The sequence below is a fragment of the Thermobia domestica genome, chromosome 15 (genome assembly GCF_964235325.1).
Source record: "Thermobia domestica chromosome 15, izTheDome1.hap1.1, whole genome shotgun sequence".
Lineage (NCBI taxonomy): Eukaryota > Metazoa > Arthropoda > Insecta > Zygentoma > Lepismatidae > Thermobia > Thermobia domestica.
The window spans coordinates 188392493-188506287 of record NC_137468.1 but is presented as its reverse complement, the minus strand read 5'-3'; the positions used below and the strand labels follow the sequence as shown (position 1 = coordinate 188506287).

Sequence of the window (113795 nt, the reverse complement as noted above, 5' to 3'; positions counted from 1 at the left end):
AGGGGTCATTGGATATACATCTGAAATATTTTATTTCATTTTTTAAATCATTAAGAGCCAATTGAGGAAGTAGATAAATTAAGAAGTAGCGAACTTAGGCCCAGAAAGTCACAAATAATAACACCTGAGAACTGGTGAGCTGACCACACATCGCTCAGTTGAACGTGCTACATCTGGCTTGTCACAGCCCTTTAAGGATTGTAGCGGGAGGGAGTTTAGTATTGCTTTCTATGTACGTATTAACTAATTTCATTAGTATTTCAAAACCGTATTATTATAAAAAAAAAAACTAATGGAATGGAATGTCTGTCGCTCCTGCAATTTGACTCACCCTTGTGTACTGAAATAAAATACTTATCGTGATGTCACAAGAACACATGAAATTCTTTCGAGTCATGCGACAAACATTTCAGATGGTAACATGGTCAGTGCATTAGCTTATACATACGTACATCTACGCTTAACTGTGCGTTTCTTCGGCATGACAACTTATTAACCCCATGATGATTTTCTGGCACTGCCACTGCTGTAGAAATACTAAATGAATGTGTTTTTAAATACTTTTTAATATTCTTTATAATAATATTCTTTAAGTCCTATTCTGATATAGAATAACTGAGCTCTCTCGTTGCTAATTGGTTAGCGTACGTGCCTTTGGCATGGGAGACCCGGATTCGATTCCTGACGGGAGATCGTGTGGCTCGGATTCCACGTTAAACTGTAGGTCCACGCCCAATGTAGTATCGCTGCTGAAAGAGGCGATAAACTGAAAATCCAATAAAGTATAGAATAATTAAGTTTGCAGCTAAGTTTGGCCACCGTCATGGTATATGTGAATTAGTTTTGGACGGACTGAGCATTGCACACTATGTGTGAATTAACCTATCAGTATAATGTGCCAGAAAAAAAAAAAAACATACCGGACAACAAAAATAAGGCACATAGTTCGGAGTGCTGTTTCCGTTTGGGCTTAAAAGAAAGAGGAGTTATGTGAAAGCAGTACCTAGGCAGTTTAAGTCGATTTTCTGAAGTTGAAAAAAAAGGATTCACCAGGCAAAGCAATATAACATTTGTCAACGTAGGGAAGAAAACAGAAGCCAGTAAGAGAAAAGAACAAATTTTCCCTCATATCACTTGCAACCCATTTTAAAATACTCCCTCCCCCTAGCGTTCTATATATCAACGTTCGAACGTTGTGAGGTATAAAGAATATTGTCACGTCACTTTGAAGAGTTTCAATGAGACTTGTTACCTTGGTATTTATGATGCACTCCCTCAGAAAATTCTGGTTCCGACCCTATATATATATGAGCCTTCAAACAAAAAATTACATTACCAAATCGTATGTGTAGAGAGTAATAAAAATAGTAGCGAGACCAGTGGCGACTCATGAATATCTCCAATAGGGAGCAACTTCAAAATTTGAAATGGAAAGTGGTATAACTGTTGGAATCGTTCGAAAGGACATTAAATGTCATGTAACTTTTAGAGGACAAACTTTGTAATATCCTTTTCCATTTAGCCGCTAGAGGCGTTGTTGCAGACTTGTATCTGACTATCCGTAGCAGGCCATTATCTCAGCTGATAATGCACATAGAGCCGTCAAACAAACAATTGAACTACCAAACTGTATGTGTAGACGTCAATAAAAATAGTAGCGACATTAGTGGCGTATCATGAATATCTCCAACGGGGGTCATCTGCAAAATTTGACATAAAACAGGGGTTGGTTGTACCTCCATTGAAACAAGCGCACAATGAGAGAAACGTCGAGAGGAAACACGTTGGCATATATCTTCCTCGTTGGCAGCAACACGGTCGCATTACTAGGTGAAAGTCAGATGGTGCAAGGGTGTCCCCGGTCACACCAGGCGAATGCCGGGAGGGTACTGCAATCCATGCCCTGACAAATAACCGCCGACGCCTTTTGCAGGATTAACTCGGGGCCTAAGCCAAGGGTAGCCCAGACCCACAATGACGTGGACGCGCGATGTATCTTGTGTGCGTACGTACAATATGAAATATCTCCCAAAACCAGGAACAATGTGTTGTGGGCTTGTTTGCCGTTGTTTCGAACAGCACACTCATTTATCGTTGCCAGTGATTGTGTGGTGGTATTCTTGTAGATCCAGTAGCTAACACGTACATGACCTTGCTCAAAACAGTCTATGCGGCCTCGAACAGGCGATTGCTGCTATGTCAGACAGAGGGCAGAAAGAAGCGATGCTGTAACCAAAACAGGTAACACAAGCGTGTAGAGTCCGGGAGTGATTAACCTCTGCAGTGAATTAAAGTTGTCCGTATACTGGACAAGGTGTCGTGCATTGAGTTCTATTACCCCTGTGCATTACAAGCTCGTGACGGGACGGATACGAAACTTCCACAAGCAGTGAAACCTCTTGATGTTTGGAGTGATTGTAGTAGGAAGTGTCGGTAGTAAATAACATTCATGCGATATGCGAATTTGGAGGCATTCCAAATGCTCATGATTTTAGGGGAATGCCGAGAAAATTATAGGGCTGCAGCTCGATTATACGCTGAACGCTATCCACAGCGACAAGCTATTTTCCACAATTTGCTGCGGAGATTAGCAGCACGATTGAGGCAGACAGGCAACATGCGTGGACGCTATGGTGTCCGGGGAAGAGTCGTACAAAATGAAGGCGTTGCCATTGATGTACTTGCCGCTATTGCAGTAAATCTTCATGTATCTTCACGGCAGATCGCACGAGATCGTGGTATCAGTCAAGGTAGTGTCCTGCGTATTCTATGGAAATCACATTTTCACCCATACCACCTCTCTATGCATCAAGAACTAGTAATGCGGACTGTAATTTACGGCTTCTGTTCTGCAACTGGGTGGTCAATCGTGTGAGAGAACATCCGAATTTCATTCAATTCATTGTATGGATTGATGAAGCGACATTCTGCAGTGACGGCAACGTGAATCTCCACAATGCACATTACTGGGCAGCGGAGAACCCTCACTGGATGAGAGAAGTCAATCGGCAACACCGATGGTGCATTAATGTGCGATGTGGCATTGTAGGGACTCAGGTCATTGGGCCATGGTTTTTTGCTGGTTATTTAACAGGTGCAATGTTTCGTGATTTCTTGCGACACCATCTACAGCCGCTATTGGAAAAAGTACCGCTCCATATACGTCAGACGTTGTGGTTTCAATTAGATGGCTGTCCAGCCCATAATGCTGCCATGTATAGGGAAGAGCTAAATGTTCTATTTCCGCAACGCTGAGTCGGAAGAGGTTCCAATTCACAGTTTCCTCCACGGTCGCCCGATCTTACTTGTATGGTCTATTTTTTCTGGGATCGAATTAAGGATCTTGTGTATGTCAACCGACCAACTATAATTCGCAACATGCAAGACCGCATTACAACCGCATTCCGGACCATCAACGTTTCCGAGTTGGAAGCTGTTGCTCACAATTACGTACAGCGAATAAATCGCTGTATTGCTGTTAGGAGACATCACTTTGAACATTTGTGAAAGCCAGCGGTCGTCGACTACACTCCGCAGAAGGTAAGCTGATTCTTTAGCTCTTTACTCATCTTTCTCCAATGGCTTCATTGCAACGCCTCAGCTTTCTGTCCCCAAGTTTTGTTCCATGCTTTGGCAACAGCACATTCGGTTCGTCTTTCTTCGTTGCAACCAATAGGTTCTTCTTTCGTTTTCTTATAGAATCGTGCATTGTCCCTCATCATAATTAGTACTCCACATCCACTGCGCTTCTGTCGCAGCCATACGGAAACCACTCTATTCAAATATTGCGTATTTCATAGGTTCCCTATTTAGAGCTTCATTCAACAGCATCAAATGTACAGCGGGGGACACTTCTAAATGGTACACCTTAGCCGTAAATCTCCATATGGCTGTACCATTTAGAAGTGTCTCCCGCTGTACCTCTGCTTACTGTTACAGTATGTACCCTCCCCCCGTCGTGGTCTCTTGCTGTCGCCATTGTTGTCGCTACTTACACGGTGTGATTCCACGTATGTACAATTGTACGTCACATTCGTTTCAGACCAGTATTTACTCTTCCCTTTGGTTCCGCATGCAGAAACCCTCGCATCATCTGACTTTGACCTCGTAATGCGATCGTGTTGCTGCCACAGAGGAAGAAACAGGCCAGTAGCCAGCCCAAAAATGCAGGGGGAGGCCGATCCAACCATATTATAGTTCATCATCATATTGTAGTTCATTTGCAAGCCTACCGTGAAAATTTTAGGGGGGCGGCCCCCTACAACCCCCTGGATACGGGACTGGGAAGAAATATGCAACGTGTTTCCTCTCGACGTTTCTCCCATTGTGCGCTTGTTTCAATGGAGGCACAACCAACCCCTGTTTCCATGTCAAATTTTGCAGATAATCCCCGTTGGAGATATTCACGATATGCCACTGGTGTCGCTACTATTTTTATTGACGCCTACACATACGATTTGGTAGTTCAATTGTTTGTTTGACGGCTCTATGTGCATTATTAGCTGAGACAAAGGCCTGCTACGGATAGTCAGATTCAAGTCTGCAACAACGCCTCTAGCGGCTAAATGGGAAAGGATATGACAAAGTTTGTCCTCTAAAAGTTGCATGACATTTAATGTCCTTCCGAACGATTCCAACAGTTATACCACTTTCCATTTCAAATTTTGAAGTTGCTCCCTATTGGAGGTATTCACGAGACGCCACTGGTCTCGCTACTATCTTTATTACACTCTACACATACGATTTGTAATGCAATTTTTTGTTTGAAGGCTCTACGCGCAGTATTAGCTGCGATATAGGCTTAGTACGCTCTTACTGAATCACCCTATATATATATATATATATATATATATATATATATATATATATATGAGGGTGTCCTTTAAATAAGATAATTCCGTGTTCCAATACGCACACCCGCTAAATGTTTTCTATGTGACATAAACACGCATTAGTGAAATAACAGCTCCCCACGAGAACGTTAACCCGTGCCGACTTGACGCCAAAGTCATGAAATGACGTTTCGACATTATAATATAATTTAGAATGTCCAACGGTGAGAAACCAAAAAAGACAGAGAAACGAAACTTTGCATGAAGCAACTAGAGAAAGGAAGAGGTATTGACGAACATCACCTGGTGAACAGTGTTGTCTACCCAAGAGAAAGTTATGATTTTGTAAATCGATTGCCTTAAATTGGATATCATCGTTGGAAGCAATAATGAAAATAAAGACAAAATAGATGGTAAACGCAGATCAGTGTTGCAAACTTTTCCAGAAATAACGTGAAACGTGTGCTAAGTGCAAACGCCGTTGGCGCAAGTAGCGTTGCCGTTTTTTACTAACCATACTTCTCAGCTTTTACAAGATACCGATTATCTCAGCCAGTACGTGACTTATCGATCTCACATAACCACAGTATACTATAGGTTTTAAAATATACTGCACTAGTGACATTTTCCGAGTTATTGTACCTTTTCCAAATTCAATTTTTCTCTTCTATTGATGGCAACACTGTTGAACAAACCCTTCTAAACTTGAAGTCAGCGTAAACAGTTCTTGTCAGTATTTATTATGTAAGATGCGCAAAGCGTTAGTACCTCACTTCTGTGTGCGCCAACGGCCTTTGAATTTAAGACATGTTTCACGTTATTTCTCGAAAAGTTTGCAACACTGATCTGCGTTTACCATCTCTTCTGTCTTTATTTTCATTGTTGCTTCCAATGATGATATCCAATTTAGATTCATTCGATTTACAAAAACATAACTTTCTCTTAGGTTGGGAACAATGTTCACCCGATGATATTTGTCAATACACGGGCAGGTGTTTTCCTTTCTCTAGTTACTTCGAGCAAAGTTTCGTTTCTCTGCCTTTTTTGGTTTCTCCGTTATCATGGTTGGAAATTCTAAGTTATATTATAATGTGAAAACGTCATTTCATGGCTTTGTCAAATCGGCACGGGTTAACGTTCTCGTGGGGAGCTGTTATTGCACTAATGAATGTTTACGGTCACATAGAATACATTTAGCGGGTGTGCGTATTGGAACATGGAATTAACTTATTTGAGGGGCGCATAACGCTTTTCGATATCTTTTACAGTTTTCGTCATGTAAATAAGTATTGAAACAGGAAGAACTGATAAATTCGAACACTTTCAGTTTTGATAGAATATTCCGGGTTAAAAATGGAAATAGTTGTTTCGTAGCATTTTCAGTTTTGAATGAAGAGTTCACGGAGGACGGAGCACTGAGTCAATTAAAGGGGGCCGCTGTGGCTCAGTGGTAGAGCGTTCACCTCTGGTGCTTGGGGTCTCGGGTTCGATCCCAGCCCCCACCAAGTGAACTTTGTGGTGGACAAACACCGTGTGCGTGGGTTTTCTCGGGGTTCTCCCGTTTCCTCCCACTTTCTTCATTCCACCATTTCATACATTTCTCATAATCACCGTCTCCTTTAGCCTAACCGGCATAACCGTGGGACGTAAAACTCAAAGATTTCAAAGATTTTTTGAATCGATTAAAAGACTTTTCGATATCTCTTTCAATTTCCGCCCGATGAAAATCAATATTGAAACCGTAGGTACTAGTAAATTTCAGCCACTTCCGGTTTCTGTAGATTGTTGCCGGCAATGATATTATGCTCACTAGAGACGTTGACTTGATTGCAAAAAGAAAAAAAGAGCTTGCCGCTATCTATTAACGTTTCTGTTCTATGGAAATCAACGTGTCACCGAAAGGTGTTAATTTCTAGGCAGTTCCAATTTTAGAAAAGGGTTAACGCAGGAGACAGAACTTATTCTTGGGATACTAAATCAACTGCAAAAGTCCGTTTCTCGATAGCTCTTTCCGTTTTTGTACTGACTCCTGTCAACAGACAGAAGTCGGTCGGACGGACGGACATAGCCGTTTTATAAAGCTTCGGACAGTTATACGTAGCATAGCATACGAAGAGGCTGGAAAGTTCATGAAATCACCAAGAAGAAATTTACCTGGAAGAACCATTTTAATACATTATTCAACGTATTTCCCCCGAAGCTCAATACACTTTTCAGAACGATGTTGCAGCATTTCTAACCCTTGCAAATAGAAGGTCTTATCCTCTTGTATAAACCAGCCCTCCACCTCCGCAATGAGTGCCTCATAGGATGGAAGATCTTTGTTTTTGAGATGTTTTTTTCTGAGATGTAAGAAAAGGTGATAGTCGGAGGAGGCCATATCAGGTGAGTAGGGTGGGTGAAGTACACAGGTAAAGCCCAGATCCACCAGCAATTGCATGGTTTGATGAGACTTGTCGGAGGGTGCATTGTCCTGGAGAAACTGAACACCACTGTTCACTTTTCCCCGACGTTTTTTCTTCAGAGCCTCTTCAGCTCAATCAAATAGTTGAAATAAACCCTAGCATTGATGGTTTCACCCTTTTTAAGATATTTGATAAGGATGACACCGTCCTTATCTCAAAACACTGACGCAAGCACCTTCCCAGCTGATCTTTGGCTTCGGAACTTCTTCGGTCGAGGAGATCCACTGTGGCGCCACTCCATGGATTGCTGTGTAGTCTCTGGATCATAGTAGTGCAGCCATGTTTCATCTCTCTCACCAGACTGCGAAAGAGCTCACCAGGGTTTTGAAACTTTTGCAAAATTTCCTGTGACATCTGCACCCGTGTTCTCTTCTGCTCAGCATTCAAACATTTTGGGGTCCATTTAGCACTGACCTTCCGCATGTCCAAATATTCTGCTATTATGACACCCACACGCTCACGCGATATCCCCACACACGCAGCAATGTTTTTCTTCGATATGCGCCTATCCTCCATGATCATGTCATGCACTTTGTCGATGTTTTCCGTGGTCACTGCACTTGAAGGCCTGCCTGAGCGAGATTCAACTTCAGTCTCACGATAACCAGTCTTAAAACGCCTCACCCACTTCGCTACTGTTGTATATCCAGGAACATGTTCCCCCAAAGTATCCTGCAAAGTTTTACGAATTTCTATAGAGGATTTGTCTTGCAGCACAAAAAACTTGATAACACTGCGAAGCTCGAATTTCCTTAGATTCTCTGCCATATCTTCTTACAGAACGTATAACAAAGGAAATAACAATGATAAAATGATCATATACGGAATGAGGGGTTCAAAATAGTCATTACAATGACATGTTTCAATTTTTATTTTTTCTTGGTGATTTCATGAATTTACCAGCCCCCTCGTAACTTGGGATAATAATAATAATAATAATAATAATAATAATAATAATAATAATAATAATAATAATAATAATAATAATAATAATAATAATAATAATAATAATAGAAATACATCCTGCTTACAAAGCCACGAATGACGGAAATGTAATTGGGATAATGCCCAATATAATAAACCACCAATAGGGGAGGCCGGGGCTGGTTAGCGAACTTTTTATCCTTTATTTGTTTATAAGCAGATAATGCACTGTATTGTAATGTAATGGATGTGTACGGACAGACCAATGTTTCCTCTAATAAATTCCATTTTTGTTTTTGTTTTGTTGCTTACAGTTTTCGAGAAATGATTTTTTTTTCTTTCTTTTAAAATGGAGTATGCCAACCGACCCCTAGTAAGGGGCTGGTTGGCTGATATGGTGGGGCTAGTTGGCATACTTTTTAAATATAGCAAAAAAAAAAAAAAAAAAAATTAGATTTATTAGAGATAAACGTTATTTTTCTAAACTCTATTATATATATTGCAATGAAGTAGGCTATTGAATTTTGAAATGACTTTTATTCACAACATTTAGAATTAGCATTATGAAATATGATAACTTCTTTCTTTCATTCTAGCTTGGTTTTCATGGCATTGAAAGCTAAAAGATTATCAAACCAGATCAGTTTTAATAGGATTTGGTGTGGGTTAATTCTTCATATTATTTCAAAATGTAATTAAAATAACTGAACTATCAAGAAACGCAGTTTATTTCCTGCTATTCACAAAGTAAGCTGAATTATCGAGAAACGCAGTTCATTTCCTACCTTTCACAAAGAAAAAACCCAACTAGGTCTATATTTTTATAACAGAAGAGCACATACAAAGTATTCTTAATCCTGAGAATTAGGTCTATTCAGAAAATTCAGAGTCCGACATCCAGTCTTATCTCGATTTCTAAATTTTGACAGTAATCCAATACGTGCATGTTATTATATAACATTAAAGTAAAAGATTAATAGAACTGTAAACAATATAACAATAAAACAAACAATGTAACAATAAAAGTAAAATAAAATTCCACACGGTGACACGGGGTTGGTTGGCAAACCCCACCAACCCCAAGCCCATGTTGTGCAACAAAGTCGTAACTACTCAGCAATTGTTTGGCATTTACGTTTTATTGTTTGAATATCCATAAAAACAAAGTTCAGATCTAACTAATGCTATATTACTTACCTCTGTACTGCAAGTTGTGACGATTTTGTGATGTTGTAACGGAGAACGAAAAAAAAAATCAGACTGGCAAAAACACTCTTTATCTAATAGACGCCGTTACCCGCAAGTTACAAATTCCATATGAAGTTGGCAGCTGCATCCATAGGTCGCTCTTTTATAAGAGCAGCAACAGCTCATTATGTTAATTAATAAAGGAGTTATATGCAGTTCGTCAACCAGCCTCTGCTGCCAACCAGCCACTGTGTCCTATACTTTAGGAAGCACCTTGCATTCTCTGATGAAAGTCAATTTGCCAATTTTCGAAGAGTGGTTGACAGCGAATTTGGAAGTACTGCTATACTAAAACTCACTACAATTCTATCATTCATGGTAAAATACGGCGACTTAAGTGTCATGGTGTGGGGGTACAATTTAGACAAGTAATCATAATAAGCTTGTTTCATCCATAAGCACACCATTTCTGGGAAATAACATCGAGGTACTGAAAAATAGATCGATACCGTTCTTTGAAGCTGACTCTGAAGACACACCATACAATTTATAAGCTAACCACCCGCGAGAAGAAACGAAATGGAGTTCAGACTCCATCATGGCCTGCAAATTCCCAGATCTGAATTCTATAGAAAATGATTATCATCTCCTACAACTAAAAATTTCACAAACAAAAATGAAACAAACGTGATCACTTGAGGCATTATGTTGTGAGTGAGAATCTGTTACAGAATAGTATAGTAGAATTTGGGTCACTTGGGCTCACTTAGCTCTGATTGGCTGAAGGACGTTACGTGACGTGGCCTGATCACGTGATATTTTCGGAGGGGTACGTAAGACGACTACTTAAATTTTGAAAATTAACAAATTTAAAAAGTTGATATGGTAGTATAGAATGTAATTCTAAAGATATTGAATTGCCAGCACACCCGCATACAATACTGACTTAGCAGCTTCAGGTCAGCAAAATTTTGAATTTGAAATATTTCTTCCATGTTTCTCGATCTTCAGCTTCCTCTTTTAGCTCCTAATATTTTCTTCTACTTTTCAAATCATTGATCAGTTGTGTTCTTTTCCTACCTCTCGCCCTCCTTCCATCCTTCCTCTATGGCGCTATGAAGAAGGATTTTTTTCCCTCAAGATATGTCCAATCTAATTCGCCTCCTTACGAAGGAAGGTGGCTAAAAACGTCATCTTTTCTTCTACCTATTTTAAAACATCGTTTGTTACTTTCTCTCTATTTTATCTTCTTCATTTTCATCCAAGACCAAATTTTGAAACTCTCTAAATATTTCTTCTCTAACTTCGTAGCGTCCAAGTCTCCAAGGGATACAGTGCAATATTCAATATATACCATCTGACTAGCTTCTTTCTAGTCCAATATTAAGCCCGCTACTGAGGAGTGATCTTTTTCTGATGAATGCCTCTTTGGCTGGACCTGATCTGTTTGGTGCAGTAAGCACCTCTCGTCAAAATATTTCGCAGATATTAGAAATGATCAATCTCATAAAGTTCTCTTTGTTCTACTGTGATTCGTAACGGCGTGTTTCCACGGGATATTCTCATGACTTTTGTCTTTTCGCTGCTGATTTCCATTTCATATATTTTTTTTATCAATCATCATCTATTGTTTTTCTTTGGTTCTATTAATTATATAATAACTGTGCTATCCTCATATCTGAAATTGATTACTAATGAACAGGAGACGTGGGTTCTTGGCGCTTCTTTTTTGAGATTTATAAGTGCCTGCATAAATCACTTTCAGGCACTTTCCAACAACAAAATTTTGACAATTAGCACCGACTTCACGTTTATTTAAGTGCCATTAGCCTACTTCCTGCTGATAGAGATTTTTTTGGAGTCACCAAATAAATATATGAAAAATCCCATGTATGCTGCCAATTTTCCCGAAAATTCCCGTTATCCCTTATTGGAAAATTTAAGTAAAAAATTCCACAGAATGGTATTTTTCCCATGAGTTGGCATCACTGAGTTCAAGTAGTAAGCTTCGAGGTGAACTGATCAACAGATCGCAGCATATATATTTCCTGTCTTTCCCATTTTTTTTTGCTAGCCGAGGCTAGCGCCCGCCCAAAGGGTTACGCCCTTTATTCGGGATGAGGGAGTGAAGGAAGCTGGGGATGTTACAGTACATGTAGTTGGTTAATGGAGGGTCTTATTCATTTATTTTTCATTTGTTTTATTCCAATAAATCCAAAGCAATAATGGTCATTATGGCCTTGTGGCCATAATCATTAGGAGCGGAAAGTGAGTCAGGATTTGAGGACAACTATGACAATACAAAGTAACATATACAATACAAATTAATATATACAAAACAAATACATATATAGAATACAAATTAATATATATAATAAAAATTAATATATGTATAAGCGATACTGTAGAAAATGATGGTAATGTGATGAGATGAGAGTGAGGTGCGATTGACGATACAATACTAGGGAAATGTTAGTCGGACGAATGCAGGTTATCTTCTTATCCAGGGGCTGCTCTGGATATAATGGAGACATGGGGGGCCCTGTTAGTACGGAAGGATTACTGTGTGACATCTGATGGAAGTATGTAAGATGAGTTCATTCTGTGATGTAATCTTCGATGATTGGTAGGAATGGACTGTTGGGCGGGAGAGTATAATGATAGATTGTGAATAATAGAGATAATGGTGTATGGCGTAAGGGTGCAGAGGACTTGCGAAATGTAGCATCATGGTGCATGGTGTCGAATAGCATAGGATGATGATTCTGGAATCGCTTCGTTATATAGCGAAGTCGCAAATCTTCTAGGTGGTACAGAAGGTTGGCGAAGGGGGTCCGAGCATACAGATCTCTGGTAGGACTAGGAAGCCTAATACGGCAAGCAAGACGTAGGGCATGGCGTTCTGAAATGAGCAAGCGTTTGTAAAAGGAAATCGGGGCATCGACCCAAGCTGTATACCCATACCTCAAGACAGGCCGCATGGATACTTTATAGGTGTTTAAGACCGTATTTGCTTGGAGACCCCAAGTGGTACCTATAAGGCGACGGAGGAGGTTGAGGCGGTTTGTGGCTTTGGCTGTGATGCGTTTAAGATGAGCATTCCATTTCAGCTGAGAATCGAAAGTTATGCCGAGATAGGTGACTGTTTTGCTTGCGGAGATAGGTGAATTATCGACCTGTAGACGGAGTCTTGTGGGATTACGATGGATGCGGCTGCGTGAACCAGGAGGAAGAAACACAATTGCCTGAGTCTTATCCGCATTGATTTTGAGACGCCAATGTTGACACCAGGTGAAGAAAGAATTTATGGCTTCTTGGAGAATATGATTAATCTGATGAATAGTGTTGCCAGAGGCTAGGAAGGCCGTGTCATCAGCGTATTGGAATAGACTGATATTGAGAGGAAGGCGAGGGAAGTCCGCCACGTACAGTAAATACAGTAAAGGGGAAAGGGCGGAACCTTGTGGAACACCTGAACGAATGAAGACAGGATGTGAGAGATTGTTGTTAATGGAGATATATGTCAGGCGGCAGGAAAGGAAGTGAAAGATGAAGCGAATATAACAATATGGAAGATGGAATGAGTACAGTTTATACAAGAGTCCGCTGTGCCAAACTTTGTCGAATGCTTTTTCTAAATCAAAGAGCACAAGACAAGAAGGTTTCATGAGGTTGTATTGATTGGTGATATGTGTTGTGAGGCGAAGAAGTTGATCGTTAATACTGAAAGATGGTCTAAAGCCTGCTTGATGAATAGGGATGGAGTCGTGAGTAGTGAGATGAATATGAAGACGGGAGACTAAGATTCGTTCAAGGATTTTACTGAAGACTAAAGTAAGTTATATAGGGCGGTATGATGAGACAGAAGTTGCTGGCTTACCGGGTTTCAGAAACATTAAGGTTTTAGAAGTTTTCCAGTCGGCGGGAATAAATCCTGTACGGAGAACAAAGGTGAAAATCAGGGAGAGTAAGTAAAGCAGAACATAAGGACCCTCTTTGATATGGTGATAGGTGATAGTATCAAGACCAGGAGCGGTATTGCGTTTACGAGCAATGACATTATGAATTTCAGCGACTGTGATGGGTACCGTGAGCGGTGAATTGGGTGGAAGAGCGTGATTGGGATTTGGTTGTAAGGCAGATGCATGGAGATTAAGGTGGTCGGCAGGATGGTTACGATTCGGGGTGGTGGGTGAGAGTGGAGTGAAGATATCCTGAAGGTAATAAGCAAAAGCATTTGCTTTCTTAGTATCAGTATGGAGAGGAGTGTCATTCACAATTAACGGATATGGAGTGCTAGACGATTTACCAGTGAGTTGATTAAATCGCTTCCAGAATTTTGTGGGATGCGTAGTTTCTGATAAGGTATTACATGTTTTGATCCAGGTTCGTTTCTTGTATGCTACAATGTAATTATGCACAGTTCGTTGGTATTGTCGAGATAAGCGAAGCGATTCCAGATTGCCGGTACGTTTGTAGTCCCTATACAATTGTAGCGAGCAACGAATCAAAGGCAAGTATTGAGGCGGTAAGGTAGGTTTGTACGGATGAAGAGGGGTGTGCGGTATATATTTAGATGATGCTTGTTGGATGCTGTGGGTGATCGTATTAAGAGTGTTGTATAAATCTTGTTCGGTGGTGGGAATGGTAATGTTTTCTAAGTGGGTGGTGAGATAATTACGATAGTTCGGCCAATCTGCTCTATCATAACGAGGAATGAGCCTGGGAGATATGGCAGGAGGAACTGGAAGGTGCTGGCCGTGGGGAGTGATGATAAGCATTATAGGCACGTGGTCGCTGCCCATGGGATCCAGCACATCCACTTGTATCTGAGAAAGTAAGTTAGATGATGTAATGACGACGTCAGGTGTAGTGTTACTGCTGGGTCTGGTAGGTTTTGGGAGGTTATGGATAAAACCAGTGGTATGAGTTTGGATGTATGTGCGAAAGACCGATTTTTGTCTATCGGAGCGACTGTGGAGGTTAATGGCTGCCATGATAATATAACTGCGAAATGAGTTTGAAATAAACTGAAAGAACTGTAAAGGTATGGGATGTCCAGGTCGGATGTATATGGTGGATACTGTTACATAACATTGTTGGAAATATAAGGTACTGATTATGTGTTCGGGCAAGGATTGTATCCCTGAGCTATGGAGTCGATGAGGAATTGTAGGAGGGAATCCGATAGCTACGCCACCGTTGGCGCGACGTGAGGGCGTAAGGCAGTCGTGACGGAGTAGATGGTATGATGGTATTTTGCAAAGCGAGGCAGAAGTAAGATAGGTTTCATTTAGTAAGAAGCAATTAATATGTTCTTCCAAAAGTAGTTGTTCAAACAAAGGTTTATGTTTAGCTAAAGAGCGAATATTTATAAACAAAAAATTAATGGCCATAATCAGCGTGAGGATCAGTATGTGAAGTAAGGCGTTAAACGGCAGTTTCATAAGGAATTGAGTGAAAATGAACATAGTTGCCAGAGTAGTACCAGTGAAATTAATGTGGAAGATGCTGTTGGCAGCGAGATGAATTTGCTGAAGGATATGTTGTCTGAGGAACGGATGGATGTTTTGTAGAGAGACTGTAAGAAATGTAAGGAATTGATTGATCGTGACAGGATCGGAAGCTGAAGCTGGAGCAGGGGTAATGTCTGGCGATTCATGTGTACGAATGGGTACAGTGAGTTCAGGTTTGAGAGGTTCTGCTCCCGGCTTCGCCTTACATTTATAGCTATAGGTAGGATGTTGAGCGTTACTAGTCGAGCATTTAGGAGGGTTGTTGAGATTCGTGCATTCCTTCGTTGCATGAGGTCCTGTACAGAAGCCGCACTTTAGTTGATTTTTACACTCAGTTGTAGAATGGGAATTATACGACTGACAGTGCTCGCATCGAACAGGCAGAGGTGGCGAGGAGCGAGAGGGTTCAACTCGATGACGTTTTAAATAAATATAAGCACCGTCACTGAGAAGATTGTCTATGGTGTCTTGGGAATTCGTAAGAACCCGCACCATATAAGTAGAACCATTAGCGTTCTTAATACGGATACATTTTAGTACTGAATGTCCCTCAAGCTGTAATTCTTTGGTGATTTCCTCATCGCTGAATTGAGGGTCCACACCTCGTATGACAACAGAAAGTGCCGGTGGTTTACGAGGAGGCGGAGGCTGCTTTATTTGTTTAGGATTTAGCTTCTTAAGATCTGCTGATGGTCCGAAAATTTCATAAGAATAAGTGTTGCGTATGGTAGAGGCTAGATTTGGATCTGGCGAGCGGATAATGATACCATTCTTGGTATGGATGAGTTGTTTGATGTTAGTTCTAGGAACGTATTTCAAAATTCGTAAATATAGCTGACGAAGATCCTGGTATGGAGCAGCATAGTTCGTTAGAAGGAAGTCATAAATTGGTGGTTTAGATGACTTGAGCGGCGGGAAGTCTGCGTCCATGAGTTCATTAGAAGAAGAGGATGATTCACTCAATGTGTGAGGACGTTTGGAAGCTTGCTTGATTTGGTCAGTATTATTAGGAGCGGATGCATTGGATGGCAAATTTGAAGTTCCTGTAGTATTTGAATTGACTTCATGCCGATCCTTCCGCTTATCCCCTTTTGCTGATGGGATAGAGGGGCCCTGAACAACTTGGTGTGGTAATCCGGGATGCCCTGGACCTGGTCCAGGATCCATTACGCAAGCTTAAAAAGCCGCCAGATGTAGTAGGTAAAGTAAGGTTATATGAAGACCACCCGTTCGGATAGTGGTCTAGGTGGGCCTGAAGACGCTTGGCAACTGCGTAGGTATCAGCTGAGGTGGGCTTGATGAATCTCTCAGCGGTTACACACAGTATGAAGCTTCTTCGACCAGGAATCTGGAAAGGATTCTCAAAAGACAACTGTTCTGACGTTTGGTACGTCACAGTTGATACGGTCGATATTGCTATCGACCCAGAAGATCTTTCCCATGTATTTTGTAAGGATTAACAATATTGAAAATAATTCAATCAGTTTTAAGAGTTAAATATTCAGGTTTTGACCAAAGACAAATTGAATTAAATCAAAGAATAGTCCGTGCTCTTTAGTAATATTTAGTTTATTTAATTGTTGAGAGAGTTTTAATGTCAGAAGCAGATAGAGATTACTGAGTTCAAATTAAGCAGGTAAAAGACAAAAGATAGGTGCTGCCATCTGCCGCCGATATTCAATACTAACACCTACCTTTCAACAGTTTTGCAGATTTGGTGAGGAAGAGAGTTATTTACTCGTTTATACATATGGAGAGGTCGGCCCTAGGCAATTTGCCGCCACCTTTCTCCAGGAAGAACAAATCTTAAAAACCTCGATTTTAAGCATGCTACCCTATCATGAACAACAAAGGGGAGGGAAAGTGCACTCACACTACACTAAATACTACAAGTGCAATCTCGTTGTGTCTGTTCTTTTTCTTGCATAATAATCTATTATATTAGTAAAAAAGATAAAGCAAATACACCTGCAGAGAGCAGAGGAAAGATGGTAATCCTTTTTAAAGAATTCAATATCGAGCTTCAATCTCAATATATCAGTTTGTAATTCCAGTGCTACTAGCTCTTTCATCTTTATTTCTTGATTTTCCTTCTACGTCTGTTAAAAATTAAAAGAAAAAAATGTTTCGACCTTAAACGATAAAGATCTTGTTTGTGACAACGACATGACTAGTTTTCATATCAAAACTATGATAACTAATTGAATGGAATAAGTGTTGACTACTGTTCGAGAATTGAGTTCTTGTATTTGACAACAATCAAGCAGTTCACACTGGGGTTTGTTTGACTATTTGCTTTAGCAATGTCCGTGTGACCTTAAACTAACGTGACCTAACCATGATTTATGAATATAGTATTCAAATTGAAAGTCAGCTTACTAAATTTACCTACCATCATCATGAAGTATGTTTCCAACAAGAAATATTTATTTTAAATAATAGAATATAATTATGACAGATTTGGCCGCCCCGTGCAAATGCACTTGTTGCACATATGGTAGAGCCAGCCCTGCATATGGATTAGTACCTTCATTCAACGTCTATGATCAAAGTTTCTTATTATTAGAGTCTGGATTTTTATGTAATATCAACCCCCTAAATATGTACGTAAGTATGTAACAAAAATCGCTTAAAATGTAAGAAGTATGTAATGTTATATAAGAATATGTAATATTACATATGTTATATATTTATGAGAACGTAATATTAGCACGCGTATAAGTATGCAATATTTAAACGAATTAGAAAATAAAAAGAAAAATCTACTACACTTTATCCTCCTTAATGCAAGTCCCCCAATGAAGTGAAATGCTTGAACAGCTGAGATATCACTGACGTGACTGATTGCAGGATAATAAAAATCAGACGCAAAGAAGGAAGATGTGAATCGGCTAGAGAGAAACAGGAAAGCCCCGAGAAAAGCAATGCATACGGCATTTGTACGTCAGAAATCTCATGTGGTGTGGTGTGGTCCCGTTTCAAATCTAGAACCTTTTACACTAAATGCGCATCCATCACGGCCAAATCTTGAAATGAATTATACGCAATACTAAAAGCAACTTAAGACGAAATGTATTGTTTTATATATATTTATTTCATGCAGGGGAAAGCAGTCCTATATCTTTTAAACAATACCAACTGAACTAAGATTGAAGAATATTTCCACTAATGAACACTTTTAATTTGAAATAAAGTACTTACAAAAGATGTGCTTGCAGTTCAACTGTGTGTTGTTGCACAATGGGTTACAAGGTACATTTCCAAATGATCAGAAGTAAAATTTTGTCGGCGATCGGATAAAATATTCTTGTATGCAGAGAATGATCTCTCCACATCACATGAGGTAACAGGGGCGTTTTTCAACAGGGGGCTGTAATTGGGGGAAATATCTTCAGGGCGGGTTCTTGTTTCTCCACTGAGAATCTCACACACTGATAATAGGTTCCGGGTTACTACTATTAGGTTGTAGTAACCCGGGTTTGTTTCCAGCACTGCATTTAGTTTCTTTCGAACTTTTTCTCCTACATCTCCGCACACACCTTGCAGCAGTCTCTTTGCATCCTCTATGATTTCCATGGATTCCGGAAAAGGCCACCCAACAGTCTCTAGCTCTTTAATGCTTGTAGGTAGCCAACCAAAATCGCTGTCTATGTATGCGATATCACACGCTACTTTTGAGTCATTAAACAGTTTCTGAGCAATGCCAATTGACACAGCAGACTCCGATGGAAATGAATGAACAACAGGCTTAATTTTTTGAAAATGTTCATTGTAGAAATGTAATGCCTGTATCCAAGTGCCCCATCGCGTTAGCAAGGCTCCGGAGGAAGTGGCACGTCTGGCAGTTGATCTTTGTAAACTTAAACACGTGGCGCCTTAACAAACATTTTTTTTTTCGTAGAAGAAACTAGTTGATTTACTTCGCAAAAGTTGTCTCTCATCTCTTCAGCAACACGTTGAAGAGCATGGGCCATAGGTGGGGTGCTGACTGCCACAGCCAATTATTGGTGCTGATTGCCACGACTGGCGCTGATTGCCAATATCAAGGTGCTGACTGCCACCATGGCGTGCTGACTGCCACGAGCCTAAGAGAAAGTTGCTAGACGTAACATTATCGGATGCCAAGAAGCATGAAAGAAACTAGATGATCCTTAGGATCGTGTTGTTCAGACAAACACCTAACAAAGGTAAACAGGTCTCTGTATGTACACTCATGTCCAAAATTATTGTCACATGATTATAAATATGTTGTTCTAGTAATATAATTTGATAACGAATTCGCCCGGTATTTCTTATAATGTTAGTATGTGTATAATCGGCAAAGACAAGCATGTGGTAAATTTCATGTCAAAAGAGCAGTAAATAATAACAATAAAACGAAAATAAAATTTTCTTGTCCATTTAGTTACATTTTATTTTACTCATTATGATTTTCGTATTTACAATTCTTTTCCTATGAAATTTATCACAAATATAAATATCCTGATTATACACATAATATAAGTATTAAAAGTACTCTGCAAAATTATCAAATTATATTCTTACAAGAAGACAGTTATAGATATGTGACAATAATTTTGGACATGAGTGTTCTTTCAGTTTTGTCAGGGAGCGGTGCGTACAACATTGGTACGATTTATGTATTCTCACTTGAACTCCCTATGTCAGCATGAACCAGGGGCGGATCCAGGACCGACTTCTGGGGGGGGGGGCGGTGGTTTACCATACTGCTACTTTTAAGGACTCCAAACCTTGGGATGGGTTTTATTTATATATATAAAATAAGAAAGTTTTCTCTTCTGGGGGGGGGGGGGCGATCGCATGAACTGTGTACAGTTGTGCAAATTGTTTCGAGCAGCTCTTGAAAGTTCCATCAAAAAAGCACTGCTGGCTGTACCTCACAAGGGAAGTTCTGAAGAAAGCACTCGCCTGCAGAGAAACTAAGAATGCCATTTGAAGTCCCAATTCATGCTGATTATAACAAGCTAATAAAATTCCTGTACGGTTAAGAACGGTTCGAGATATTCAACTTGGAAGTTTACATGAGAAAATGAGGATATACGCATTTATACGCGTTAAGTACAACATAATTAGTAACGAATATTGACATACGAATTGAAAGCTATCGAAAGTAACAGAAAAAAGTGTTTCGCAATAACTAACGGATTTGTTAGATACAATTAGTCATTACATTGTTCACACCCAGATAGCACAGAAAAATTTTTAAAAATGTTTAAAAATTTGCAAAGGCAAACTAAAAAGTTTGCAAAAAACTTGCCTTTTCAAATGAGAAAATTTTCCGAAAGTTCAATGCAAATAACGAAGTTGCCGCTGGCTGAGTTTGCAGCAAAGTTGCCTCAGAAAATGAAAATATATGCCAATACAAACGAAATGTTTGCGACTGCACAGCAAGAAAGTTTGCCAGGACTTTGCTGCAAATATTTTGTGCAAATTTTCTTTGACAAAATTTCCGCAAATGAGCTGATAAATTTGGTGAAAATATTAAAAGGTTTGCAGCAACATTGTAGAAAGTGTTTTCACGATCGCAAGAGCATGTTTGCTGCAAATGTATCAGGTAATGTTTGCTACAAATTTATAAAGTGAAACCTAACTTTATGAAACATCAAAATTTTTATAATGTGGATCCGTCTTTTCTTAGTGGCAAGCATTAAACATCTTTAGCTACTTGCCAAAGATAAGAAACTTACGAACGATAAACGCACAGACAAAGGATATCGCAATTTATCTACTTACTCAACGATCATATCCCTGTACTTACATTCACACACATTCACAAAATAACGTCAGGCTGCCTGGGTCAATAAAAACATCTGATAAGAGACCAGTGAATTTATTCTGGAGTCCTCTGATGTATTGGTTTTTCTCGATTCTCACTTCCCGCTTGTTTTGTCACAGTTGATGAAGCACAGTGAATTCTGGGTACGATGCGCGCGCACTCGGCAATATCATCACATATTTGCTTTCAGCAAGTTTTTCGAAACAAGTTTTTTACAGAGTTGCAAACTGTTTGGGACGGCAAACTTTCAACGCTATATTTTCAAAAAAGATGCAAGTTAATTGCAGTGGTGAATTTATTTTTACAAATCAGCGAAAATTCGCAGATCATATTGAAAGCTTTTAATAAATATTAAGAAAGTTTGCCTTCGCAAACTTTCATATTGTTTGCTCCACTAAACGAAGCAAAAATTTGCCGCAAGTATTCGTGCTATCTGGGCAATAATCATAGGTTAGAGATGAAAATTGATCACTGTTGTTCTTCTGTTTTATGAAGAAGTGACGCAGGCAAAAGACTCCCTTGCACCATGAACATTTTATATGTTAATTGTGTTGCACCCGTCAAGAGAACAGTTCGCAGAACCAAAGCAAAACGCAAATTCGACAAGTGATTCAAAAGTTATAGGCCTATAATTTGTTCGTAACCTGCCTTGTAGAACGCAAACTGGAACAATTCAATGTATCGCGGTGATCGGAAGTGATTCGTATGGACACGAACTTTATTTGATTGTTTCGTTGGTATATTATAACGTCCAGATGAAGAAAATTCATACTATGTACAAATGTCCTGCCATAATCTTTGATTGATCGGAATCAAAATACATCAAATGGTTGCACAAATCGTGTGCAATTCTTTGGTATCTTCTCAACTATTAGGTCTTTGCCATCCGTCATGCAACTTGTAATGGACAATTTGTCTGTGAATGGACCCCAGTGATCAAGCAATAGCTTCGCCATGGGTGAGAATACTTAACGCATTGAAACGTGCATCCACTCATTTTCTCATATAAATTTCCAAGCTGAATATCTCGAACAGTTCTCAACGTACAGGAGTTTTATTACCTGTTGTAATCAGCATGAATTGGTCCTTCAAATGACATGCTTATTTCTCTGCAGGCGAGTCCTTCTCCCAAACTTCCCTTGTCAGCTGGCTTCAGACCATCATATATTAAATAATACAATAAAACAATGACATGTGCAAATTGTACATATAACAGAAAAGACAATCCCTTTATAAACATCCAAGTGTATGTCGTTCCACCTAGTGAGCAACTTTGTAACTTATAGGATACCACATAGATTTGCTGTGATGATTACTAAATTAATCCCTACTAAATTAATTAATAATCATAAATTTAGTATGAGGGATTAATTCCTCTCTTTCCAAATACAGTTTCTCCCAGGCTCGTGGCAGTCAGCACCTTCATATTTGCAATCAGCGACAGTCGTGGCAGTCAGCACCAATAATTGGCTGTGGCAGTCAGCACCCGTGGCAATCAGCACCTATCCGGGCCATACAGGTGGAATGAATTAAGTGAGGTTAAATAACTGTAAGTGTTCTAGCCGCTTTTAATATGTACGCTGCACTGTCTGTATAGAGAACAAGGACTTTTTCTTCCTGAACTCCTTTCGGCCACAACACTTTAAGACCATCGTTTTCAAAGCGAGCAATCGTGGAATGATTCGTGCGTTCCAGCAATTTACTTGCAATAAGATGATTTAGATGGAGCATCTTCACTTAACTTTCCAATCACTAAATTTGCTACATAACGTCCCAAAACGCCTGTTGTTTCGTCCACAGAAATCCAAATATATGAACTACCTATTTCTGCTACATAACGTCCCAAAACGCCTGTTGTTTCGTCCACAGAAATCCAAATATATGAACTACCTATTTCTGCCCTAATGGTATCTATAGCTTCCCTATAACAAACTTCGAGATAACACTTTCGAAGAGTGGATTCGTCAGGAATTCGACGCCCGCAGTACTTCTCCAGAAAAGCACGGTATTTTGGCACTTGAACTTTGTTCCAAGGAATGTTTGCTGCTATCATTGCTTGGCACAAGTCTTTGAAAAACTCACTCACTGAAGTATCTTGATGCCTTTGTGTCAAGAGTACTTGTTTTTTGCAGTTCGCAAATTTTTATTTCTTGCATGGAGTGCACTTCGTACATGTTATTCTAACTGAGATTTCATTGAACATCCAATTTTTTTTTATCATACACTTGGCACAACACCACTTTTCCGTCCGTAGTAAACAGAGTTTTTCACTTCTAATTTTACTAGCTCAACTATTACTCCCACAATTGATTTTATGAACTTCATGTTTAAGATAGATCTTCCCTTAGTTCACTGTTTTCTTTCATAATATCAAGGTACAGTCAACACGAAGTATTGTCTATCAAACTTTTCAAATTGGGTTGTACTGATTTCATTTACATGCAATTATGATCCCTAAAGATCTCTTCTACTTCCTAGTTTTCGGCTTTCCCATAGACCTTTGTTCACGGAGGGTAAAAACACGTTGTAAAAATAAAAGCACCAGAAAAACAAAAGGAATGGACTTACTGGCGTAGAGAAGTGCGAGGAATACCTTGTCTTACCCACCAGTCGAGCATCGAATGTTGAAGCAGCACTATGAAGTGGTGGGCTCAATTTGAACAAAAGAACACATGATGTTGCTCTACTCCGGTGAGTCCATTCCTTTTATTTTTCTAATACTTTTTATCATTCTCCCCCTTGTTCTTATCTTCCGTGAACAAGGCTCTAGGGAAGTACAAGAGATGTTTAGAGATTACAATTGCATGTTAGCAAAATGATTGTTAAAACTCTTCAGTGTGTAAGTATATTGTTTGTGTGGTACTCACTTGCTCTCCATGCTACACATTAAGGAACGTGCTTCTTCTTTGTCACCTGAATCACTTCAGTCACTTGAAGATACTTTTGAATTGAATCTTATCTCACCGATACTATCCTGCTATATTTGGAAACATGCTTCAATCATTTGTCTTTTTAAGCCAGAAGCAAAGAACTACCGTAATTGCGGGCTACTTGGACCCATACCAAAAACTCGTTTAAAGTCCCATATGCAATGCAATAATGAGTGAGTTCAGAGTTAGATCCGTTAGATGGGATCATAATGCAGACGTACACACATTGAAACTAGTTCTGTGGTAGGCTACGATTGAGCAGCATTGGTGAGAAAGGTCGTTGACGAAAAGAGTGTATTTATTGACCGCCAAACTTTTATGTGTGGACACTATTTGCAAGGAAGTGGAACCAATGCTAAGTAAACACATAAGTAGTTACATATAGGCTAATGTGTTGGGAAACAGATTTAAAGAAAAAAAAAACAAGTGTTGGGAAACAGATTTAAAGAAAAAAAAAAAAACAAATGGATAAGATAATCTGTGGTTAAATGAATTTTAAAAAGATGAACTATTAAAATGTTTTGTTCAAATAACTTGGCCTAAGGGACAAGATAAACAAAAGAACAAGGCCTCTTAATTGTGAAAACCATGATAAAGTGGGGGATATAAGGAGAATCCAGGCTGGCTAAAGGGACGGAAGCAGCCAAAGACGAAGGAAAAGTTATTCAGCCATGTGGGTGAGAGGATTCCACCTAACATTCATGTAAGACCTTTTCTCTCTTTGTAAAATCTAAGTTAGAGAAGAATCTGAGCCAAGTAAGGTCTCTCGTGTATAATATTTTGTAATTACGAAATTTACTTTATTTTAATGTAATTTTATTGTGTTTTTGCATCTTCATATAATCTCTCTCAGTGTTAATAAAGTTTGCTTACTCAAGTATTCCTCCCGGTTCTTTTACTGACTTCCACAGAGAAGAGATAAGAACCATTATTTTAAATTGACTTTAGTAGAATACTGACTTACAATGGTAGTATCGTGGAAATTTTTGTAACAATATAAATTATTTAACAGTGAACATCCAAGAGTACTGAATACAGATTATCAGATTAGTATGCCAGATTAATTGTATAACAGATCATTATAATTCTACTCAATGCTTAACCAAACGGAAATAAGCTAAATATTTAAACATCCAAATCTGCCTGTCACTTTCAGAGACCTCCTAATATCATGTCACATGCAAAATAGACAGTTAAAGTTCTCTGTAGTCATACTTTACCTCATTGCATATTTCGCTTGGTCTTGACCGGATAATGGTCTTTCTTGCGGCATTTGTAATGTCGTATAGACCATTCCATTGCGATTCTGGATACAGGACCCAGAATGCAGAATGCAGAATGATTTTTTACTTGCAAACTTGGTCATTTTATATGGACTATTGTAATGAAACCATGAACTGAGAATTTAAAAAATCATTTTTTCATAAAAATTATAATGGCAATTTGGTAGGTGAAGATGGAACTAAGTTTTCTAACTTTTGGATACATGCATCACATTATTTTTTAAAAAAAATCACAAGGACAGGACTTGTAATCAAGAAATCGTTGGAAGCAGAAGCAAAATAGTCAAGAATCACCTGTAGTCAAATAACATTGCTTGTCAGTAGTAATTAACAATTCGGATAAAATCACGAAAAAGATGAAAGTAAACCTCAGGGTAAATTAAAGTTCAAAAATACTTATTTGTACATCATTAGATAACAATAATATTTTTCAGAAATTGTAATTAGGACTTTCCTAAGATTTTGTAAATTTTTTATGGTGGCTTTTGGCAAAGTTAAAAGGAAAAATAATTAAAGTAAACAAGGACAATAGTCCATATAAAATGACCAAGTTTGCAAGTAAAAAATCATTCTGCATTCTGCATTCTGGGTCCTGTATCCAGAATCGCAATGGAATGGTCTATACGAAATTACAAATGCCGCAAGAAAGACCATTATCCGGTCAAGACCAAGCGAAATATGCAATGAGGTAAAGTATGACTACAGAGAACTTTAACTGTCTATTTTGCATGTGACATGATATTAGGAGGTCTCTGAAAGTGACAGGCAGATTTGGATGTTTAAATATTTAGCTTATTTCCGTTTGGTTAAGCATTGAGTAGAATTATAATGATCTGTTATACAATTAATCTGACAATCTGTATTCAATACTCTTGGATGTTCACTGTTAAATAATTTATATTGTTACAAAAATTTCCACTATACTACCATTGTAAGTCAGTTGTTTCATCAATAAAATATTGTCTTTTTATGACAATAAGAGATTGCAACCATTTGTTTAATTGCACTGTTTATTTGATTTAAGAATTTACTATTTCTTTAATATTTTGATTTCTTTAATATTTTAATTTTTTTTACTTATGGCACACTATTGTCCTTGTTTACTTTAATTATTTTTCCTTTTAACTTTGCCAAAAGCCACCATAAAAAATTTACAAAATCTTAGGAAAGTCCTAATTACAATTTCTGAAAAATATTATTGTTATCTAATGATGTACAAATAAGTATTTTTGAACTTTAATTTACCCTGATGTTTACTTTCATCTTTTTCGTGATTTTATCCGAATTGTTAATTACTACTGACAAGCAATGTTATTTGACTACAGGTGATTCTTGACTATTTTGCTTCTGCTTCCAACGATTTCTTGATTACAAGTCCTGTCCTTGTGATTTTTTTTAAAAAATAATGTGATGCATGTATGCAAAAGTTAGAAAACTTAGTTCCATCTTCACCTACCAAATTGCCATTATAATTTTTATGAAAAAATGATTTTTTAAATTCTCAGTTCATGGTTTCATTACATTACCCCACCAATAGAAGAAAAATTCCTGAGCAGTACCTTTAGCGTATGTCATTAGTTTTTAAATTCTCAGTTCATGGTTTCATTACACTAATGAGACTGACATGGTAAACTTTGTCATATACAATAAGATATGTGCGTAATTGCATTATTTATGAAGTGTTTACATATGACCTGGAAAACATGGATATTTTGTCCTGCCACATCTTTTGTTATCTTTATCCCACCCCATCCTTTGTTATCTTTATCAATGAAAAATAAAGGTCTGTTGTCACGTGTCACACAAGTAAGGACTTTTCATTGTTTCCTTAAGGATACCGGTACAAAATGGTACATCAATATAAAAGATTGCCTGCAGGTCGAAAATATGCTGATTTTTCATAACAGCTTGAAGAATGTTTACCAGCAATTCAGTCGGGGAAAATGTCGCAAAAAGAAACAGAAGCTCACTTCAAGATAAGTCGTTCCACCATAGAAAGAAGATTAAAGAACAGTTCAAGGCAGAAACCGGGCCATCTGAAAGTGTTCACTGAAGAAGAAGAATTAGCCTCCGCTAGTCATCTTGATAAAGTTTGTGATTTCGGATTCCTCGTTAATTAACTTGATTTCAGATTTATTGTGAAGTCCTATTTAGCCATGCATGGACGAACTGTCATTGTTTTCTAAGACAATCTTCCCAGAAAAGATTTGGTTAAATTATTTTAGAAACTGCACCTCCAGTCAACTACTAGATTCGCTGCTAATATAGATAGGGCTCGTGCAGCTGTAGAAGAAAACGTAATCAGCTATTACAGTCATTATATTTGATAGTACCTCTTAACATGTTCTCTTTGTGGTTTGCGGTAAATAAAAAGTGTTGTTCTTGGAACACCTACGTCCTACTTAGTCTCAGAGCAGATTTCAATGGTTTTCTGTAGGAGAATATGGGGGTGGTTCAAGTAGCCCGAACGCGAGTATTACTTGGACCCATTTTTTACAATAATCGCCTGTGCTTTGTTTTCAATGTATGTAACTAAAACTGTACTCGATATGTACAATAAAGCCTGTAGTTCAACTTAATATGGGTTATGACAATAACTTTCGAGTTTTCGTGGATGAAAACAGGCCGAAAGAACGAATTTATTGCAAAATTGAGTCCAAGTAGCCCGCATCTACGGTACTATTTTAAACTACGAACCCATCTCGATTCTTTGTTTTCTCCAAGGCTTTCGTATCCACTTCTTTGGATCATATTTTCTCTTACGTGCAGCCTTACGGGCATCTCCTTATCAACATGGCTTTTTAAAAGAAGATCAACACTAACGAACATTATATGCTTTTTCTACAGCCTATAATCTTAATAAAATATCATCTACATTCTCTTTAGCAAAGCTTCCAACGAAATTAACACGTTGGATTCTAAGTCCGAACAGGATTCGGAGTAACTTATTAATGCAAACGGACATAGCCAGAGCAGGACTTGGGGTAACTTATTAATGCAAACGAACGAAGCACGAGCAGGACTCCGATAACTTATTAATGCAAAAGAACGATGCCCGAGCAGGATTCGATGCAAATGGACGAAGCCGGAGCAGAACTTGGAGTAACTTATTAACGTGAACGGACGTAGCCAAAGCAGGACTCGGGGTAAATTATTAATGCAAACAGACGAAGCCCAAGCAGGACTCAGGCAACTTATTAATGCAAACGGACGAAACCCGAGTCTAGCTTGGTAATACTGTAGCGATTTCACCGAACAATATCAATATATTAGTGATTCGTGCTAACATAATGCTATCTCACATTTTCTAACTTTTGAGTAAACTGGAAAAGAAGGTTGACCATTCCCATGCAATTCAATGCAGTGACACATACGAAACTAGCTTCTCCTGCCATCTGCAGGCACACTTCCGAAATTAAACTACTTACATACTCTTCTGTGGTACGATTGCAACCCATTCCACTAAATAAATCAATTTAATTGGAAGTGGCGCTTACCGTTATGTTCACACGAGCCACTCAAATGTTGTATTCATCTTAAAATAGAATGTTTGAAGATACACTTGCCATGTATTTCACATATTTAACTTTTTTCACTACCTAATACACATCTTTTAAAAAGCATACTGAATAGGAAACTGGAATTCACTATGTAAACTAAGAGGCGTGAATTTTAATCACTGTCTCCTTAAGCGTCAACTTTCCCTTTAGGGGTTTTCCAATGCAATATTAAATGTTACATAATTACCTCCAAGCATGTCAGTTATCTTACATTGATTTCGTTTTACACCTCCACTGGTTACCTCAGAAGTAACACAGAGCTCTCTGCTTGACCCTATTCTTTTTTTTTTTTTTTTGGATATACATTAATGATCATGGTAATCAGATGTACGCAGAAATTGTCAAAATCTACGAAGTTATCTGTTCTCCCGAAGACGATCTCCAACAAAACACAGAGAACTTAGCTAGATGGTGTTCTTGTGTAGAAATGACCCTCAATGTCGGAAAATGCATCTGAATAACCTTACGAAGACTATTACTGCTTGTATCTCTTAATCCTACTCTATCAACGGAGTTAAACAGAACATATCATATCCATAGTCTAATATAGGCCCTATTTCTCATCAGACTTTTGCCTCGATGGGCATATCGATCGTATTAGCAGGGACAAATTATTAGCTTTCATTCGTTGAAACTTTATTTTCAAATTTTCGTCATTCACCGCTACTCATTTGTTTCTGTTGTTGTTAAGACTCATTCTTGAGTATTGCAGTACTATGTGGTCCCTCGTTCATTCCACTAAAATACAATTCGAACGACACTCAAACTTTTCAGAACATATCTTTAGCTATTTTTTTTTTTTTTGCCCAAAAATAGTAATGAGTATTATAGATCAAGTCTACGTAATAGACTCAACTTAACTACACTGAGCAAGAGAAGAACGAAACCTATTTGACTTCTCTCAGCACAAGTACTTAAATTCAATTAACCCTCCTTTCTTTTTGGAGAATATTTGCCCTCATGCATTAACTCGGAACGGAAATCCAGGCACGCAAATATTTTCTACAACTTGAAGAATTAACATCCACAAATATTCATGCCAGTAAAAACAGTGTAACAATTGCATAATTCTGTTGTTCGTGTTAGGAATGTAGATCTGCTCTCTGGTTCAGAATAGGGACTGAAAAAAAGTTAAATTGTCGAATAAATATTTGTTTTTCTTCGTAAAATTATAGTAGTAATGTCTTTCCGTTATATATACCTGGATGAAGATCATAATGGTATAAGAGCATAAATTTTGTTTCCTAGAAACACGAGTTTAAACTACTTTAAAAATGATTATAATTACATGGGCGGATGGGAGGATATTCAAAATTAACAAAAAATTGGCTACTTAACAATGAATCCTCCCTTGAAAAAGTTTTAAAAAGATTTTGACGTTTCGGAACCCTCAGCTGGTTCCTTCCTCAGTGGCAAGGTAAAAATGATTAAAACAGAAAGGAGATAAAAGGAGTAAAACCAGGAATACATACCACTATATAAAAGTATCGTACAAAAAAAAAAAAAAAAAAAAAAAAAAAAAAAAAAAAATCCTGAGATGAAAAGAGCAGAGTGAAAAAAGAATGAACTGAATAAAAAAGAACGTGGTGTCTATGTTAGGCTACTATTGCCAGATCCAAAGTATGCATCAAAGATAGGTACCCAAGTTCGATCAATGTTACCAGTATCAAGGTTCAATGCAGGTTTGTATTTATGAATAAAGAACGACTCTTAAATTTCCCGTTGTTTTTTTGATTTTCCTGGACCTATTACCCTAACCTGTTCTATATTATGTGAATGTTGTTTTAGATGAAGCGCCAAACCCGACATGCCTTCTTCTTGTGACTTTTTTGATTGTCTAACATGTTCCTTTACACGCGTGCCATTAAATAAGGCAGGTATTTACCGCGTCCATTGCGAATGTGATTCCTCATACATTGGCCAAACTAAATGTAATATTAACACGCATGTGAAGGAACATGTTAGACAATCAAAAAAGTTACAAGAAGAAGGCATGTCGGGTTTGGCGCTTCATCTAAAAAAAAAAAAAAAAAAAAAAAAAAAAAAAAAAAAAAAACCCCGAGACATTAAAGAATCGTTCTTTATTCATAAATACAAACCTGCATTGAACCTTGATACTGGTAACATTGATCGAACTTGGGCAACATCTTTTATCTCCTTTCTGTTTTAATACTTTTTACCTTGCCACTGAGGAAGGAACCACCTGAGAGTTCCGAAACGTCAAAATCTTTAAAAAAATTTTTCAAGGGAGGATTCATTGGTAAGTAGCCAATTTTTTGTTAATTTACTTTAAAAATGCTTCAATAGGCAGCCATCCCACACTGACTGGTCATATAATACTTAAAAGTGGACTACATAAGCAAATCGTGGATTCCCGTAAACGAATCGTAACAAAAATCTGAAACTGTGTTATTGTAGCCAGCCTCAAACAAGGAACAAAGAAGACAAAAGGAAGATTAATACATACGAAAAATATCGAGAAATAAGTATAAATATTGAACAGAATAGAATAACAACCACGTAAATTCATCGTTGTTCGATATTTCGAGAACGACCACATTGATCTCATCTTCAGAGTATATTGTGAGAGAACCAAACAGAAGCACTCCTTTATATACAAGATACGTGCTGGCAAAGGAAAATGCGGAATCTGATTGGTCGATATAGGCGCCCTATCAGCGTTAATCTATGGTCTCATTCTGATTAGTTAATTGTCTGAGTTTGTACGCATGTCCTCATTGATTGTTTTCGTTGCTGTACCAATGAACGAAACCTGTTTGGTTAAGCGGGTCCCGTTACTGTTAAGATTGTTGCCTTTCTCCAGCATTGCTATGGCTTCCTTGACTTTCCTGTCCTAGTAGGCTGAACACTTTGCAAGCAAAGTGGTTTATGAAAAAGAGATGTCACGTTCCTCAATTACAATATGTTCTACCAATCCCGATTTTTCTACTTGACACCATTTAATATAACCAGAGCATTCTTTGCAGCGAATTTCAACAGTTTGAAGTTTTAAGACCTTTTGGTGCTCTTCGAGCTTGTTTATTTCTAAAGTAAAAAAAAAAAAAAAAAAAAAAAAAAAGTCTTTCTATCTTCTATTGGAATATGCATTGATTCTCTGAGGTGTCCTTCATATTTTCAGTTTGTTAACATTGCTTGAGCAATAGGAACTCTGAACTGACTATATATATTTTGAAGCATTTCTCTGACTTTCAAGATCAACGTGAATCCTGGTTGTCAGAAGCCTTGATGCTATGTCCGAAGACGAAAGAGTACACAAATCTCGAGCAAGACGAGTCAGCATTGTTCCTACTTGCTTTAAGTAAGACAGAAAGCTCTTGCGTTCGGCAGAGGATGTTATTGTGAAACTGTCACGACATCTTCCAAGCAGATACAATCTACATTTGTAAACAGAGGATATCGGGATTCCTAAGGTTATGCCACTGGTTATAATTACTTATTTCAGAATGAACTAATAATGCAACAAATTTTTATTGCGTATGTTTGTAAAGGATTATTCAAAAAGCGCGCCCGTTTTGGATCGTCTGGCAAATTTTTGTTTCTCGGTTGCCGACATTGTTTTGTATTGTTGCTCTGCCCACAATCATTCCAATTGTCGCCTTTCTCTGAATTTCTCACATTTCTTCAGTCTGTGTCTAGCCATGGAGCAGTTCACTATAGCGCATCGTGTGCTAATTGTGAAAACTTTCTATCAGACAGGAGAAAGTTATGCAGCACCTGCCAGGCGACTTCGCGTAGTTCTAGGGCGAAAAGAGGCACCGAATGAATCAACAGCTCGCTGACTTATGAAAAAGTTCATTGAAACACGTTCAACAGTGAACATTAAAAGTCCTGGGCGTCGCACAGTGGGGGGAAAACGCAAAAAGCTGGTCAAAAGTAAAAAAAAACGAAAGTTAGTAATATAGGAATTTTTTATGTAGTTGGCTAGAGTGATGTTAGAAGGGCCCAAATCCATAAATAGAATAGGGTTTTTACTTTATTCTGACTACCTGAGCCAGTCTTAAGTAGACCCTTCAGCAGATCAAATGCGTAGAGAACTAGAATTGTGACGCGTCCGTTGAAACGGTTGTAACGCGTTCATAGTTTTTAAATCTGTCAAGTTTTCCTATATCGTACTGGTAAGTAGAATAAGTGCATGAAGTGAAAAATTAATAATAATGATGTAATAATTTATAATTTGAATCGCAAGACAGGCAAAATTTTCATTGTTTATATATTTTCTTAACTTGAAGCGTTGAAAACATTATGTGCACCCTCGTGCACCACGTTCATATTTTGTAGAATGGTAGTCGGAATATTAATTAATGCTGACGACAAAAACGTAGCTGCCAAAACGTGCCAATTACGAAGCGTGTTGATGTTAATTATTGTTCATTTAATGTTACAGTGACAAGCCGTTCCAGTTATCATAACCGAATCAAATACCAATAATTTGTGTCATTTAAGTAATAATACATTTCTAATAAATAAGAACGTAAGTAAGAAGTAATTGTTCATTAAAATATGTGAAAAAAGTGATACGAAGTATGTTGACATTCTTTTTATTCCACCATTATGGATCCGCCATTTTGTTTTCTTCAACTTTAGTTGCAGAATCGTAATCAGCAACCTCAATAACCCCTTTATCGCCACTTTTGAGAACATTTCTACGACTTTTTCGACTTTTGCAAATTTTATTCCGCCATGTTGGATCCGCCATTTTTTTTTCAACTTTAGTTGCAGAATCTTAATCAGCAGCCTCAATAACCCCTTAATACTAAATTTCATTCAATTTGAATATAGTTATCATATTTTGGCCAGCTTTTTGCGTTTTCGCCCCACTGTGCGTCATCATAGTGGTCGTTCGGTGCAAAACATTGCTTGCGGTGACTGGCAATCATAGGGAATTTCACGAACACAGTTATTGCATACCAGCGCAGTAGATGAGGTCACATGCGTGACGTCATTCACCATACCTGAAATCGGAATATGTAATGAACATGTTCATGAATTTTGTTAGTGTGTTTTGAAAAAGTAAAGTTCATAATTTGATGTAACAAAACCGGTGCGCTTTTCAAATAACCCTATAATCACGAAGCACGAGCGAGGTTCATAAAGTGACTACTCTGTTGGCGTTATTGATTTCTAGGCGATAACGAAAATGAAATAACTTTAACACTGATCATACATGACAGGAATATGCAATAAAAAATATAATGTAACCAGTCTAACAGAAACATTTATTTTATTTCAGCATTTAAATCAGAAACTCGCAAGAAGACATTTTAAACAATATAAAATTATAAACATCTAATATAGTATGTTAACAAAATAAAATTTTTATTCTTATTAAATAAAAATAAATTACGATTGAATTAAACTTCTGAATACATAAAATTACAGCTTAAACATACACAACCGACACAAATTTATTTGGAATAATTTCATAATAAAGACGACAAAACAAGACAAAAATTGCTAATAAACATTGTTCAAAATTAGTGTTTCACCGGAGATACAGGTTGGTGAAAATATGCAAAACGATTTTTAAATTAAAACAAACAGGATAAAATAAAGAAAAAATGGTGGAATTTCAAAAAGCAACTAAGAAAAATTACAACAGACATCGAAAAGATTTCCATTCCTGACTCACATTACCTTTTACAGTTTGTTTTGCGGGTATCGTAACAATTATCAATCAGGGATATTTCGACTTTATTACACTGACGAGTGAGTATATTACCTGTTTATTTGCTACTTACATAGCTCAAGAACCGAAAAACTCATTAACGTCCAACTTTTGTACAACGATTGTTGGCACTGGTACTTGTTTAAATGAAATGATTTTTTTTAGCTGTAAGCCTCATGATTATGCATTGTAGGCTAAAGTAACGGTTGAGTACGGAAATAATTGGTGGAATGAGAATGAGGGAGAAAACACGAGAACTCTTGAGACGGCGTGTTGTTTATCACGAACTCTCATGGTCTGGGATAAAATCAGGGACCTCTATCAGAAATTAACACTCTACCACTGCGTCTACCACTCTGCCTGCCCCCTAATAGATACGACGTCAAGTTTCTTTATCACGGACCGACTAATGATATCCTTTTGGGATAGTGGTTCAAAAACTCCCTTGATTAAAATAAAATTTCCATTGCAGTTAACGTAATACTTGGTATATACTCGTGGGATCTACAGCAGCAGAAAATTTACAAGTTAAATATTATCAATGAACTCCTCATTTTCTTATTCAACAACTACAAACATCTGAAAGTAATGAAAACACAACTTTTCTTTAAGATAATCATCCCTATAACACAAAAACATGTGATTCCTTATAGTACACTATCAAGTCAGTACACACTGCTTAAATCATATAACTGCGAGGACTTGTTGCAAATGCAGCTACTAAATGCTATAAAAGTGAAGGAAAACAATCCATTTATATATTTTCCACAATACGCCATTTTCAACAGTGCAGCGAACTTTATCAATAACTATATCTCCGGAACGGTTTGAAATATCGAAGTTCTATAAACGGCAAAATGATTTGTTTGCCAATTGCAAACCATATAAGTAACTAGATATTATACTTATCTAAGCATTTTTTCGAAATAAACCATTTAAAAAAATTCAAATTTCTAACCTGGGGGCGAGATGGCTCAGTGGTAGAGCGTTCACCTCCGGTGCTTTGGAAAAAATGAAATGAAATCTTTGAGTTTTACGTCCCACGGTTATGCCGGTTAGGCTAAAGGAGACGGTGATTATGAGATATGAGTGAAATGGTGGAATGAAGAAAGTGGGAGGAAACGGGAGAACCCCGAGAAAACCCACGAGCACGGTGTTTGTCCACCACAAAGTTCACTTGGCGGAGGCTGGGATCGAACCCGGGACCTCAAGCACCAGAGGCCGGTGCTTTGGGTCCCTGGTTCGATCCCAGCTCGCGTTGTAGACAAACACCGTGTTCGTGAATTTTCTCGGGGTTCTCCCGTTCCTCCCACTTTCTTCATTCCACCATTTCATTCATTTCTCATCATCACCGTCTCCTTTAGCTTAACCGGCATAAACGTGGAACGTAAAACTCAAAGATTTCATTTCATTTCAAATTTCTAACCTCTTGTAACTTCGTTCCTATACACTCGAAACACGTCACACTATGATCATAGTATCCAACGCTAAGGTAGTTTCGATATACATTATCCTGTCCATCTCCGTTGTGCTGTATGTGTGATAGAGGTTTCCAAACTTTGGATGTTTATGATACTGTAACATCCTTAGGTTGCAACACTGAATAATACATGTGGTATTTTAAGTTTTCGTTTGACATGTTGATTTGAAATATGTAATAATCTGACGTAGTGCCAGATGAAAAAAACTTTATATTGGGTTGGCAACACTGTTAATGTTTCTGTTTAATGTGTGCAAAACTGTCCCTCCTCCTTATAGTTGTTTCGTGCGAAGTTTCGCTTTTCTCCCTTTTCTGGTTTCTCCGTTTTCCTGGTTGGACATTATAAACGATGTATATATATAGGGTGTTTCAGATAAAACGTCCAGTGCTTATAAATCCGAAACGGCTGAGAATAAAAAGATGAAACAAAAACTGAGATAGGAAAATGTCATAGGGTGCATTACATGGTGTTGTTGTGGTGACTCCCAGGGCCCTCCTTCAAGGGGGCCCAGGGGCCAACTTCAAATTTTTAAATAACAGCATGTATTGAATCATACCTCATTCAATAGTACTTGAAAAACGAAACAACTTTTGTAGGAAACAATTTTCGATTTGGGCCACCGTTTTTAAATGGCCGCAAAAAATGGGTCCTATATCAGATGAAACGTCCAGTGCTTATAAATCCGAAATTGCTGAGAATAAAAAGATGAAACAAAAACTGATATAGGAAAATGTCATAGAGCACATCACATGGTGTTGTCGTGGTGACCCACGGGGCCCTCCTTCAAGGGGGCCCAGGGGCCAACTTCAAATTTTCAAATGGGAACATGTATTGAATCATACCTCATTCAATAGTCCTTGAAATACGAAACAACTTTTGTAGGAAACAATTTTCGATTTGGGGCACCGTTTTCAAAATGGCCGCAAAAAGTCCGGCGCATTTAGCTCTTACCTTCACCTCAATGCTGAGCGGTCACGCTTAAAAAGCTGGCGTCAATTTAAAATCCCACCAAATGTGAAGTACGAAGTTCATGCCAAGAGGAGCAACAATGAACTTAGAAGCCTATTGTGAAACTCTACAATGACTTCGACGCGCCATTCAAAGCAAGAAACGTGAAATGCTGTCGACAAAAGTGTTGTTCATCCATGACACTGCCCGACCTCATGCATCAGTACAAACATTGCAGAAACTTCAATGTCTAAAGTGGGAAATCTTTGGCCTCCTGCTTACAGCCCTGACTTGGCACCAAGTGATTTTCACTTATTCCCGAAATTTAAGAAATTTTTGGGTGGAAACAGTTCGCAAACGATGAGGAACTCAAGTAAACAATGACAACCTGACTCAAATCTTTGTCGGCAGATGAGTATAACATCGGCATTGAAAAACTGGTCCCACGTTACAAGTGTCTTGACAATTATGGCGATTACATAGAAAAGCAGATTAAGGTCCTGCGGCTTTGTAAATAAAGTTTTGTGCTGATATCGTTTTTTCTTTTTATTTATCCATGCCAAATGAAAATGTGGGAGGAGACGGGTCTACCCCGAAAAAACCCACGGACTGTAATGGTTTAAGTAACAATATCGTCATTAGGAAGGAGACAACTTCTTGCATGTTATTTTAATAAATACGAGGTGAATTAGATAAGTTTTCGGCATAACGCAGTAAATAACAGTGTTTCAAAATCCTTTTAAGTACGTTATCTAGCCATGCTTTAAACGTTGTTTTGAAGAAGAAGAAAAAAACGAATACTTTTCTTTTATTGTAAGTTTGAAGTGTGACTTGTGACTTTTACCAAATGTGAGAAGAGAGCAGTCATCAAGTACATCTTCGCAAAGAATATGGAAGCGAATAAAATGCTTGATGAATGAACACACAGTATTGGCTAACGACTGGCCTTCACATAGTACAGTGAAATCGTGGCTAGCAGTGTTCAGGAAACGGGGGCAGTCTATGCAGTGGTACTACAGTGGGTTACCAAGGTCGAAGAAATATCGCAGAGAAAATCCGCAGGAAAATTATGTGTGTTATCTTTTTTGGAATTGTGAGCGAGTAATACTAAGGGAAAGGCACTAACATCGAATAACAAACAATATATGAGCCTGATGGACAAATTACGTATCGCATAGAAGGAAAAGGGGAGAGGAATATTGTCCAAATGCATTAACTTCTTGCCACAAAGCAGCCATTACAATGCATAAACTATGTGAAATAAAGTTCTTCATCATTTACTATCCCCACCATTCTCCTTTTGGCCCCGTCAGACTATTATTTTTCCTCAAAATTTAAGATCCATCTGAAGATTACTAAATTTAGGGACGCAAATGATGTCATTGCAACTGTAAAGGCATGGTTTGCAGCACAAGACATAAAGGAAGGAGGGGGGGGGGACGACAACATTTTATTTAATTGAATGGGATAGAACTGCTGTATTCAACGTAGTACTTGACAGGAAACTACGTTGAATAAAATGCTATCACTGTGTACTTAGCATCATGTTTTCATTCTACGGCCGGAAATTTATCTAAGCTCCCCTTGTATATATACCTTCAGAAAAAGTACCCTATGCTTTGCTGTTGACATATAAATGATAGCGGAGAACGAAAAGGATTTGGACAGATGGAGAGAAAATCGAAGAGGTTAGGACGTTCCCCTATTTAGGAAGTCTAATATCCTCGGACGGAAGAAGTGAAAAAGACGTAAGGTCCAGAATAGCGCAGGCTAAACAAGCATTCAATAGGAAAAGAGGACTACTAACATCAAGAAATGTATCGTTGGACGTTCGTAAACGATTTATTAAGACACTGGTATGGAGTGTGGCGCTTTACGGATCAGAGACGTGGACACTGAGAAAAGCTTAAATATTCAAGCTGGAAGCATTTGAAATATGGTGTTGGCGCAGAATGCCGCGCATATCATGGACCGAAAGGAAAAAGAATGAAGACGTACTAAAGGAAGCTAATGAAGAACGACAGATCATGAAGATAATAGGAAAAAGAAGAAACAGCATGCTTGGCCATTTTATTCGGCACTTCGATTGGATCACCGTGTTCATAGAGGGAAAGGCAGAAGGAAAACCAGGAAGAGGAAGACCAAGGATAGAATATCTAGATGCAGTTACGAAGAAGAGGCCTTATCAAAGTATAAAACAGTTCTCCCAAGGGAGATAAAAAATTAAAATTTCCATGTTGTCCACCAACCTATGGTTAAGGAGAGAAAGACGAAGACTTTAGTTAAGATAGTATGGTGCAACTTTTAACAATAATTACTACTCTCCATATAATGCGATAGTCATACAATAATTTAACTGTCTCTAAAAATAAATAAAATATATTAAATAAAAATACATAAAATGAAGTATCTCCTTGAATTATAGTTTATGACCAGGTACTAACAAAATGCGAGTTACTCGATGCAGTTATTACAGAATAAATAAGATCAATCTTTGAGAGAAGTCAAAAGAGTTCTTCTTGTCAAAACTAGTTATCTAATTCATAGAAATTGCTATTTTACGTGTATACTATTTGAAAATTTGTAATACAAAATACCCAACCCATCACTGGATTTAAACTTATACAAGTAATGAAACTAAAATATATACAAATCAATCTACACACAATATAACAACAAGTATTGTACAAAATGTGCCAACAAAACGTTCACTGTTTGTTTGTTTCTTTATTTCAATAAAGTACGCTATTTACGGCAGACACTACGTCAAAACCAGGCGCAAACACTAACCCTGTCGTCGCCTGCACAGTTTGGTTTGTGACTGACTGCAATTCAAACCCTTGTGAAACAGGGACAGCAGAAACCGGTACCTGCACCGACATCTGCGGCACTTGAATATGCACCGGTAAAGTAGTTGAAGTTCCAGGCGCTAACTGAATGTATTGGGTGGTCATTCCAGCAACGCCAACTGACGTCACCGTAGCGTCACCTTCGTCCAGCGTAGCAGGAGCCAAATGAATAGCATCTGTCACGGTGACAATTGCTGAAGATTCTAACGGGACGGGCAGCTTCTCTTCTGGTTCGTCAGGGTTCTCATCTGGTTCCAGAGACTCAGTTAAGTTTGCAACAGGTTCCAAGTTATCAGTGGTATTTAAACACACGGAGTTCTCGCTTCCATCCGAGTGGTGTTTCCTGTACAAAAAGGAAACATGTATAATAATAAAAGCGTAACATATTTTACTCCTTAATTTATGCAAGAAAATCTTTCGAGGCCTATGAAGAGAGTTCAACTAATTTTTTTACATAAAACAATTTTATGAAAAATTGAACAAAATAAAAAATATCAGATATATTAGATTTATTTTAAAGATAAAGAAAAATATCAACAACACCCAGTGGCGTATTTAGAAGACTATCGGGCGTAAGTAGCCCCTCTCTCCGCAATAAACTTGTTAGTTTTTCGTATTCCACGCACAACAATAATTTTTCTGACCATTTCTAAGAATTTTATTGACTTTTTCATTTTCTTATGCTCTTTATTCAGAAATAATACTATATTTGTCAAATTTCATTCCATATAAGAACTGCGTTTTTTCTTTCTTTCATCCGTTCTACTTTTCTGTTTCTTTTTCTTAGTTGTTACTTTATTTCGTTTTTCCTATCATACTTTCAACCGTTGTTAGTTGTGATTCAAGTCGGCCATCCTCAGTAACACCAAAACTAAGAGGAGCTGATGAGTGAAACTGATGTTCGACACCAACTTGCATGGATATCAACACAATGGGACTTTAGTTATTATAGCAAAGAGATATTTATATAGTTTAGTAATAAAGAAAGGTAAATGTTTGAATTAAAGAAAATCAAGAGGAGGGAATAAGTAGCCTGGGGAATTAGGTAGACCAAGAGGATGCTTCCTTTTTCTTCTATGAATAGAATTAAAGGTTAGATTCACTGCTAAATTTTGTGTGTATCATAGCACAGAAGAATCACCAGTTTGCAATTCTTCCATTAAAATTGCAATCAGTATATTTCAGCTTCAACTTGTCTCAACATTTTCTTTCAGGTAAAAACGTACACAGATAAAAATTAATATTTCCAATTTTTTCTAAAATGAAATCAGTTAAATTGAAATGAGATTACAAATATTCAACGTGTGTTTGCAGGATTGCCACTTCAGATTTGCCTCGGAAACGGAGGTAAATCCTCCACCGACATACGAGTTTCACGTTTTTTCATAGTATATTAGTAGATAATCTATTAAAATATATTTAATTCTCAAACTTAAGTGGGCAATTACTCCCCGTCCCTCCTGCTTCCCCGTGTTGTGCATAGCCCCCCGAAACAAAATCCTAAATATGCCACTGGTAACACCTAACATATAAGATCGTTTAAAAATGCATATTCTATAGTGATTGTAAGAAATGTGAGCGGATTTCTATAAGATACATACACAAACAACTAAACATAAAATAAACATAGCAAACAGAATATTAGTAAGTTTAGTACAATCTAGTACCATTTGATTCAATCTTTATTTTAAAAAGTGTGTAATCTTCACGATTTCTCTAGCAAATATTTATACCATTTTCTATCTTCTTTTTCGAAGATTTGTTTCGCTTGCGGCGTTAGTTAATAACACTTCGGGTGTTATCACAATAACAGAATTCCCATAAAATCTTACATAATTTTCTCCACTTTTCACAATCTTTGATTTTTCCAACAAATTTACTAAGTTACGAGTATATATATATATTTCGGTTGTAGAAGGTGATAACTCCTCTTCTGAGAACATGTAAAAAGGTTGTAATATCCAATAATTTTAGCTGACAAGCAAATGGTTCCTCCTCTTACTTCCAGCAGAGACTAATAAGGAAGGAAGTTCAAATGCAATTTTCTCACAATCTACATTCTATAAGTTATCACTTTTAGAAACTGATATGTTCATGTAAAAAAAAAAATAATATATATATATATATATATATATATATATATATCAAGGACAATATACATATTTATTTCGTGATTACATCTGTAAGGATTTTCTTGTACAATTTCAACTTTGTTCACCAGGTTAAATAATTTAATGAAGACGGAATCACCTCATAAACATATTTTGCACTTTTGTGCAAAGGTTCTAAACTTGAGAAAACCAGTTCTCAAACTGGTTGTTTGTGGGATATTTTCTGCCGGAGATTTCTTTATAAAAAGAACTGAAGCTTTTACCGATATAATTTATGAATTTAATTTTGAACATCTGTGCATTAGTACGTAACCACTAGAATGCATTGAAACGCATACGTTGACATTTGGTATTAACCGATTCGTCTGGCCTCTGAACTATTTAAAAATTCTTACTTTTTTTTTTTTTTTTTTTTTTGCCAAGTCAAGTTGTAGACTGAAGACATTTAGGAACAAATCAACAAACCTTAACCAAACACTTAAATCTTGCATTTCTAGTCCTGGAATGTATATGGAGATACAAAATAGTTGTGGAAATAATAATAATAAAGTAAAATTATTCTCTGTAGCATGATTTTAAAAAAGAAATGCCAATTACAATTTCATTGGAATTTACAGACAGTCCCTCGTTTTTGCCGACAATATGGTCTTGATAGCTGAATCTCGTAGAAAAGTAATAGAAGGAATAAATATATGGAGCAAAGAATTGCACACATGGAATGAAGATAAATCATAAGAAAAGTAAACTGATAAGGACAAAAAAGAGAGAAGAAGAAGGTACGATCACATGTGAGGGTAAAGAACTGGAATGGGTGGAAAGCTACGAATACTTGGGCACAACCATACACAAAGAAGGGAAGGCAGATCAAGAGATATTGAACAGAATAAATAAAGCAACAAATACATTTTACCAGTTAAACCCGCCTATCACCAATAAAAGTGAAATGGGAAGAAAAACAAAACTGCAGATTTATAAGACAATATACAGGGTGGCTTAAAAGTAGTATACACCCCTGCATTGATCAAACATAACATTCTAATTGATGGGTTTATTTGCTTCGGCTCTTCCGAGCTTGAGATGTAAGTAGAAACATATTAAGAACAAATAATAAAGAAACTAAGTCTACCTGATGGATAACAATAAGAAATGTTATAAAATGCAATGAGCTGATTAGTATGGTACTGTATACCTACTTTTGGGCCACCCTGTATAAATCAATTACAGAATATGGAGCAGAAAGCTGGACACTGACAGACAGACACAAATCAAAAATACAGGAAGCAAAAATGAAATACTTAAGACGGGTTATGGGAAAGACAAAGAGGGATAAAACAAGAAATACAAAAATTAGAGAAGAGTTGGAACAAACACCCATGAATAGCGAGATCGAAAAGAAACAATTAAAGTGGTTAGGACACGTAATTAGAATGGAAGAAAGCAGAATACCCAAAAGAATCTTACAAGCTAGAAAAGAAGGCCGAAGAATGAGGAAACCACCAAGAAAAATGTGGATAAACAATATCGAGCAGATAGCAAACAAGAAGGAGAAGACAACAAAAGAAATGGAGATATTAGCTGCGGACAGAGTAAAATACAGACCATGAACCGAGGACCCTAACGGCTACAAAAGAAAGAAGAAAAAGGAAGTGATTTTGTTCCATGACGTTCCATTATTTGTCTACGCAACCTTTATCTAAGTTTGAAGTTGGATTCTTTGACCTGAAATGAAACAATTCGAAGATATTTCTTCCAATAAAGGATAAAAATCTAACCAAAACATGTATTCTTTTGATCTTGGAGTTAATTGAGTTGATAAGACCTGAAAGTGCTATTCTTTATTTTTGTCGTCTGCAATGTGCTTAACTACGTGTTTGTAATTACGACAGTCTGTTTACGAAGTAATAATAGACTTTTGGTATGAAAGGTAATGAACAACATATTCTAAATTACAGCTAGAGAAACAATGACGACAGACTCTTGAATAAACACAGTTCCTTACAACCAAATACCTTTCCCGTTTAGTAATCAGTGTCTTTACTGATCTTTATTCCAGTGATAGTTAAACGCTTCGCTACTTTTGCAGTTGTAAGAAGTTGTTTCAATTTTATTATTATTATTATTATTATTATTATTATTAAAAAAAAAAAAAACTTGGATGTAGGTAGGCAACATCATCTACTATTTCTAGGCTATGTAGGTGGGCTTTGGAAAAAGGCATCAGAACTTTCCTTATAAAAATATAAATACCAAAGGTACGCAAGGCACATTGTCTTCATTTCACTTTCATTATATATACGTGGATACAAATAAATAAATAAATAAATAAATAAATAAATAAATAAAAGTTTACCGGCAGATCGATTATTAAATGTCTCAAGAAACAAATCTATTGGTATTAAGAAATAAACTGTAATCTGCATGGCAAAATACCTCATAAAAATAATCACTATTTGTTCGTAAACATATTTTTAAAGTAAGCGAATAAGGTACATTGTAAAGATGCTACTAAATAGAACAGGATTTTGTATTATCCAATTTTAGATAACACTAAATAACCTAGGATCTCTTTGTGACAAGCATTTCGGTTCTGTTGATAATAATAATAAGTTCTGTTTGTAAATGATGAAATTATGGTTCACAACGAATATTAATAATACTTTTTGTTTCACTATTATAGTTGCAACTCATTTATTATTATTATTATTATTATTATTATTATTATTATTATTATTATTAAGCAGTCTGCCTTTTGGCAGGTCCCGGAATTAATGAGTTTTTAAATATTTTATTATTATTATTAATATTTAACTTTAGGTTTTGACCTGGGAATGTTTCTTACACGTTTCTCGACCTTTATCTTCCTCTTTTAACTCCCAATATTTTCTCCTATTTTTCAAATCATCGATCAGCTGTGTTCCTATTCTTCTTATTCCTTGGTTTTCTTCTATCTTTCCCTCTATGGGTACGAACAAGACAATTTCTTCGCAAGATGTGTCCAATCCAATTGGCCTTTCTACGAAGAATGGTGGCTAAAAGTGTTCTCTTCTCTCCTTCCGTTTAAAAACATCTTCCTTTGTTACTCTCTATGTTCATTTTATCTTTTCTATTTTTCTCCAACATCGTATTTTGAAACTCTCTAAATACTTCTTCTCTAACTTCCTAATGTCCAAGTTTCTGAGAACCACACAGTCCAATATTCCATACATAGCATTATTCCTTAGCCCAATATCGGGCCTGCTAGTCAGAGTTGGCAAAAAACATGGTTTTTGTTGAAAAAAACAACAAAAAAAAGTTTTTTTGGGTTTAAACTACGTTTTTTTTGTTTAAATAATTTGCTCTATGTATTCATATCATTTATGGACAGAAATAAGTTCGTTTCGCCTTGATGTTATTAAGCAACAACCGGGTTATGCTGGAATGGGTCACATAAGCTTAAAGCGGAATCCAAACCGCTTCTCGACTTACATCCGAGAGAAATTGTCCTCATTTGAACTCGGAACCAGGACTAATTGGCCACAAATGTGGTACGTCTGCCGATTCACTCATGAAGGACTGATCTTTACGTACTTTTAATATAATTGTCTAATTGTCAAGAGTCATTTGAGAAGGACAAATAGATAAACAGTTGCACAAGTGAAACCATTATATATAATTACTGATGGACAATTTCAAAATAGTTCTCAGAGTACAGAAGAACTAATTAAGTCCAAGTTAGTTCACTACGAGTTTTGTTAATCCAAGTTAAAGAAATACGATGACTTAATTTACATATCAGTAAGAAAAGTGAATAAAGATACGAATTATTTGAGTCCACTTCGGCTCACTCATTTATACATAAGTAGATACCAAAGATACTTCTCATTTCACTAAATGCCTCTCGTGGGGTTTGTATGACCCCCCCCCACACAAAAAGTACATTTCGATGTATTTTATCAATAGTAAACATTATTGAAATGAAACAATATTTAGAATTTTTCTTTGATTGTAATTACATAACAATAATAATAAACTATAAAAAAAAACACACACACAAAACAAACATTCATAAACTTATTAAAAGAAAACAAAAGTTGCTTTTGTAGAATAATCTTTTTGAGTAATGAATGGGGAATTTGGGTCTGAATATAATACGAATAATATACGGGAGTGAAACGTGATAACCCACAAATGTGTGTTTATCAAGATTTTACAAACACTTGCACTTTTAAGAACATTTTTCGTTTTTTGGTTTAAACCAGTTGATTAAAAAAAAAAAAAAAAAAAAAAAAAAAAAAAAAAAAAAAAAAAAGCTGGTTTAAACCACCTTGGTTTAAAGCAGCCAACCCTGCTGCTAGTTAAGAGTGATCTTTTCTTTTTGAATGCTTCTTTAGTTGTGGCAATTCTTGACCTGATCTCTTTGTTGCAGTAAGCTTCTTTCGTCAAAATATTCTGAGATTTTGAAACTATCGATTTCCTCAAGTTCTCTTTGTTCTACTCGGACCCGTCAGGGCAACTTATTTATGTTTTTTTTTTTATTATCATGTATACACATGGCATACAATGATGACTTCTGGATTTTAAGTATTCTTGAAAATCATTTTTAATCGACATACTATCATGGTGTCTGTATTCTGATTTTTCCCCCTTACCTACACTCGAAGACAAACCAGGACCGCGGTGGCTCAGTGGTAGAGCGTTCACCTCTGGTGAATAGGGTCCTTGGTTCGACCCTAGCTCGCGCCAAGTGAACTTTGTGATGGACAAACACCGTGTATGTGGGTTTCCTCGCGGTTCTTCCGTTTCCTCACACTTTCTTTATTCCATCATTTCATTAATTTCTCATCACACCGTCTCCTTTAGACTAGGCGGCATAACCGTGGGACGTAAAACTCGAAGATTTCATTTCATTTCGAAGGCAAACCACAGTAGTAGACAGTTTATTTAAATCATATTCAGTATTTTGTGTCGAAGCTTGATGAACTGTGCGAGCCAGTGGTGAAATTACTTTCCAATTTTGATCTAAATAAACATATTTAGAAACTACATTTCTTGGCGTTAGAGGGCATGGAAAAATAGGGCCGTTTAGAAAGTTTTATGTAAGATACTTTAAGTTTGATCAGAATACCAGTTTTCATCACTGTTATTTCTCTCTTTCTAGGCCGGAGTTCGCAACCTTTTAATGCATATTTCTCCGGAATTGTTTCATGATGCTGGGCCAATACCGGAAATTCTGGGGCGTCGAATATCCAACTCCAGACCATGTAGACACACCGAAAATACTTCTCATGTCCCAAAATTATTGTCGTTAAATATGTTGTTGTAGGAATATAATTTGATAACAAATTCACCCGGTATTTCTTATAATGTTAGTATGTGTATGATCGGGAAAGATGAATGTGCCAAATTTCATGTCAAAAGAGCACCAAATAAGAACAATAAAACGAAAATAAAGTTTTATTGTCCATTTAGCAACATTTTGTTTTACTCATTCTAATTTTCGTATTTGTAATTCTTTTCCTAAGAAGGGGGCCGCGGTGGCTCAGTGGTAGAGAGTTCACCTCTGGTGCTTGGGGTCCCGGGTTCGATCCCAGCTCCCGCCAAGTGAACCTTGTGGTGGACAAACACCGTGTGCGTGGGTTTTCTCGGGGTTCTCCCGTTTCCTCCCACTTTCTTCATTCCACCATTTCATTCATTACTCATCATCACCGTCTCCTTTAGCCTAACCGGCATAACCGTGGGACGTAAAACTCAAAGATTTCATTTTATTTTATTTTCCTATGAAATTTAACACAAATATACATTTTCCGATTATACACACTAGTGTCAGTATTAAAAGTACCCTGCAAAATCATTATCAAATTATATTCTTACAAGAAGACAGTTATAGATATGCGACAATCATTTTGGACATGAGTGTACTTATGCAGGACATACTTTTTTTATCATTTGGAAGTCAACGTCTTTTCACCATACGAGACATGGCCCCACAGCTTAACAAGGAATCCGAAACGTAAGTCGAACTTACGATTCATTCCAGATAAGCTCATAGGAGAGCAAAACAAGTTTTCTCTCCACCACGCTCACGCATGCGAATTTTGGTGTTCCTCTTTCTCTCATGAACCTCCGCATGCAGAGGTATAGCATGTATATAAATACAGGGTGTTACAAAAATATGTCAAAATATTTTGAGAACAGATTCCTTACAATCAAAATAAGAACAAAAGTCCATATGGACGTGTGCTCAAAAGTAGATACCGTAAATACGCGCGTAATTTTCGCATCCCAATTTTTGAAGGGCATTTTCTGCATATTTTATTTTCCTCGCGTATTTTATTTTGCGCACGCGGACACTTTTTGTGAAACAGCATTTTTCCAGGAATCAATTACGGTAGCTAATGAACAACTGGCAACGCAGCAAAGCCATTGTTGTAAGGTAAGAAACCACACGACTTCTTAATCAATTTTTCTACAAATTTAGAATTACTTGTTTGTTGTCAATTCTTGCTATAAAGAAAATGTGTACCGGTATTTTCGTGTTATTTTGACTGGGGAAAAAAATTAGATGATGTTCGCTAATTTGGCTAATTTTTTTCCCCCGCATAATTTACGCACCCTTGTTTCAAAACAACTTTTTTCGTCTAAAAAAGTGCGAAAATTACGCGAGTAAATAAGGTAGTTTCGGAGTTATAAGGTGCCGAAAATGTGAAACAAGTGAACTTTAAAAGTTCATAGCTCCACTACTATGGGAGCTATCGTAGTCGGGTCAAGACATCACTGAGGAACTGGTATGTCCATGTTTAAGAATGCTCCAGTACTTGTGCACACCAATTTTTGCAGAGAGGTAGGTGGAGAGTTAACAGTACTCGCAAACAGCTCTCTAAAAATAATTGTGCAAGTACCGGAGGTTCTGAAAGATGGATATTTGGATAGTTCACATACTAATTCCCCAGTGATGTCTTGACCCGACTACAATCGGTCCTATAGTAGTGGAACTATGGACCTTTAAAGTTCCTTTTTTCACGTTTTTGGCACCCTATAACTAGGAAACTATGCATTTTAGACCAGAGGTTCATATGAACTTTTTTTCTTATTTTGATGTGAGAAATCTATTCCCATGATATTGCGACAAATATTTGTAACACCCTGTATATCTACAGAATTAATATAACTTTCATAATAGTTCTGCACGTTTTAAAACAGTTTCACATCAAATGGTGAGCTAATAGTCATGCCTCTCCCTACCACCCCCAAAGCTGTCCCCAATGGAATAATTAATACGTTACGAGTATTTAGTAAATTTGAAAGAAGAGTTGTTATTTTTCTTGTTAGTCAGGAATGTGAAATGATGGAATTATTAACGATGACAGGCTTGGAAATTGTATGGATACCTAATTTATTCTGAATACCACTCATTCTAGCTTTGGAACTTCTTGTATAAATTAACAAACAAATTCTGACCAAAGCATATATTAACTAATAAACAATAGCATTACAGTTTCGGCAAATTAACTTTGCCTTCATCAGACACATTATCAGTGATGAAGGCAAAGTTAATTTGCCGAAACTGCAACGCTATTGTTCATTAGTTAATATATGCTTTGGTCAGAATTTGTCTGTTAATCTAATTTATTCATACAATAATTTCACATTAATATACAATCCAAGAACAAACACAATTTGTATGAAAAGAGTATCCAAGTGATAACATGGCAAAAGGCGGAACTTGAGATAATAAGAAAAACAACACATGTCTTGTCCAGTGCTAGTCCTCTTATAAACAGATGTTCTTATATTAAAAAGAAAATACAAGAAGGTACAATTTCAATGGGATTGCTTTAATTCACAACCGACACGAATACGGAAGGACAATGGAAATTAACTTTGCAACAAATGAGTTCTTATTTCTAGAAATTCGATTTACAAAATCTGACTAAGGTCAAACTTTTAGTACATAAATAATGATCAATACTCCTTTTAAAATGTTAGAAAACTTGAGGAAGGGCTGTAAATAATACAGGATTAAAATAAATGTCGGTGTCAAACACAGAAGTGGGAGGGGAGAAAATACAACAAGTGTCTAGTTAACGATACCTGGGTAGTATTATTAATGATGATATGAAATGCGAAAGTGAAATAAAATCAAGGATAGGAATGGCGAAAGAAGACTTTAGAAGGAAAATATTATTTTGTGGGACCTTGAATAATCAGTTGAGAAAAAGACTTTACAATGTTTCGTCTGTTCTTCGTTACGTGGAGGTGTATGGGTCAGAAACGTGGACATTACGCATAAAAGATGAAAAACGAGTGGAAACTTTTGAAATGTGCGTATGGAGAAGAATAGAGAATTAGCTGGGTCGAACGCAAAACGAATTAGAGGGTGTTAGAAATAGTGGGGGAGAAAATAACAATTTTAGATATTATTAAGAAGAGGAAAAGAAACTAGTTAGAACATTGGCTAAGAAGGAATTATATCACGAGGGACGTGCTAGATGGTATGGTGGCAGAAAAAAGGGGGAGAGGGCGAAGGAGACTACAATTAATGGACGATATCAAAACAGAAGAATCGTACTTGAAAACTAAGAGGTTAGCGGAAGACCTTGAAGCATGGAAGCCTCTCAGTTGCAGCAACTGGCCTGCCAATAATGGCAGAATATCTATGATGACAATAATATTTTAAAGAAAAAAATTAAAAATGTTTTATTTATAGCGGGGTTTGACAGTGGCTAAAAAGAACAGGAATGTGTTCTCAACATCAGGTGTAAGCAAATTGGGGTAAAAATTTTGATTTTACACGATACTGTGTAAGTGGACATTTTTATGCCACTTACTTGATTTATATTAATAATGAAAACTTTTATTAGAATGTGTAATTTTGTATGCTATATTTACTTATTTCATATATATATATATATATATATATATATATATATATATATATATTATGCATAATCTATATTCATTTTTTTAAGGATTACTTCTCATATATAGATAAAACGAATCTTTTAGTTCTAAAGATAAACAGAAACCCTGGTCCATTAGAAGATATAGTTTTATTCCACATGTGTTGCAGAGAAAAGGAAAAATATAAGAGGGGTGGGGGTTAGCGTCTTTCTTTCTTTTTTTCAAACTTAATGATCTTTTCTTTCTTTTTAACTAGGGAACTTTTCGTATTCACATTCTGCAACGTGTCTTCCGATTCATATATAAGCGATCTCTGTTCTCTTGGTCAGGGCTGTTCTTTCTGAAACCATTAGATCACATGGCTTCATAACGACTTCCGTCCTGGGTTAGCGTGGACCAACCACTTTTGTTTTACGTCCGCTGCGGGGACTTTCTTTTTTAATTTCTAGTCAGGGCTATGCAGTGAAGACTTGCTGGCTAGGGAGTCTTGCGGAAGACCAGACAGGGAGTTAGGACACATAGTTACATAATTTAAAATTTTACCTTTTGTTTAAGTTGTAGGATTTTATGATTTCCAGAAGTTTCTCTCCCTGTTAGGAATTATGCGTAAACAGTTAAGTGAGACTCTGTTTAAGGTTATGGTTTGTTAAACCTTTGGTTAGGATTTATGAAGAATATTCTCGAATTCAAATGGTTTTGGGTTCGATCCGTTTGAGGGCTGAGAATTTCTTTCTCAGACCTCGATTAGATTTTATATGTCGTGCATTTTTGTTTTCCTGACTTAATCTGTGATAGGGATTGCCCTTTGAAAAAGAGTCAAGTTTTCGGGTTTCATTAGTCAGAGACCGATGGGTAGGGCACGGCCTACTATAAGGGCCTTTTTTTCTTGTCTCATAATGAGAGACTGTTTCTTACCTTTTCCTCACTTATATCCTCATAAAAACTTTTAGCTAAGCATTCCGAGCACAGTTTTCTTGTATACGAGGATCCTGTCTAGTTAGGCCAAGCATTTCTTTAAATGAGAGAATTGCTTTTAAATTTAAGGCTAAGATGAGCTGTTAAAATAGTAAGGACAGCAATAAGCTTATGCCACAGGATCCATAAAATTTTAAGGAATTTTAGTCAATTAGAGAATTTAAGTTACGTACGTACTGACTAAAAATGACGGCCTATACTCTTAGAGGTGCCTCAGAGTTTGTAGTGAAGACTCGGGGAGGGGGGGGGGGCTAAATCTGCGTGTGTTAATACGAAACTTCTAATCAGTTTATCTATCTTTGAAATTAAAGAATAATTAACTTAATGATTGTATTTTGTTCTTTAAAATAAAAAAGTCCCTGAATTCGGGAACAAGGAACTTTAGACTCTGAATTATATATAGAGTTAAAAGAATAATATTACATACGTATTATTCTAAATATTTATATAATCTTTTCATATACTACAACTGTATCTTAAAAAAGTTTCCCTCCCTGTCAAATCAGCGACTTGTTTTTCCCATCTGCAATGGCAAAGAAGCGAGCAGAAGGGATGTTTGTTTTATTCACTATCAGCTTATCTGGAATGAACAGTAGGTCTTTCGTGTTCAAAACAGCACTGTTGCCCAATTATCTATAAAATCAAGTATTTGACATAAACTCTCTTATATAATGCGAAAGTAATTCAACATTCTGAGTTGGAAGAAGGGTCGTACTTACTTCATATGCAACTTAAGATCCCAACTTCCTGCGTATGCTTTCAGGCATTTACTACAACGATAGCGCTTCTCCCCTCTGTGGCGTCGCATGTGATCATCCAGTTTTGATTTGCGAATGAATCCTTTACCACAAGTCTGACACAAATGGGGACGTTCACCTGAAAAAGTACACGATTATTTTCTCTTTGTATGTTAATGGGTATAACTACGTTCGAATATCCGTAAACAATTTTAACTCTATCCGTTAAATAATGCAACATTCTTTTAGGAAAAAGCAGAAGAAATTACAAATTTTTATCCCGTAAACAGTAGCAATTATTACCTATATTGCATGATAGAGCGAATGGAATACAAATTACAAGATAAAAAACGAACTCAATTTATTGTATTCTTAGATGCTGAAAAACTTTTCGGATATGCAAGCGAGTGTCCGTTCTCGAGGATTATAGAGGCTTAATACACGTTACGTAAAGAGATTCTTCACATGCTATTCACTTCACTATTAGTGGGCATTTTAAATTTCTATATGAAACACCGCATTTTTATAAAGTGGCGTCTCTTTAAAGAATTAACATTTATGTAGGAGCTTAATACAACTACTCCTACCCCCTTAAAATATGTTATTGTGAAGTGCACTTACACAATTATTAGCTATTCCATTTTTTTTTTTTTTTTCACGTGTTGATACACCAGCATGTGAAAAACTTTTTGGATAACATTATATAAGCCTCGAAAGAGAACACTCACTTACGTAACTGAAATATCGGAAAGTCTTTCCGATTCTAGGAATACAAGTCGGTGAGTACTGTTATTATTGTTTACTTAAGGTATTGCTAATATTATTACTCTTCTATTTTAAATTAACAATCTTCAGATACGCACATATATATATCTAAAACACTACATTACACTTACACTCTTATTTTGACACAATGAAATTTTCGTAAGTGTCAATTAAACTGACATTACAAAATACAGAAGGTTGCTCGCTGTATATCCAACCATTTTCGATTCGGTGCTGCTACTTGGCGCATCATGCTGAAACTTTAGGCTCGCTGCCGGGAGCAGTGTTGTGTCTGACTTTGTAAATCGTAAGTGTTATCAAATAGTGGCGAAAATCAACCGGTAATGGGAGGGTTACGTAATGGCCTTCTTCCATGCAAGGTTTTCGTACGCACGCATTGTGAAACAGTGTCGTGAGAATGGGTTAATACTCGGGGTGACTACTGCGAAAGCTATTGTGGCACGTTACACACAACAGGCTCCCATTGCGAAACATTCACCCACGAAAACCACCAGAAGAAGAGCTAAAAGCAAAATGACACCCGTAGAACTAAGGGGATCCGTCGATTGGCGTGCTAAGAAAATCCCCCAACGCAACGTGACATGGGATACAGATTCCACCTTGCACCGTCAACTGTGAACAAAACAATTCGCAAGCGCCTCATATTGAAGTGTGTGCGGAATTCCGTGTACACCATCTGCTACCGCGTCACATTGACGAACTGCAAGCAACTGTATGAAAAATACCAGGCGAGTTCCAACTGGAAGAAAGTTGTCACAATGGATATGTTCCTCTCACTGCTGGCGGTCACGTTCGCAAGGTGTTCAAAAAAATGAAGGTGAATGTAAGATACTTCCAAGAATCCACTCTGACACCTAACTATCGGAGAGACATCCCACAATTGTATGGAATCGACGCGAACCAGGTGATGATCGATATGGGCAAAGCTTCGAGTATAACCGCCAGAACATCACTACATTTTCATCAGAGTTGGGCAGAGGAAATAGGAATTCGTATCATTCCGTTTGACGACATTCCTGTAAGTCCAGATGGCAGTCCAATGGATTTTTGCGCATTTGGACTGTTGAAACGATGTCACCGACACTGCGCCCGCACACTCTGGATGGTTCAAGGAAAGCGTGGAGGAAGGAGTAGAACAGAATGACCATGCCTGTCCTGTGCCGGAGCTTGCTGCAATAGAAACTGCGATAGCGTGTGATAGTCCATAATGCCGAGGGTCCAACAGAACATGATCGGTCGTGGCGGCGCGTTCTCTCTTGAAGTGAGTACCCGTCAAAAATGGTCGGATATAAAGCGAACAACCTTCTACATCGTGATTTTCCTTGATTTTTCGTTCTCAAAAGCTATTAACATGCAACGAAAAAAAGGAAAAAAAAAAAAAAAAACTGTAGAACTACTTTAGACAGAAATCCAACTTTATTTCGTAGCCAAAACTCCAAGTGATGATTACAGTACAATAACGATCGAAATACTCAGAAACTTTACTGGGAACATCGAATTTCAAAGTTCCTTTACGTTTAATACTGTGTACTGCATCACAAAACAACAATTTCTTTGGTTATTAACATTTCCAAACTTAATGAAGAGGGGAAGATGATATTAAATATTACGAATGAATCGCGAAAGCAATCCGTATTAGCGTATGCGTAAATTAGAAAATAAATGGAAAGACTACTAACTTTCTACTAATATTCTTTCATACATGATTGCTGGTGTTGTTAATCTATCTATATAAATAAAAATGAAAGTGACTATATTTGTTACTTAATAGCTCTTAAACCGCCTGACCGATCTCGATCAAATTTTCAACATAGATGAGCTTCGGGCTTGGGATGGTTTTTATCATTTCACTTTGACGGTGAAACTTAGAAGGGGGGGGGGTGGGGGGAAGAAGGGGGATATTAAAAATGATCGAAAATGACCGATATTATTGTCAAATCCATAATTTTCGGGGTCACTGAGATGAACAGTGACATTTTCGATGCCTTTTAAATCCAAATTCAGCCCCGCAACTTGTGGAAGTAGGCGTAGGGGGAAGACGTATTAAAAAAATAATCGAAAATGGCAGATATGACAGAGCGCTTGAGTAATAGTAAAAAGTGACTGACTAACGGAACACATTACTATTTTTTTTTATTTTAACCCAGTGACGCGGGTAATTGAGACTAGTGTTGTATATTTTTGAGTTCAAAGATTCCCTTTACATCTGAATGCGGCTTCTACAACAGTGATTACGCCCAGTGATACAGACAGGAACACGCACATCCGAAGTACTTTCTTGTCGAACATTACGACCATATCACTTTGAATATATAGGAATGAACTTACAAGGAATTGAATATTTAACATTTTTAAAGGATTATTTCGTAAAAGAGCTTAGATAGGGTCACATCTAATCATTTGAATGATTTTCATAGACATGAAGATCACAATGCCATTTACATTAATTTTGAATCTCAAACCTTTGATTAATAAAGACTGTCGAACTGTTTGAAACAATTGGTGCTTTCTTTTGCTTCAACAACATTACAACAATAGTTTTTGTTAGATGTAATATAACAAATTATCGGAATAACATAATTTTGTCGAACACAGCACAATAACACACTGAGCAAGGCTATGTGATAATATATATATAAAACACACAATCACGTAACAGTTTTAACACAATAACTGTGTCTTCATCAGATTTCTACTTCTTCTGGCTACTTGTGAGTTTGCCACCTCTTACATACTTCCCGGACATCAACTTTTAATTAGGCTCCGCCCCTTCGTTAGAAAGTAACATTTTTCCAGGACATTTGTGAGAAAATGGAAAGAAGCCAGGGAAATTATGAAGGCAGGAGACAAGGTGATGAACTGGAATGCAGGATTCTCGATAAATAAAGAATGAGAGAAGATTTTACTTGAAGAAGAAGAAAGGAAAAGGAAGAAACAAAGAGAACAAATTAATAAGGGAATATAATGAGAATAATTAGAGTACAAGAATGTATCCAGCAAAAAGGATAAGTGCGCAGCTGTACAAGTGAAAGTGAATAACCAAGTGTTACCGAAGGCTCTTGCACTATTTGGATACATGCGTATACCCTGCATGGCCCTGTGCCTTGATAAGTAGATAGCACAGTGGCGTATTGAGGGGTTGTAACTTCTCCCGTTGTGTAATGTTTCCTTCATATACTATTAAAATGGAAAGAATTTCGTTTTCTTAAATCCTGGAACTCAGCAATCCTTGTGTGTGTAGGAGCATTAATTTATACATGTGGCGGTACAACAGTTCCAAATGTTTAGGAGATGCGAATGAGTAGAATATATACTTATCTCAAAGAGACGAAGAGAGCAAAGAGACACGAAAATATTTTCTTTGAAATTCAAGTTAGTGGAATATAATTTCTAGTGATCTGAGTGTTCATCTAATAGTGCAAAGCTAACCGGAGCTGGAAGAAAATATATACATGACTGCTTAAAGTATCGAACCACAACTGATTTCACATGAAACTCACCTGACATTCCCGATTGTAATACATTTTCAGGGCTTCCCAAAGAAAGGTATTGTTGCATACTGCGCCAAAAGATCTTTTAAGTATGTGTGTCTGTGTTGGAAGGGGAGGAGGAGGATGAAGTCCAAATACAAATAGTTCATTATTTCTATGTAAAGAAGAAAAACTACTTCAAACTGATTCATTCCAGTGAATAGGGAGACGGAATACCGGGTCCTTATATTTGGAATGTCAAATGAAGGAGATGTTTTATTGGAGAAGGCCAGTATTAGAGAAGAAACGTAAACATGTCTTCTACGAAACATTTATTATTATTATTATTATTATTATTATTATTATTATTATTATTATTGTGATCATTCCTTTTATTGGATATTTCTGGGTACGCCTACGAAATAACGTAATATAAGAATAGACTTACCTGTATGAATGCGAAGATGATATTTCAGCTTGTCTTTCCTTCTAAACTGCTTACGACAAATAGTACAAATAAATCTTCTGAGGTCGGTGTGCGTTTCTAAATGCGACTTAAGGCTGCTGTGTGTACAAAATTTGTTCCCACATACCTACAAATAAATAATTAATTATATTATCAGTTACTACAAGAGTTCCATCCTCCTCTTCCTTTTCCTTTACTGTTTCCTGTTTTAATTGGCCTCAACACTTTCACATGATGAAAACTTCTTTAACTTTGTTTTCTCACGAAGGACCATTACCTTCTTGTATGTTGTTAATAATATAACTATGTAATTAACAACCACTAACTTTTCTTTATGTACTCGGGGAATTATTATCGGATGGTTACTTTCTCGGAATGATTTCAGCAATCAATCTGTTGCCATCCACCGACAAACACTAGTTGAAAAACGTAGGATTCACAAAGACTACACTGTGTTACAAAGACTTTATTTATGGGATGGTTATAATCCAATCCAAGACTAAAGGATTTCAAACCGGTAAATTCAAATCTGAAACCAGAATTTCGCTGTCAGGGATAATTCTCTATCAATTCCAGTACTTATACCGAAATTTGAACATATGGATAATAAGAATTTACAGCTGTAAATTCAAATCTGAAATCAGAATTTCGGTGATAGATATAGTTTTCCAGATATTTCTAGTAACTCTAGCAATTATAATTTAAACATACGCATCATATGAATAAATAAGGAATTTAGTGCGGTAAATTCAATTTTGAAATCAAAATTTCACTGTCAAAGATAATACTGCAATAATTCTAATTAACACTAGTAATTCATAATTTGAACATATGGATTTGAGTCATCAGTGCCGGGGAGGGGAGGACGGGGGACGAGTGGGGCAACGGTACCGGTGGTGATGGTACTACAACAACAAAATCAATTCTTTTGCTGCTCGGTAAGCACGTACTTTGTGTTGGAAGTAGCTCTTTTCCATTTTTATTTTTAGTATTTTTATAGACCTTATTTTCTTTGTAAGATAGAAGAATTTTTCAATATTAATGTTTACATATTCCAGGTTTATAACTACATGAGTCTTGGAAACGCAATTTCACTTCCGTATTGAATTGGAAATAACATGTTAACTTCGGAAAAGCATTACTTATGCTCTTTTACGTAGCATGTATCACCCATATCTAGCTTGGAATTTCAATTAACAGAGAAGTGAAGGTGGATCCCTTTTCATAAAATTTTACTCCTATTCCTAATTTTATTGCTCTTGACAAAGATCCCCACGAAGGAGCTGGAAGCTTATCATACCAGGACTCGTCGAAGTCTCAAATGAAATTACTCGTATAATACAAGTGTGTGAGTATTAGACGATAACCAACTTTAGGTAAAAAAAAAAAAAAAGTTGGTTATCGTCTAATACTCACACACTTGTATTATACGAGTAATTTCATTTGAGACTTCGACGAGTCCTGGTATGATAAGCTTCCAGCTCCTTCGTGGGGATCTTTGTCAAGAGCAATAAAATTAGGAATAGGAGTAAAATTTTATGAAAAGGGATCCACCTTCACTTCATTTCATTTTTTTTTTTAACCTACCTGACAGAGATATTTCTTTTCCAGTTTGTGCATCCGTATTTTGTGGTTTGTGAGATATATCTTTTTGGAAAATTTCTTGTTACATTCTTCGCACTTGAAAGGCCCTTGCTGCGTTTCATGCCTGTTAACCTTATGCTTTTGCAGTGAAGTTCTAAATTTAAACGTCAGGCCACATTCATCACAGAAAAAGCTTTTGTCATCCCTGCAAAGAAAGAAAAAAGTGAAAACTAATCTTGATTAAAAAATAATCACTTTACATGAAATATTAATATACTCACAACTGAACAATACTGAACAGTCACAGGAAAATAGTAGACCTCGCTTAGGTAGGTCTATGATCGGGAATATTACCAATATAGGACATGTCTCCAGGAAATCAACTACGTATTATTACGGGAAAGAACACGTCCTTTTACGATCACACTCTCATACGAATATGGGCAACCTCCACCCTTCCCGAGTGTTTCAGTAACTTCTTCATAACGGACTTGTATGTATATTATTATATGAACTTAGCACAGAAAATACTTTCTACAATTTGAAATTAATAACTCTGCGATACTATACAGTGAACAGAAAGTCACTACCTCACAAAATGTTTCTGTCGTAAGTCAATAACTTGGCGAACTACCACAGAGTTGAACTGAAATCATTCTTTTCACATGAGGTGCATTAACACCACCTATTTATTTTCTAACTAATCACACAAAATATACGAAACTTGTATCACTTCTCGACGTAACCTCCCCGCAGCAATACACATTATTTACAACGTTGCGTCGACGCCATGATTCCATGGCCGCAGCGAACGCTTCTTTAGGAACCTGTTTTGAGCACTGGAAAATCGCTGATGCAATACCGGCACGGCTAGTGAATGTGCGACCACGGAATGTCTTTCATAGTTGAAAACAGCCATAAGTCGCGTTACAATTGCCTAACAACACGCGACATGCACAGCCCTGTGGTCGTCCATCAGCATTCGTGGCACCCACCTGCGGGACGTTTCTCGTATTTTCAGGTCTTTATGCATGATTATGTGCACAGATCCCATGGAAATGCCACCTTTAAGGCAATGTGTTCCGCATTCATTCGGCGATCGTCCAAAACAACTTTCTCCACTCGTTCGATCATGTCAGATCGCCTTGTGCGAGGCTGAGAGTCCTTTAGTTTGATGTCACAGAACGTTCTGCCTTCTTCGAACTATCACACCCACGAACGTAAATTAGATACATCCATGACACTACCATCACATGTCTCACTCAATTGGCTATGAATTTCAAGCGATGTCACACCACGCAAATAGAGCAAACGAAAGATTACACGCTGTTGTTGTAGAGTATCGTAAGCATCCAAAACGATCATCTCTCTTACCGCTGCCGCTAGAGTCCCCTGTGCCATACGGTATTGCCATCTCTGTCCCGCACTGACAATGAGTGCTCGCGTATTTTAAAACAAACAGCACGTTTCTATGTTACCAGTCCTGAAAAAAAAAAAAAAAAAAAAAAAAAAAAAAAAAAAAAAAAAAAAAAACGAATGCATTTTATACTACTTGAGAAGAAAATTACTATAATGCTGAATATTTTGCTGTACACGTCCATATAAACTCAGCTTGGATACCAAACTCCAACGATATTTCTTTTTCTTTGGAGAGGGGAATTTTCCTTATCCTCCTCCCTTACCAATTCGAACATTAAGAGTCTTCATCCCGGCGAAATTAAAATACCGCTAATTTTACAGTAATTATGTGATATCTTCAAATAGATAAAAGATAATTGAAATATGGAACAAGAGCGCCCTAGACAATATTATTTTGCGTGAGGTACCGTTATCACAAGTCACCTAGTGGCTTTCCGTTTTCAGCTGTTTAGAAACGCGAAAATAAATGCCGATTTTTAAAATGGCTCGAAATCGAAAGCAGATAAGTGAGTCGTGATAATGGTTTCTCATGTAAAATAATATTGTCTAGGGCACTCTTGTTCCACATTTCGATTATCTTTTATCTATTTGAAGATATCGCATAATTACTGTAAAATTAGCGGTATTTTAATTTCGCCGGGATGAAAACTCTTAAGTAGAATCTATTGATTTTAGACTACATTTATAATTAACGCATTTATATATACCAAACCAAACAAAACCACCTGGCGTAACGGCTCATTTGTGAGCCTAAGCCTCCTTCAGCGCCATCCACTAGCGACCGGCTAAACTACGTCAAGCCCAGCGGCGCGCACGTGCTGAGCGCGCTGCATCGCCCTTTCTCCGACAGGCGCATCAGGAGCTTTCTAGACCTAGTGGCCGTCACATCGTTTTCACATGAGTCCCCAGTTTGCCTCACGACGCTGAATGGACGCCGACAATTGGAAAGCACCGGCCGGGAATTGAACCCAAGACCACGCGCTAACCACTACACTACGGTTTTCCCGTATTTATATCTACTGGAAACAATTACCGCATGAGCTGTTAAAATAATTTGAATTTGTGTAACTTCTACGGACAAAGAATCGGTTTCCGTTATCAGAAGGTTTCACACTACTAATATTTAAACCTACTTCTATTCTCCTTATTACATGATGTCAGAATAGTGACATTGTCATTATTTATGGATAAATCCTCCGTCAGTCTTTATATATGACTTACCTATGACTTTTCTTCTTGTGCAAGTTCAACTGTTTTCTGGTCAAGAATTCATCTGTACAGATTTCACACTTATACGGGCCTTTCTGACACCTTGGGATGTGATAAAGGATGCGAGCAATGCTCCGATACTCTTCCTGACACGTACCACATACAAACTTTCTCATTGTTTTCAATGTCTCCACGCTTGTAATTAATTTGCCTGATGTTATAACTAAATTCAACTGCAAAAGAAGCACACAAAATTCAGAAAAAAAATAATCGTGATATATAGTTATACACATTAAAAATTTGTAATAATGTACACGTATTTTACTCTAGCTTTTTGAAAATTCACAAATATCGAAAATAAACTAAACAAGTCGAAACTTTTTAGTACTAATTTTAATACAAGAATGGTGATTAAAACAAGGGCCTATCTAGTTACAATGATTAGAACAGACTTTGGGGGAGATGGCTGAAATTCAGCTTAAATGCAGAAGAGACTATGTAGATTCTATAAGGGGCATTCAAATGAAACCCGGTCACTAGTGTAAAGTAACGGTAACGATTGTATTAACTCAAAAATGTAGTTATACATAGTATACATACTCACACATGTAGTGATACACAGTACACATACTCAAAGATAGTCGCCAAAACTGTTGGCACATTTATCCCATTGCGACACTAGCCGGTCGATTCCATCCTTGAAGAAGCTAGTAGGTTGCTGTTGGATCCAGGACTGGACCCAGTCACACACTTCGTCGTCCGTTGCGAATTGATGTCCGCGAATAGCTTGTTTTAGAGGTTCAAACACATGAAAATCACACGATGAAAGGTCGGGACTGTACGGTGGATGTTCCAGCGTTTCCCACTGAAAATGCTGCAATGTCGTCTTCACCGCATTGGCCGTGTGTGGGCGGGCGTTATCATGCAGGAGGATAATGCCATTAGACGACATGCCTGGGCGTTTCGACTTGGTGGCTCGTCTAAGGTTCTGTAAAGTGGCTTGATAACGCTGGGCATTGATGGTGGTATCCCGTTCCAAGAACTCGACAAGCAGTGGGCCCTTGTGGTCAAAAAAGAAGGACATCATGACCTTACCAGAACTGGTGTGCACGGCCTTTGATTTCTTTGGAGGTGGTGAAGTCGCATGTTTCCACTGCTTGCTCTGACGCTTGCTTTCCGGTTCAAAATGGTGACACCAAATTTCGTCCCCTGTGACAATACGCGAGAGAAAGCCATATTCCTCCTTATGATAACGTTGCAGATGACTCAAAGACAGCGCCATTCGAGTATTACGCTGTTCGGCGGTCAGTTGGTGGGGAACCCACTGCGCACAAATTTTTCGAAAGTTCAAATGTTCATGCATTACGGTGGGGGCGGTGCCCCCGCAATACTCAGTAACCGATGGATCTCGTCTACGGTGATTCTGCGGTTGTCCAAGACTAAAGCATTGACTTCTGCAATCATTTCCGGTGTGATGACACGATGAGCCTGTCCAGGACGAGCATCGTCTTCCAGTGACTCGCGCCCCTCAAGAAATCTTTTGCGCCATTCAACAACATTTGTACAACTCAGACTGTACTCACCGTACACAGCCTTCATCCGTCGATACATTTCACGGCTTCCAACTCCCTCCGCCGCCAAAATTCGAATCACTCCTCGTTGTACCTGCTTACCTGCATGTTCGGTAGTGGACGATAACTTGTGTGACCACCTTCTCTTCGACGTGAAATCACACTGGCTCTATGCAACGTCAAACGGTGCGCACGCGTCAGTCTCTCTACCAATCGATGACGCCACCACACCCGCAGTTACGTGGCGCCACCTTACATGTAAGGCAAAGTTAGACGCACTGACCAGGTTTCATTTGAATGTTCCTCATATATTCGAAAAGCAATTGTCCTAAAATGGATGAACACAGTCAAAAAGCAGGAAACATTAACATTACTGTCAATCTAAAATCAAGGAAAAACAAATAATACCTCAATTGATCTCAAAAACCAGAAGAGTGAGATGGATGAAATTCAGCTTCAATATAGAACAGACTATGTAGATTCTAAATTAAAAAAGAAATTGTCCTAAAATGGATGAAACATTCTAAAAATCACAAAATATGAACATTAAAGTCATTGAAAAAATAATGAAAAAAGAGGCCGTCCACATATCTCAAAAGCTATAATGAGATGGCTAATTGAAAGCTTATTCCAAAGACATAATGAAGAGCTTAAAAACCATGTATAGCACGTAAGGTAAATATGGATAGAACATTGTCAAAAGTCAAGTTGTTTGAGTAAAATCAATAATAATGATAAAGTATATAATAACGAGATGGCTAATTGAAAGCTTATTCCAAAGACATAATGAAGAGCTTAAAAACGATGTATAGCACGTAAGGTAAATATGGATAGAACATTGTCAAAAGTCAAGTTGTTTGAGTAAAATCAATAATAATGATAAAGTATATAATAACGAGATGGCTAATTGAAAGCTTATTCCAAAGACATAATGAAGAGCTTAAAAACCATGTATAGCACGTAAGGTAAATATGGATAGAACATTGTCAAAAGTCAAGTTGTTTGAGTAAAATCAATAATAATGATAAAGTATATAATAACGAGATGGCTAATTGAAAGCTTATTCCAAAGACATAATGAAGAGCTTAAAAACGATGTATAGCACGTAAGGTAAATATGGATAGAACATTGTCAAAAGTCAAGTTGTTTGAGTAAAATCAATAATAATGATAAAGTATATAATAACGAGATGGCTAATTGAAAGCTTATTCCAAAGACATAATGAAGAGCTTAAAAACCATGTATAGCACGTAAGGTAAATATGGATAGAACATTGTCAAAAGTCAAGTTGTTTGAGTAAAATCAATAATAATGATAAAGTATATAATAACGAGATGGCTAATTGAAAGCTTATTACAAAGACATAATGAAGAGCTTAAAAACGATGTATAGCACGTAAGGTAAATATGGATAGAACATTGTCAAAAGTCAAGTTGTTTGAGTAAAATCAATAATAATGATAAAGTATATAATAACGAGATGGCTAATTGAAAGCTTATTCCAAAGACATAATGAAGAGCTTAAAAACCATGTATAGCACGTAAGGTAAATATGGATAGAACATTGTCAAAAGTCAAGTTGTTTGAGTAAAATCAATAATAATGATAAAGTATATAATAAGGAGATGGCTAATTGAAAGCTTATTCCAAAGACATAATGAAGAGCTTAAAAACGATGTATAGCACGTAAGGTAAATATGGATAGAACATTGTCAAAAGTCAAGTTGTTTGAGTAAAATCAATAATAATGATAAAGTATATAATAACGAGATGGCTAATTGAAAGCTTATTCCAAAGACATAATGAAGAGCTTAAAAACGATGTATAGCACGTAAGGTAAATATGGATAGAACATTGTCAAAAGTCAAGTTGTTTGAGTAAAATCAATAATAATGATAAAGTATATAATAACGAGATGGCTAATTGAAAGCTTATTCCAAAGACATAATGAAGAGCTTAAAAACGATGTATAGCACGTAAGGTAAATATGGATAGAACATTGTCAAAAGTCAAGTTGTTTGAGTAAAATCAATAATAATGATAAAGTATATAATAAGGAGATGGCTAATTGAAAGCTTATTCCAAAGACATAATGAAGAGCTTAAAAACGATGTATAGCACGTAAGGTAAATATGGATAGAACATTGTCAAAAGTCAAGTTGTTTGAGTAAAATCAATAATAATGATAAAGTATATAATAAGGAGATGGCTAATTGAAAGCTTATTCCAAAGACATAATGAAGAGCTTAAAAACCATGTATAGCACGTAAGGTAAATATGGATAGAACATTGTCAAAAGTCAAGTTGTTTGAGTAAAATCAATAATAATGATAAAGTATATAATAACGAGATGGCTAATTGAAAGCTTATTCCAAAGACATAATGAAGAGCTTAAAAACGATGTATAGCACGTAAGGTAAATATGGATAGAACATTGTCAAAAGTCAAGTTGTTTGAGTAAAATCAATAATAATGATAAAGTATATAATAAGGAGATGGCTAATTGAAAGCTTATTCCAAAGACATAATGAAGAGCTTAAAAACGATGTATAGCACGTAAGGTAAATATGGATAGAACATTGTCAAAAGTCAAGTTGTTTGAGTAAAATCAATAATAATGATAAAGTATATAATAACGAGATGGCTAATTGAAAGCTTATTCCAAAGACATAATGAAGAGCTTAAAAACCATGTATAGCACGTAAGGTAAATATGGATAGAACATTGTCAAAAGTCAAGTTGTTTGAGTAAAATCAATAATAATGATAAAGTATATAATAAGGAGATGGCTAATTGAAAGCTTATTCCAAAGACATAATGAAGAGCTTAAAAACGATGTATAGCACGTAAGGTAAATATGGATAGAACATTGTCAAAAGTCAAGTTGTTTGAGTAAAATCAATAATAATGATAAAGTATATAATAACGAGATGGCTAATTGAAAGCTTATTCCAAAGACATAATGAAGAGCTTAAAAACGATGTATAGCACGTAAGGTAAATATGGATAGAACATTGTCAAAAGTCAAGTTGTTTGAGTAAAATCAATAATAATGATAAAGTATATAATAACGAGATGGCTAATTGAAAGCTTATTCCAAAGACATAATGAAGAGCTTAAAAACCATGTATAGCACGTAAGGTAAATATGGATAGAACATTGTCAAAAGTCAAGTTGTTTGAGTAAAATCAATAATAATGATAAAGTATATAATAAGGAGATGGCTAATTGAAAGCTTATTCCAAAGACAAAATGAAGAGCTTAAAAACGATGTATAGCACGTAAGGTAAATATGGATAGAACATTGTCAAAAGTCAAGTTGTTTGAGTAAAATCAATAATAATGATAAAGTATATAATAACGAGATGGCTAATTGAAAGCTTATTCCAAAGACATAATGAAGAGCTTAAAAACCATGTATAGCACGTAAGGTAAATATGGATAGAACATTGTCAAAAGTCAAGTTGTTTGAGTAAAATCAATAATAATGATAAAGTATATAATAACGAGATGGCTAATTGAAAGCTTATTCCAAAGACATAATGAAGAGCTTAAAAACCATGTATAGCACGTAAGGTAAATATGGATAGAACATTGTCAAAAGTCAAGTTGTTTGAGTAAAATCAATAATAATGATAAAGTATATAATAACGAGATGGCTAATTGAAAGCTTATTCCAAAGACATAATGAAGAGCTTAAAAACCATGTATAGCACGTAAGGTAAATATGGATAGAACATTGTCAAAAGTCAAGTTGTTTGAGTAAAATCAATAATAATGATAAAGTATATAATAACGAGATGGCTAATTGAAAGCTTATTCCAAAGACATAATGAAGAGCTTAAAAACGATGTATAGCACGTAAGGTAAATATGGATAGAACATTGTCAAAAGTCAAGTTGTTTGAGTAAAATCAATAATAATGATAAAGTATATAATAACGAGATGGCTAATTGAAAGCTTATTCCAAAGACATAATGAAGAGCATAAAAACCATGTATAGCACGTAAGGTAAATATGGATAGAACATTGTCAAAAGTCAAGTTGTTTGTGTAAAAGCAATAATAATGATAAAGTATATAATAAGGAGATGGCTAATTGAAAGCTTATTACAAAGACATAATGAAGAGCTTAAAAACGATGTATAGCACGTAAAGTAAATAGGGATAGAACATTGTCAAAAGTCAAGTTGTTTGTGTAAAATCAATAGTAATGATAAAGTTTATGCATCTGCGAATTAGCCAGAGCACTCCGCGCGGAGGTTACTTGCTTGAAATATTTTACATCTGGATTTGGATAATCTCCAGACTGGATTTAGAACGCAACGTGAATTTCGACCTATTCACGTGACACAATCTCATCCTTATGGCAAACCGAATATGCCCTTTGCTTCATAACATACTTTGTTACTATGCGAGCATACTTACGTAAACATACATGTACGTACCACAGTGTCATCTCCTTCCATGTGAGAATCCTTGCACGCGTGAGTGTCAAACTCTTCATTCGTCTTATAAACGACTAAACACGTTTGACAACAGAAGAAAGGAAGATTTTCTGTTTGAAGTTCAGAAGATGGTTCTGCGCCTTCCATTGATCCCTCGTCAAAAGAATCATCCTTTAGTTTGTGTTCCTACAACAAACAAATTTATATCTTATATATCTTACACATATATATACACACACACTTATATATTGTCACGAACTCTGTTCAACTCAATTATTAAACTTTTGTTCATGATTGTACTTTTAGTTCATTACTCTTCAAATGATTTACAAAAAATAGTAAAAGGATACTTTGGATATTTTAATACTACATTGTAATTAACTTATGGATTTTTTTATCTATAAAAACTGCTATGTAATTTTGTCTTTAATTTGTTTTCAAGTACTGAAATCATCTACCTTACACAAATTATCGTGTAAGTTCATGCATTGACAAATATGACGAGTAAAGTATATTCGTAGGTACAGGTACTTACTATTTTACTAAGAGTACAGTAAATACATAACCTCAGCACTAAACAAAAACAAAAACAACTGTCTCAACAAGAAGAGCACTTCATATCAAGCTGTGGAGCCAATCTCAACATTAAAGAAACACAGAAATGTATCATTTTACTAAACTTCTACTAAGTCAACATCTATAACTCTAAGGTATGTGCTCGTTTCATATTTGTCAAGTCTTAGTCATGATTCGGTACTTGGGAAGTTTTAAGAGACAGGAATAAACACGTATTAAATCATTCCCTGAAAACTCTATTCTTTCACTTCATCATAAAGAGAATACCTAACCCTACGGTCTATGGAACCCGAAGGTTCAATACCGCGTTCACAAAAGCTCTCCACTGACTTCTATCCTTAGCCAACTGCATCCAGTTTCTACTTTGTATTTTAATCTCTGCGAGATACACCTTAATATTGTCCTCCCATCTGCGCCTAGGTCTTCCTAATAGTCGTTTTCCGATTGGTCTTCCAGTTAAGACTTTGAAGGCATTCCTACTTTCTTCTATTGTGGCTACATGACCTGCCCATCTAAGCCTCCTAGATTTAATGACCCTAACAATGTTTGGTAAACCTTATAAAGTATGTAGTTCCAAGTTATGAAGTTTCCACCATTCCCCATTCCCGTTCTTCTTAGGTCCGAATATTCGTCTTAGGGTTTTATTCTCAAATACTTTCAGTCTATGTTGTTCCCTGAGAGTAAGCGACCATGTTTAGCAACCATACAGAACAACAGGCATGATTATCGTTTTATATTTCAAGCTTGAAATTTCTCGACAGAATTCGCCACGATAAACAGAATATTCATAAATATGGTGTAAAAATAATAATAGATTTCAATTGTTTCGAACATTATTGTACAATTTATGTGAATATATTTTCATGTATAAAACGTTAGAAGGATATACGAATGTATGGAAATTATATTATGGAATATATGGCATCTTAACCTAAAACTATCATTTTTTAAAAAAAATATTGTTCCGAAAAAATTCATCCCTGGAAGATAGGGTTGTCATATTTGTATACAGAATATTATTTCTCTATGTGCTCACACGCATTTTTCCATTTTTGTTTTGTTAACATTAATAATACTACATACATTGGAAATTGAAGGTAGATAAGCAACTAAAAACTATTTTCGTGCTCTATTAATAGCAAAAATTTGAATTAAAAATATACGTTGTTGCAATATTTCATTGTCACATATTGAAAAATTAAATTAGAACAACGTGAAAGTTAAAAATTATACAATAATAATTGTACAACAATTTCCTACGTAACTACAAACTTCGTGATAAAGGCAATCAGATGCCTTTGATACGTCATCAAAATTTAATTATTACAATTTTATACTCGTATTTCAAAATTACTGATTGATTGATTTTGAGTTTAACGTTTCGTTCAGCAGCGAGGCTATATGAGACGTGGACCCACTGGTTAACGTGCAATCCGAACCACCTGAGTTCACGCTAGGAATCGAGCCCAGGTCTCCCACGCCGAAGGCGCATATGCTAACCACTTAACAACGAAAGGAGCTGTATTTCAAAATTAATCAAACACTGTTCTAACTGACGGTTCCATTTAAATTTATATTATTATAACCGTTATCTTAATTATTGCTGTTATTCTCTTCTTTATTATTATTAAAGTGAGAAGTTTTATTTATTTAGTTGTATCATACTAAGTTTTATATACAACAGAAATACACAAAACCGGTCAAAATTTTCTGCATAAATATAATAATAATAATAATAATAATAATAATAATAATAGTAACTTCAACTTACTTCGTTTATATGGTCCTCTAATTCATTTTTATTTTCAAATAGTAAACTGCATTGGTTACATTTGACATTTGAATATTCCGAGTCATCGCTATCTACATCACTTTTGACAACAGCCTTCTTCCGCACTTTATCACACTGATGACGTGAAAGACTTGTCAAGTTGTGAAAGGCGCTGAAATATTGAAGAGACATTTATAAGTATAAGCACTGCATTTAAAGAAATAACTGTGAAAACATCTAACCTATATAGTAACTTTTAACAAACACTGAGCCACTGTCCCCCCCCCCCCCCCCCCATGAAGTTTGGAGTTCCCATGTTTGATCTACTCTTACCGATATTCCCACTTTACTACGTCGACCACAACTAAGAGGAAATAGTCACTAACATTACCTTCTTTTTGTATATATCGACTCCGAAACGAAAGATGTACGGCAGTGATGGCCAACCTTTTTAGGTTTTAGGGCTACTTATCATTTCAGACGATTTGCTTATTGTAGTATAGACTCTATATTAATTTAAGTAATCTACATCAGTTTAGTGCCGCCACCCGAAAGCAAATTTAACTTTGTGGACTTGATTCATATTTCAAGACAAAAATATTTTTGAATATTTAGATACGATAAATGGTTATATAGTTACCCCTCTTACCATTCACTATGATACTGGTAATTCTTTGGATTTTTCTTTAAACTTGGATGTTTTATTGCGACGAAACGCTTCTACAAAACTGGTGGGGACTGCACTGCCAAACACTAACGGAATAGAGGAATGAACTCTAACATCTTTACACTATACCGAAGTCAGCTCCACTGCTTAGGCCTCAATTAATCTATACGCCACTTTCAGCCAACATTATACGAGGGTTGCAATGAAAGTTTCGGGAAAATGATAGAACGCAAGAATATCAAAGTACAGCAATTTTTTATTGCTTTTCAAAGTACTCCCCCTGTGCAGCAATGCATTGTTTCATGCGATAGAACAACTTCTTGAAACAGTTATGGCACTCCGAAGTTGGTACCTGTTAAACATGCAGTTTGTATGCCTCGATGGCTTCTTCTGGTGTGCAAAAGCGCTTCCCACGCAACATGTTCTTGATTGTTGGGAACAAAATGAAATCACTGGAGCTAAATCAGGGGAATAAGCTGAATGTGCAATGACGTCAACGTTTTCTTGGTCCAAAAAATCACTTGTGACAGCCACTGTGTGCAGTCTGCATTGCCGTGATGCAAAATGTTTTGACCGTTGGAATTGGACCGTCTGCTCACATTCAGTACTACTAGTAGACATATGGTTGTGTACCATTCTGCATTGACTGTTCTATGATTCTCCAGTGGCACAGTTGCAACATGATCTGATTTACCAAAGAATAATACAATCATCTGTTTGGAGACACTGCATGAACGAACAATTTTGGTTGGTTTAGGTTCATCGCGGAACATCCTCACAGCAGATTGTCGCTTTGTTTCCGATTCATATGCATAAATCCACATTTCAGCATCTGTTACAATGTTAAATACCAAATTAGATGATCCAGACTTGAACTGTTTCGTCATAGCTTTGCACTACTTCACACGGGCGTCTCTTTCTGCTTGAGTTAAATGTGTGGGATCTAACGTGCGCGAAGTTTCTTTCACACCTAAATGAACATGCAATATTATTTGTATTTGGCTCATACCAATGCCTAAGGTCCCCTGAATTTCGCGATAAGCCACATGTCGATCAGTGTTAATTAATTCACTAACAGCTTCAATGTTTTTGGGCAGAATGGCTGTCGATGGACGACCTGCACGATCCTCATCACTTAAGCTGGCCCGACTACATCTGAACTCCTAAAACCAACTGTGTAAATTATCATCTGGGATGGGGCTTCATCAGGAAAAGTAGCAGTCATCCGACGAACACACTCTTGCTGTGTTAACTCTTGGCGAAAATCGTAATAAATTATGGCACGGAAGTACTCTCTTGTAAGGTTCATTTTTGATCACAACTATCTCATTTCAAAATGGTTCAAACTTTTGCGAACTTTCGAGATGCGTCAATGTTGCCATCTAAAATCCATTCTAGAGCGATCGAACGTTTTTGTGAGTTAACAAGATTCCTTTGCCAGGTAACGTGCCAATTAGTCCGCAAGATCAATTGTACACAAAGTCGTCTGTTCACTAACCCAATAGAGGGAATCGTATGACTGATACGACAATATGACACAGATCATCGCGGGCTATCTCTCATGACTTGCTGGTCGAAACGTTGGCCACCCTTGGTGTACGGAGAACGTGCAGTTGCTTCCCGTGGAAATCCGACAAACAACTATTTCAGTTTGGGTTTGAAGTTTTCTGTTTTGCGTCCTTATGCAATACCGCGGTTATGAAGAACGGAACAGACACTGGGCTCTAAATCGAGACTGGGGCTTGAATTCGGTTCAGATGGCATCAACCCTCACAGTAGAGACCGTTCCTTACCACACTAAGCTCGCTTTCAAGACATCTGAATTACAATACCACGCCACCGGCTACAATTTTTCTGAGGTATTATATGAGATACTTTATAGCGTGCTTCTTAAATGAATAACAGGCCTTCTTAAAATGTATGAACAACCGATGAATCACACAATCACATTCTTTTAATACCTATGAATGGTTCGTTCAGTATTAATCTACTGCGTCTCAAGCCACATTACGTATCTCCAATGATACGTACTTCTTTTAGATAGGGGTTTAAGCAGCATTACAGGAATTAATTTACAGGATGATTCAAAAGTCTCTTACCACTTCTTTTAAGGATGTATTTATATTGAACTTGATGTAGGAAATATACAGTAGGGCTGGGGGCACATCTTTTGGATGATGGTTCGCGGACGACCGCCATCTTGAATTTCAAACGATAGGTGGGTCACGTGATACATGACCTTAGGCTAGAATTTGCTCACAAGTAAGGGACCATATGGTTGTCGCGCAAATCAGATGCAGACATACGCCATCTGATTGAGAATGAAGAGATATGGAGAACACAGAAATTTAAGGTGCTAAGGGCCATAGGAAGCGGAGCGAGGAAAGAGGAAACATTGAATGTCGGCAAAATTGAAGAAAGTCAGGAATGACGGGAAAAGTTAATTTCGTGCAAACAGGGAAAGAAAGTCAACCAAAAAAAAAAAAAAAAAAAAAAAAGAAACTAAACATAACAAGGGCATCAAGGACGAAGAAAGATCATAATCAGGGTTGCCATCTCTGCATAACATTGATATGGAGGTATAGCACAGTATAGCAATTCATGCACAAGGAAAAATATTAGTAACACAAAAGACAATTGAAAAGACTCTGTACACGTGCGTAAAAAGGTTTAACGATAGTCGTGAGTGAATAATGTACATGAGGGAGGACAAATATAGACATGAAAGTGAAGGGGGTACACATGATAACACAGAAACGAAAGTGTTTGGGAGCATCGTTCCATGATGATGATGATGATGATCGTTCATCACAGATACGTTAGTGTTCTCCAGTATTAATGTGTGGCAACGTGAGAACTTTCTCCGCCTTCAGTCATTTGTTCATTACCAGTTTTCCTCTAGGCGATTCCAAAAGATGATACGCTTTGTGTTTTTCAAATGTGGCTACTCCAATGAACATCCTGGACAGTTTAAAACACCTTCCGCATATTGCTTTGCAAAAGGACTCACAGAGAAATGCTGCAGAGACGCGTGTGACCAGCTTGCTTTTATCTGCTGTGCTCACTGCGAAAAATGTTTGTATGTTGACCACGCATTCATTCGTGATCTTCACGTCAACTGCAATTGAACTACAAATGGTGCGTACTGTTCTCTATTTTCCTCCATTTGTATTCACGCGAGTGTAATATTCACTCACGACTACGTTACACATTTTTACGCAAGTGTACAGAGTCTTTTCAATTGTCTTTTGTGTTACTAATATTTTTCCTTGTGCATGAATTGCTATACTGTGCTATATCTTCCATATCAATGTAATGCAGAGCTGGCAACACTGCGGTCCGGATGGCAATCCTGATTATGATCTTTCTTCGTCCTTGATGCCCTTGTTATGTTTAGTTTCTTTTGGTTGACTTTCTTTCCCTGTTTGCACGAAATTAACTTTTCCCGTCATTCTTGACTTTCTTCAATTTTGCCGACATTCAATGTTTCCTCTTTCCTCGCTCCGCTCCCTATGGCCCTTAGCACCTTAAATTTCTGTGTTCTCCATATCTTTTCATGCTCAATCAGATGGCGTATGTCTGCATCTGATTTGCGCGACAATCATATGCTCCCTTACTTGTCAGGATGTCAAATCTGAAATCAGATTTTATGTATCTTTATTTGGTGAGAAGTTATTCCTCTGTCTGCAGGTGGTAAACTATGACGATAACAACTGAGGAACGCATCGAGATCGTCAAACTGTGAGGTGAGAGAAGTGCCTGTGCAGCAGAAACCGATTTCAATCAGCGTCATTCACAACATCACCCTGTACCACATGTGGAGCACATTGTGTAATAGGTAAACATCAACTGTCGTTGTCCATAACTTGTCACCACATAATGATACATGAAATCTGATTTGACATTCTGAGCAAATTCCAGCCTAAGGTCATGTATCACATGACCAACGTACCGTTTGAAACAAAAAAAAAAAAAAAAAAAATGAAATTCAAGATGGCGGCCGTCCGCGAACTATCATGCAAAACGTGTACTTTTAGCCCTATTGTATATTTTCTACATCAACTTCAATATGAATACATCCGTACGGATTTTAAAAGGGGTGGTAAGGGACTTTTGAAACATCCTGCATTTTATATTCAATAATAGGCACTTCTTGCATTTGACATTTCGAGATTACACAGCACTGATTTATTTTAGAATGAAGACTTACCTGTCACAGTAGTCACACACATAGAGATGAGAGATATTTCTAATCGTTTGTTTTTCGCTTTCCATTTCATCTTTTCTCGTCTTACAAACAGTTTCGCTCTTTTGGAGTCCCTGATGTTCACTGAGTCTACTACATTCACCTTCTGCATAGCTCGACGACTCCACACTCGCCACGGATTCACTGTGCTTAGTAACACTGCTTCGTTTCCTCGTTTCGCCATTTCTTCTTGTTCTTCTCGTCCCTGTTTTCCTTCTAGGTGCCACTGGTTCACTTTTTACTACATCAGTTTCTTTAGAAGCTTCATCCAGTGGAATACAATTTTCATATTTAACTTCTTGTTGCCCGGGTCTATCCTCTTCTATTGCTCCACTTTTCTCTTCATCTGCTGAAACACAGTTTTATTTGATCAATTAAGACTTCAATAATAAACATATACATACATACATATATATATATATATACACAATAGCTCCATATTATCAGAAACAAAAATTACTCTCATATGAATTTGATCACAGGGTGTCTACTATAATTCAGAAATGAAATATCGTGACTTTTTCGTGACCTTTTCTTTACCAAACTACAAAACTTCGTAACACTTTCTAGAGCGAATTAAGCCGGATTTTCATGCATGCGATAGAAGCGTGCTTTGCTTGCGATTTGCTAGCGTCTAAATCTGACCATAGACATTTTTGGCCGTGCATTTTGACGTTTTATAGAACAAAGTGTTTCAGTCAGTATTTATATATGTACAAATTTAAAAAAGTCGTGACCTAAAAGCTGAATTTCGTGACTTTTTCGTGACATTCGTGACCGATAGACACCCTGGACCATAAGAAGTTTCAGAGTGGTACACGTAAAGTTCAAATGGAGGTATCAGTATATTTCTAAGGCTTTGTAGTACTTATTACATTTAACGCACAATTATAAGTAATACATCAAATGAAACAGTTTTTGCTACAAGTGTTCAATGTGAGTACCACTTGTCACACGGCACACATCGCGTCGATAGGCGAACTCTTCCCAAACTTTGATCAGTGTGTTTGGAGTAATTGCTGCAACAACTGCTTCAACCCTCTTTCTTAAGTCGGATAGGTCAGCTGACAACGAAGAAACATACACACGATCCATTATGAATCCCTAGGGGCACGAATTTTTCGCATTAAGAATTTGAAAATTTCGCGTTTCGTTTTTCATATTTCGCGTTTTGTCGCATTTTCCAAATAAAGTTTCGCATTTTGTAGCTCTTGCGGAAAAGAATTCCCTGACATTTTTTACAATTGTTCCTTTTATTCATAGATTACTATACAAATAAACCATTAATTACCTAAAAACAAAATACACTTGACAATGTTAATTTCACGTATAGAAAAAATATGTTTTATCTAATCAAACTGAGGAAAATCAGTAACTAAACTTACTATGAATAGGAAAGTTTTGCTGTCTTCTGAAAACACATAGCACAAGTTACATTTACATTTAAGCATTAAACATAAGCATGTTACATGTTTCCACATATTCCTCCTTCATTGTTGTACGTAGGTCACTTATCATCAGTCCGTACTTGGAGAAAATCTCTCGTAAATTGACTTTGCTTGTTGGAAGGCACACATATGTAAGTGCATTTACAACAAACGTCAAACAATCATCACTTCGAAACTCCCCATTCAGCTGCGATGATGATAGCTAACGAGCAACATGTTCTCTATAGTCGTGTATCGTGTTCTCATCACCCAAAATGCACAGTTCATACCACGTTCTACAGTTCCGTCAGCGGAAAACTAGCGTTTTTATGGTAATTAAAACTTATTTTTAAAATTTCACGTTATATCGTGTATTGTTAGAAATTTCGCGCAAAACTACCATTTTCGCGTTTTATCGCGCAACAGAAACCAATGAAAACACACATAGAATATCATAAAAATTATTTAATTCTGACGCATTTCGTTTATCAAGCATTGCGAAAAACTCGTGCCTCTATGAATCCCCAATGGTAAAAATCGCATGGTGAACGTGGAGGCCATGCGAAACAAGCTCTGTTATTCGGCCCCTTGCAGCCAATCCAGCGGTCGGGTACAACGTCATTTAACCAATCTCTTCTAACGGCAGACAGAGGAAAAAAGGCATACGCATGTTGCATACAAAATTGTTTAAGTTGCTCTTTCATTTGATGTGTTATTTTTAATTGTAAGTTAATTGTAATAAAGACTAGAAAGCCTTAAAACCCCAATATTCGTTATGAAACGCAGTGTATTTATCGGTAGAACAAACATTATTGTTTTAATACGTTATACCACAATGTTGGATACCATGCTATTATGAGTTTGCTGCAAATGCTTTAAGAAAATGCCACTGAAGATGATCGGAGTTCCGGTTGAAAATGTAAGCAATTAATAAATGACAGAAGTATAGGATTATTTATTTATTTACACATATTTCTGGGTATTACCCGGCATCTACGGCCTTAAGCCCGTTACATATGAGGAATGGCGTCCTTCGGCAGCCACACTATCCGGGGAAGGTTGAAAGGAAAGAGGAAAGAATAAAGCGGCCAGGGACCTTTAAGTTAGGTACCATCCCGGTATTTACCTGGTGTAAATGAGGAAAAACTTCACTCTAGCTGACTGGAATTGAAAAAGCTCTTACATCTTTTCGAGTGAGTGGCGCAACCGGGAATCGAATCCAGCGACCACTCGCACAACAGAACCATAGGAACATTAGTCCAAGTGAATATTTGTAATCATGCGCCAGTTTAGTTGCTTAAGTTGTTATCTTATAACATTTTATAACTACGTTCGAGAGAAAAAAAAGTGTATCTTTATAGTCACGTGACTACCTGTTATATGTGTTTAGTCCCTGGTTCGAATTCTGGTGGAAGCACTTGCCCTAGATACAAAGTATACAGTATTGGTTCGGATCGCACTTTGACCAGTAAGTGCTCTCTCATACAGCTTCCCTTTAAGCTTCAATTATCAAACAAATAGTCTTCATGAAAAATTCAAAAAGACTAAAAAATCTTTTTCTTACATCTTTGTAATAAATTACTATATATTCATTTCCAAGACCTTTTCTCACCTCATACTCAGTGCAACTTTTCCTGCTGCATTGCTAAACTCGACACTTGCTAAATAATATATTTTGTTCATTAGTTTCTTGAAATTAAGCGTCTGTTTTCAGCATCAGCGGTTTAGGGTGGAATCTGAACCGCCGCGCCGTTGCGTTTACATTTTTTAAATTCTCTCACACCGGGAATCGAAATCGAGACCCCGTCTACCACAAATACACGCACTAGTCACTATACCAGAAGGAAGAACAGTAATTCATTTTGTATTGTTACTTTGGGACTTTTTTTTTCAACTCTACATGCCAAAATATATTCACTAGTGCATTATCTCTATTTATTTTTTCGGAAGTTGCCCGAGATGATTTTTCCCGAAGTGACAACTTAGCTGAAACACTAATTCTCTACATTACACTAGGAAGAACCACCGAAGCTATAGGGTACAAAATATGCAAATACATTGGATCTATCTTTGTAGCACGAAGATACCTTCTTTTCAATGGATCATTTCAATCAACACTGTGATCATTATCGACATCCAGTCTCAACGATAACTGGAAATGAAATGATATGAAATCTTTAAGTTTTACGTCCCACGTTATACCGGCTAGGCTAAAGGAGACGGTGATGATGAGAAATGAATGAAAATGGTGGAATGAAGAAAGTGGGAGGAAACGGGAGAACACCGAGAAAACCCAAGCACACGGTGTTTGTTCACCAGAATGCTCACTTGACGCGAACTCGGATCGAACCAACGACCCCATGAACCAGAGGTGAACGCTCGACCACTAAGCCACCGTAGCCCACTACGCATGGAAAAAGAAAACGAACTAAATTATTTAATAATCAATTTCTAGCATACCTTGCTCCACGTCATCCATTCAAACTCGGAACATATAAAGATGTCGCTGTAGTTTTGTCTGTGTCTGACCTATCACTTTGTCTCTTTTATCTACAGACGACCACCCACAGCTTGTTTAAATTTTTTTATTTCCAATACTTCGATAACTGCAAACCCAGTGGCGTATTAAGTACATAGGACGGGATTCAACAGTTAACATTACTGGTCAGCTCTCTGGAGTCTTGGAGTGAGATAGTTTCCAAGTATACGCCAAATAAACAAGCAAGCGAACTATTATACTTACAAGAGCTTCTGGAAAAATTTCTGCAAATTACTGTCAACAGTGGCGCTAGTATTCCGCTATTATGAAATTCAGAAGAATAAATATTTCTATGTTTAAATTATCTTCGATTCTTTAAGACTATTCGTTTATTTTTCATCACAATTTTAAGAAGTATGAGAGTTTCTCGAGAATACTTTAGAAGGAATTTTTTTTTTTTTTTTTTTTTTTTTTTATAATTTCAAATGTACTTTAAGATTTAACACTGAAATAACGCATCGAGTGAATTCTTTGGCTTTTAGGGATATCATAATTATGATAGGTATTCTGCCATTATTGGCAGGTTACATGCAGCAATTGAGACACTTCTATGCTCCAAGGTCTTCAGCTAACCTCTTCGGCTTTACGTACGATTTCTCTGTTTTGATGTCGTCCAATAATTGTAGCCTCTTCGCCCCCTCCCTCTCTTTCCTGCCATTATATCCTCTCTAGGACGTCTCTCATGATACAGTTCCTTCCTAGCCAATGTCCCAACCAGTATTCTCTCCTTGTTAATAATATCTAAAATTGTTCTTCTTTTCCCACCATTTCTAACATTCTCTCATTCGTTTTCTGCTCGACCCAGCTAATTCTCTCTATTCTTCTCCACACCCACATTTCGAAAGCTTTCAGTAGTTTTGTGTAATGTCCATGTTTCCACCCCATACAGTACAATACTCCACACGAAGCATTTTATGAGTCTTTTTCTCAACTCTTTACTTAAGGTATCACAAAATAGTCTTTCTTGCTCCTAAAGGCTTCTTTCGCCATTCCTATCCTTGCTTTTATTTCACTTTCACACTTCAGACTACTATCCAGGTATCGAAAACTAGTCACCTGTTCTATTTTCTCCCCTCCTACTTCTATATTTGACACCGACTACTTCGTTCCAATCACCATGACTTTTGTCTTTCTAACATTTTTCATCCCATATTCTTTACAGCCCTTCCACACGTTTTCTAATATCTTACTAATTTTCTTTCGAGATATCGCAACAAGCGCTATATCATCTGAAAACCGTATACACCTAATCATTTTACCTCCTGCTACCGAAATGCCGTCTTTATTATGTAAGCTCTTTCTCACTATCTCTTGTAGATAGATATTAAATAATGTACGCGAGTATTCTCCTCTGTCTTTGGGGATAAGCACCATGCAATAAGACTATGTAGAATTGGTTCTCCGAATTCCAGCGTGGTCGTACATTTCTTAGTGATGATTTTCGTGAAGGTCCATCCATGTGTGTTGTTCCCAGTAATGTTGTTGCTGTGGATGAAATGACTGAGAGATCGACATGTGGCATATGAGATCCACGCATTCTTGTACATTAACATAAAAGCAATACGATTTTGCATGGGCACCTGAAATGAAATGAAATCTTTCAGTTTTACGTCCCACGTTTATGCCGGTGATTATGAGAAATGAATGAAATTGCGGAGTGAAGAAAGTGGGAGGAAACGGGAGAACCCCGAGAAAACCCACGAGCACGGTCTTTGGCCGCCACAAAGTCCACACGGCGCGAGCTGGGATTGAACCAGGGACCCCAAGCACCGAAGGTGAAAGCTCTAGCACTGAGCCCCCGCATGGTCACCTGAACGTACGGAAACTTTCAAGCCGTTGGATTCCACACAATTTGACCGAAGTTCAAAAACAGAATCATGTCAATTAGTGTAGAAAAATGCTTATATATATATATATATATATATATATATATATATATATATAAACGGAGGTAACTCAAATTTGGTGTACTACATTATTATAGGAAATGAAACTTGGATTTATTCATACGAACTTGAAACTAAACAGCAACTTACTGTTTGCGTGTTTCAAATTAAGCCGAGACCAATAAGAGTTGTTCGCTCGATAAGTGCTGACGAGGAAATGATTTCTTGTTTCTTCGGTTAAACCGGAAATGTGATGATCACAGCTTTAGAAAATTGAAGGACTGTAAATGCTGAGTGGTATTGCCTCAGATCATCAATGAATTGCGTAAACAAATCCACGACGTCACATCATTTTTGACGAGAACAACCCCAGTTCCCACTCAGTACAAAAACTGTTGATCTTTTGTGCAGCTAAAATGTCGAACTAATACCCGTACTCATTTGATCTATCACGTAATGACTTCTCTTTGTTCCCATAGATAAAAAATGAAATGCATAGTGAGCTATTAGTGTCGCCTCAAGCAGCTATTGACACATTTTGAATGGCGGTTCCTTAGATAACAGCCTCAAGGGTGGAAAAAGCCCACTCGAAGTTGATTTGAGAGCACGCAAAAGTGTATCTATTTTAAAGGTATAATGACTATTGCGGATGGGAAGATAAACCAAGCTCGGGAATCGAACCTGAAATTCGTTCAGCACCCGTGCATTGACAGCTTCGCTAATGTCAACCTGAATGCATACAAAGTTATCTGTACAGAAATGCTGTTTTCCTGCAACTTGTGATGCGATTTAAACAAAATAAGTCTTGTTCCAACCTCATCACAAACAACAGCAATAAACCATTATATTAAAAGTTATGGATTAAGCAATTATAGACAAAACATATACGACGAACTATACACATAACAGGCAAACTCAGGTTCGATCGTTACTTCGCCATCTTGCAGAATGTCGTCTTTCTTCCCGCTTTTCTAATGAAGCTCCACCCACGGGTCTAGAACTCAGGTGTAAAACAAAGTCCTGAAACTCTCATAACACACGAAATTTTCATTCATTTCGTCTGCACATGCACTGTCATTGGCTGGAGCATTATCATGACGTACAAGAAAGGTATGTGAAAGTACGTTACCTTAGTCAATCCCACGGATGAGGTTCAAATGTGAACGAAAAATGCATTGTAACGTAGAATGAACGAAAACGCAGAAATGAAACGAAATGTACTTCTTGAAGTCCAATACATAAAATAAAATATATACATCCTCCAAATTAGTTCACATTAAAGATCACTATAAAGATAAATACTCTAAAAAATAATGATGTCATTTCCAGCAGCCCTCGTACTTACATTCTACCTGCATACATAAAATCGGTATTTTACAAAATTACGTACCTAATGCTAAGGAATCCTGCGATGAACGTTGGCAAGCCTCACCAGAAACATCAGTAGTATTATGAACGTCACCAGATATGTCAGCAATTTCTCCTGTGCTTGCAACTGGTTTCTCAATTTCTCCAATCTCAGTAAGTAACTGCACTGGTTCCAAGTAAATGTGCTGCTTCTGTTGTTCGTGCTGTGTCAACGCCTAAAGGAAGAATTTGTAGGTCATTCACATAGGACAATCATCTCATGTGAAGTAAAGAAAGGCAAAACATACAACACAGCAAATGACATACGCAAACATAGGAACTGTTAGAAAAAAGAATATCGGAATATTTAAATAAACTAAAAGTCTATTACTTACCAATATATCCTCACATTGAAAAGCTAAATATTCTCCAGATGTACTGGAACAACAAATTAATTTCGTGTTGAGTGGTGAAGTAATAAGGATAGAAACGGATAAAGGAAATGTTGTATGTGAACAGGAATACATAGCACCAAATGAATGGTGCGTTAAATAATAATAATAATAATAATAATAATAATAATAATAATAATAATAATAATAATAATAATAATCACCATCATCACCATCATCATCATCATCACCACCACCACCACCACCACCACCACCACCACCACCACAGTGGAAGAAACGTGAAGTTTTGAGTACGCTTCTTTTAAACTCAATTCCTTTCTTCCACTGTGCTTTTTATTATTATTATTATTATTATTTAACGCTCCATTCATTTGGTGGTATTATTCCTATTCCCATACAACATTTTCCTTTATCCGTTTTTATCGTTAATGCCTTACCACTGAAGATGGAACTAGCTTGTTATTCCGATACATCTGAAGAATATTTACTTTTCCCCCGGGAGAAGAAATTTGTAGTTAACTTAAATCATCTTCTCATGCGCCTACATAATTTTAATCGGAATATTTATTTGTTTTAGGAGATCACCATTACTATTTTATTCTTTTCGAGCTTTCCAAGTTCAAATCCATGACACATACATACATGGTGGAACTTCTGAATAACGGGCACCAATAGGACATGATTATTTGACGGTAAATCAGAGGTGTCTGTTACAGGGAGGTTTTACGAATTTATAATTACTTATTGAGAGTATGGAACACTTTGCAATAAAATAAATAAAAACCAACCAACCAACTAAACCAAACCAAACTTAACCTAACTTCAGTAAGTGAGTGACTGCGTGTGTGTGTGTGTGTGTGTGTGTGTGAGAGAGAGAGAGAGAGAGAGAGAGAGAGAGAGACAGTCACAACATTGTTAGTGTATATACAAGAATCAGATTTTTCTTGCAGAAAGAAATCACCATACTTTTTTTTTCTACATAAACACCGAGTTTATCACAAGGTTAAAAATAGTATTAATCTTTTTGTATTCCTTGCAGGCTGTAGTAATTTCCGATATTTCGTACACTTTTAGCGAGTATCCATTTTCGGAATTACAGTGGCTTAAATCATACTATGGAGTTAAATTTTCACATGCATCAGTGAAAATTTTTTAATTTATATAAATTTGTGTATTAATGAGAATGTTAACATAACAAGAACTAGCAATTCTATTGGGGGCTTCTATACATTCTCCCATAAAATTATATTATCTACTTGTGATATGTGTGCTTAACACAGTGTTTTATTAATTTCTTCTTTGAAAAAGCTCTCCTTTTGACATGGTCTTCTCTCATCAAGTGACATCTCTGGAATGAATCCGCAGTTTACAGTAGCCAAATTATATTATACGTATTAGCGCGCTTTTGTAATTTTTCGTAAATGACGAAAACTTTGTGTAATGGGAATTTGCAGTGTTAAAGATATTGAAATTATAATATAAATTGTTTTTAATACTCTAATCATCACATATCTTTCAACAAATTAGGCAGAACTTTCACCCGAGCAACCCCCTAGTCCTAGCCTATAGGTCTATTTTACATTTTATTACAGTGATTTTAATATTTTAAACTCATTTAAAAAAGAAAAATTAATACTCAAATACATGATATAAGTATATTTAGTACTTAAAAATGTACATATGGTATCAACTACATCGTGTTTTTATTATTATTATTATTATTATGTATCGATATGTATAATCAACAAGAATATCGACCAGCATTTATTCAATATTAGTAGTGATAAGATGATTACTGCTATATTGTAAGTCGTTTTGTTAAGAGGCTTCATCCCGGCGAAATTAAAATACCGCTAATTTTACAGTAATTATGTGATATCTTCAAATAGATAAAAGATAATTGAAATATGGAACAAGAGCGTCCTAGACAATATTATTTTGCGTGCGTTACCGTTATCACAAGTCACCTAGTGGCTTTATGTTTTCAGCTGTTTAGAAACGCGAAAATAAATGCCAATTTTCAAAATGGCTCGAAATCGAAAGCAGATAAGTGAGTCGTGATAACGGTTTCTCATGTAAAATAATATTGTCTAGGGCGCTGTTGTTCCACATTTCGATTATATTTTATCTATTTGAAGATATCACATAATTACTGTAAAATTAGCGGTATTTTAATTTCGCCGGGATGAAGCCTCTTAAATCAGTAACATCAGGAGTCATTTTATCATATATCCAACTATGTAATAATATATTCCAATAACGTGAAATACCAATAAATACATTTCACATATGTTGAACGTGTTTCACGCACAGCAATATAAACACCTTTTTTATGTAGGTCCTAGTAGTTGCAGTCCATAGCATTCATAAAACTATCTCGTGAATTCGTAGAAAAGCTGAACACTCTTACAACACTAAAAGTTTAATAACAGGTTTTATCAAGTAGCAGAAATCCTTTAACCTTCGTAAGTTTGATAAGTAAGTACACCATATCAAAGTCAATTTAGGAAACTTTATGAGAAAGTGTCCATTTTTTCTTCCATAAAGACAGTACCTTTATGGGGAACTGAAAAAAAAAAAAAACTAAATAAAAGGTTAAATTCCACTTATTGTTGAAAAATAGCAACAATTAACAACAATTTTAAACACATTTGTTTTCAGCACTTGAATAGCATGGGCTTACTGGCTTTATATCTATATATATCTATCTATCTATATCTATATCTATATCTCTCTCTCTCTCTCTCTCTCTCTCTCTCTCTCTATATATATATATATATATATATATATATATATATATATAGTGGTGGTAGTTGTGGTTGAACCGAGAAGCTTAAGTTTTAGTTTATCGGGCATTCTTATTAGTAACAAGAAAAAGAAAGAAAAAAAAAAGTGCTTGCGGGAAGAAGGATTCAAAGGTAGTTGCTGACGTTTTTTTTTTCTTTCTTTCTTCGTAGTGCCCTCCTACGTTGTTGCAGAGTGGTATATTCGATTTCACAAACACTGTCGAAATGGGTGATTTCAGCAAGAGCTGTACACAGCGAAACAATAACATCTCCTAGACACTACTTTCAACAAAGGCCGACACTTTGGCGCGGCGGTGCCGTTTCTAAGAAATCAAACGTAAGTGCTGTGTATACTGTTCCCCCTGCACTACCACTTTAAAAGGCCACTTAAATATATAAAATCCACTTATAAATAAAATCCAATAACATTCATTGCCTGGGAAAAGTTCACAAAGAACATGGCCCGCTATAAACAATACCAATTCCCCCTGCACTCTTTCTTCTACATGCCGTGTTTCCATTTGTCGATACAGCCTCCCTTACTACTACGAAACTCTCTTCTTCCATGGTGGAATGGAAAAAGATGATGTAAAATGAAATGAAATCTTTGAGTTTTACGTTCCACGTTTATGCCGGTTAGGCTAAAGGAGACGGTGATGATGAGTAATGAATGAAATGGTGGAATGAAGAAAGTGGGAGGAAACGGGAGAACCCCGAGAAAACCCACGCACACGGTATTTGTCCACCACAAAGTCTACACGGCGCGAGCTGGGATCGAACCAGGGACCCCAAGCACCGGAGGTGAACGCTCTACCACTGAGGCACCGCGCCCCCCGAAAAGTAGCTTGTTTACCATCTCGACACTCCTGAACTGTACTTTCAATCTCGTGTTATTTTTCTTTGTTACCAATATACATGTCTTGACAAGAACACGAAATTTTGTAAATACCGCTTAGAGTCTTTATTCACAAAATAGCAAAATAAAGTAGTAAAGAGTTTTTATTTTGTATTTGTTCAGAGACTTTTTTAAATTCCTAGATGGTTTTACGCTGACTTTTTTCTTTCTATTTCTGTAATCGTCAAGCTTGGGAATAACATGAAAGAAACCCACTTGTTTATCTATTTGTCCTGGTTTTGTAATTTTTTTCTTTATATTTGAAACTGTTAAAAAAAAGTAAGCTTGTTTTTTGCAACCTTCCTATGTAAGGCTATTGTAACCACTCGCAATACTTAAATTAGTAATGTGTTTTAAATTCTTCATTTTGATCAGCCGAAAAAATGACTACTGCATAAACTGTAATGACATGTAATCCATATATTCGCTTTTACCTTCCATCGACGTCCAATTTTATTTTTATGAACAAAGCAGTTACTAGAGGCAGGTTTATTGTAAATTTTTGACTGGAATTTGTTGTGTAAAGAAACGTAATATCCTGGAAATTATTTCTTTCCAATTTCAACGTAACTTAAATTTTCGAATTTATACGCTCTAAATGCCTCAAAAAACATTGTAATTGGTCTTCAGTCTTAAGAAATGATAAGCCTATCATCAACACAGAAAAAGTATTTAATATAATGATACATATTTATTTTTTCCCTCCGTTGATATAATGTATTTGATATACTTTAATTCCGGATTTTCCAAAATACAGGGTTCAAGACGAATGATTACTATATTAAATATAGAACAGAGTAAATAATATGTTAGGTTCACTTATCACACTCACATAAACATTATTTTGTGGGGGAAACGTACAAGTCTGATGCCCCGTAATATAATTGTTAATTCTTCTTTTCTTAGTTCAAAGAAAACTTACTTCGTACTAATACGCCAATTTATATAAGTTGAAAATTTTCCACTAATGTCGAAGCACAAATCATTGAAGATTATGGTGTATAATATGACTTAAGCCACTTTGTTTCTTGAAAATGGATAGTCGTTAAAAGTACTCGAAATCATTGTAGCATAGTAGGAATATACAATGATTAGTACTATTTTTATCTTGTAAAATATATTTTACATATTCTATTAATAAATATTATCAAGTAGTTTTATTTCATTTTTAGAGCTCATGGACCTAAAGTGTAAAATGTGTTTTCGAAATGCTTATATTTCATGTAAGTGACTCAACTTGGTGAACAAGGTTACAACGTAAGTAGTTGAAATCATATGGGAACACTTACAGGCGCAATCTAAAAGGTATGGGTTTCATAGAAAAGACTCATCTTGTATTTTCATTACAACTTCATACTATTCTTGAATATTTCGACTCGTTCTGGGGCCATGAACGCGAACACTCCTACCACACACTGGAAGAAATTGATGACATTATGTAGTTTTTGGTACTATAAGAATGAAATATTCCGAATATTCAGAAAGTACTAAAAATGTTTTAACATTTGAAAATCTGAATTATGTTTATTCACTTTTAAGGTGCGAAAATAGTATTCATACAGTGCAAGATATTAGTGAGAAACGAAAGTATCTCATTTAAATATATATATAAACTACGAATACTTTTTCATACCTTAAAAGCGAATCGACAAAACGTAGTTCAAACCTTCCGGTGTTAAAATATTTTTTTTTTGCTCTTTCTGAATACCTGGAGTGTTTCCTTGTTAAAGGACAAAAAACTTCATATCATCTCAGTAATTTCTTCCAGTTCGCGATCAGGAATGTTCGTGTCCACGGCTCCAGCACCAGATGCAAGGTGAGTCTTTTCTATTTAAATATGCATCCTAGAGAATCTGAAGTACGGGTTTCACGTACTTTCTTAACATTTCGTGCATTTAACTGCAATGACCCTTCTTCTTCTTCTTCTTCTTACTACTACTACTACTAGTAGTAATAATAATAATAATAATAATCATAATAATCTCACATAACGCAGGAATGTTAAAGAATAACGGTAGTACACAAAAAAAGAAGAAATAAATAAGAACTTTGTAATTACCTGTAGTTGACTAATGAGTTCCAAACAAATATTCACAAATGGAATGGTTAAGGTGTCCGAGAGGCCAACCTTTGTTCTATAATTAAATATTAAAGCTTCAAATATGTCTAGAGCAGCTGCCTGCAACAGAAACATAGATGCCATTATAAATATTTCAATGCCTAGGAGCAATTGTTGGAGCAAACATCTACTATTATATTCAACGTAGCATTTGTGTATCTGTCCGTCCGTCTACTTAACGGAAAACTCTTGTAAAATTTACCCGATTTGAATGAAATTTGGTGTACAGGGTGGCTCAAAAGTAGGAATACACTTCTGCATTGAGCAGTATAACATTTTAGTTTATGGGTTTATTTGATTTGGCTCTTCCATGCTTAAGATGTAAGTAAAAACACATTAAGAACAAATAATAAAGAAACTAAGTCTACCTGATGGATAACAATAAGAAATTATATAAAATGCAGTATGGCACTCTATACCTACTTTTGGGCTACTCTGTATATATTTCTCCAACAATCGGGAATACCAAAAATGGTTTAAGGTTGAAACCCATCATCAATATGGGAATAAAAGTGTAAGACCCAGTATTGTAATTTTGGATATATACATAATGTGATAATAAAACAACTTTCAAGCATAAACTGTGTAAAAAGTTATGCGATTTAGATACAATATAATGTATATTTTTGTTTGGACTTCTCAATGACTTATATTGCTTCTACCTGTAACAAATCACGCATAAGGATTAAATGTTGTAAATTTCCCGAAACTTCAAGGTTTTCTTATTCAAATAATACGATAAGAAAATTACTTTTCACTATAACTTACGCAAAAAAAAAAAAAAAAAAAAAAAAAAAGTTCCTTTTGTATCACAAGTGGTTGTAGTATATTGGTCTATTAACGCTTGCAGAACTATAATATAGTGATCTTTATTATGAAACAAATTTTAGAACATTCATTTTATTTTGCGCAATGGACTTAAACAAGTGCATTTACTTTTTATTTTTGCATTTTCTTCCATTTCCATTACAATAGACTCTTTGTTAATGTTTGAACCTCATCCGTGGAACCGGAGTGATAACATACTCCCACAGACTTCAATTATACGTCATGATAATGCTTCAGCCAATGAGGGTATATGTGCTGATGAAATGAATAAAAAATTGTATAAAACAAGGGTTTCGATATTACTTTTTACGTCTGGGTTCTAGACCCGTTCGACTGAGAAGCGGGAAGAACAACGTGTCATTGCAAAAGATGGACAATGAACAAAAGGACCTGCAATAAGTTATATTTAATTATTCGCAACAATCCCCCTCCCCCTTTTATCCTTTTGTGTTCTAAAATGATGTATGTATGCAGTTTGCGATTACCAAAGATATCAATACATTGACTAAATCATGTGTATTTAATTTAGGATGTTTCCTCGGTGCTACTCATGTGCATAGCCCGCTATACTAGGTTTTGTGTTATATTTTTTATAGTGAAATCAAATTGCTGAAGTTATTGCCTTCAATATAACTATCAATATTGAGCTTTATTGCGGTTGCTTGTGGTAAAGTTGGAACATATCACAATTTGCACTGTAATAGCTGTGTGCGGATAGCTTTACATGCATTCAGATTACTATTGGTGAAACTGTCAATCCCCATACTTGAACATGCCGCGATCTGCGATGTGATCGCAGAAAATCTGCCGCGCCTGTGCAGAATAACTGCCACGTACCGCTGTAATAAAAATATGATAGTATCATCTTGATTTTTTACTTTGGAATTGCTGTAGAAAATTTTTCACTTACAAAAACTCATCGCAGAAAGACAAAGAAAGTTCTACCATCAATGCACAGGCGCTGGATGGATTTCAAGGTCGATTCCGGCGCTTGTTTAGGTTTGTTTATTTTGCAGTTCGTAGTGATTATAATAACTGTAATGTTTCTATAGTTATTTCTAATAAAGAAATCGATGAGCTTATAAAGGTAGTTGCTTTGTCATTATATGTACACTATTGGGATTATTTGTGGAGATGCACCGTTGGCAAAGCTTGTGAGCGCTTTTATGTGTAAGCGCACAAACCGAGGAAAAACAATTAGTGTCTTGCCTTTATGATTCGTATCACAACACTTCTTTAGAATATAAGTAGCTAAGCAGCGTATATTTTAAACCATCGCACCGATGAAGAGTTAAGCATATCGAAACCGAATGCGAGTAAACGCTTTCGTGAATGTAAGGGAGCTGTTCGTTAAAACATATTTAAAAGAAATCCACAGTTTTGTTCTTTTGCAACTCTGTCAATATCAGTAGCTACGCTGCTAGACTGGTACCATTTAAACGCGTTTATTCATTTCGTTTGATATCTCTTCGTAACAGAAATAAGTATATTTAATGCCTACTTCAAAAATTATGTCCTCAACAAGTTATAACGAGACAGTTTATGCTTTTACTGGAAGACTAGTTATATTCTGAATACGAGAGAATATACTAGTTAAACAATCAAAAAGTATTCACTTATCGGCTTTATTATTATTATTATTATTATTATTATTATTATTATTATTATTATTATTATTATTACTATTATTTTCAAGAGGACAATTTTTCACGTCAGTTAACTTCAATGCAGCTCTTAAGAAACTCCAACTATGTTCCTTTATATTTAAGGTCTAAAATGTATTTCTGGGAAGATTTTGTGTGCTTAGATAAACGGACATAGTATGAACTGTTAAGTGTTAAGATGAATTCCTCTTCTAAATAAAAACCAAGCTATAAGGGATTGAAAATTATCTTTTCCAAAAGACTCTATTTCGGAAAAAAAAAAATGTTTGGATAAGTATCATATCTAAGTGTTTATATGGTTTCTAGTGGACGAACTAATCATTTTGCCGTTTACAGGAATTTGATATCTCTAAATACTCCGCAGATATGATAAACATTGTTAAAGTTTGCAACATTGCGAGAATTACTTGTAATTAAAACTGTCGAAAGCTATTGCTATAATGTTAAAAAGAAAATGACAATCGTTTTAAACGTTTTCCACAAATTTGTAATTTTAAGCCGTGCTGGAAATTTCAGTAATATTTATTGTATTTCCGTAGTGATTTCAGATATCAAGTTTTCGCAGACGATAAAATAACCAGCTTGTCCATTAGACAACATATGTACTTAGACATGATACTTATCTATCTAAGCACTTTTTTTTCTTTCTTTCGAAATATAGCCTTTCGAAGAAGTCAAACTTTTTATCTGTTGTAACTTCACTCCATTTACTCGAAATGTCATATCATGACCATGGTATCCAACACTTAGATACTTTGGATATGTATAGCACGGTCCGTCACAGTTGTTATGTTAATGTGATTGAGGCTCCCAAAATATGGAAGTTTGTGATACTGTAGCGTCCGCAATTTCCAACATTAAATAACAATAATTGTGGTATTTAAATTTTATCATGTACACTTGAAATATCTAATAAATCTACCACCGGACCAATTTTAGGGCACTTATCGGGTTACTTGGAGAATTTCTTTTGTTTTGTGAGGAAGAGTGAGTGAAAGTCAGATGAGGAGAATAGTGGAAGTTAAGGCAGTGGTCGTCGTTGTTGTTAGTTGGTTATGATGTGAGCGGCATTGTATGTGGACGCGGACGGGACGGACTATTTGGCGGAGAGGTACACTTGTTATGATTTAGTGGCGGGAAAGGCAGTGCAAAAGTTTACGTGCCTCTGTTTTGAAGGTCTAACCCAACTTAAACTAATCTAATTTAGTACATTTTCTTAAGTTTCTTTTGCACAATAGTTTTTAAAATGTACGTACACTGACGCCCTCCCGAACTGAATTTCCACAAAAGAATGCAAGTCCACACCCTCATCGACAGCTCCTGAGCCGTTACTTGAGCAAGAGTCACTACCAACTGATTTAGAGGAGAAATTAAATAATACCGGTACCATTTTTTTCGATTTCCTGGAAAAGTTTACACACCTCTGTTTTGAAGGACTAATCTAATTAACCTAATTTAATACATTTCTTACCTAATTTAGTACATTTTGAAACTCCCCCCCTCCCCGATTTTTCGTGTGGTCCGGCAGTACAGCACTACCTGTTTTCTGCTGATTGAAGACACACAGAAATATTTAGAATTGTTGACGGGTAGACAGTGACATGGGACGTTCGACTTTCTGAGCAGTTAAAGAATTCAAATCTCAAATTCTCACGTTGTGCAGTGACAAATCGAACTCGTTCACATATATACCCTATGAGACTCCTAGTTATTTGATACTATCAAATAAAATTTAAAATACCGTAATATTTTCTATAAGTAGAAGCTTTGCTTTGTATATACTTAAAACACAAACCAACTATTTGCTGAGCAAAACAATATATTCACATAAAAAACTACATATGTGTTAGTTTGCGAAACTGTTAACACGTATGTAGTTTTTTATGTGAATATATTGTTTTGCTCAGCAAATAGTTGGTTTGTGTTTAAAATACCGGTCATTTGGTCGGTAAGGAGTGTGTACCAGCCACCGGTCTTACCCAGAATAGCAATATTATTTACTGCCCTGCTAATTTATACCGGTTAGTTAGCAACCTTCTAATGGAAAGGAATCAGAGAACCTGTATATTTTCTACCTTTTGCTTTGCCGGCACTGGGGAAACGTACTCGAAAAGTTACATGGCAACACCGAGCACCACATTTACGTACCGGTACTGTAACTTTTAGAGAATGAAATGACATTTGGCAAACTGACTTCAAAAGTGAATAACCAGAGTAGCACACTGGTAAGTATTAGGGCTGGAACGAGCAGAGCCAGGCATGTAGCACAAACCAGGGACAGAAAGTACAAGGGTAAAATTTATCATTCCTTTTCACTGAACTTGTACTATGTTGAAAGTAAGATTACGGAGTATTACACAGTAATTAACCTTAGAATTCAGTATAACAGTTGTCAATATTTATTACGGCATTTATTCCGAAGTTGGAAAGCGAGCAGGCATTTTACTTAGAAGTTCGTCTTATTACATTTCAACTCCATTATATTAATTTTATCCTTGAGTTATTGTCGTGCTGCCCGATAGTTATCACACTTCAATTACCATATTTACTATTTCCCATCAAATTTAGCTCTCAGCTGATTTTTAACAACCCTCCAATATATGAATTTGCAACGATTCCACTTGCGCCCCTTGTTGGCAAGGAGGGAAGAGACATCGAAAATTTTGACAATCAAAATGTTCAGTCTGGGTTACGGTTATATGAATTACTTTATTCTATAAAATAGAAGAACGGGATAAAGTCACGCGAACTCATCAAAACTCACCTTTCGCAAAAATGTTTCTAAATGAATAAAACTACTATTTACAAATATATCACAAGCCGCCATTTTCACTTCACTTTTTAGACTTTTTATGGACCACAGATAGTCAATTACTGAAGAGTATGTAGTCTGCCATTTTAGGATTTGAATTGATTAAATTATTTCTATTTACAATGCTTACGAATACTATTAAAATCTGTGTGGTTAATATATTTGAAGAATATTTCGTATAGTCCCACTTTAGGTATATATGTCTACATTTATGACATGTTTGCTTCTTTCATCAGAAATTTTACTTTATTATCAATATCCCGAGTCCAATTTCGTTATGGCTTGCGTTAACACAACGCGAAACCTGTTTTTGAGTTTGCGATAATAGGAATTGGAGTTATTGTGGGGATTTACATTAGGATGGCATTTAGTATCTCCCCCAACTCGTTCCATGGTTCCAGAACAGAGTATCTTGTTTTTGTCTAAATTGCGATAAAGGTAGAAGTACAAGGGCCCTGGGGGCTTCTAAACCCTCTTCGCTAGCTATCCCTAGCTCAGCTATACTTTGTAAAGTAACACACTGTAAATCTTATCCGCCTTATGGGGCGTTTACACTTAGTCGATTTAGTAGCACGACTAAATCGACTCGCTGCATTTGCCACTAAATCGAAGGAACTAGGCCGAATCAGATCAATGGATGTGTTCAATTATTTCAATCACAGAAAATAGAACGTCTTTCAATTTAGTTGCCAGTCGATTTGTCGCCTTCGATCAAAAAGCGATTAAGTTGAAGTCTCGTTTACACGTTCGATTAAGTTGAAAGTGACGTCAATTCAACTGAATCGAACGCAAATCGACTAAGTGTAAACGCCCCATTATGCAGAGTCATTTTGAAATATGATTAGCGTCTTACTAAAGGCCTGGCTACTACAGGAAACTTATGTTAGTCGAAGTCTTTAGTATGGCACTAATCACGCGTCAAAACGACTCTGAATAATGCCTTGTAATGCCTTGTGCAAGATTGGGGAAATACTAAATACCAGCCTTACATTAAAAGACCGATTTCATATTTAAATTCAAAAATAATTGTAAAACATAGGTACAAAATATTTCTTCAAACACTTTTTTAATATTTGGAGATATAACGGTAAGAAATATTGTCCAAATTCTTGTACAAACAAACACAAATTTTAGAAACACAAAAAACATTGTCATTGGTCCCCGTCATAGTTGTCCTTGCAGCCGATGCTGCTTTTGTTCACGATAGAAGTGAACAAAACTAAATAATTATATCTTTCTACGCTACTGGAGATATATACTGTGTGCGCAAGGAAAGGTGGCTTCTGACAGTTGGGTAGAGCACGTGGAGTATTGGAGGCGTTGTTGCCAGAGGCTCCGCAAAAGAGACAACAGCTGTGGCGACAAACTCAAAACGTTTAAGAAGACGTCTCAACTACCGGCAACAACGCAGTCAGCTTCTGTGATTGGCGAACAATCCTCCCTCTTGTTTTGTTTATATGTTCAGCAATCTGTCAGAGGCCACCTTTCAGTAGCTCGATAATAGCTGAAGAAGGATTGCTGAAAACTGAAGCATCACATACGGATCACTACGGAGCAATGGCGTAGCCACGGAAACTGACTCAGCTCAAGCCCCTCTATGTTAAAGATACCGAAAATGGATTTTGCTTACATGCAGTATGTTCTATTTGTGATTCCGATCTTACAATATATTTTTTTTTAAATATTTATCATAAAAACGTATTGTACCTAGTACAGTCGTGTTACAAGAAATTACATCTCAGAAGATTTATATTTACCCCGTCACAAAATTTCATCAAATTAGTTATATGCTGTATTACTCGTATTTTTTAAAGCTATTTTTTTTGTAATACATGCTTCAAATTTTACAGTCTGTTTTTTTTTTTTTTTTTTTTTTACCTCCTTGCCTTTCTACGCTTTCCACACCTTGATTTATCAGCATATTTAGGCGATCTGTGTGCCTCTCGTTTCCGTCTTTTCGTTTTTAACCGCTTTCCGAATTTGGTTTATTGGTATGTCTCATTCTTTCTCCATAGTTTGGTAGTACAATTGTAGTAACCTGGGTGTCTTATTTCTGAACACTTTTTTATTTCTGAAAGCCCTTAGAATCATATACTTAAGCAACTCTCGAAATGGGTATTTCTACATATAATGAAATTAAAAAAAAATAACTGCATCCTTCCTTAAGGCATATTGCTAAGAAATATGAAACAAAAACTTAAAAAAATCACAATTAGAACACTACAATTAGATTGTTATTAATTTTCTTTTAAAAATATCAGATTACAATGTTATTTATAGGACAGAAGACACAAAACAGGATGAAAAGGATAGAATGGAATTTTAATTGTGAAGTTAACACATAATGTTTACATATGCTTTATAAAATATCTAATGATTTGCCAATGTTGTAGCTACATATAATTTCAACAGCGAGGCTGTACGAAATGGAGACCTAGATCGTAAAAGGTACTTGCACCGAAAATCAAATCATGATCGTTTGTTTTAAGCACCGACACTATGCGAAACAATATTTATATGTTATTATTGGATGGTAAATATTTGATACAGATATATGTTTGAACTTAGAATGGAACTTGCATCGTCTCATTTCAGCAAAGAGGTTATATGAAACATGAACTTACATCTTATTGTAGGGTCCGAACCACAGTAGCTTGTAGCAGCAATCAAAGAATGAATACTTTTTCTCCGCACCGAGAATATACCAGACAGTACTACATTTTAAAACGGAATCCAAATCAGAACAGCTCGCATTAGAAACCAAACTCAAATCTTCCCTTTTTAGTATTGAGATTGTACAGGGTGTCCACATAAATCCAATACGCCTTACGTTCCGGTTAATCATCTGTAGTTAAATTGCTTGTGCAGTGCTGACAGCACTGTCTTGAAATTTGGCTACACTGCATTTTATCGGAAAGTTGAGTGCACCAGTGTGTTCATGCCTCAGTTGTTGTGAGAAGGTCGTATTGTTGAGTTGTTGCAATGTATTATGTATTGAATCAATGTTTGTGGTAACAAGGAACATTTGTGATAGAAATGGGTCAGTTTGCATTAGAACAGTGAATTGATATTGTGGAATTTTACGTAAAGGCAGGTTCCATCAAGGAACGTAAAGAAATCTTTCAAGCGAAGTATCCTGGTAGGAAACTCACAACGATCAGCACTATTCAAGACCTGTACAAAATGGAGGGCTGTAGGAATGTGCACAGGAATAAGGGACCGACAGTGAGGACTCCTGAGATAGAATTAGTACGGACATTACAAGCAGCCCGCTTAAGTAGGCAAGAAGGTTATCGTAGCAGGTTGGTGTATGTCATCGTGTACTAAAATATATGATATTAAAAGCTTATCGTGTGAGTGTGGTGCAAGAGTTGGAACGTGAGGATTAGGAAAAAAACAGTTAATTATTCTAACTGGCTGTTAACATCAATTGCTAACGGTTACTTGGACCCCTTGCTTTATTTCATGGCAGATGAGGCCTACTTTTACTTGTCAGTTTATGTAAACTCCCAGAATTGCAGATATTGGTCGCAGGACTTATTCTGCATGAAGAACCTTTCCACTCAGAGATAGGTCTTAGGTGTGCGTTGTGCGGTTTGCGCATTATCGGTCCCATATTTTTCAATGATATCTTAAACAGTGCCAAGTATCTAGAGATATTTGACTCTTTTTATGCCCAATTAATAAATGCAGAAAAGTTGTATGCAGTATTCGAACAAGATGGAGCAACCGCCCACATATCCAACCAAAGTATGACCTATATCAGAAAGTATTCCCTGAAGACAGATTTGTCAGGAGTCCTTTGGCCCCCATCGTGTGATTTTTATTTATAAGGCACAGTGAAAAGCAAAGTGTATACTGACAATCCTTACACAATATACGATTTTAAACGGAACATTACTAGAGAAATTAACATAATCCCTGCGGAATTACAGCGTGTTGCCAGTAACGTCATCAAACAAGGTCAGCGATGTCTGGATGCCCATGGCTACCACTTCCAGCATCTCTTATAAACAGGTAACTGTTTAACGTCATTATTAGTCTATCTGTTCATTGTTGATGCTAAAGTGCTACTTGAATCACGTACGTGAGGCGTACTGGTTTCTTTGTGGGACACCCTGTATCATAGGTGTCCAAACTCGCGAGCCCGGCACTCACGCTCATGGTTTATATAGCTAACTGAAAAGAGAACTTCAGGCATTTTTGGATATTGATATTTGTAATTGTAATAATAGCAATAGGACTTATTGCTTGGCTTTTGAGACACAGTCGTATTTTATACTCTTTTTTTTTTTTTTTTTTGTTTACGTTGGCTTAATTTACGTTGATTTGAAACTTTGAAATTTTTTCCTAGTTTCTACTAAAATGTATCTGTAATTCAACAAGGAAATAATTCTATATGATAACTAAATTGAAACTCACCGTAATATGGCCTATTACAAACACTTTACTATTTTGTATCGTAAAGGTCAATTCCACAGGTATTGTAACAGAGCGGTGTTTGAGCGATTGACCGTAGAAATTCAAACTCCGATTAGTGATATTTAGGAGAGCCTGATCACGGGTCAGAGTTGATGACGACGGGTTTTGGTGGGTTGGAGTGAGTCACAGTGCGTTATCATGGGTGGTGAGTCATAGGTTAAGTTTTCATTGACTCACGCCATCTGTCTTTCGTATTTCGATGTTGACACTACGTGGTTCCTGTTTCGACTAGAAGGTTACATTATTGAGTTGTTTACTTATTGAATTATTATTTTTACCCTAAATGTATAATTAATTTGAGTCGTGGATAATAAAGATTAAAAGGAAGGCTACAGGATGCGCCACACACTTAAATGATTGTCATTTTGTAAGTTAGCCCAGGCGAAAAATCTTTCTTACAAAAGTTGTTTAATTTTTCATGATTTTTTTTTCAATCATGTAATAAAAGATACACTTATTTTGCTATTTAACCCTTTGGGGATCCTATGGTACAGTGTTGTACCATACGCGTTTTTCATGGTACATTGCGTTATTTCTCTTCTATTTGAGCTTTTTCGTCCGTTTTTTTTTGTTTTTTGTTTTCCAAGTCCAGAGGCCTTGTAGAAGACATTACGTATGGTTTCAGACCGTCCAGCGTCCAGACATAGGAGGTGATGACGTCATAAGTCAAAAATTTCTTTTCTCATTTTCTAAGCCTATGTTCAATATTTTTTGGCGGGCTTATTTTTCTACGTAGAAGATTGAAATTTTGCACAAACATTCAGTCCACCGAGTAGTATTTAACAGATTTTTTGTTCTGATGTCAGTACTAAAACAGGGGGGGGGGGGACCAGAGGGGCAAAGGGGTGAAAAACGGGATATTTTTACCCCCCAAATCCCGTTTCTCGTCATTTTCCCGCCTTACATATACGATGGAGACACGTGAGTCATACCGTCTGAAAGGCAGTTCCATTCTGAAGAGAATGACGGTCGAATTATTATTCTAGGGTAATTAGGGACGTCTCAGTGAATTTTTTCAAAATATACTTCTGTATAGGGTAACATGGAAAATTTCTGATTTTTTTTCCTGGCGGGCTTATTTTTACACCTAGAAGATTGAAATTTTGCACAAACATTCAGTCCACCGAGTAGTATTTAACATATTTTCTTTCAGATTTCTGCGTTAAAACAGGGGGGGGGGGCGTCCAGAGGGGCTAAAAGTTGAAAAAAGGGAAATTTAGACCAAAAATCCCTTTTTTCTGCAATTTCCCGCCTTAGATACATGATGGAGACATGTGAATGGTACCGCCTGAAAGGCAGTTCTATTCAGAAGAGAATATGGGCGACACATGACCCTAGGGTAATTAGGGATGTCTCAGGAATTTTTTTCTTTGAGATCATAGTGTTTTGTGGTAATTTGGGGCATGGTGGGAAATTTTGATAAAATTTCTCCCTCCCTTACTATTCAAGATAGAAACTTGAAATTTGAGACACACATTCAGTATACCAAGTACTATTTCTCAGATTTTTTAGATGGCTACGTTGACACATGGGGGGGGGGGCAAAGTTCGAGAAAAAAATTCCCTCCGAAACTTTCACTTTGACATTTTTTCCCGCTTCTGGTATATGGTATGAGCATGCAAGTGGTACCATTTGAAAGCCAGCTCTATTCTGAAGAGAATGAGGTATGAACCATGATCCTAGGATAAATAGTGACGATACAGTAGCTGCTTGACTGAAAGTCTAAAAAATAGCCCAAAAAGCCAGGATCCGGAAAGGGTTAAAAATTCCGGGTGCTCTCCTATGTTCTCCATGCTAGGAGGCCCTGTTGGACATTGCGTTCCATTTCATACACTTCGGGCAAACGGTGCGTTAGTAGTAGAGCCCTTACTTCTGTGCGTAGAGTCCTTGGTTCGACCCCCGGTCAAGTAAGTTTGTGGTGGACAACACCATGTCCTTGGGTTTTCTTCGGGTACTCCAGTTTCCTCCCACATTCTCATTCCACTGATCCTCCCATCATTATTCACTTGCCTTAATCATCCATCTCCCTTAATCTAAAGGGCATATTTGTGGGATGTTAAACTAAAAGATTTCATTACATTTCCATCTGGGTTTTACACATCCTTCGATATTTTCCTATCTTAGTTTTTGTTTCATTCATTTATCTCCAACTTTTGTGATCTATAAGCATTGGATGTTTTATTTGAAACATGCGATGCTCATGCGCAGAACTTATTTTGGGAGGAGACTAAATTCAACATGATAATAAATCACATAACACTTGTAAAATCATCCTAAAATCAGAATAAATTTACAGAAAAGTCGAGATTGGGAAGGAGCGGACCCCCAGACCTCATTCTCTTCGTACGTCTCTGTGGTTATTGTTTTCTTCTGAAAAAAAAAAAAAAACTGGACTATTTAGAGTCGCGGTGGTAAAGCGTTCATCTCTGGTGCATGGGGTCCTTGGTTTGATCCAGCTCGCCCAAATGAGCTTTGTAGTGGGCAAACATTGTGTATGGGGGGTTTCCCGAAGTTTTCCCGTTTTCTTCCACTTTCTTCATTCCACCATTTCATCCATTTCTTATCATCACCGTCTCCTTTAGCCTAGCCGGCATAAGCGTGGGACGTAAAACTTAAAAAGATTTTATTTCATCTGGACTACTTAGGTCGAATGGAAGATTATTTAGAACTCTAAACGAAACACCGCCTTATAGTGTCATAGAAATTAAATGTTGATGAACATTATATATATACACATCAGGAGCGGGTCGTAGTCTGTACAAGCACCGGTTGCAATGTTGCAATATCAAAGTTAGTAGGTACGCGCAAGTGTTCCCCTCCCCCAGCATTCTTGAGTCTTATCCAAGAAATATTCAGGAAATATAAAGAGGAAAGTCTTTTAAGCTCTATTCTATATTATTGATTAAATTATTTCTCTAATGTTAATTTAATATATAAGCTATTTCCTTTTTTTCAAACAACCACTATCAATGTACGTTTATACACTATTTATATACAAAACCTCTAAACTCATGTTATTAAACAAGAGATAAATCGAATATATAGTATGTGCTGTAAGCCATGAATGATGGCGTTAATCCGAAAAGAAGAAAAAAAAAGCAAGAAAATTGCATGCACGCAGTTAAACAAAATTATTTAATTATATAAACTATGCATTATTTTAGAATGGGAGGTCTTTCTTCGATCTTTCGGGCATCAAATTTTTCTACGACTTTATTGAAATCTGAAATGCTGCTCGCCAAGTTTTTCTCAATAGAAAGTATCGCTACCGCAAATATTTTCCGCTTTATTTTCTTTAGGATCCAGAAACACCTCTCTCCTCCGACAATATGCATTTTGTTAGCATTTCTTTGTATAAATATACGGAACAAAAAGTCCATTTTCAGGAACCACGTATTTTTTTTGTCTGTAAAGAAGCATGGAATCTAAGATGTTTTCCTTTGAAAATGAAAAAAAAAAAAAAAATAGTTTAACATTCCAGCAAATTAGGCTAAAGCAGACAGATGAGTATTGGAAGTGAATGATTTGATATTAATTTATGCTCTCCGCCGGAAATCGAATACGTAATCATGTGCACGAAAGACACAGAGCTAGGAATTAGACCAGTAGTAAGACATTTTCTTCTTGGAGACTCGTTTCCCCCCCCCTCTTAGAATAGGATTTTTTAAAAATAAATCGTATCCCAAAAATTCTCACCTTTGTATTATAAATGTTAAATAAAATCTATTGACTTCGAACGACCGCCCCCCAAACTTTCAGCCTGGATCTGTCCCTTCTACCACCAGACTTCTTTGCGAGTTTATGTTTTGTGAATAACTTCTTTCTTCCACGCGTCTGTATCTTCCTCACCCTATCAATTGAGTCAAGCGCTGCTAAGGGGGGGAATTCGTAACTATTACAGAAGCTGACCAGTTGCGGAAGAAAATGCAACCGCAAGGGACCAATACGGGAAGATAAGAGCGTTGCAAGAATAAATCCACTTCCCCATGTTAAGAGATAGGAGCTCGCTGCCATATGCTCAATGTTACTGCTTCCAGTGGCAACGTTCGCTGCCACTGGAAAGGTAAATCTCTCTCTTTCTTTCCGTTTTTTAATTGACTTTTTTCAGAAATGCATCAATACTGTTTTGCGCTCAAGAGCAAAGGTTTATTTTTTACTGATACACTACTTTAACACTTAAAAATATTTTTAGTATTAAAAAAATATCCGGTTGCACAACCATGCAACATATAGTACCAACTACCAGCCGCCACTGATATATATATATATATATATATATATATATATATATATATATATAATATTCAATGACTGTTATATAAGAGGTAATCACTTCCGGCAATTATACTCTTGACTTTTGACGTTTGCATCGGAAGTTCGATGAACAAACGAATGCGCTAGGCTTCGCTACTTTGTAAAACATTTTTACGTATTGTAAATATTCATTCAGTGCAAACAAGGTATAAACGCTATATCTAATTCCTTAACTACAGCAATTGCGAGGTGAGTCATTTATTTATTCTGTGTAATATAAATAAAAAAATAATCTTATTGCAATTTGATTTAAATTATTTAGATTATATTAAATTTGTTTTAGTAGTTTTTATAAATTTTAATATTAAAATTTGAATTAGGCATTTTCTGAAAGGTAAGATGCAGTAACGTAACTAAGGAGGGACAAACGGGGTTTGTGCTCCGGCGCCGAATTGGAGGGACACAGAACTGGGCAATTCCCTATAAGGCAAGGAAAGGAGTTTTAGGAAACTAAAGATCATAAAAACTTACTTCAGAAACTTCACAGGACAACAGTGACTCACCAACCTTAGGATCATATCCATAGAGAACAGTAGCGTAGCCAGGATGTGTGTTTGGGGGGGGGGGGCCAAGTGCTGTTATAGGTACATATAGAAACATTACAAACAAAGAAATATATAAACATAAAAATATATAAAAAATTACAAACGTCAAAGTACCAAAATACATTGTCGGACCTCTTTTGGGGGGGGACCCTCTGGCCCCCCTTCCCTACGCCATTGATAGAGAATAAATTAGCGTCAAAACTATCGTTTAATGACATTGTAAAATCCTTTGCAGTCAAAAATTAAGGCGAACCGAAGAGTTAAATTTTGGTTCCATCTTTTTGTGTTTTATTTATCTTACATTGATTTAAGAGATTTGAAAACTGTCCGAGTATAATACTCGAGACAACAGATTGACTGTCATTATTAAGTATTCTATTCTAAAGCAACAGATTGTTGATTCATTCTACACATATGCACATCCCGACATAATTCCAAAAACATTGTGATTTGCAGTTATTATGATAAGACTATAAGAATATGTCAAACATACTACTCTCAGAGTATTTGGCAAATCAAATACTAATTAGTTTATTAATTTAGTGTTTTATCTTCTATAAAAATTAAATTATGTACTGCAATTTTGAAATCAAGCGTTACCACTTGAAGAAAAAATGGAATAGGAGAATTACTGTGTGATGCCAATATTAGCTGTAGTCGGGAGGGGGGGGGGCGCTGAAGCGACTCCGGGGGTGCTCCCGTTCTTGAGCACTCACCAGTTTTTTTGGGGGGTGCTTAGCACCCATACAAAAAGAGAGAAGAAAAATAAAAAATAAAAGAGGCGAAATGAAAAAGAAAGAGAAAATAGGGAAATTATAATATTTCACCACATTTGTTAAATAGGGGCTGCAGTGGTTCAGTGGTAAAACGTTCACCTCTGGTGCATGGTGTCCCGGATTCAAACCCTGCTCCCCCCAAATAAACTTTGTGGTGGACAAACACAGTGTGCGTGGGTGTTCTCGGGGATTCTCCCGTTTCTTCCCACTTTCTTCCGGCATAAGCGTGCGACGTAAAACTCAAAAATTTCATTTCACATTTGTTAAATGATAGTAAGGCCCGATATTTTCATAGAGCGGAGAAGAGCGATATAAAGTTTGGGTAGACTTCACCAGTGATGAAAATAAGTACAATTCCGGAATTCTGGTGCTGAGGATTTTAAAGTGACAAATTGGACGAGCGTTTATTCATGCTTTTTGCAACGAAAATGTTTTACACTTCTTATATCACGAATGGTTGGCATATAGAATCTGGTGACGAACACTTAGATCGGGGTTGGAACCTTAGAATCATAGAATCTCCCTTGATTACGCCACCATACTGTCATTTAAGGACACTACGAAGAAAAGCAAGAAAAAAGGAAAACAAACACGAAAAAATCCATATTCATAGGCACCGACGTTTTTTGGGGGAGGGCACTTTAGGCCCCCGAATATTTAAAGGAGGGGTCCTTGCCCCTCATTATAATCCAGAGTTAGCAAAGAGGAGCAATAATTTTTGTTGTAAACTTCGTCGTGTCTTTAATTCAATATTAGGAACAGCTTTCTTATTCGATAGAAATGCAAAACAGTTTTTAAATAGAGCAGTAAAGCTTCAACCGACACTCTGGTAGCACTGATAGGAAAAGTAAAGATGAATGTGGTGCACAAAAATGCAGTGAAGTTCTCAAATTTTGAACTTGAATTTGTTTTAATGCCTTAAAGCGAATTTGACTCCGGTTGTGAATTTCGCAGCGGAGTAGGGGATCGAGATCTGGGGCAGGGAAGGGGGTCTTCATCATGCTGATAGAAAACAGCTGAATATGATGATTTATTTATTCATTGTTTGGGCCCCCCAATATTTTCTTCAAGTCGGCGCCTATGTCCATATTCATTCAAAAATATCTGAAAGGAGAGAAATATTTATTTAAAAAAATCCGGGGAAAGACCCGGAATCCCCACTAAGTCAAATACCGAGATCCTTCGGTCGTGAACTATGAGAGCACTCCACTAATTTTCAAAACCTAGTGCCCTTTCTTTTTTTCAGCATCTTTCTGTCTTCTGCAATATTTTAAAGAACAGAAACAGTGCATACAATATGTAGGAACTCTACACACTACTTCCTAAATTACACTACCGTTCAAAAGTTTTCAAATACTCTGGATGTAAGGGAATAACTTTTGAGGACCTATTACTTTGGCGCGAAAACTTTTTCGCCGTATGTCAGAGGCAGGGGTGCCCATCCCCCCCAAAGCTGATGGCGCACTCCCCCCCAAAACTAATAATCTCTTCCCTCCTCAAAACTCAAGTCCTCTAAAAACAATTGCCCAGTGTAGCAGTAGTTTTTATATTACTAGTAATTGTTATTTTTGTTGTTTTTATTTCCTGTAGTAGTATTATAGAATGCTTGTAGTAGTAGTAGGGGCAGTAGTAATTATAAAAATGGCATTACTTTTATTAGTAGTCTTGGTAGTGTACAATACTAAATATGTTCTATAAGGATATTGAAGGGTATAAAAACTTCTACACACTGTGTATGGCACAGGTATTCTTTTTTTACAATTAGTAGTATTATTTTTTTCTTTACAAAATATTGATATAATTCCCTTGTACATGAAAAGTAAGACGCAAGTTACAAGTTATTGAGTTTGATACCAAAAGAAAATGTTATCCTCGAAATTAGCCTACAAAAAGAAGTGATATCCAACAAAAAACATTCCTGTAAAAGAGCCAAGTACGAGTGGCCTTAAAAAGAATTGAAATCACAAAAATAGGCGCCAAGTTCTGGTGGACAACAGTTACAAACACTCACTGGCTCACTTCAAATTTAGATTTGAAACTTGGCTGTTGTCTGTATGGTTACCACTAGCTCACAATTATGTCAAACTACTTTATAATTTTCAACAGACAACATAGGCAAGTTTCAAATCTAAATTTGAAAGTGATTCCTTGAGTGTTTGTAACTGTTGTTCACCAGAACTTGGCGCCATCCTTTCATATAGCAACTTGCGCGGTACTTCATTCATAGTTTCTAAGCAGGGGGTAGGGGGATTCATTCTCGAGATTAAAAAAAAAAAAAATCGCATCGTGTTCCAATGTTATTCTGGCGACAGCAAAATTACTTATTCGACATTAGAGTAAAATTCTTCCCCAATTTTTTTTATTCCCCCCAATTTTTTTCTCGATGGCACAACTTGCGTCATTCATCCCTCTTGTGGGCGGCCCTTCTCTCTTAAAACGAACCAACCTTTCCTTTCATACGGCTACTTGCGCGGTACTTCATTCATCGAGTATCAAAGCAGGGGGTACGGGGGTTCATCCCGGAAAATTTTTGAAAATTAGCTTCTCAAAATCGTGTTTTAATGCTATTCCGACAGTAAAATTGCTAGTTCGAAAGTAGAGTAAAATCCCCCCCAAAATTTTTCTCAATGGCGCAGCTTGCGCCATACATCCCCCCTGTGGGCGGCCCTGGTCAGAGGTACTCTGGCAGTGTTGCCAAAATGTTGAAACAGAAACTCACTAAATGGAAGGTGAAATGACTCCAATCTGGACGAAATGTCGCTAAAACATTATTTGTGATATTCTGTCTCTCTCTTTCTGTCTCTGTTTACATATATTAATTTGATTTGGGTTTAACGTCCCTTGCAGCAGCGAGGCTATATGAATCGTGGACTTATTGATTAACGTGGAATCCGAACCACATAAGCTCCCGCCGAGAATCGAATCCAGATCTCCTACCCACAGGCGCGTACGCTAACCGCTTAGCCGCGAAAAAGTTCATAGTACCTTGACAATAATCTCCATATATGTTTTATTTATGATCAATATCACTTCAAAGAAAACAAAAATGTTAGAAAAAAAACACATGAATTTTGAAAGTTCACAAAGAAAAAAAAAACATACACCCGCTTCACCATTTAGGCCCTACTTGAGCTTTTAGAGATAATCGGTAATGCTGTATTATTTCTGCATATCAACGAAAGGTTTGCAAACCAAAGGACATTGAAGGTTAAAATTGATCTCGGTTAGAGAGCAATACGTAGCCTATCAGAAAACAAAGCGGAATTCTGGAGATTTCACTAGCAATATAAGCTGTATATTTGCTGAACTCATTGACGCTTGTGCTGCTTCAATTGAGTAAAAGGAAAACGAACATATGAAAACTGCTTCCAACTAGTAGTGCTTGATTTGTTCTTAATAGAGAAGTCGCTAGATTTGTAAAAAATCGCCAAACCGACATTTAAAAAATCACCAAAAAAAGTCGCTAATCGGAAATATTATTTTTTGTCGCTATTCTGGAGGTCAAATTCCCTAGATTTGGCGATTTTTACTCCAAATTGGCAACATTATGCTCTTGTATAAAGCGTAAAGTTTGGTGACAGATGGGAGTCTGAGAGATAATGAATATGATGTGTTTTTCTATGTCTATTTTAAGAATTATAAATTATAACCAATTACAAGTGCGGGAGATAAACTAACATATTCATTTTCTTTGAAAGATATAGCTGTATAGAGTTAATGCTGTGACACAAAACCGATAGGAAGACAAGTTTTACATGCTTTGTAGCTCTTCATATCTTGTTGATATATTAACCTTTAAAAAGAAAAGGAATATTTGGTATATGCTGAAGATATTATCGGGTGTATTTTTTCGGGATAGGAAATGAAGATAAAATAACATTAACGTTTCCAGTTTTACGGTCCACAGTTATGTTCTTTACAATAAAGAAGCCGAATGATTAATGAAAGTTACGATGCCGTGCCGTGGGGCGATATATATACAGGGCCGTTCCGTGGGGGGGGGGAAGCGGGGCTACGGCCCCGGGCGCCAAAGTAAAGGGGGCAGAAAATTCGGGAGAAAAAAGAAAAAAATAATAGGAAAAATTGCTTGGAATATATGTATGGCGGCGGCGTCGTATACTCTCGCTCCGGGCGCTGATTTTCCGCGGCACGGCTCTGTATATATATATATATATATATATATATATATATATATATATATATATATATATATATATATATATAAAAGGACGGATCAGAAACTAAAGTTATAAGTTCGATATTTCTGGAGTTTCGTCTGTTAGGCTATGGAGGAATGAGGGTGTGAGGAGTGTAATTTTAGCACATGGAGCTGGCAACCGTGCAGTTTCATCCACCCACCACATACGGCGCTAGTTGTACGTAAACACAAATGGCGACTCGTTTGGAAAACTGGCCTCACGATTTCTCAGTTATTCGATTTCTGTGGACGAAAACATGTAACCGCGACTGAAATTCACCGGCAGCTGGTAGAGGTTTACGGAGAGACTGTAATACCTCGTCAGCGTGTCACAGAACGGTGTGAAAAGTTTGTGGCTAGTAGAGAAAATGTCACCGACAAGGAACGCAGTGGCCGATCCAACACGGCATTCACAAATTTGAATACAGCTCGCGTTGAGGAGCCGATTCAGGACAACAGGAGGATCATGTTACGGCATCTGATGACAGAATTGCGGCACCTAGGAGGCCATCACTTTGGTTCAAACGACAAATTGAAACACTTCGTGACAATGTGGCTGAACATGCAAGGACAGGATTTTTACCATGAATTTTCAAACTCATCCCATGATGAAAAAAGTGTCTCAACCATGGAGACCATGTCAAAAAATAACGTAATGTATGTACTACCTGTTGGTTGTACTAGTTATATGAAGTAATATACACGTTTTACAGCGATACATTCCTATTATAATTAATCTGTACCCATTTTACCAACACTGATCAGAGGCGCAATAATTAAGCATATAGCTTAGATGTAATTAAAAGAAAGAACGCTGTTATTGACAGGACATGTTGTCATGGGAAAAGACTATGACAAAAAAACTATCAGTTTGTTATTGACAAGATTATTAGTTGTTATGGGAAAGATCATTACAGAGTTATACACACGAAATTGGAAGATATGTACAAAAGCTATGGTTGCTGTTGATATTTCATGTACGTATAAAACAGAAGAATAAATCGACGATATCTGGACACAATTAATGTTTATGGTTAGTAATTAGTAGTTGATATATTTATTATAATAACGTAGTGATTTAAAGGTACATAAACGAATCAAGGCTAAAGCGAAGTGTTTTTATAATATATTTCGTTTTATCTGGTGCCGTAGACACGGGACTATACTATACTATTTAGTTCCGAAGAATAGTAAGAACTGAGTTTATGTGTATACGTATTTTATGAGTTTCACTACTTTGAGAAGTGGGAAGAGAATCCAAAGAATTAGCAATATGCAGGATTCCGAGATTGAAGAAGTACCCAGTATTTCAAATGAAACCATATCTGGAATTGCCGTAACTGTGTCTGAACATTTCTATTCTAATCTTGTTGATACGATTAGTCAATTACTAGATGCTAAATTTGATCAACAACAAAAATTGTACGAAGAAAAGCTAGATAAAAAGCTAGAACAGATACTAGATGCTAAATTCGAACAACACAATGAAAAGCTAAAACAGAAATTTGATCGACAACAAAAATTGTACGATGAAAAGCTAGATGAAAAGCTAGATGAAGATGGACGAAACGAAAATAGTGAAGAACAAGATGGTAATGAAACCATAGAACCTGTGACGAATGATGATACGGAAGAGGCTACAATTGAAGAAGAACCGTCATCTCCGGTCAAGAAAACCTCCACTACTACTACAGGCGTATTCAAAATTGAAGTGAAAGGTCTGCCGAGATTATACCGGTTAGGGAAATTGAAGAAATTGTTGACTGATAATTTGAAGTTGGGAAGCCATACTATTAAGTCGCCGAAAAGAGCGAGTTCTTGGATTTATTTGATCTTCAAAACTGAAGAAGACCAACAGATGGCAGTAAAGATTTTGAATGGATACAGTTGGAAGAAGCGAGTTCTTTCAGCCGAAGTTGTCGAAGCTGATCAACGTAAGCGAAAATTGGAAAACTCTGTTGATAAGGATTATAAAAAGGCGAAAGTTCAGTTATCCGTAGAAGACAGAATAAAACAGGCTACAATACCTTTGTGGGATGTTAATTATAGAGAACAGTCGAAGAAGAATACTGAAGAAATAAAATCTTCACTCACGCGACTAATGGATTTGTTGCCGAGAAGGAATTTAGATTTAACAAATTGGGCAGAAGAAAGAAAAGAGAAGAATGAAGGACTTGCTGACTTTCTGAAGCATTCGTCTATAGAGAAGATTACGGATGATTTGAAAGATTATGTCCAAAACAGAGAAAGAAACTGCTTGAACGTAACATCGCTCTATTTCCAGATCTTCAATGAAAAGGAAGAAGGTGAGAAACCTCCACCACTACAGCTGTTGTTCAAGAAAGAATATGTGAAAGAAACTATATGTGACATGAATTTTCGAGTATCTCCAGATTATTATTTTCAAGTGAATACTTTGATGCTGTATACTTCCATCGCAGAAATGGTTGAAGTTGACGAAGAAACTTCCTTGGTAGATGTGTGTTGTGCCATTGGAGGAATTGGATTTATTTTTGCTAAGAGTTGTGCTCAAATTCTTAGCATAGATGTAGTTGAAGATGGCTGTATTCCCGTTTGTGACTTATCGTTTAGCTTGATTGAATCTTTTGGCCATGTAACTTAGATTTGAGTTACGGATGGATAACAATTCCTAATTTATTCTCTCAGATGTTATGAGTTGTGTTATGAATACTTCATTTGGACTTTATATTTGAGCAATATGTTATGATGTGATTAATTTATCTTATCTTTGTATTAACTTTGAATGTTATGTTTACCTTTATTTTACTTTACATGTTCAAAAGAGATTTGATTGTGTTAACTTGAAATCCATGACAGTGAACTTAAATTGAAGCTTTTAAATGTAATTATTACCTTCTGATCTTGTTGTTGACGTGTGATATGGTGGCAATCTTAATTGTAAATAATGTTGTTTGTATATGAATGTTATCGCTCAATGTAAAAGAGGAACAATTAACTAGTAACTCTGTGTAAGTCATCAGTTACTTATAATTTTGAATAGACCCACAAATAATATTTTTTAATGAATCGACGCTTTATGATATGTGATTAGTAATAAAAGAAAAATGTTGTTATAAATGAATTGATATATATATGGAGAAAGAAGAGAAGAGAAAACTACTTATATTGATGTAATAATAATAATTAATAGGAGAGTTGATTTAGTAATAATTAGTACGAGGGCTATTCAAAAAGTGAATGTTTTGAAAATATACAGGGTTCTTTCCTTCACTATAATACTGTTACGGAATTCCCGTTCTGGGCGACATTCATACAGCGATACATTCCTATTATAATTAATCTGTACCCATTTTACCAACACTGATCAGAGGCGCAATAATTAAGCATATAGCTTAGATGTAATTAAAAGAAAGAACGCTGTTATTGACAGGACATGTTGTCATGGGAAAAGACTATGACAAAAAAACTATCAGTTTGTTATTGACAAGATTATTAGTTGTTATGGGAAAGATCATTACAGAGTTATACACACGAAATTGGAAGATATGTACAAAAGCTATGGTTGCTGTTGATATTTCATGTACGTATAAAACAGAAGAATAAATCGACGATATCTGGACACAATTAATGTTTATGGTTAGTAATTAGTAGTTGATATATTTATTATAATAACGTAGTGATTTAAAGGTACATAAACGAATCAAGGCTAAAGCGAAGTGTTTTTATAATATATTTCGTTTTAGTTTCCTTGCAGGCTTTGTAACCTTACTTTCTGATCGCTCCTCGCATATATATATATATATATATATATATATATATATATATATATATATATATATATATATATATATATATATATATATATATATATATATATATATGCGCTAGTAAGCCTAGTATGCCTCTTGAGCCTCTTGAGCTTTATATATATGCGCTAGTATGCCTCTTGAGCTGAATCGTCCCTTAGTACAATAATTAAACGTGAATAAGTGTGGGCATGTGCAATAATTGGGTAACGAGCCAGAGCTCACTTCGAGCGAGCACGAGCCTGAATGAAATTACTCAGAACAAGTTCAAGGGAGTGTGAGCCTAAATGAAGTTAGGGAGGGGGAGTTTGAGGAAGTGTGGGCGTGAATGAAGTTAGTACGAGCGAGTTTGAAGAAGTGCGGGCCTCAATGAAGTTAGTGAGGGGGAGTTTGAGGAAGTATGAACCTCAATGAAGTTAGTGAGGGTGAGTTTGAGGAAGTGTGGGCGTCAATGAAGTTAGTGAGGGGGAGTTGGAGGAAGTGTGGGCCTCAATGAAGTTAATGAGAGTGAGTTCAAGAGACTGCGAGCCTCAATGAAGTTAGTGAGGGGGAGTTTGAGAGAGTGTGAGCCTCAATGAAGTTAGGGAGGGGGAGTTTGTGGGAGTGTGGGTGTCAATGCAGTTAGTGAGAGCGAGTCCGAGGGAGTGCGAGCCCCGGTCAATATCGCGAAATCGACTTATCACGAGCCTCATTGGCAATCGCAAGCCTGAGCTATCGTAATAAGCCTTAGTTGAGACTAGTGAGACAGATCCCCTTTCAGAATAATAAGCTTGAACCCTATTGCAAAATGAACATCTCTGCTCGGAAGAGGGAAGAGAAGAGATGCGTTCGTGCTTTCCTAGCAGATTTGGTGCACCACTCAACTAAATGATTCGAAGTAATTACTACTGAATCCTAATAACAAACAAAAGTCAAGGCCAATAAAGGAAAATGATTGACTTTAGACGTAGTGCAGAGTCCACTTCTTTCCTTGGACAGAATGTCAAGAGCGCATTGCCTTCAAGTGTCAAAACAATATTCTGGCAGATGAGCAACTGAATGAATTAACAAGATGTCAACACAGGCTGTGGTAGAAGAAATCGTCAATAGTTGCCTATCTCATACATAATAACATACATTCTCTATACTCATCTCCACGTATGGAAACCCTATTTCAAGTTGTACTTCTACATGCCGAACTAGTAAGTTTGCTTTTCTGTTCTACTATAACTTATAGCTTTTGTCTTGACTATATTATTTCAAATTTATGCTGTTACTCTTTAAATTAACTACTAATTACCATTACTGAATAAAAAAATAACATATTTATATTTTTTATTGTAGAGGTAAAAAAATCCACTTATGTGCATCCATATTTATACTCTGAACTATGTTATGGGCTGTCTATTTTATGAACCACTCGTACTATAGGGAACTAGGCTACTATAAATGATGAATCTGACTTCAAAGCATTGTATTTTCCAAAAATATTAAGGGCGCATTAATGATTGATACTGATACATAGAAACTGAAATGAAATCTTTAGTCTAACTTCCCACGATTATGCCCTTTAGGTTAAGGGAGACAGATTAGGAATCAAGTGAATGTGAATATGGAGGAATTGATGGAATGAGAAAGTTGGAGGAAAGGGGAACACTCCAAGAAAATCCACAGACACAATGTTGTCTACCATAATCTTACTTGTCACAGAGATACACACAGCAGAGGTAAGCACTCTACCACTGAGCCACTGCGCCCCCCTGATACTGAAAACGGCAGAAATTTTCAAAGTTTTGAGTATATGTTAGAAGTCCTCTATGTATGTCTTGTTGGTCATATAACAATCGTCCTGCTCTTCTCACTGGTTTACTGGTTAGCGCGCACCCAAGTTATGCACAGAGTTTCGCATTCGATTCCCATTGGGAGAAGCTTTATTTCAAGGCATTCCGGTGATTCGGGTTTTACCTCAAACTGTGGCTGTGCGTCTCTTATAGCTTGGGTGTTGAAAGGGACGCTAAACTCCAACGCAACCAAGTAACGATACGTGTCGAAACTGTAGTTGAGTTTGGGCCATACTGTATGTCATACACACCCTTTCCCATTTGAAATTTTGAAGTTGGTTTCAAGATCGCAGATTTGTGGTTCAAGACCGCTCACCTCCTTGCTTGTTATATGTGTAAAAAATTTAATTCTTGTCTGTGGCGTACTTTTTATTTTATGAGACTGTCCTAACACATTTGGCCCACTCTAGATATCAAGACACAATATAAAAAGATTATGGTTTCTGACGAAAATAATTTCAAAAAGAACTATTCTAACCTCAAGTCAAAAAATATATAGTTGATTTAACAGTGTTGTCAGAATATAACATTATCTTTCAATAATTTTGTACAGAATATTCCGAACGCTATAGTTTCTAAATTAATATTACACATTTCTCATATTAAAATATTTCATGCATAAAAATTAAAGAATATCACAATGAATTAAACAAAGTAATCATCAAATAGTCAGGCCAGGGAGAGCAAGTGAGGCGAAAATCATTAAAAATTGATTCCGTTTATCAGCTCTCGGCGCAGTCTTGTAGTTAGCGCATCAATTTTTCACGCAATAAATTAGGGTTG

The 113795-nt window shown here is 36.5% G+C and overlaps 1 protein-coding gene across 3 annotated transcripts; it reads right to left on the bottom strand.

Moving 5' to 3' along the window:
• Positions 1-33711: 33711 nt before the first annotated feature.
• On the bottom strand, positions 33712-93477 carry LOC145671399 (uncharacterized). 3 transcript variants are annotated; one of them, XM_081740524.1, is made up of 11 exons: positions 93042-93477; positions 87726-87845; positions 81616-81808; positions 74338-74722; positions 69461-69632; positions 67114-67299; positions 61109-61329; positions 58472-58673; positions 56867-57011; positions 52145-52301; positions 33712-39802 (listed from the first exon to the last, which is right to left on the bottom strand). In XM_081740524.1, the coding sequence occupies exons 1-11, from the start codon at positions 93102-93104 to the stop codon at positions 39343-39345; spliced, it is 2304 nt and encodes a 767-aa protein (XP_081596650.1). In that variant the 5' UTR covers positions 93105-93477; the 3' UTR covers positions 33712-39342. The 3 variants fall into 3 exon arrangements, with proteins under 3 accessions (XP_081596650.1, XP_081596651.1, XP_081596652.1); XM_081740525.1 differs by having other exon boundaries at positions 74338-74719; positions 93042-93471; XM_081740526.1 differs by lacking the exon at positions 93042-93477 and adding an exon at positions 92818-92946.
• Between the last annotated feature and the right edge of the window lie 20318 nt (positions 93478-113795).

Bases quoted from the DNA above. Each gene is read 5' to 3' on its own strand.
- LOC145671399 (XM_081740524.1), bottom strand. From the start codon at position 93,104: ATGGCGGCTTGTGATATATTTGTAAATAGTAGTTTTATTCATTTAGAA. The intron at 87,846-93,041 runs GTGAGTTTTGAT...TTTCTGTTGCAG, and splicing joins TAGAAACATTTTTGCGAAAG to GCAGCTGCTCTAGACATATT. The intron at 39,803-52,144 runs GTAAGTACGACC...CTTTTTGTACAG, and splicing joins GATCTTAAGTTGCATATGAA to GAAACACCACTCGGATGGAA.